At 42.4% G+C, this 121896-nt stretch overlaps 1 protein-coding gene across 3 annotated transcripts; it reads right to left on the bottom strand.

The window, feature by feature from the left end:
* Positions 1-8693: 8693 nt before the first annotated feature.
* Positions 8694-120273, bottom strand: LOC126284033 (toll-like receptor 2). 3 transcript variants are annotated; one of them, XM_049982592.1, is made up of 12 exons: positions 120006-120273; positions 101519-101682; positions 89695-89856; positions 70517-70863; positions 61976-62160; positions 55633-55800; positions 50993-51223; positions 37044-37231; positions 33173-33385; positions 27455-27562; positions 17877-18081; positions 8694-10876 (listed from the first exon to the last, which is right to left on the bottom strand). In XM_049982592.1, exons 1-12 carry the CDS (start codon positions 120216-120218, stop codon positions 10592-10594), a joined length of 2469 nt encoding a protein of 822 aa, XP_049838549.1. In that variant the 5' UTR covers positions 120219-120273; the 3' UTR covers positions 8694-10591. The 3 variants fall into 3 exon arrangements, with proteins under 3 accessions (XP_049838549.1, XP_049838558.1, XP_049838567.1); XM_049982601.1 differs by lacking the exon at positions 120006-120273 and adding an exon at positions 105510-105597; XM_049982610.1 differs by lacking the exons at positions 101519-101682; positions 120006-120273 and having other exon boundaries at positions 70517-70874; positions 89695-89770.
* Between the last annotated feature and the right edge of the window lie 1623 nt (positions 120274-121896).

The following is a 121896-nucleotide window of genomic DNA, read 5'->3' on the forward strand; positions in this document are numbered from 1 at the left end:
CTGTATTTTACCCCTGCCACCCTTAGAATTTGAAAGAGAGTATTGCAGTCAATATTGTTAAAAGCTTTCTCTACGTCTACAAATGCTAGAAACGTAGGTTTGCATGTTCTTAATCTTTCTTCTAAGATAAGTTGTAAGGTCAGTATTACCACAGGTGTTCCATTATTTCTACGGAATCCAAACTGATCTTCTCCGAGGTCGGCTTCTACTAGTTTTTCCATTCGTCTGTAAAGAATTCGTGTTAGCATTTTGCTGCTGTGGCTTATTAAACTCATTGTTCGGTAATTTTCACATCTGTCAACACCTGCTTTTTTTGGGATTGGAATTGTTATATTCTTCTTGAAGTCAGAGGGTATTTCGCCTGTTACATACATCTTGCTCACCAGATTGTAGAGTTTTGTCAGGACTGGCTCTCACAAGGCCATCAGTAGTTCCAATGGCCTTGTTTCGGCTCAGGTGTTTCAGTGCTCTGTCAAACTCTTCACGCAGTATCGTATCTCCCATTTCATCTTCATCTACATCCTCTTCCATTTCCATAATATTGTCCTCAAGTACATCGTCCTTGTATAGACCCTCTATATACTCCTTCCACTTTTCTGCTTTCCCTTCTTTCCGTAGAACTGGATTTCCATCTGAGCTCTTGATGTTCATACAAGTGGTTCTCTTGTTTCCAAAGGTCTCTTTAATTTTCCTGTAGGCAGTATCTATCTTACCCCTAGTGATGTAAGCCTCTACATACTTACATTTGTCCTCTAGCCATCCCTGCTTAGCCATTTTGCATTTCCTGTCGATCTTATTTTTGAGACGCTTGTATTCCTTTTTGCCTGCTTCATTTACTGCATTTTTATATTTCCGCTTTTCATCATTTATATTCAATATTTCTTCTGTTACCCAAGGATTTCTACTGGCCCTCGTCTTTTTACCTACTTGATCCTCTGCTGCCTTCACTACTTCATCCCTCGAAGCTACCCATTCTTCTTCTACTGTATTTCTTTGCCCCATTCCTGTCAATTGTTCCCTTGCGCTCTCCCTGAAACTCTGTACAACCTCTGGTTCTTTCAGTTTATCCAGGTCCCATCTCCTAAAATTCCCTCCTTTTTGCAGTTTCTTCAGTTTAATCTACATGTCATAACCAATAGATCGTGGTCACAATCCACATCTGCCCCTGGAAATATCTTACAATTTAAAACCTGTTTCCTAAATCTCTGCCTTACCATTATATAATCTATCTGATATCTTTTAGTATCTCCGAGGTTCTTCCATGTATACAACCTTCTTTCATGATTAGTACATATCGCCATGAAACTATGCACTCCTATATATAGCTCTAGAGGTCTGACTTCTAGTGCCACGAATTCGGTAAACATCTAATATGAAAAGGACTAAATACAGCTGATGTGGTTGATTATTACTCGAGATCATTCCAAAAAAAGTGTGCAATTTTTTTCTCTTTTACTTCACTATGACTCAGAATTATGTTCGTTGCAAGCAATACGAGTGCACAATCAAGTTATGAAAAACACACATTGATAACCATTACAGCTTTCACATATGATGGAAAAGAGCTAACGGATGATCCTGAGATGTGGGATTCTTGGAGCTAAAACGACGTCGGAAGTTAGGAGGCATAATGTGCTGTTGAATAACTGTTGCGAAACTCTGCTCTACTCCTGTGATGAGACATCAATATAAAGGCTGTATAACAGGTCTGCTACTTCTTCCTCACCGTTTGCCTGAAACATTATATGTCCATACAATGTTCATGAGGTATTTCACCTTTGTAAATGAATGTGATTTAAACACGGTGAAGCCTCAGCTCACTTCGCTCAGCTTCCTCGTGACCAACTAACTTTTCTGCTCTCTTATATGTGGAATTGAAGACGTGTTGCTTAGTGGTCAGCTCGTACCTATGGTCTGAAATAACATGTACGAGAAACCTGACGACAATCAAAGGGGTCTCCTGGAACGAATCCTCGCAGCCTGTGCCATTTTTGGTACAATTTGGGTGTTGTTTCGAAAGGTATGAGAGAACATTTTAATACCTTTTGATTCCCGCAATGAGATGGGAGCATACCACTTTCAACCACCATTTAAGTGTAGCGCCTTGTGTGAGTTGTGGATATAAACGAAGCTATTACGCCAGTCGTCCACTATTCGTTCATAGTTCCAGATGCTGTTGGCTTTGGTTAAACAGCTTGACGCTGCTTCCAATGGGGACCCTTTTGGGTCTGGATTTGGGGATCTGAATCACATCCACCACTTCCCAAATGCCCCCTCATCTGTCCATTCCTGTCACTGATCCAGATATTACCTGTACTAGGAATGATTCTCCCACATGATCGAATATGAGATCACTGTACGGTGTGTCATGAAGTGAAAGACTTTCTGGGGCGGTGGGGCTATGGGAGGGATTCTCTGGTTCATCTGACGAATGGGTTTTGGGCACTATTTGTGACTGACAAAGTCGCTGGCCAGTTGCCGTCGAACAATTTGTTCCAGAGGAAGCCTCTCGGTCTATAATGTCTGGGCATTCGCAGAGGCTGAGATTATTAGTAGATGGGAGCACCAATGTTATGCACACAACGAGACCCCTTAGGAGTATGGCTGCCAAGTAGGGGAAGGAATCCAGTGTGTGTGTATACTGGGAAGGATCATTACAGATTTGGAAACGTTCATTCCAGATGCCACTAAGAGCACAGGGTGCAGTCAACTGCTGATTGATACTAATAATGTGTGTTGCAATGGACAAGAAGAAATTTTCTCTGTTTTGAGTTGCTAGCTGAATTGGTAAAGACTGCCAATAATCTCTAGCATCTCCAACAGAAATGACTCTGGTCGTTTGGTACAGAGCCGGCTGGACAGTCTGATCAGTGCCTCAGATGATTCGGTGACCGTCAAGGCTGCAGGCTCTTTGACTTGCGCCATAGGGTGTGAGTTTCTGGGCTGCACTTGAGGAGTCAGAGATCCACTGCACACAGGAACCCTTTACCCCTGTAGTGATTGCTGTCTGGAGGGGCAGGGCTATTTTTTAGATTAGACTGTCTCGAGAAAATACAGAAACGGCGTCAGTCCAAAAGGGTGCAGTGCAATCACAGGAATGTATACCTAGTAGCAATCAGTACCGTAGCTGTAGACGGTTGTAGCTGTGTTGGGAAAGAACCAGAGCTCCAAGCTCTAACCGAAAGCAGTGAAGCTTAAATCGTTATACGTAAAGGATAGCTGGTTAACCCCGAGAATAAGTTCAGTCGAAATTTTTACAAAGAACTCAACCATGTTCAGAAAATATAGATTAAATACAGTTGGTGGTGGAGTCGCAACACAACGTGGCACAACACAAAACTGGTGCTAATAGCATAGGCACGTAGGGAACACACACGATACAGATCTGTAAGTCCATGGTACTGGTGATAAGTTGAGCAAACGGTCCCGAAACACATGTGCTACAAAACGCCACTGTTTCCTCCGCATGTACCCCGACATCAATATGGGATATGATCACCATGCACACGTACACAGGTTGCACAACGGGTTGGCATACTCTGGATCAGGTGGTCGAACAGCTGCTGGGGTATAGCCTGCCATTCATGCAACAGTGCCTGTTGGAGCTCGTGAAGTGTCGTAGGGGTTTGAAGACGTGCAGCGATACGTCGACCGAGAGGATCCCAAACGTGCTCAATGGGGTTTAGGTCTGGTGAACAGGCAGGCCACTCCATTCGCCTGATATCTTCTGTTTCAAGATACTCCTCCATGATGGTATCTCGGTGGGGCCGTGCGTTGTCATCCATCAGGAGGAAGGTGGGACCCTCTGCACCCCTGAAAGCTGCCATACTGGTGCAGAATGACATCCCAATACACCTGCCCTGTTACACTTACTCTGTCAAAGACATGCAGGGGTTTACACACACCAATCATAATTGTATCCCACATCATCAAACCACGACCTCCATACAGATCCCTTTCAAGGACATTAAAGGGTTGGTATCTGGTTCCTCGTTCACACCAGATAGAAACACAGCGAGAATCGCTGTACAGACTATACCTGGACTGGGACCACTGTTCCAATGACAATGACGTGTGTTCTTGACACCAGGCTTTACAGGCCCTCCTGTGACCAGGGGTCAGTGGAATGCATCTTGCAAGTCTCCAGTTTTACACTGTAGACGTGCTGTACTGCAGCGAGGGCCTGTGCCACGACCTGCTGTCTTTGACCAGCCTCCAGTCGCCCTAGTATTCTACCTCTCATAACGTCATCAGTTTGTGTTCTTTGAGCCATTTTCAACACACAGTCACCAGTAGAACGTCTGAAAACGTCTGCACACTTACTCGCTGCTCCGTACTCTGACATGCACCAACACACCTCTGTTTATGTGGAGTGCTGCCAACGTCACTCTGACCAAGGGTCAAATGCACCGCATGGTCATACCCCGAGGTTATTTAAACCTGCAAACTCCTTAATTTATGAGCATGAGTGTAGAATACGCTCCTTTCATCGAACTTCCGACTCAGACCATTCAGTTGTAGAACAGTTGGAAGACAACTTCAGTGTCATTTCAAACAGGTTTCCCATCGATGCCTTCATAGGTGGTAGTGACTTAAGGTACCCTCGATATGTTGACGAAAATACATGTTTGAAATAGGCATAAAACGTCTTCTGAAGTGTTACGGATGCGTTATCTGAAAATTATATTGAAATGTTGGTTCAGGAGCCCAAAAATGTATAAATCGTTGCAAAAATGTGCCTGACCTCCTTGCAACAAATAACCCTGTGGAGATAGGGATTTCTCTTACTTCATGGTTATGATCACTCTTCCCTATGTATGTCGACACCAAACAAACATTTTAACACCCTGAAGAAAAAGTTGCTAACTGAAATTCCGTTACAACATCGTGCAGCAATGATTGCCACCCCAATACACGTATCATGTCCGTCGCACTAGGTTTATGTGACTCACCCTGTAAGCGAAATTCAGAAGATTCGTTTTAGTACTTATGTGGATAACTTCACGCTTTTCAACATTCAGAGACAATTTCCACTTTTCACCTCATGCAGATGTCTTATCTAAACCTTTTTGTAATTGTTTTAATCATCTGGTGACATTAAAATGCGGCAAACGACGCCATCATTTGAAAACAATATAAGAGGGCTGCTCAGATTGTCTCCTACGTTGTTTATGTGTATCATGAACAACACATGGCCTATATCTTTTCATTGTGGAATGTCAGATATATCCGTGTTACTCAATGACTATCTGTCAGTTACTACGAACTGTGAACTTTTTGACAAGAAATCACGAATCCAGTCGTACAACTGAAATGATACTCCACTCGCATGCAGTTTTATTAGAAGTCGCTTGTGAGGAAATGTGTCAAAAGCCTTCTGGAGCTATTTGTGTTTCACGAGAACGATATTTTCTGAATCGATACTGGCTGTTTGTCAACAAACCGTTTTCTTTGAGATAGTTCGTAATGATCGAACAGGACACATGTTCCACTGTGCTACTACATCGGTGTTAGCAATTTGTGTCTGCAATTCAGCGAAGTACTCCTATTTTCTTTCTTGGCTATTGGTGTGACTTGTGCAAAAAATTGTTCAAATGGCTCTGAGCACTATGGGACTTAACATCCATCGTCATCAGTCCCCTAGAACTTAGAACTACTTATACCTAACTAACCTAAGGACATCACACGCATCCACGCCCGAGGCAGAATTCGAACCTTCGACCGTGGCGGTCAGGCGGTTCCAGACTGAAGCGCCTAGAAACGCACGGCCGCACCGGCCAGCTGACTTGTGCAGTTTCCGAATCCTTAAGGTACAGATCTTTCAATGAGTGAGCGGCTCTGTACGATTGCCAATTAGGGAGTTATGGTATCAGCATACTCTGATATGGACCGGAGGCCTTGTCTTTCTTAAATGGTTAAAGCTGTTTCTCTACTCCGAGTACATCTACCTCTAATGTACTTATGTTGACAGTTGTTCTTGTTTAGAATTCTACAACACAGACTTCGTCTTCTTTGATGAAGGAATTTCGGAAAACTGTGTTTACTAAGTCTGCTTTTGTGGCACTGTCATCAGTAACATTAAACTGTTAATGGGTAGTGATGGTACTGATGGCGTTTTGCGGCTGCTGTACTTTACATACGACCAGAATCGCCTTCAGTTTTCTTCTATATTTCGAGACAGAATTCTATTTTGGAAACCGTTAAAAGCATCTAGCGTTAAAGTTCGCGCTAGATTTCGAGCTGCTGTGAAACTTCGCGTTGGTTTGAATGATGAATGTTGTTGTCGCTGCTTACGAATTAGTGTTCTCACCTATTGTGTGTGCCGTAGTGGATCAGTACGACCTCTTATTAATTTATTTGTATCTCTCAATTACCATCGAAAGTATTCCTTTGAATTGGAACCACTCCTTGTCTTCTTTTACATATTCAAACTGAAAGAAGTTGAGACTGTCTATCAGGAAGGCGTCAAGTGATCTTTATTTTTTTTAAATAGATGTATTTTGCCTTTATTTTTGGTATGTTGGGATGTTACGGTATTGAGTGTCGTCACAACAACCTTGTGGTCATTAATACCTGCATGCGTCAGAAATCAGAGCTCACATTGAAAGAATTAAGTGCTCGTTTTTCGTTGCACTTTGTTAAAGAGTGGTACGACAGAGAAACAACGTGAAGGTGATTCGCTGAACCCTTTGCCAGGCTCTTCATTATAAATTACATAGCAATCATTTTGATGCTTATGTAGAAATTGTGTACTTGGGTACTGTCAGTTGGCCGAAAGTAAACCTAATTTTTTTCATTTCTCGTTAAATCTTTAGACACTCTCTTTTCCATTAAAAATTTCCTGTTTTCAGCTGACACAGTTTCTTTTCTCGTTCATTCCTGAAAGTTTTGTCGTTGTCATGAAAGGTCTATACACAGGGCAAATTAATTCATGTATTTTAAGAAAATATTATATTGAACCAGAGATGGTCAAATGCAGTATCGATTGTACAATATGTCATTGCACAACAGCGATTGCTGATTCAAGGTTGATGGGTAGTGTGTTAGAATAACATTAGATCGACTGATCCGTGGAGGACTCGCAAGTGTAAGGACGTGTTGTATTAGATGTGTGCAGGATATATACTTACTCGCCACGTGCAATAATGATTTTTTTTTTATTTGCAAGATACTATGATGTGCGCTAACTGTAAAAGGAATCTCAACATAAGTAGCTTATGTGTGTTCCATTTTCTTAATCATTATTAAACCGACACCTCCATTGCCCCTATTGGATTTTGTATTTATAAGCCTGTATTCTCCTGACCAAGCGTCCTGATCCTTGTGCCACTGAACTTCACAAACTCCTATTGCATCTGACATTAACCCATCAATTTCCCATTTGAAATTTTCTGATCTACCAGACTGTTTAAGAGAGTGGACATTCCACGCTCTGATCCATAGATCTAGAGTTTTTTTTTCCTACCGATAACGACACCCTACTGAGAAGCCCTTGACTGGAGGTCGGAACGAGGGACTATTATACCTCTGGACTATTTTACCCAAGAGTATTACAACATAACTGCTTCTTCTCAGGAGTTAAAAATGCTGTATTTACCTACTGCTTTCAGTTGTTTACTCTGCCAACACAGAAAACGTGTTATGGTTGATGATACAAGGCCGGATCAGTCAATCAGCCTTATAGTCTCCCCTGCAGCTACTGAAATAGCTACTGAGCTTCTTCAGGAACCACACGTTTGATGGGCCTCTCAACAGATGCCCCTGAGTTGTGATTGCATCTACAGTGCAGCTACTTGTATTACTGAGGCACGCAAGAGTCCCCACCAATGGCGTAGTCCATAGTTAATGGACAGGAGCTGATTCAATGCGTTGCTTATAATATCAGGTCTGAATTCTGTACAAATACAGTACAGTTAACAAGTGTTGTAAAAGCGATTTTTCTGTTTGATGTTGCATGGATACTATTGCCTAAGAATTATCATATGCACCTGGGTGCACTGAATATTTATAAGTTTTGTGAAGAGGTTTTTTAGTATATGTTAAACGAAATATGTTCAGGGTTGTTTGGCTTATTCTACATTTATGAGGATTCATTTGAACAAAAGTACATTTAATCTAATCTAATCTACAGCTGTAAGGAATACTGGGTCATGAATCATAGCCTCATGTTGTCTAGATGGGAAAGAATCAGAAATATCATTAACGAGAGGATTCAATGGACATTTGACAAAATCATTGCATGCATCCAGGACAAAGGGGTGCAATGTTGTATTGGTAGATGGTCTCATACTGTCAGATTCTTTGTAAATTTGACTCGGTTTTGTAATAACCATAATATCTTGAAATACTTTCTCAAAATCTAAAGTTTCAGTTCTTGTCCTCCCTCCTTTATGGATGCTTCATTTTCTAATTGGGGAGTGTGTACTATTATTCTACACCATGTGTCAGGCAGTGTGGTCTGCTATACCTTTAAATCCTGTTTGTAGATTACTTGTTTGATGTTCTGCAAATACCATTTAGCTTAGTACTATGATTGCTGAGTACAGGTTTTGATAAGCTACATTTCAGCATCCAATAAATTTAAGATCATAAAATCTAAATGTAACTGCGACATATTTACACCATGTGATAGACGAGCACACTGACATAAAAATACTAGCACATAATAATAACCTTCAACTAGACAATCAACGTAATGCTGTTGTATATTTAGAATCTGAACCTGCACTTTTCACAAATGACAAAGCTCGAAATTTAAAGTGAAAGTAAAGACAGATTAGGTTCAGCTTATATGAAACTGTTACATCCTTTTCGTTCTTACTGCATGATTGACATACTGAAGTTTCACCATCATTTGCTGCACATGATGTCGCTTGAATGTTTGCCTGGTGAGACTTTCCTAGGTGGGGAAGTAGTCTACTATCTTATAACTTTATTCACAATACGATAATTGAAAAGTATGGTAACGTAGCTGTGCCGCTAGTAATAAAAAGTGCCTCATAACAAAATATGTTTAGTTAAATTGATTTATTGATGATACATAATAGAAATAAATGAAACAAGTATGGTTCAAAACAATTCATCATTCAATTTGCAAATTACTAATGGTAATGAAGTCGTTTATGATGGAGAACACCGGCAGACATTAATATCTCCGTTGTTCACCAATGGTCTTGCCGAGATGGGTTCACTGGTTACCATCAGATCACCTAAGTGTTTGGCCAGTAAGTGGCAGGGCGACTGGCCGGGTACACCGCATGCTCTTGACGATTTTCGCCTCGGCCTTATAACAGAAGGGGCAGCAGGGTCATGGAGTCAGTTTTCCTGCCAATGTTCTGGATTCAATACAAACTTCTCAGCAGTGTCTAAGAAAAGCAACAACTTGCAAAAATGTTTCTGCCGACCCACGTGTCAGATGGGTACATTAAGCTTGGTGACCAGCTTGGTGTTCTTCGAGAGGCTACCTAGCGGCATCAGGTTTCACACTCTTCCTTCTCTCATCATTTCCAACAGGATAATGCGAATGTAATATACATACACCCATCATAGTGACCACACACAACAGACACAGTTGCAACGCACATAACTCTCAGACATCCCAAAGGAAAGTAGTCTGTGGGTGTGACGGACAGGAAAAACATATCCAATTAGAAATCTAAACCTCCTCATCGATGTCCCCAATCCATTTATGCCATAATACTTTTACTTTTACTACAATACCAGTGAGGTCTCGTGTAAAATGAAATCTACTTCTTTATGTTTCAGTATTGTGTCACTGATCTATTTCGTGTAGTAATATGTTTACTGATGCATGTGTTCATGAGATGGAGTCCTCCATTCGCGCATCGCAATAAAGCTTGGCTTCAGAGAGACAGTGCTGTAAGGTGTTACCACTTACGTACTCCTGAAGGTAGTAGGCGACTTTTATATGTAAGCTGGTGGCGAAGGTGGCATGGCCCATGTGCAAAATACGAGCGCAGATGGGCAAAGAAATCCATTACTGTTCTTTTACGCTATTGGTGGAAAATCACCGGAAACAGTAACAATCGTAAAATATCTGTGAGTAACCATCCTGAACTAGCTGAAGGAGAATGACTACATAACATACTGTTTAGGGAAGCGGATGCCACTCTGAGATTCAGGGGAACAATGGTACGGAAATTTAGCTCATCCTCAAAATATCCTACTTATTATTGGTACGTGACTCTTACCGAGGAAGATTAACGGAAGAGACAGAAAACAACAAAGAGCGTATCGTTTAGCAAACGTGAGAGTTTCACGGAGATGCACAGTAAACTACGTTGGCTCTCGCTACAAGAGGGGACTTTTATATCATGCAGACTATAATAGAAATTACTTGGCAATACGCTCTAGGAAGAGTTGAGCAACATGTTATATCCTCCCACGTACATGACTGGAAATGACGAAAGAAGTCTCAGAAATTAGAATTCGTTCTTCGACAGAAGAATCTTCCCATGCACCAATCCCGAATGCAGGAAGGAAGTGACAAAACGGTGGTGGCAACAGTGGTACCGTTCGCCAAACACGGTAATGTGGATTCCGGAGTTCGGGTGTTGATGTACTGTATAGATCACGCCTGGACTGCAGTGCGACTGCCCTCTTCATCGGCGACAGTGGTCCCCGCCTCGCCCTCTTCTGCGCCTGCTGCGGTTACAGCAGGGGTGGCAAGGGCCGCGCGCAGACGGCGCCACATTACGGCCTGCTGCTTGGGCTGCTGCGGCCACTCCAGGTAAGTGCGGGTGTCCATGAGGTAGCGCAGGTGCCGCGGCAAGCACGCCCGGTCCAGCCGCGTCAGCTCCAGCAGCACCAGGTGTGCCACCTTGACAGATGCCCACTCCAGCTCCCAGCGGCACCACTGTGACCAAGACGGTTTCATTCCGTAAGTACAGTAATGTCTGTGATAATACATCTCGGGTCAGTTATTTACTCCATTGCAAAGTGATTCATAATGCATTTGAAATGAAAACAAAAAACAATTGGGAGAACATAAACGTTAACATGCTTTGGGTGCTGCTATACTCTCGAAAGTGCACCACACCACTGCAGTATTCTGGGAAGGGAAGCAGCTCATCTAAAACCCATCTGTTTCTTTAGATATGTGGGTGATACCTTCGTTATCTGGCCACATGGAAGAGATAAACTGGCAGACGTCCTCACACATCTCAACTCCAGACATGAGAATATTAATTTCACCATGGAGATCGAAATGGATGGGATGCTCCCTTTCCTAGATGTTTTGATTAGAAGACGAGCTGACGGCACTTTTGGCCACAGCGTGTATAGGAAGAAGACGCACACTGATTTGTACCTACATGCGAATAGCTGCCACCACCCGGCACAAAAGAATGGCGTGCTCAAAACTCTTGCACACAGAGCTCACACCATCTCTGACAGGGACAGTCTCCAACAGGAATTGGACCATCTGAAGACCGTGTTTCGGAGGAACGGTTACAAGGAAGGGAAAACTGGGAAGGCTCTACATCCCACACCTGCAGCACCGGCGGAAACTGAGGATGAACATCAGGAGGAGGCGGCCTTGCCTATTGTCCCGTTTTGTAGGACCTTATCCAGAAAAAGTGGACGCATTTTACGTAAACAGCAAGTGAAAAACATCTTCCATCGTCCAAGCAAAACCAAAAGCCTTCTTGGTAGTGTCAAGGACTATCTTGGTCTACGTAAATCAGGGATTATCACATACCTTGCCAATGCGGGAGAGTATACATAGGTCAGACCATTCGTACCATTGAGGACCGATGCCGAGAACATCAACGGCACACTAGACTGCAACAGCCCAGTAAGTCAGCAATAGCTGAGCATTGCCTATCGGAACTCCACGGCATGGATTATGACCAAACCAAAGTCCTGACACAGACTGCCAAACACTGGGACTATGTCATCAAAGAAGCCACAGAGATTAGAGTAAGGGCGCCACAACTAAATCGTGACAGCGGTTACATCCTTAGCAAGGCGTGGGAACCCGCGATCACCCGGATTAAGAAGAAAAAGGATATTTCCCAGAGTGTGCCGACTTCGGAGGAGGAGGGAAGAAAACAAGAGCGGTGCCAGAAGACCCTCCTGCACGAGAAGATCTAGCCACGAGGGATTAGCCTGGCGGTCTTAGACGCTGCAGTCATGGACTGTGCGGCTGATCCTGGCAGACGTTCGAGTGCTCCCTCGGGTATGGGTGTGTGTGTTTGTCCTTAGGATAATTTAGGTTAAGTAGTGTGTAAATTTAGGGACTGATGACCTTAGCAGTTAAGTCCCTTAAGATTTCACACACATTTGATCATTTTCGAGAAGACCTAGGACGCAGCGCTCTGACGGCGGGAGAACGGTGGCTGTACCTGGACTGCGCGCGGGGCGCGGACCTCACCGATTCATAGGAAGCGCCTGAGGGAGGAGGGGGATTGCCCTATATATACCTTGCGCAGGCCTACCGCCAGTCAGTACATCAGAGCACCTGATGATGGCGAAGTGATCGATTGCCGAAATATTGTGTCCAATGCACACTCATATCAGGCTGTTAACACGAGATTTATTTCGTCATAAAATCCGCCTGGAGAAACTGAAGAATCAGCTCAGTTTAGTTTCACTGTCAATCACAAAATAGTTTTGAGATTTCTTGACAAATGGCTCTGTCACTTGCTACCTGTCAGTCTCCATTACAGGATGCTGATGGGCTCAAACTGCCACTGTGCTGATGACGTCTCTCTGTTTGGTGGGACCTGGTGCAAGTTCACACCAAAAAGACTTTTTCTTTCCTGCGGAGTGAGGGCAATCACCTGTTCTCGCTTGGCGCTCGCTGTGACGGCCCATAAATGCCCACCATGTAAGGCAGGCTGTACTTGCTTACAGAAGGAAGGGAGAATCCTCATATCGCTCATGGAAACAGTGCGAATCCCTGTTTTGGAAAGGAGACAGCCAAGTTTATTCATCATCCTTACCCACATCATGTGACGCAGTATGTAAATGTTTTTGATAAGTTGCATGGGTCACTCTTGTACCTGATACTGTCAGGTATAAGTTCATACTGAACCATAAGAGATCATTTTTAAAGGTTATGGAAATCACAGCTGAGAATAAAGTGCATTTCAACAACTGATGGCCGATTCTCTCTGCAGATAGCATATCTCTAATAGCCACTTCGTCGATGAGACTTCTTTCCTTCATTTCGAATAGAGCCACCATACTCTGGAACTAGCCAGGCAGTGTGAAACTGGAGGCAGGACAATGCTGAGCACATGTTGCCGAGGGATAGATACTAACTCCATCAACCACCTCATGGACAAGTTCGGAGCTAACGTTTCTTTTTATTTTTTCAGCGTTTGTTTCACAATGAACTGGGATCCGCCCTTCCCATCTTCACTTGGTTCGGGATTGTGCTTCGTCAGGATGGAGACTAACTATCTTGCGGTCTATATGAATGGAGTCCAGTGAATGTTGTCTCGGTCTCCCAGGCCGCCGTTCACCATCGGCTTCTAATGAGAACCTACGTTTTATTATTGTCCGTTGATCTGCTTGAAGTGTGGGCTGGTAATTACAATGACGGGAATGTTATTAATAGCTTGCACAGACATTCTAAGACACACAAATAGTCCTGTGTGGGTTTTTCAATTTGTGACAAAATTTCCGTGGGGAATACTGAATTAAAGACAATTCAAAGCAAGGATCTTAAACAGCGATCGCGACCCAATTTAGAAAACTTTTGGAGTAGTCCTTTAGAAGTATTGCAGGACAGGAGGCCTCTGTGTGTGAAACAGAACATCTTATATCCAACACAGAAATATCAAAGGGATGCGGTATGTTGATAGGAGCGACTGCAATGCTTAAAGGGTGGGAGCAGATGAGGCGGCTAGCTAACATTAGAAGCACCAAGCGGTATAGCAAGCAGGCATTGGTCAGTCTGTGCATGGAACACATGTCAATCCGACTGATGTGGGTACCTACTATTCACCAACACTTAACTGCACACACCACTGTACGCAAAATTCAATGCACTACTTTCTACATGTAAATAACAGTTATTAACATTAATAATATGCAGAGTAATTGTGTATTAGCTTAGTAACAAAATATTTTATGTTTGCTTCATATTATATGTTATTCATTTAAAGTATGTAGTGTTTTTATGTCATTTTCATAAGAGTGTGAGTACGATTTATTGTATAACAATTTTCTGTTAATGTTGGTCAATAAGAGAAGTAAAAATACATTAAAAATGCACAAGACTGGGAACGAGTGGCATGGTAGATAGGTGGTGACAGCTACAACCAACAGGAACCAAGCTGGAAGATATAGTGGGGGAAAACTGTTGTCCACTGGATTTGGGTATTGAGACCGACGTGACATATGATGAGCAGTGGACACCCATTCGTCCATCCACATTTAGGTTTTTCCTTGACTTCCTTAAATAGATCCAAGAAAACGCCGTGAAATACACTTTGAAAGGGCCTGGCCGCTCTCCTTCTCCATCCTTCTCTAATCCGAGCTCGTGCTTCACTTGTAATGAACTTTTTGTCGACGGGACTTTAAACACTAATTTTCCTTCCTTCCTTCCTTCCTTCTGATGAGGATGTGGTGGAGTATGGAACTCTATCTCAAGAAAACTAATTTGTAATCCTTGAAGGTCTTCGAATTTGAATGGCAAATGAGCGTGTATCGCAAGTGTCAGGACTATTTATTTTGCAAATGCATTGCCATAAAGGACTTCTGGTTTGGCTTCATTTTGATGGACAGTAATGCGCGCCTGATAGAGCACCGAAGGTGGTGGACTTCTTGCAATAAGAGGATATTTGATGAATGGACAGACCTACCCGTTCTCCCATCTTAAATTGCTCTAAGTACATGTGGGATGAGATGGGTAGACATATTACATCATTCCACACGTGCAAACTATTATCTAGCAGTTGTCAACCGTGCTGATGGAGGAATGAAACGCCCTACTAGAAGAAGTCCTTACCTAACTTGTGACCAGCATGGGAGCACATGCCAGAGTACGTGCTGCTGTCCGTGGTGGTTAAATTCCCTATTAAGAACCACGTCCCACCTTTTTTAATGTCCAGGGAATGAAAAAAAAAACCAGTGGTGATTGCATTTCAGTTGAAAACCAGTTCATTTTTATTACATCTTGGTGATAGGTAGCAAGCATCGTCATAACTTTTAAGTTCCGCCAGTTGAAAACATATCATTATGACTGTTCGCTTCCTACTCCGACATGGACAAGATGAGCTGCTGGAATTAGTTCTTTCTTTTCTCGATATTAAAGCCAAGTGGCAACACTGTTTTTGAGTAAATATATATATTTTTCAAAATATTCCTGAGTTCCTTTTCGACATGCAACAGGGTGTTAGTTAGAAAGTAAAGTGTATGAACTATGAGGCAATGTGGAAATGAAGTGTAGGTGCTAGGGTATAAAACGGGGCTTCTACTTTGAAGAACGATACCTAACTAAATACCAAGCAAATCCCTAAAATTCCACAGCACACAAAAAGTATGAAGGAACACATGTCTGTGCATCTTGTTTCAAGAGTAAATAAGGCATTAAACAACATAGGGCAGTAGAGTGAACAGTCCATGGCGGGATAAGACATGTTTTGTACCAGAGCCACATTAGAGGGAACACGCTGTTCCGATGAAACATTTTCGTTTGGTGGGGAACCATGATGCTGAATAACTTGGATGGCACACCAGATTACTGGTAAGGCCGTTCCAAGTCAATTTGTTGTGTTCTATGCAATGATTTGCTGTGATACAGGTCGCGACAATTTAGCGCATAATTCGTAGGTTTCATTCATTCTCTCTTCTGTTTACTTCTTCCATGTTAAGTAATATGAGGACGAGATCATTTCGGATTTCACAATATTCCTCTAACACTGTAAACTAATGAAGTTCAATACATTCTGAGGGTGTTGAAGCTATTTCTAGTTTCTATCCGTGTTCGCTCAAAATCCAAGTGCATAGAGCGCAATCACCTTGTAGGACTTAAGTCTGGCAAGTGATACCAGTGCAAAAATTTTTTTTGTGTATGTAAGTGAGATCGTCAACTTCCATCAAAAAATTATGAGTCAGGTACTTAGCGTTTGCATCCACCTTGTGTAAACGATTATATACTTGCGGAAGCAGTTTCATAGGAATGCCAGTCACAGCAAGTGTGAAACTAGAGAAAATTACCCATTCCTATTTCTTTAGAGAAGTTGATTACTATCGTATTCTCCAGTATTTTGTATATACTGGTTATTTACGGCCTGCATCACTAGGGAGAACTTAGATACTACCTACAAGAAAATTAAAGAGCGAGCTTGGGGAAGATCAGTTTGGAGTCCATAAAAAATTTTGGAACATGAGAGGCAATACTGACCCTACAATTTATCTTACAAGACTGATTAAGGAAAGTAAACCTACATTAATATCGTTTTTAGACTTAGAGAAACCTGTTGACAATGTTGTCTGGATACTGTCTTTGATATTTCTGAAGGTAGCAGGGATAAAATACATTGAGCGTAACGCTGTTAACAATTTTTACAGAAACCAGATGGCAGTTTTAAGAGTCGAGGGGCATGAAATGGAAGCATTGGTTGAGAAGGAAATGAGACAGGGTTGCAGACTATACTCGATTTTATTCAATGTGTAAATTGAGCAAGCAGCAAAGGAAACAAAAGAAAAATTTGGAGTAGGAATTAAAATCGATGGAGATGAAATAAAAACTTTGAGGTATGGCAATGACATTGTAATTCTGTGGGAGACAGAAGAGGTCCTGGAAGAGCACTTGAAAGGAATGGACAGTGTCTTGAAAGAAGGATAAATGATGAACACCAACAAAAGCAAATCTAGGGTAATGGAATTTGGTAGAATTAAATCAGGTGATCCTGAGGGAATTACATTAGGAAATGAAACACTTAAAGTAGTATACAAGTTTTCCTATTTGGAGACCAAAATAACTGATGATGTTTAAAGTAGAGAGGATATAAAATATAGGCTGGCAATGGCAAGTAAAGTGTTTCAGAAGAAGAGAAATTTGTTAACATCGAGTATAGATTTAAGTGTCAGGAAATCTTTTTTGAAAGTTTTTGTATGGAGTGTAGCCATGTATCTATGTGCAACAAGGGCGATAAATAGTTTAGAGAAGATTAGAATATAAGCTTTTGAAATGTGGAGCTACAGAAGAATGCTGAAGATTAGATAGGTAGATCACATAACTAATGCGGAGGTATTGAACAGAATTGGAGAGAAGAAAAATTTGTGGCACAACTTGACTATAAGAAGGGATCGGTTTGTAGGACATGTTCTGAGGCATCAAGGGGTCAGCAATTTAGTATTGGAGGACAGTGTGGAAGGTAGAAATCGTTGAGGGAGACCAAGAGATGAATACACCTCACAGATTAAGGAGTGGGTAGGTTGCACTAGTAACTTGGAGATACAGAACATTGCGCAGGATTGAGTAGCATGGCGAGTTGCTTCAAACCAGTCTATGGACTGAAGACCACAACAACACCTGCTGTTCTCTGTAATAGGAAAGTTGTTGTTGTTGTGGTCTTCAGCCCTGAGACTGGTTTGATGCAGCTCTCCATGCCACTCTATACTGTGCAAGGTTCTACATCTACCAGTACCTACCGCAACCTACATCCTTCTGAATCTGCTTTGTGTATTCATCTCTTGGTCTCCCTCTACGATTTTTACCCTCATCGCTGCCCTCCAATACTAAATTGGAAAGTATGTGCTGTGAATGACATCTGAGGTACTATTTCGGATAACATAACATTAAAAATCTTTGCAGCTCGTTAGAATTTTTATTCTTGCCTATCACTGTAATATCTGGGTTCGCACGTCACACCGTTCTGTGGCTTGCTCTCGCTCACCTGGCTGTCGACGAACGCCTGCGAGAGAACGATGACGGTGGAGCGGCTGTTGCGCATGGAGGACACGATGTTGTCGGCGATCAGCGAGCCCAGCGGGAAGTCCCTCTCGTGGAGACAGAGCCGCAGCGCCGGCTCATCAGGGGAATCCCCGGGGTGCTCCAGCTTCTGCAGCAGTTCTCCGACCACCCAGGCGCGGTCCGCGCTGCTGCTTACACACATCAAGGATCAGAAACTTATCACATAGCTTTACTTTCTAATATGACCAAGCAACGCTCAAAAAAAAAAAAAAAGAAATACTACGATAAGCAGCAGCACAAAATTGTATGTTAACCGGGGACCTAAAAACGCCGCAGCCGCAGTGGTCCACAACCCCACGACGACTACCACAGTCCACTTCACCCCTCCGTCGCCACACACTGAACCCAGGGTTGTTGTGCGGTTCGGCCCCCTGTGGACCCCCCAGGGAACGTCTCACACCAGACGAGTGTAACCCCTATATTTGCTTGGTAGAGTAATGGTGGTGTCCGCGTACGTGGAGAAATTGTTTGCGCAGCAATCGCCGACATAGTGTAACTGAGGCGGAATGAGGGGAACCAGCCCGCATTCGCCGAGGCAGATGGAAAACAGCCTAAAAACCATCCACATCGTGGCCGGTTCACCGGACCTCGACACAAATCCGCCGGACGGATTCGTGCCGGAAAGCCGTGCGTTAGACCTAACGGCCAACCGGGCGGTCTAGCACAAAATTACTCGTTGGCATAAAAGATATTTTATGATCTAGATCCATATGAGAAATTCTGCTGTCTGTTTCCAGCTGGAATATTATTGGCGAGATAATTAGATGTGGAGAACATATACTTGTAATTAGCAGTATTAAGCAATGGAAACTACTGAGAAGAAAATAGAAAATTTGATAAGAACCTGAATATATCACAGGAAAGACGTGGTGAGAAGCACTTTCTACATCTGAGATAGAAAAGTTTATTCACACGCTGTTTCGATCGACATGACTGTCTTCAGGTTCAAACTCGATGTTGAGTTTTTGTGTCAGAAGTTCATCAACGACACAGGCTAGCCACAGTTCGCCAGTAACCGTCCATAACACTGATATATTGACCACCGAATTACTTACATGTACGTACGATTATTGCTTCAGTCGTCATGTGGCTGTATTACTCCAATTGCCTTTCGCTAACACCACGAATCCCTACAGATTCAACTGCCATTGTGGAAGTCAATGAAATATGAAACAAGCCGAGGGTAAAACATAGTAACCTATTCCCCGTCCACTTGTGCCTGCTGTTTCACATAATAACGGGTTTTCACGACGTATCGGTTCAGGCGTGTAGATTTCTCCCATTCAAATTACTGAAATTGGTGGTTTAGAGGGAATTTAAACAACCGCCTATAATCAGAACAGAACACACTAGATACACTGCTGACACACAAAACTGGTAGTGAATAAAGCTGTTTAATTAGGAGCTATAGGTGTTAATGACGGTTTGAGCTGGTTACTATCTTCCAATCTTGTAATCAGCGTTGCTGAATCTCGATTATGGAAAACTACGTCCATCTGCTAACTGGCTTGGTGATTTCCTGTGTTCGGGGCTGAATTCATCAGATTTCCGAACTCCTCAGAATTTGACTTAACGGCAAAATATGCCATGCACATTTTATTTGACTTTCGTGCGACTTAGACAATTCTCTAAAACAGTTAACCTCGTTATACATAGAGATGAGGCTACCTGCGGGCCTCACAGAAACTATATTTTGATGTCTAAGTAATAGCATTTATCAATTCTACATTACAGCCCATCATCTAAAAGCAGAGTTGTTTTGAAGGAGCATGTAAACGAGCCTCTATTTCTTCATCCACATTTCAATTGGTCATCTTAAGGGGAACTGCCAGACTTCTGCGGACCATAATGATTTGTAACTGTTGGACGTAGCCTATTCTGCCAAGCAGTACCATGGGTGACACCATGCCTTCAAACAGTGTCATGGGGTGCGATTGGCGAGAATGGTGTTGTATTGAAAAAGGGGGAGAGGGGCTGCAGGAGGTTATCACGGATTTTGACTTTGCGCTAAGGTGGCGCCTCACTCTGATATTTTTCACAGACTCTTTTATGATTGAGAACATTGTCATTTGTTCGGATTTCCCGGTCCTTGTTGAAGACTGAAGGTTAAATCCTGTCCTAATAACATGTCAACTGTTCCTGTTCGAAGGTCAAAAAATTCTTCTCCCTTGATACTGTGGTCTGCACTGCAGAGCTTACTTCCTATCCGAGGCATCGCTCCATATTTGATTCTCGTAAAACTTCGATATACAGCTCTCTGCCTGGTCGAGATACTGACAGGAACACTCGTATGCTTACGGTGAATGACAATTGTCCATAACATTCCTTGATTTTGGAATCAGCTCAGCTAGTCCTTTGATTATTGGTTGGGATATGGATACTATTTTATGTTTCTGTGATGTCCACGCAACTTATGTGATTGGTGTTCCTGTATACAGTAGGGACACCAGAAATTTGATATCTTCTCATGATGTCTCACCACGCTGAAAACGACCGCAACTGACATTTTTTAAGTACGTAAAATAGTTGCTTGGTGGACAGCCACCTGTATAGCTCATCAACGCATAAGCGTCCACTGGTGTCACATAAGGAGGGTAGCAATTTGCATATCTGGGATTCTACCTGATTTTATAATTTACATTTTCAGTTACTCCTGCTAGGATGTGTGTATGCAGAGGATCTGGCCTCTGTTTGTGAAGTGCTAAATGCAGTTTTGGCTATGGCCGGCCACATTCAGGCTGCTGCATTGGTATGGGTGGTGGTGGAGAATGAGGTGCGTTGCTAGGGCTCTCCTTCCAAGGCATCTATTAGTGCAACCAATGTGGTGGATCCACCCACACATCACGGTGGGTGGCTGTTACTAACACATTTGCGTCGCTCCAAGAAGAGAGCCAGTGTGGATACTGGCTGCTTGGCTTCGACTATTCACCCTGTGAGTGGACACTTGGCCGCTCCTTCAGCAGGGTCCGAGCAGGCAAATAGGGGTAGGGTTTTACTAGTTATTGGGAGCTCCAGCGCTAGGTGTGTTTTGGCACCCCCTAGGAAGATAGCGTTCGAGGTTTGAAAGAAGGCCAATGAGTACTCGGTATGTCTGCTGGGGCCCGTTATTCGTGATCTGGTGGCGCACTCGCCAGATGCTGTAGAGTGTGCAGGGTGTAGTCGTCTACAAGTTGTGGCCTACGTTGGCACCAATGATGCCTGTCGCATGGCATTTGATGTCAACCTTAGTTCATACAGGTGGCTGGCGGAGGTGGTCAAGACAGCTGGCATTCTTCTCAGAGCTGACCAAGGTCCTTTGGTTTGGAGGTGAGTGGAGGGTCTCTACAAAAGTGTGTTTGCCGACTCTGTGAAGGTCTTGGACAGAGATTTCTAGATCTACGTTATTGTATGGGGATTTGGAGGACTTCCCTTGATAATTTTTATGGTTCACTGCAAAAAGGAAGTAGCTACTCGGGTAGCAGAGTGCTTGTGGGGTGTACAACAGGATTTATTAGGGTAGACGGTAGTTTTAGGCACTCCGATGAACATCGCCAGCCGACAAGAACCAGGGGGACTTAAATCGTGGTCAGGGTAAAGACACTGTTCACTGCAGTTGAGGTTCATTGCAGCTGACAAAAATATTGTCTCTATTGAGGTCGAAGTTGAGTGTGACAGATGTTGGTCAATCCAAGTTCATTTTTGGCAGTTTTTAACGGAGTTATTCTAAGAGAGTCTACAGTGAGTAGTGCGTTATTAGCCAGATCATGCAGTAATACGTGTAGTTGGACCCGACTTAAACCTACCGCGTATAGAGTGGGACGTTTACGGATTCACTGCGGGGGGTAGTGGCAGACCGTCATGCGAAATACTTTTGCACACTTTTTCTTAAAATTGTCTTGAGCAACTATCTTGGCAGCCCATACGCAATGGAAATATATTAGACTCTGTAGCTAAAAATAGACTGAGACTTATCGACGATTTCATTACAGAAATGGGGATTAGCGATCTTGATATCCATAAGAACTATGGCTACGAAAGTTAATAAATTAGTCAAAAATAATAGACAGAGCAGAGTACCAGTTGTTAGCATCTCACTTAGGCTTTGAATTAACATCACATATATCCAGTAAAACGAACGTACAGGAATTATGGGCCAAGTTTGGTCTGGAGGTTTATGTGCCTAACACGTTGATAAAGGATTTAAGAGACCCGCCATGGTTTAATAATGAAATTCGGAAGATTCTGAGGAAGCTGAGGCGGTTGCACTCACGGTTCGAAACAGAACGCACGAATGACGGCAACCAAAGAAAAAATCTATGCGCGAAGCACGCAACAACTACCATCGCAATTCTGTTGCAAAAGATCTGACAGAAAACAGGTGAAAATTGTGGAACTACGTAAAATAACTGAGCTGGTCTAAGTCTTTCATTCACTCCGTTGTTGACCAGTCTGGTGCGGCAGATCAAGATAGCAAAACGAAAGCAGAAGTTTTAAATTTCACCTTCAAGAAATCGTTCACACACAAGAATCGTACAGACATACCGACAGTTGACCATCGGACAGCATCCCATAAGAACGACATAGTAAAAAGCGTTCTTGGCGTAGAAAACGACTGAATGATTTGAAAGCAAATAAGAAATCAGTTCCGGAAGGAACCCCATTTCGGTTCTGTAAAGAGCACTCTACGGCACTGGCCCCTTGTATGTTTTGTACTGTTTGTTAAGCGGGAACCTTGAAATGACGGAGAGGCTCCGTCTGCACCGCAGCCGCAGTGGTCCGCAACCCCACGACGGCTACCGCAGTCCACTTCACGCCTCCGCCGCCCCATACCGAACCCAAGTCTATTGTGCGGTTCGGACCCGGTGGACCCCCCAGGGAACGCCTCACACCAGACGAGTGTAACCCCTATGATTGTGTGGTAGAGTAATGGTGGTGTACGCGTTCGTGGAGAACTTGTTTGCGCAGCAGTCGCCAACATAGTATACCCGAGGCGGAATAATGGGACCCAACCCGCATTCGTCGAGATGGAAAACCGCCTAAAAACTATCCACAGACTGACCGGTTCACCGGACCTCGACACAAATTCGCCGGGCGGATTCGTGCCGGGGACCATGCGCTCCTTCCCGTCCGGAAAACTGTGCGTTAGGCCGTAAGCCAACGGGGCGGGCAATGGCCCCTTACCAATGTTGTATTTATTGTGAATATCTCATCTCACCACCACGTCCCAAGCAACTGGAAAAAACCACAGTTGACTCGTGTATAGAAGAAGGTTTAAAGAACGGTTCCGCAATGTTACAGATCTAAATCGCTAAGTTCGATTTGTTGCGGAGGTCTTGAACATATTCTCAGTTGGAGTGTAATAAACTTCCTTGAAACTGAGAAGCTTATGTCCATGAATCCACTTGGAGGTAGACAGCATCGCTTGTGCGAAACTCAGCTTGCCCTTTTCTCACATGATATACTGCGAACGATGGTTGATGGGCAACAGGCAGAACCCCTGTTCCAAGGATTCCGGAAAACGTTTGACACAGAGCGCCACTTTTCGGTTTCAAATAAGGTACGAGCATATGGATTAGGCTCACATATACACTACTGGCCATTAAAATTGCTACACCACGAAGAAATGCAGATGATAAACGGGTATTCATTGGAGAAATATAGTATACCTAAACTGACAGGTGATTACATTTTCACGCAATTTGGGTGATTAGACCCTGAGATATCGGTCCCCAGAACAATCACCTCTGGTCGTAATAACGGCCTTAATACGCCTGGGCATTGAGTCACACAGAGCTTGCTTGGTTGGCGTGTACAGGTACAACTGCCCATGGAGCTTCAACACGATACCACAGTTCCTCAGGAGTAGTGACTGGCGTATTGTGACGAGCCAGTTGATCGGCCATCATTGACTAGACGTTTTCAGTTGGTGAGAAACCTGGAGATTGTGCTGGCCAGGGCAGCACTCAAACATTTCCTGTATCCAGAAAGGCCCGTACAGGACCTGCAACATACGGTCGTGCATTATTCTGCTGAAATGTAGGGTTTCGCAGGGATCGAATGAAGGGTAGAGCCACGGGTCGTAACACTTCTGAAATGTAACGTCCACTGTTCAAAGTGCCGTCAATGCGAAGAAGAGGTGACCGAGAAGTGTAACCAATGGCATCCCATACCATCACGCCGGGTGATACTCCAGTATAGCGATGACGAATATACGCTTCCAATGTGTGTTCATCGCGATGTCGCCAAACACGGATGTGTCCATCATGATGCTGTAAACAGAACGATAAACCGCAGTCGTGATAGGCTACAATCCGGCCTTTATCAAAGTCGGAAACGTGACGGTACGCATTTCTCCTCCTTACACGAGGCATCACAACAACGTTTCACCAGGCAACGCCGGTCAACTGCTGTTTCTGTATGAGAAATCGGTTGGAAACTTTCCTCATGTCAGCACGTTGTAGGTGTGGCCACCGGCGCCAACCTTGTGTGAATGCTCTGAAAAGCTAATAATTTGCATATCACAGCATCTTCTTCCTGTCGGTTAAATTTCGCGTCTGTAGCACGTCATCTTCGTGGTGTAGCAGTTTTAACAGCCAGTAGAGTATTTGGGTTGCGCGAAGACTTCTTAGGTCACAGAACCCAGTATGTTGTCCTCGATCGCGAGGTTTCATTCAGTGACACGGGTGATAGGATCACTGTTCTTCTCTGCACATATAAATGATTTTGCGGTGAGGGTGGGCGGCAATCTGCGGTTGATTTCTGATGAATCTGTGATATACCGTAAGAAGTTGAGTGAATGTAGGACGATACAAGACGACGTAGACACAATTTCTAGTTGGTGTGATGGATGACAACTAGCTCAAAACGTGGAAAAATTTAAGTTCATGCGGATGAATAGAAAGAACAAATCTGTATTTTTCGGATACAGTGAGAGTAGTGTCGTGCCTGACAGAGTTATGACGTTTAAGTATCTAAGCCTCACGTTGCAATGCGGTGTGAAATGGAACGATTGTGTGAGAACTATGATAGGGTAGGTGGATGGTCGCCTACGTTTTATTGCGAAAACGTTAGGAAAATGTGATTCACCTGTAAAGGAGACCGCATATAGGACGCTAGTGAGCCAATTCCTCAGTACTGCTAGGGTGTTTGGCATCCGTAACAGGTCGGACTAAAGGAAGACATCGAAACTATTCAGAGTTGGGCTGCTAGGTTTGTTAGCGGTAGGTAACACGTAAGTGTTACGGAGATGCTTCGAGAACTAAAATGGAAATACCTGGAGGGAATGCGACATTTTCTTCGAGGATCCCTGTAGAGAATATTTAGGGAACCGGCATTCCAAGCTGACTGCGAAACGATTCTACTGCTGCCAACATAAACTGCGCATAAAAACCACTAACATAAGACACGAGAAATTAGGGGTTATAAGGAGGCATAAAGACAATTATTTTTCCCTCGCTTCTTGTGAGTAGAACAGGAAAGGAAATGACTAGTAGCTGTACAGGGTACTTTGCGCCATGCAACATACAGTGGCTTGCGAAGCCAAAACTTTATCAGCACTTGCTGTACAGCTTGTTAATCGACCTTTGGGTCGTAATATAGATCGATTCTACGTTTCATGGACTCCTCAAGTTCTCGGTAGATTTCCGTAGGTATATCGGTCAAATGTGTAGTCACAGGCCACGAAGTTCCCGTAAATTACGGGCCGTTGGTTTTTCGGTCCACATCTGGCGACTCAATAGCGACTCAAATATGTGCTGCTCCTTTCAGAACAGGTTAATTTGATCACACAGGCATCAACGTGAGTTCACTATCGTGCTTCTCAAACATTTGTAGTAGCACGATTCTGGCACTGTGACACTGGGAGTTACCCTACTGGAAAATGTCACTGCCTCGGTGAAGATAAGTATGAGAGAATGCTGGTGGTTCGCAGTAATGTTCACCTAGCCCACATCTGCTATGACTCCTTCAATTACTACTGAAAATACCACGGAGGCCTTGGAAATATTCCCTATACTTTATAGCTTCCAACTAAAACCATCTCCCCTCTTACCCTTTGGCAAGTTTCCGTGGCCCGGTGAATGTCCCCAGCTGCCGTTCGCTTTCGTGGCGGCTCATCTGGACACGACGAAGGACCTGATTTAACAAGAAACATGATTCAACCGACCGCGCGACCCACTGTAATTGTAATTGACGGTTTCGTTCAGTGAACATTGTAAGACACACGGGTGCCTGCGGCCGCGTTGTGCTCTGTTGACAGATGTGCACAGAGGGCAGGTAGCATATCCTACCTTAAAGAGCAGGGCTAGCCTCCGACTTTCAAGGTCACTGAAGAGTCATAGACGTTCTGCACCTTGTCTCCTGCTGGTGGTTTCATTGTCTTTTAGTCACTTCCTGTAGACGCTCACGACAATTCCAAGACCAACAGCAGACTAGCTCGTTCCCAGGAGCAGGGTCATAACAATCAGGCCTTTATCAAAGTCGCTGATGTCAACAGGTTTCCGCAATTGTATCGTCCATAGGAAGAGTCCCCTTTAGTCTCTGCTCCTCATATATACTTCTATTACTGCGTCACATGCTCGCAAAGCCTCCACACACCATTTCATTTCATGATGGGCAGTAGTCACAATATTTCGACTGATTGGTGTAGATTTCCAACAGAAAATCGGTTAATCGATGTTTAAGAAACTTATGGAACTAATAAAACGTCATGAAACGGTTACTCACTAACACACACTGACAGACAGGTACTTTCTAATATGAATAATCTCTCTCATCGTTTGTCATAGGGTGGTATTCATGGACGGATTATACCAGTTTCGTTCTACTTCTCTCACATAATCTTAGTCTCAAAGTTTACCTTTTGCGAGGGATGATGCATTGACCACCGCGGCCGGCTGCATTAAAGTTTATTAAGATCCATAATTAATAGTGAAAATATTCTGTTTGAATATGTCGGTGTAGTACGTCACGTCGTGAGTCATGTATTTTACGAGGCTTTAATAAATACATTTTTTTTAATAGTGCTGGAGGTGTGGAATAATTTCTTTCCCCTCTCTACACTTCCTGATGCCAATCTTATTTCCATGTGCGTCAGTGAAATCAGCCCCAAGTAAGTATATTTACAAGCTTCGACAGACATCTCAAATGTCATAGCTATCCATACGCCAGTACGAGTTTTTGTGAACAGCTTTGATAATCAACTTCAAGTTTCTCAACAGTATCTGACGTCTTGCAGCCTTCTCAAAGGAACTCTTTCGGCATCCAGCTTAATTGATTTAGGCCTATCTTAAATCTTATTTGCCCTTAACGGATCTGAACTTCGATCCTCCCGATGAGATGATTTCTGCCTTAACCACTAGGCCTCTTCGCTCCGTCACTGGTACCTCTTTGTGTCGCAAATTAAAAGGATTCTTAAACTACGGCGTGTTCTTCTAGAACGATACTGATGTGAACATAGAAAACACAGGTAAACTGCTGCCCCAAACAGTTTAGCAGAGCACTGAGTTTAACTACCATACTCACCTGTAACAGACGAAGGCGTCGTACTTGTAGCTGGCTGGATTGCGCCTCTCGGCAGCCATTCTCTCGCGTCGCATTTTCATCAGGTGGATAACGTACGTTATTTCATATCTGTAAGAACAGAAACCTTAAAGTAGTAAAGGAGTTTTGCTATTTGGGGAGCAAAATAACTGATGATAGTCGAAGTAGAGTAGATATAAAATGTAGACTGGCAATGGCAAGAATAGCGTTTCTGAAGAAGAGAAATTTGTTAACATCGAGTATAAATTTAAGTGTCAGGAAGTCGTTTCTGAAAGTATTTGTATGGAGTGTAGCCATGTATGGAAGTGAAACATGGATGAAAAATAGTTCGGACAGGAGGTGAATAGAAGCTTTTGAAATGTGGTGCTACAGAAGAATGCTGAAGATTAGATGGGTAGATCACATAACTAATGAGGAGGTATTGAATAGAACTGGGGAGACGAGGAGTTTGTGGCACAACTTGACGAGAAGAAGGGACCGGTTCGTAGGACATTTTCTGAGACATCAAGGGATCACAAATTTAGCATTGGAGGGCAGCGTAGAGGGTAAAAATCGTAGAGGAAGACCAAGATATGAATACACTAAGCAGATTCAGAAGGATGTAGGTTGCAGTAGGTAGTGACAGATGAAGAAGCTTGCACAGGATAGGGTAGAATGGAGAGCTGCATAAAACCAGCCTCAGGACTGAAGACCACAACAACAACAAGAACAGAAACATTGGTTGTACATTACGGAGAGTGTTGTACCTCGAGACAGCGATGTACTAAAGAACAGGTACCATCGGCAGAATGAAATTACAGTGAAATTAAAATCCCTAACTGGGTACAGGCGTTGATATAAGTCAACGGGGGCAGTTGAAAGTGTGTTCCCAGACCGGGGCTTGCTTACATGGAAGACTCTATATCCAGCTGAGGCCCCTAGGGCACTGAGAATAGTGCGACTGCAGGAACTAGCTCGCGCACGCCTCCCGGTAGACCCATATTCTCACCATATATGTCCACACACTGCATTCGTAGTGACCCTGCCAACACACTCATTACTCGTGGAAGACATTCTTACCACGTCCCATAAGAGTTCGGGTAATATGTGTGCGTCCGCACGGAGGAAGAAGGTCATGGCCGGTATTGCCAGAAATATATACTTATATGGATATGTGTCTGTTCTTTCGGACATGTCCGAAAGAAAGGATACCATCTTCATATATCTAAGGCTCACTGGCCATTTGACCATCTTCTTCTGTGCGGATGCACAAACAGTGCCTGAACTCTTTTGGGAATCGACGAAAAGCCGCGAGTAATGAGTAAATGGGCAGTGGCACTATGAATATAGTGCGGGATAATAAGTTGGAAATGTGCGTCTCACAGGAGGCGTGCCAGAGATAAGTCCCGGCACTCACACTATTCTCCATGTCCTTAGTGGCTTACCAGGATGGAGCGTCTGCCATTAAATAAGGACATCTCGGGTTCCAGTCACGGTCGGGGCACACGTTTTCAAATGTCCCCGTTGACTTGTATCAACGCCTGTATGCAGCTAGTGGTATTCATTTCTTTGTAATTCATATATTCTGTTATTTCATTTTTAATTATTCCACTTTTTATGTGCTGCAGTCTTCTTCTGGAATTACAAAATGTATTCTGGAAAATTAAGGTTTTTCCAAATATGAAAACATGTTGGAAAGTGCAGCTAGGTCATGTCACGTACCTAGGAACAAATATTCTATTGAAATTTAAAAGCATTACAATCGAGAAAAGCTTGTCAATAATATATTTAGTCATGTATCCATTACATTATTACTCTACTGCACACCAATACTGAGTAAGTGAAATGGAATTAAGCGGAACTATTATCGAAATCTAGTTAGATGTTCAGTAAATTCTGAAATTTAAGAAACTCGAAAGCAACACAGATATCCTTTTTGAAGTCAGGTAAAATTCTTCAGACTTCAAGGAAACTTAATTCAAACTGTTGCACCAGCAACACTTTCGCTACTATGGGTGCCTACAGAAACGGCAGGGCACATACTTCTGCAGGGGACTGCCAACGACTTGTTGAGTCCATGCCACGTGGAGTTACTGCAGAACGCCGGCAAAAAAGAGGCTACGATATTAGGACGTATAGCGAGACTTTCATCACCTCCGTGCATTCCCAAAATCAGTACAGGATGAGGTACTTTTAACCGACGGCAGCCTCCTCTGACATAGGATCAAAAATTCGAAAAGATTTACCTGTAACTACATAAATTTAACATGTGAACACTGTGAACAGTTAGGAGAGAGAATACTGACCCATACTAAATAAGCTTTAGCAACAGAACCGGGGGGGGGGGGGGGGGAGGAGGGGGGGGGGAGGCAGGCTTCGTTGAGCCGTACCACACGGCAATTGGTGGACCTTCCAAGAACAAGTATTTTTAGTTGGCCAGTACCTCACACTCATGTGCTTATGGCTGAAAATATAGTTCTAGTGCCAGCTTTCTGTGTGGTCAAGTGGCTAGCTGTTGACTCCTGGACCACAGAACTGGCAGCTTCCTTTTTGACCCAGAGTATTCCAGACCCCATGCATCCTCCCGCAGTTGGAATGACGGACTTTTCTGTACTTTACGCGTGGCTCAAGACGAAGAGTTAGTCCGTTATAAATTAAACCAGTCTTGACGGACGGTCGCAGCTACATTTGACACATTATTGATCTTTTCTGAGTGATTGTAAGCAAGATGTGTTTCCAATTCACCATTCTTCTGAGCGTAGAGGACTGTCATTAAGAGATTCGTTTCATTGTGACAGGGTAATTCGCGGGGGAATTTTTGTGTAAGTCGTAATATTATTGGTACGACAATTACGGGTCTAGAAATGGTTTCGTCCTCTTCGCAAAGTCCAGAAACTGTCACCTGGTTACATATTCCTTAATTTCTTATCGACTCCTCCTGTTTCTAGCCTTTCGCGAGCGCCACTGCACTCGCCACGGCACGTGGTGTTATAGAGAGAGTTCGTAACGCGATGTGTTGTAACAGTACACTCCGTCTTGCCTATGTAGGTCTTGCCACATTGGTAGGATATATGACAGCCTCCGGATTTCCGCTGTCCGATGTCGTCTACGATACTAACAACCGGAGCCCTGTTTTAGGTGGTGGGCAGAGAACTGCCTTCGCTTGGTGTTTGAGGAAAATTGGTCGTCTGTCCGGATAATGATCTACAACAGGGAGATCCATCTTTTGTTTCCGCCGGTTGTACCGTGGATGTAGAACGTAGAGATCTCCGAATTTGTCACTCCCTCTTGCCGTTCTTCCAGAACACCACCTCCAGATGATCAAATTCTCGGGTAAGAGCTACATTCCCCAAGAGGATGCGAGCTGTAGGTATCAGTGATTTCATCACGCGTTTCTTCTGCGTTGTGTGGTGCCAGCTGTTCGCATGTAAAGCCATCATCATACGGGTCTTGTCTGACGTCACGAAGCACACCCGACGTGGTATCCGTCGAGGTTTCTGCACACTCTGAGACGACCAGCTACACCTCACGGAACGCAACGTGCTCCACATCGAGTTCTGCGTGTCCACCACCGGTAGCTGATTGCTGCCGGCAAGGTAGCTCAGCGTGTTCGGTCAGAGGGTTTAGCTACCTTCTGTAATGAAAAAACTGAGTGAACGAACAACCTGAATTGATGTCATCGGACGTCCGCCGCGAACAAATACAACGAACAATATAAAGAACAACAAAAAATATGGTCAGCGTGACAGAATGTAAATCCCGAGGGCCGGGGTTTCATTCCCGGGTGGGTCAGAGATTTTATCCGCTCTGGGACTGGGTGTTGTGTTGTCCTAATCATCATCATTTCATCCCCACCGACGGGCAAGTCGCAAAACTGGTGTGCAATCGAACGACTTGCAGCCGGCGAACGGTCTACCCGACGGGAGGCCCTAGTCACACGGCATTTATTTTTATCGAGTTCTGCGACCGCAGTGCTCTCCAGCAGTAGGTGATATGGGATCCTAATCACGCAGTTTGTTCACGAAAATGAACGCACAGAAAATGATGGCCTTAGCTCTGTTAGGGCCGTCGAGGAAGAGCGGAAAACTGTCGAGGATTCGTCAATGATTTGAAAAGCAAATTGCTGGTAGAGGAACACTAAACACGTTGAACAACGATGTGAAATACTTACAAGTAGAATGTATTCGTTAGTAGAATTGACTGTCCATCACGTTTTCGATTTTAAATTAAATATAGTTAAAGTATAAATTCTAATATCAATTTTTGAAAATTGCTATCTATCTACAAGGCTATCAACTACGCTACCGCTTCTACATGAGAGCAGCAGCTAAGTTATATTGCATACAGGGTGAAGAAGGCTGTAAATATAAATCTCATTATTTGATATTTAACCTAAAATTCGTACCAAAAACGACATGCTGTTGATAAATCATTGTCGCGTTGTACCGTAGCATTGGGGGTTGGTCTGGGGGAAGAGAGCAAACAGCGAGGTCATCTGTCTCAACGGATTAGGGAAGGATGAGGAAGGAAGTCGGCCGTGCCCTTTCAAAGGAACCACCCCGGCATTTGCCTCAAGCGATTTAGGGAAATCACGGAAAACCTAAATCAGGATGCCCGGACGCGGTATTGAACCGGTGTCCTCCCGAATGCGAGACCAGTGTGCTAACAACATGCTGTTTTGGGGTGGCATTATGTGGGCCCTCGTACGCCGCTGGTGGTCATGGAGGATACCGTAACGGCTTTATAATACATGAATACCATTCTCTGACCGATAGTGCAATCATATCGACAGGATACTGGCGTGGCATTCGTCTTCATGGACAACAATTCGCGCTCTCATCGTACATATCTTGTAAATGACTTCCTTCAGGATAACTACATCGCTCCAATAGAGTGGCCAGTATGTTCTCCAGACATGAACCCTATCGAGCATGTCTGGGATATATTGCAAAGGGCTGTTTATGGACGACGTGACCCAACAAATACTGTGAGGGATCTACGCCGAATCGCTGTTGATAACTACATCGCTCCAATAGAGTGGCCAGTATGTTCTCCAGACATGAACCCTATCGAGCATGTCTGGGATATATTGCAAAGTGCTGTTTATGGACGCCGTGACCCAACAAATACTGTGAGGGATCTACGCCGAATCGCTGTTGATAACTACATCGCTCCAATAGAGTGGCCAGTATGTTCTCCAGACATGAACCCTATCGAGCATGTCTGGGATATATTGCAAAGTGCTGTTTAAGGACGCCGTGACCCAACAAATACTGTGAGGGATCTACGCCGAATCGCTGTTGAGGAGTGGGACAATCTGGACCAACAGGGCCTCGATGGACTTGTGGATGGTATGCCACGACATATACGGCCATGCATCAATGCTAGAGGAGTTGCTACCTCTGAAAGTCTCGCTATATGTTGGCACAATATGCAATGTGCGGTTTTCATGAGGAATAAAAAGAGCGAAAATGATGGTTTTCATGAAGAATAAGAAAAGGGCGAAAATGATGTTTATGTTGATCTCTGTTCCACTTTTCTGTACAGGTTCCGGAATTCTGGGAACCGAGGTGATGTAAAACTTTTTTCCATGTGTGTATTATGTTCGTAGGATAGTGACGTTCAGCCGTTCATCCTTGAACTGCTGCGTCAAGAAGCACGCCGGGAGAAGCTCAAGAACCGCCCGTAATGGGCAGATCCAAAGGTCGGGCCGAGACTCACCTGCGGAAGTGGCAGAAGGCGCCGATGCCGCCGAGGAGCGCCAGCACGGTGACGGCGAGCAGCAGGTAGAGGGCGACGTTCCGTGGCGAGCCCGGGCAGCTGGAGCTGTCCTCCAGCGCCGACTCCAGCAGCAGGGCGTGGCCCGCATGTTCCTGAGGGCCGGTGCACAACGGCTGCGTCGGCCGCTCCACTCGGGGTCCATCTAGCGAGTCACTGATCGAGGGTGTCAACATCAAGACTCAACACAGCAAGCACTAGGAGCGCAATTGCTTTGCTGCAGTACACCAGTCATCCTTCCATAAGATTCGATAGCATTTCAAGTTCCGTCAACACAGCCCATTTTTACGGCAGTTTATGTACTACTTCATATAATGTCGGGATTGCAGCTGGCTGACGCAAGTATTTTACCATGATATTTCGGCTGACAGCCATTCAGCCATTTGCAGGAGAGTGTTGACACCGGTGTTTGATAGAGCATATCGCTAACTTTATGACAGAAACTGGTACGGAGAAGAAACCGCGTAGGATGCCGCTGTACGAAACCCCCCGAGTTTAGCGTCATTTCCGAACATCGCTCCATCTAGTCCTAGGGTGTGCAGTAACGAACGCAATTGTCATTCTACATGCACACTTGTCGAAATGTACGCCAGTGCTAATAATATTCAGATGTCCAATGAATGGAATTAATTCAAGCAAGCTGTATTTCGTCAGAAACTTTTTTTAATTAATTCAATCTACTAGAATATCCTCTTTACAATGGACGTGGAGACGAGCGACAGTCTGTCGTTTCTGAATGCCTGGACAGTCTGACGGGGGATGGTTCACTGGGGCATTCTGTGAACCGTAAGCTTACGCAACCATGTAGGCCCGTATTTGCAGGCATCGAGCTGCCACAAACGTGCGCGATCTATGGGCGTCTTTCTAATTTTGGTGCATTGGGCACATGTTGTTTCCGATAGAGTCAGCATTGCAAAATCAAATGGTTCAAATGGCTCTAAGCCCTACGGGACTTAACATCTTAACATCAGTCCCCTAGACTATAGAACTACTTAAACCTAACTAAGCTAAGGACATCACACACATCCATTCGAACCTGTGACCGCAGGAGCAGTGCGGTTCCGAACTAAAGCGCCTAGAACCGCATGGACACAAGGACCGGCTAGACAGCATTGGAAAGGAGCTGGAACACCTATGACCTCAGTACAAAGACAACGGATATTCTCCACATCAGATGTGACCACTTACAGGGCCAAGAGGAGAAGATCTGTTCAAGTCTAAGTGTACACCCCCCCCCCCCCCCTCCCGTTTCTCCCATTTCTCACCAATATGTTAAACTAAACTTTCATTACCTACAAAGAACGATGCGCTTCTTGATTCGGTAAGGGCTGATACGCGATGTCGGAAGGCTGGAGTCTATCGAAGGTCATGCCATTGTCGTAACACTTACATTTTTGAGCTCAGACTCAAGTGAAAGTTGCGTTGTACATGATATGTCATCCGCCTTCGCAGACCGGTGTCCATAGAGCACTCAATGGATTATTCTACAACTAATGTGTTGGTCATGACGGCATCCTTCTGGGGCTCAGTCATTAAACGATATGTGAAAATATGTTGGGTAGAATCAATGTTGACGACGGCTTTATACTCTATAAGGCGTGGAGTCCGGTGATTAGTTCAATATCTTCAGAAAGGTAACATTTTATGCCTAAAGACATGTCTATTTACAGTTAATTTAACTAATTTCACATTTTCATTTTATCTCTACGCTTACGCATTCGGACAGAGAAAGTGTATGTAGTATCAACGTAAAGCAAGTACCTACCGACATTAGACTGAACAATATTCGAACAGGGGGCTAAACTAGATAGAGGGAGTTCACCTATGCGCATGTGTCTCCGCGAAACTTTTTGGTACAGACAAAGAGATGCGTACTGGCAGTCTCCTGTGTGAACAGTTCACCTTAAGCAGGCTGGATGAATGTCAACCGAAGGACCGTGGTAAGATGTCACGTCCCCCTGCTGCAATCCCGAAACTTTATGGAGCCACCGCGCCGGAAAACCTTCAAGATCCACAATTTATAAATTTGTCTATCGTGTGGTTTGCATCGAGAGCTACTGAATCAAGAGAATATCTATACGTATACAAAGATTATTAAACCACTAATTATTAATCTACTACATATAACATTTCAACACAACTATCCAGCATAAAAGAATACAAATGACAATAGTTACAGGCGGATATCCAAGCCACTTACAGGGAATGGACAAAGTGCAACACATTACAGTGCGTAATACCATTGGTGCCTAACCTTTCAGCTCAGTTGGGCCACATTGAAGGATACGAGTGTTTTTGGACCACAAATAATATACTTAACACTTCAAACAAATTGATGAGAAAAAAAGAAAGAAAGTGTGGAGGACTAAAGAGAGAACAGCATCGTGTGGCGGGAGCTCTGACTGAAAATAGTCTATTAACCATAAATTTACAAAACCGGAATTTCATCGGATTTTCTTTTTCTTTTTGCGGCTCGTGTGATAGATGCCCACTTCTATCTACCGCTTGAGCCTTGTCCCACAGTTACGCAGAGTCAGCCATCAGTAATCGAAGTTGCATGTTAATGGTTAAGGGGTGGCCGCCTGCCCTCCTGCCGCAGCCCGTACCCCCCCCCCCCCCCCCCACCCCCAGGACGGAATTAGTGCACCCCAACTGTCTGCATCGAGTTTAATCCATGCAATATTGCGAAAGTGCGATTTTCCACATACCTAGTGGTATGTGGAAAATCGCCTAAAAACCACATACAGGCTAGCTGGCATATCGGCCCTCGTTGTTAATCCGCCGGGTGGATTAGATCCGGGGCCGGCGGGCCTACCAGAGTTCACGAAGCAGCGCGTTTGCGCTCTCGGGTACCCTGGCGGATTTATTGTGCTTGCTTCTTGGGCTGCAATGATAATTGCTTTGGGCAGCATACGGTCTGCGTGCTATGGTTTGGACACCTTACCTAATAGGATGCAGAAAAACCGTTGCCATGCTAGCCACCTTTGAGTAGTCTCGGTATCGGCGAATACTGGTCATGTACGATTTTTCTGGAGAATCTTACACCACTCTTCCGAAAAACAGTGGCAAGTGAAGGTAATGCTGACGGATGTGGACAGCAATAAGGCGCCATTTTATACACAGTAGAGCACAAAGGCTCAATAATACTGACATCTTCTGACTTTTTTGACCAGATGGAATACTACGGTCTCCCTTGTGCTCACAAAACCAGTCGTGCACGATGTGAGCTGTGCGAACAGGGGCCTTGTCGCCTTCTAACACGTCGTCACCATTGGGGAACAAACATTATGTCATGGGAAGGAATTGATGAGATAAAATGGTCACATAATCCTTGACAGTAATGGCACCTTGCAGAGTATCCATGGAGCCCGTGGAATACCACGATATGGCTGCTCAAATCATGATCGAAACGCCACCGTGTTTCACTCTTGGGAAAGTATTGCTCCAAGGTCCAGGTCATGTTGCTTTTGAATCATGTTAAAAGCACTTGCATCACTGATGTATGGGTTTGCAATTGCAGCTTGGTCTGCATTTCGGAGCTCCTGGACCCATCTTCGTGTTGGGTACTGACAGAATTCGCGAGTGCAAAATTCAGTTTTTCAGTGACTTTTGCAGATTGCTCCTCAACAATATGCAGTGCACTATGCTGTAGAACGTGTCCACATCCTTCCGCAATTAGCGTTTGCTTAAGCTCAATAGGGGACCAAAACTTAGCAACGAGAAACACCACGCCCTCCGCCTGCCCTTTCAAAGGTAACGATACATTGATTCAAGTACGTTCATTAGCACATGAGGTAAGTTTGGTGAGTCTTACTTGTTCTGCTGACGCAGGAGCCATCGTCGCAGCTGCAGAGCCACGGCACTCTCCACAGTGCAAGGGTCACAGCTGAGGCGCATACTCTTCCCCAGGTCCACGAATGCCACTCTGTTCGTGGCACTGTTCCTCTGGAGCCCCAGCGCAGCCCGTGGGTTACCCTCCAGCGACAGGCGGTCCGCGTTGACCTATGCGACACATCAGAACATTTGCTTCAGGTTTTGTTATCATCAGAGGTTGCAGTGAATGTAAGTATATAAGTGTAAGTATACTGATACCAGGAGAAATATTCACTCAAATACCGTGTAACACTGCCTCCAGCAGCGATGATTGTCTGAATACGGAGACAAAGTGACCTCAGAAATTTTTTGTGGTACTCCATACACAGCTGAATACATTGATAACTTGATCCCGTAGCGCTGTCAATCTTCAGAGATACTGATTGCTACGTCCCTCTGTTGCTTTTAAAAAATAATAACAAATAGTATTGGGAGCCTCCGGTGCGCCATCGGTGGTGCCACACAGTCCGTGGGTGTTCATAAAAACCAGGAACTTGTGCGTGCAGCCTTGTTAATAACGCTATTTTCAGACTGGTAGACAGGAATGTCCACAGCATAAAAGTATCGGAGAGTGTGCACCATTTGGTTACCGATAATGTTAGTAATCTGCTAATGTTCACGAGAATCTAGCAGGCCGAGGTGGCCGAACGGTTCTAGGCACTACAGTCTGGAACCGCGTAATCGCTACGGTCGCAGGCTCGAATCTTGCCACAGGCATGGATGTGTGTGATGTCCTTAGGTTAGTTAGGTCCCATAGTGCTCAGAGTCATTTATTTCACGACCTAAATAAATGGGTCGAGGTCATTCGTAGAACACCACAGACACAGAATAACCAAGTGGTTCTGAGCACTAGGGGACTTAACATCTGAGGTCAGCAGTCCAATATAACTTAAAACTACTTAAACCTAACTAACCTAAAGATATCACACTCATCCATTCCCGAGGCAGGATGCAAACCCGGACCGTAGCAGTCGCTCGGTTCCGGAATGAAGCCACACAGGCCGGCCCAGAATAATCACACACTGCTGGTTAAGAAGATGCATCCGACACCTTGCAGCGTTTTAAAAGAGACAAAGTTGCTCTTAGTCAGACTATAATGGTTCAAATGGCTCTGAGCACTATGGAACTTTACATCTATGGTCATCACTCCCCTAGAACTTAGAACTACGTAAACCTAACCAACCTAAGGACATCACACAACACCCAGATATCACGAGGCAGAGAAAATCCCTGAGCCCGCCGGGAATCGAAACTGGGAACCCGGCCGTGGGAAGCGAGAACGCTACCGCACGACCACGAGATGCGGGCAGTCAGACTATAATACAACTTGCAGTCAGATGCTCCAATGTGTGTTTTGGGCTTCTAAAGACGGAAGCTTTGTGTGAGGCAGTAAGCAATGCCTAATGTGAGGAACCCGACTTCAGAAGTTCTTCGCAAAGTTCGCTGGGAAACTTGTAGTTCAGATGAACGTGTATTCACTGAAAGCAACAGTTCCTGTCTGGAACGAAACCAACTGTCCTGACAGTTGTATCATTTGATGACCACTGATCTTACGCCATGTTACATAACTGTGAGTGGTACACCGTCTGGTGCATACAGATCCCTTGACCACTCTGCTCACAAACCGGACAACTTAATCACGATGTTATCCTGGAAGCGTCCAAACATTATATCATATTTAAAAGACAAAAGTTGATGGTGTTGAGACAGCAAACAGCCACAAATTTAATTTAAGTTATTCAAAGGGTACCGTTACCGGTTTCGAATCATTACGATTCATCGTCAGACGTTTTTCATGCTTTCATTACAACATGTGCTGCGTTTTCTACTTATTATTTATCCTTAAATATCAATAATACATAATTATAAGCACGTCACAATGATGGTTGAGTTACAAATTTGCACTGGGATGTGACTCACGTGAAATGTTGGTTTGGAGTATTTGTTTTCATAGTTTTCGTCTAGGAGACAACGTTTGTAGTTTTCGCCGCATTCACATAATTGAACACATAAACTTAAATAACTGACCGCTTCAGATTTATCATTGAATGCATTTCCTCCACATTTATGCTAAGCAAAATTCACAAAAATATTAAATTCACAGTTGAACATGAAACTCATAAGAGCATTGACTTTCTTGACCTGGAGATTTGTAATAGTAACAACAAACATCAATTTAGTATTTACAGAGAACCTACCACCACAGATGTCAGTATTGTCACCTCACTGTGGCACCCTCGCCAACAAAAAATGACGTATTTCAGAGCCATGGTACATCGAGTTAAAATGTACCAGTGAGTGACACAAACCAACAAAACGAAATCAATATACACTCCTGGAAATGGAAAACAGAACACATTGACACCGGTGTGTCAGACCCACCATACTTGCTCCGGACACTGCGAGAAGGCTGTCCAAGCAATGATCACACGCACGGCACAGCGGACACACCAGGAACCGCGGTGTTGGCCGTCGAATGGCGCTAGCTGCGCAGCATTTGTGCACCGCCGCCGTTAGTGTCAGCCAGTTTGCCGTGGCATACGGAGCTCCATCGCAGTCTTTAACACTGGTAGCATGCCGCGACAGAGTGGACGTGAACCGTATGTGCAGTTGACGGACATTGAGCGAGGGCGTATAGTGGGCATGCGGGAGGCCGGGTGGACATACCGCCGAATTGCTCACCACGTGGGGCGTGAGGTCTCCACAGTACATCGATGTTGTCGCCAGTGGTCGGCGGAAGGTGCATGTGCCCGTCGACCTGGGACCGGACCGCAGCGACGCACGGATGCACGCCAAAACCGTAGGATCCTACGCAGTGCCGTAGGCGACCGCACCGCCACTTCCCAGCAAATTAGGGACTCTGTTGCTCCTGGGGTATCGGCGAGCACCATTCGCAAACGTCTCCATGAAGCTGGGCTACGGTCCCGCACACCGTTAGGCCGTCTTCCGCTCACGCCCCAACATCGTGCAGCCCGCCTCCAGTGGTGTCGCAACAGGCGTGAATGGAGGGACGAATGGAGACGTGTCGTCTTCAGCGATGAGAGTCGCTTCTGCCTTGGTGCCAATGATGGTCGTATGCGTGTTTGGCGCCGTGCAGGTGAGCGCCACAATCAGGACTGCATACGACCGAGGCACACAGGGCCAACACCCGGCATCTTGGTGTGGGGAGCGATCTCCTACACTGGCCGCACACCTCTGGTGATCGTCGAGGCGACACTGAATAGTGCACGGTACATCCAAACCGTCATCGAACCCATCGTTCTACCATTCCTTGACCGGCAAGGGAACTTGCTGTTCCAACAGGACAATGCACGTCCGCATGTATCCCGTGCCACCCAAAGTGCTCTAGAAGGTGTAAGTCAACTACCCTGGCCAGCAAGATCTCCGGATCTGTCCCCCATTGAGCATGTTTGGGACTGGATGAAGCGTCGTCTCACGCGGTCTGCACGTCCAGCACGAACGCTGGTCCAGCTGAGGCGCCAGGTGGAAATGGCATGGCAAGCCGTTCCACAGGACTACATCCAGCATCTCTACGATTGTCTCCATGGGAGAGTAGCAGCCTGCATTGCTGCGAAAGGTGGATATACACTGTACTAGTGCCGACATTGTGCATGCTCTGTTGCCTGTGTCTATGTGCCTATGGTTCTGTCAGTGTGATCATGTGATGTATCTGATCCCAGGAAAGTGTCAATAAAGTTTCCCCTTCCTGGGACAATGAATTCACGGTGTTCTTATTTCAATTTCCAGGAGTGTACTTAAAACAGTTGCTCATAATAATGGATACAAACTAACAATACTAGAAAAATTCCCTAACAAAATGCAAACAAAAAGCACAGTTCCACTAAACAGCAATCCACATTATATGCACTCCAAACCAAATCAGTGTGCCACACAAGCCAAACCTAAATATGCTGCTCTCCCATACATAGGCCCACTATCATACCCAATAGTAAATATATTTAAAAAGAAAAATATCACAATCAGATTTTCCACAAATAATAAATTACAACAAAAAATAATCCATGATGTAAATGGCTCTACAGTAAATTAGGAATATACAAGCTCAAATGTGATACATGCCCAAAATTCTGCATTGGACAGACAGGCATAAGTTTTGAAGTTAGATACAAAGAATACTTTGATGCTTTAAGGCTTGGCAACTTGAACAAATCTGCATTTGCAGCCTATATTGCTGAAAAAACCATTCAGTGAGAAACATTGAGAACAACTTAAAAAATTTACATCTAGCAGAAAAGGGAGCCACTGTGAATATATTAGAAGAAATAGAAATACAAACACAGACTATATTCTTAAGAAACAAACTGAGCTGGCTAACACCCCCTTCCTGAAACATTTCGAAAAAATTAAATTTCCACTCTCCAAAGGAAATAGTATTACTTCACTTAACTGCAGATCAAGTGGAATATATATATATATGTGTGTGTGTGTGTGTGTGTGTTTGTGTGTGTGTGTGTGTGTGTGTGTGTGTGGATGTCTGTAATGTTACGATATACCATAGCATCTTTGAAACTCATGTATTTGGAAATGCTATGAATCTATCAAAACATGCAGTGCATGTTAGAAGTCTGTTCTGCGACTGAGCTGAAGTGCTCAGTGACACAAATTTACGTGTGCAACGATATAAATGAGGTGGAAATGCATTCATTGACAAATGTGAAGCCCTCAATTATGCAAGTTTATGTGTGCAGTGATGTGAATGCGGCGAAAACTAAAAACTTTGTGTGCTGGACGAAAAATATGAAAACAAGTACTCCAAACCAACATTTCACGTGCGTCACATCCCAATGCAAATCTATAACTCAACCATCTTTGTGACGTGCTTATAATTATGTATTATTGATATTTTAGGATAAATAATAAGTAGAAAACGCAGCACATGCTGTAATGAAAACATGAAAACCGTCTGACGATGAATCGTAATAATTCGAAACGGTTAACGGTACCCTTTGAATAAAGGAACTTAAAATGAACTTGTGGCTAGTTTCCGTCTCAACGCCATCAACATTTGTCTTCAAATAACAGCCACGGTCTCCAACCATGTTATCATATGACAAAATCGCATCATATTATTTTTGCCATTAATTCACGTCTCCACGTTGATCGATCTAATTGGGTTTATTAGATACAACTGACCATAGCATACCAGACACGTCACTGGCATGACGTACGTTAGCTGTCTAGAATCGTGTGACAGCCTGGCACGTTAAACGCCATCCGCAGCCCCCTAAAGCTTAGAGTGCTCTCTTTACACAGACTGACTAGCGTTTAGTTCGGTGGGCGTTAGTTGCTAAACTTAGGCAGCGATGAACTGACATGGACACTGGCGTAGAGGGTTCCACCAGACCGGTCTACCGGCTGAAGAGTATAACAACAACAGAATCCAAAATACTCACTCTGATAATAATGTGCAAGCAAGGATCGATATTTATAAATGAAGGAGAGGTTTCTAAGACGGCTGAGACGCGATGGAGCAGTCAGAAGTCAAATCGAGGTGGAAACCATAATTCCATTTTTGAACATAATTTCATTGGAAAGTAAACTTGAGAAGAGTAAATACATAAAAGACAACACACACAAAATAATTTATAATTACTGTATTCGCCTCCACCTCCTCTCTCATTTAAGTTCCCCAGCAAGTTCTGGCAAAGATGTTTCCTTCCTTCGAACTTGATTTTGTTTCCATGTGTCTACTAAATTTAAGTTTTCTCGTAGAAACGTATTTGATCTTCCCTTCGTATTTTCCTTGCTTTATATCGTGGACAACTTACATGATTTGGTGGCGGTCCGCCACCAATTCCTCTCCAGTGCCAAATTTTCATCTCTGAACAGCATAGTCACCCAAAGACCAGAATTATTTGCTGAATGTACTCAAGTCTGTCTCGACCGCTAAAATGTTTACTCCTGATAGGAACCTCTAGTATCAATGAAGTAACACTGAACAGGTCTCCTAACATCGCGTCTCTTCTTCTACTCACTGTTTTCCCTACATTCCTTTCCTCGCCGTGACTCCGGAGAACCCCTTCATGCTTACCTTATCGTACAAAGAGTTTTCAACATTCGTCTGTAGCGCCACATCTCAAATGCTTCTATTCTGTTCCGTTTCGGTATTCCCACTGCCATTGAATTTCTTCCTGAAATTAAGACCAATATTTGTTAACAATAGTCTTATCTTGGCCATGAATGCCCTTGTCACCAATGCTCCTCTGTACTTTCGTTCTCCTTGCTCAGTCAGTCATTGGTTATTTTGCTACCTAGGTAGCAGAATTCCTTAATTTCATCTAAATCGTCACCACCAAACCCGATATTACGTTTCCTGCTGTCCTCATTTCTTCTGCTTCTCATTATTTTCGTCTTTCTTCGATTTACTCTGAGTCAAAATTCTGTACTCATTACACCGTTCATTCCATTCAGCAGATCCTGTAATTTTTCTTCACTTCCACTCAGGATACCAATATCAACTGCGAATCGTATCTCAGGTATCCTTCCACACTGTATTTTAATTTACATCCGGAACATTTCTTTTATTCCCATCACTGCTTCTTCGATGCGTAAGTTGAACAGTAGGGGCGAATTACTACATCCCTGTCTAACACCCTTTTTAATCCGAGCACATCGTTCTTCGTCATCCCCTCTTATTATTCCTTCTTGGCCTTTAACCTTTTCTAAAGCCAAATTGATCGTCATCCAACAAATCCTCAGTTTTCTTTTACATTCTTCTGTATATTAGTCAAGTCAGCAACTTGGATGCTTGAGCTGTTAAGCTTATGGTTCGTAATTCTAGCATTTGTCAGCTTCTGCAGTCATCGGAATTGTGTGGACGATGTTTTCCGAAAGGCAGAAGGTATATCGCCAGTCTCGTACACTCGACAAACTGGTGTGAATAATCGTTTTATTGACACTTACCATAACGATTTTTGAAAATTTCGATGGAATGTTGTCTATCCCTTCTGCCTCATTTGATTTTAAGACTTCCAAAGCTGTTCTAAATTCAGATTCTAATACTGGATCCTCAATCTCTTCCCCATCGACTCCTGTTTCTTACTCTGTCACGTGATCATATACCTCCTCCCATCATAGCGACCTTCAATCCACACTTCCCACCTAGCCGTTCTGCATTTAACAGTGGTGCCATTGCATTCTTAACGTTATCGCTCTTGTTTTCAATTCCACCCAATGTAAGTCATACTTTTCCATATTCTGAATCAGTCTTCAACAAACATTTCTTTTTCAATTCTTGCAGCCATTTCGACTTAGCATTCCTTACTTATATTTCTCTATTCCTGAATATCCTTGGTGATTTTTGTACTTTCTCCTTCCGTAGATCAAGTGAAGAACTTCCTTTCCCTCTTTTACCCACGGTTTCATCGCAGTTAACTTTCTCGCACATATTTTTTTTCTTTCCGTCTTCTTCGACAACCCTGTTAAGACATGCACATTCCTCTTCCACTGAACTGCCTAGTGAGTTAGGCATTATCTTAATATCTGCACCCTGGGAGAACTTCATTCATTATTATTTCCGTATGCAATTATTTTGCGCCTTGATTCTTCCTGAGAAGTCTCTTAAGCTTCTGCCTGTTCTTCGTCTTTTCTAAATAGTTATCTGGTTCACGGTTCGAATATCCACATATACTGCCTGTTCATCTTCTGATTGCGACGTCAGGATATAGACCTGAACTACTGTTGTACGTGGGCTGTGGAATCTGATGAGGACGACCCTATCACTGAAATGTTCACATTAACTCATTCTCTGTCCTACCTGCCTATTCATAACGAATACTATTCGCGTTACAGCATTTTCCGCTGTGGTGAAATTATCCTATTCTTGTTTGACCAGAAATCCTTGTCTTCTTTCCATTTCACTTCACTGACACTCATGTATCTAGATTGAGCCCTAAAATTTCTGTTACCAGGTTTCGAAGTTTCCCTACCTCGTTAAAACTTCTCATTCCACGCCCCGACTCATGGAACTTTATTAGTTCATTAGTTATTCATTCTTTTTCTCATGGTCACCTCCTCCTTTGCTGTTCTCTCCCGGGGATCCGAGTGGTGCCTAATACGGAAACTTTTGACAATGAAGAGATCATCGTGACACTCTTTTAGTCACATGCCACATGTGTTGTGGATATACATTACGTGACTTTGAAGGAGTGGTTTCCATTGCCTTTCGAATCCTCATACCGTTGATCATTCCTGATTCTTCCGCCTTTCAAGTGCTGTTCCTCATCCTGAGGGCAAGAGGGTGCCTCAAAATTCTGTCCGTTCTTCCGCCCTCTTTGACGAGGCCGTTGGCAGAATGAGGGTGCCTTCTTATGCTGGCAGTCTTCGGCTGCACTTATCATTTTTCACTTATCACTTATAGTGATAATGATGCTATGGTGTAATGATAATCGTGATGCATGAAAATGATAATGGTCCTGATAGAAGAAGATAATTATGACTATGAGGCCGTCTGGAACCGCAGGTAGCGACTAAAAGACAATGGGTTGGAGGACTGGAGAAAAGGGAAAATAAGAAAACGGCAGGATGATGTGTGGTGGGGCGGTTTGACTAAGGTTGGAAGAAGGGGTATATCTCGGGACGGAATTCCCCGTTGGAGAATGGGAGTGGGTGGAATTCCAAATGTTCTCTACTACTTTGCAGAGTTTATAGGTGTTGCACTTAGCGTTGTGCATTAATGTACCACGTCGTTTAGCTTGTAAGCACTAGCGAACGTGTCGCTTGTACTGTCGGTGATGTATGATAGCATCTCGGTCACAAGTACGAAAGAATTCTGTGTAGAAGCGACGGGACTCTTCGAGCAGGGCAAGAGCACATTTTGGTAGAGTGAAATGGTACAGTATTTAGTTCAAAGTGCGGTATAATTAGAAAGTGGGGTATAATTGGATACTATATTTGAATTGTGTGTTGCAAGAAATCAACCTTATGCTGGATGTCGTCAGGATTTTGAAGCCTGAAGTCGTGGGTTTCGATTAGGGTATAGATTTGGGAACCGTAAGCATTCCCGTCTACATGGTAATAATTCAGAATTTGACAGGGTGGATAATAAGAAGTCTATCGCGTCGGGCCTGGTACACAGTATGAGATCTGGAGAAAGATAGTTGGATTGACGACTTCTACTGTGACAGCTGCCTGATCACGTCTGAGTCTTGTCTACACTGATATTTGTTAAAGATTTACGAGGTCGGTACGCATGTATATGAATTAATCCAAACGGATTCGTGTGGAAGTACGAACACACAAATGTTAGATATGTGTTTAACTGCATTTTATTTACGTTTGGGCCGTTATACTTTCATTAAAGCAGAGGGCACTTTACTTGTATGGCGGCCTGTGTTACATTAATGCTCGGTAAAATCATCTAGTAGTTTAGTAATAGTATCTATGAATCCTTTAAGTCTTTTGGTATGTCTCTTTCACGTCTGTGTGCCGCATTTAGCTCGCATCAATGAGCGAGCACACATTCTTTCAATTAATAAATTTAATAATGTGAATCTCTCCAGTTTTGTCTTTTAGACAGATCTAATGATCGCAGTCTGCCATTTGAAGACATAAAAACCAATCTAGACCATGAGATTTCGTACGCTCAGAGCAGTGTTTTTCTCGCACATGTCTGTGTATTTATTATCACGGGAAGTAACGAACGGGAATTTATAAGAAATGATTAAAATGCTAGGACCAAATAGACTAGTCACACGAACTTCGGCATATACTCAGAGGAATTTTGCAAGTCATCTGGAGACAGACAGAGATACATCACTGCCCATTAAAATTGCTACACCAAGAAGAAATGCAGATGATAAACAGGTATTTATTGGACAAATATATTATACTAGAACTGACACGTGATTACATTTTACCTCAAATTTGGAGGCACAGATCCTGAGAAATCAATACCCAGAACAACCACTTCTGACCGTAAAACGGCCTTGATACGCCTGGTCATTGAGTCAAGCAGAGCTTGAATGGCGTGTACAGGTACAGCTGCCCATGCAGCTTCAACACGATACCACAGTTCATCAAGAGTAGTGATTCGCGTATTGTAACGAGCCAGTTGCTCGGCCACCATTGTCCACACGCTTTCAATTGATGAGAGATCTGGAGAATGTGCTGGACAGGGCAGCAGTCGAACATTTTCTGTATCCAGAAACGCCCGTGCAGAACCTGCAACACGAGGTCGTGCATTAACCTGCTGAACTGTACGGTTTCGCAGGGATCGACTGAAAGGTAGAGCCACGGGTCTTAACATATCTGAAATGTAACGTCCACTCCTGAAAGTGCTGTCAGTGCGAACAAGAGGTGACCGAGACGTGTAATCAATGGCACACCATACCATCATGACGGGTGATATGCCAGTATGGTCATGACGAATACACGCTTCCAATATACGTTCACCGCGGTGTCGCCAAACACGGTTGTGATCATCTTGATGCTGTAAACAGAACCTTGATTCATCCGAAAAAATTACGTTTTGCCATTCGTGCACTCAGATTTGTCGTTGAGTACACCATCGCACGCTCTCCTGTCTGTGATGCAGCCGCAACCATGGTCTCCGAGTTGATAGTCCATGTTGCTGTAAACGTCGTCGAACTGTTCGTGCAGTCGGTTGTTGCCTTGCAAACGTCCCCATCTGTTGTCTCGGAGATCGAGACGTGGCTGCACGATTCATTACAGCCATGCGGAAAAGACGCCTGCCATCTCGGCTGCTAGTGATACGAGGCCGTTGAGATCCAGCACGGCGTTCCGTATTACCCTCCCGCACCCACCGATTCCATATTCTGCTAACAGTCATTGGATATTGGCCAACGCGAGCAGCAATATCGCGATACGATAAATCGCAATCGCGTTAGGCTACAATCCGACCTTTATCAAAGTGGGAAACGTGATGGTACGCATTTCTCCTCCTTATATGAGGCATCACAACTACGTTTCACCAGGCAACGCCGGTGAAATGCTGTTTGTGTATGAGAAATCGTTTGGAAACTTTCCTCATGCAACACTTTGTAGGTGTCGCCACCGGTGCCAACATTGCGTGAATGCTCTGATAAGCTAATCATTTGCATATAACAGCATCTTCTTCCTATCGGTTAAATTTCGCGTCTGTAGCACGTCATCTTCGTGGTGTAGTAATTTTGATGGCCACTAGTGTACATTTCTACTGGAAGACAATTTTAAACTTTCCATTATGTGATCCTGGCCGACATCGGCTAGAAGGGTGCTTATGATTTTGGCCTAGAGTGTAAGTGATGATGATCAAATTCATAACAGTTAAAAGACTCGTCCAGTAACAGCGGTTGTAGCTCAACGTCATTGTTCACAAACGACGCACTTTTATACAGGAAGGTAATACCGTCGGTAATTTGTTGCAAATTCCTCATAGACTTGTAGAAGATAAAGACCTTGAGAGAACAGAGTTCAGTCCGAACTTAAGGAAATGTAACACAATGTATGCACAGAAAAAAACTGACCTAGATTGTGCCCAAGACCGTTGCAGCAGGAGGAGACACAGCTACTGTTAGTTTTGCAGTGAATGATTTCACGACAAATGTCAGTGGGAATACTAGCTACTAGTGAGCGTTGGTTACATGTTTCGGCTTTCTTCAAACTGGTATAGCTTGTCGGTCAGATGTTACTTGAGTTCGCGTAGATCCTTTCTCTGGATGAAAAGAAAGGGGGGGGGGGAAGCTGGTCTACATCTACACCTACATGGATACTATGAAAATCACATTTAAGTGCCTGTCAGAGGGTTCATCGAACCATCTTCACAGTTCTCTATTATTCCAATCTCGCATAGCGCGCGCAAAAGAACGAACATCTATATCTTTCGGTGCGAGCTCTGATTTCCCTTATTTTATCATGGTGGTCGTTTCTCCCTATGTAGGTCGGCGTCAAGAAAATATTTTCGCACTCGGAGGAGAAAGTTGGTGATTGGAATTTCGAGAGAAGTTTCCTCCGCAACGAAAAGCGCTTTTGTTTTAATGATGTCCATCCCAAATCCTGTATAACTCCAGTGATACTCTCTCCCATATTTCGCGATAATACAAAACGTGCTGCCTTTCTTTGAACGTTTTCTACGTACTCAGTCACTCCTATCTGGTAAGGATCCCACACCGCCGAACTGTATTCTAATAGTGGACGGACAATCATAGTGTAGGCCGTCTCCTAAGTAGGTCTGTTACAATTTCTAAGTGTTCTGCCAATAAAACGCAGTCTTTGGTTAGCCTTCCCCACGATATTTTCTATGTGTTCCTTCCAATTTAAGTTGTTCTTAATTGTAATACCTGGGAATTTAGTTGGATTTGCGGCTTTTAGGTTAGACTGATTTATCGTGTAACCGAAGTTTAACGCGTTCCTTTTAGCACTCATGTCGATGACCTCACACGTTTCGTTATTTAGGGTCAACTACCACTCTTCGAACCATTCAGATATCTTTTCTAAATCGTTTTGCAGTTTCTTTTGATCTTCTGATAACTTTATTAGTCGATAAACGACAGAGTCATCTGTAAACAATCGAAGACGGTTGCTCAGATGGTCTCCCAAATCGTTTATAGAGATACGAAACAGCAAAGGGCTATACCACTACCTTGGGGAACCCCAGAAATCACTTCTGTTTTACTCGATGACTTTCCGCCAATTACAACGAACTGTGACCTCTCTGTCAGGAAATCACAGATCCAGTCACATAACTGAGATGATATTCCATAAGCACGCTATTTCACTACGAGTCGCTTGTGTTGTACAGTGTCAGAAGCCTTCCGGAAATCCAGAAATACGGAACCTATCTGAAATCCGTTGCCAATAGCACTCAACACGTTATGTGAATAAAGAGCTAGTTGTGTTTCACAGGAACGATGTTTTCTAACCCCATGTTGACTGTGTGTCAGTAGACCGTTTTCTTCGAGGTTATTCATTATGTTCGAACACAATATATGTTCTCAAATCCTACTGCATATCGACGTTTACGATATGGGCATGTAATTTAGTGGATTACTCCTGCTACCTTTCTTGAATATTGGTGTGACCTGTGCAACTTTCCAGTCATTGGGTACTGATCTTTCGTCTACTGCCAACTGCTGAGTATGCCGTTGTAAAATTATGCTCGTGACTGGCGCTGAGTCAGACCTAGTTGTAAGAAACGAGCATTGAAGTGCAACTTGCCAACTTTCTGTACTTTGGTTAGTCCCATATATTTCAGTCTGCAAGCACTCCCTCCCGTATTTCTTCCCATTGCTCCCTTCGTATTGAAACGTCCCCTTCGAAAAATTTATACACGACTTTGCTTAAACTGATACACAATAGTTTTTAGCGCAACGCAATCTGATTTTCAATAATCCCTACAAGAGAATGGCCCTAACTAAATTAACCTATACGTTTCACAAATCACTTACCTCACAAAAATATTCGTTACTCAAACTACTGCAATACAGCGAGCGCCACTACTGCCAGCTAAATAAAAGATTCAAACTACTGAAGGCACTAACTACCGATAGGCATAGTTAGCAAATAAAAGATTTTAATACAGAAAAAAACAATGTATTTACCTTAAAAGTCATTATATATATATACATATATAACTCCGCCATCTCTCTCCCCACGTCCACCGCTGCTGGCGGCTCACCAACTGCGCAACGCTACGCGCTGTTAGCATCCAGCTGCCGCTGCCCGACACTACAGTGGCAGACAACAATGCAAACTAGCCACAGACTGCGCACAGCACAGCCAGTGATTTTTCGTACAGAGCGCTATGTGGCGTTACCAATAAGAAAACCTAAACAGCCTACTTACAGTATGGTCAACTAGTAACTGCTTGTAGGTCATTTCATTGTCACGTTAGTCACAAGGTGTGCGTAAGGCGCTTCCCTATTGACTTACCTCCCACGACTCGATGTCATTCTCCGAGGCATCAATATGCGACACGTTGCCTGGTCCCAGTAAAGTGATGTGCCGAAGAATGTTATGGGAGACGTTGAGCAGTGGTAGCTGGTGATACAGCCACACGCCGTCCACCGCAATGAGCGCGTTGTGGGACACGTCCAGCAACTGCAGATGCCTTAGCGCAGCCAGCAGCTTGGGCTCAAGTGACGTCAGCTGGTTATGGGCGACCTGTACAGGAACAAGAATCGTCCGCTGAATATCAAGTGGAAGTTCTTGCACCAAATACTGACTTAACTATCGTGTCTCTACCTATCTTTTCTGGTAGTGTACCGTAATCTAAAAAGCTGTTTGAACGATCTGTCGTGGTGGTCTTCTTCATCATTTCGAGGAGGGATATAATGATGCTTCTGCTCCGGAGATACACAGCAGCTGTAGACAGACACTAACTTTGGCCATGAAAGATGACACTGCGCCGATATGAGTCCAGGCTTCTCTCATTAGGGATATCACAGTAGAGGCGAATTTTCCTAAACCGAAGGAAAAAAGTGTTTCGAAAAAGTTCCAAATCCCTGCTGATTTCTGTAGCTCAACAGGACTTGTAACTATCAACACATAATCCAAGAGCTCTGAAGAAATTGTGATTGCACATTCAACCTGTAATAACAGAGTCATGAAGGGATTGAAAACTACCTGCACGTTATCCAAGACGTCAGAAGAAACCGTGATTGCACATCATTCAGGCTGTAATGACGGAGTCATCAACAGATAGCCAGCAAAAAAGAAATATGTTATCTCGGTAAGAATTTTAACTGAAACCTAGATGGAGACATACTGCTTGACGCCATCGCCAGACTAACACGAGGTCTCGAGCATTAAGAAACCGACAAGGTAAATTTCAACAGATCGAGAGTTCCTTTCAGCAGGCGAGCCTCTGCTTTCCACCAACCTACTGTAGGAAATTACGTGAGTGAAAGAATCCATTCAGCTAAAATTGTACACGAAGAAGAACTTCCATTCTTGCCTTTATATCTCTGGACTGTGGGTACTTAGTCTATCGTGGGGTAAGTCCTAATATCGTATTAGAGTTTCATTTTCTCGGTGCAGTGCAGCAACACCATGTAGCATGGAGTCAACAAGTCATTGGAAATGCCATGTGGAGATATACTGAGTTTCGCTGCCTCCATAGGCCATCCATAATTACGAAAGTGTTTCTGGCGCAGAATGCTGTCCACACATTTAAATCTCGATTATGTCCCATAAATGTTGCATAGGATTGCTGTCGTTGGGTCTGGATGGCCAAATCATTCACTCGAATTGTCTCAAATGTTCGTAAAACCAGTCACGAACAACTGTGGGCGCGTGACATGACATAGTCGTTTGTCAAGATGAAGTCGATGCATGGTTACAATAGCCGAACGTAACCATGTTCAGTCAATGATCATTTGAACCAGAGGACCCAGTCAATTCCATGTAAACACAGCCCACAACATCATCGAGCCAGCGCCTACTTGCACAGTGCCTTGATTGACAACTTGTGTCCATGGATTCGTGGGGTCTTCGCCACCCTCCCATCACCTCTTACCAAATGAAATTTGGACTCATCTGACCAGGCCATCGTTTTCCAGCCATCTAGGGTCCAACTGATATGGTCACGAACGCAGGAAAGGAGTTGCAGACGATGTCGTGCTGTTACCAAAACCAATCGCGTTGGTTGTCTGCTGCCACAGCCCAGTACCTCCAAATTCCGTCGCACTGTCCTGAGGGATACCTTCGTTCCACTTTGATTTCTGAGGTTACTTCAAAGAATGTTGCTTGTCTGCTGGAACTGAGAACTATACGCAAGCACTGGTGCTCTCGGGCGTTAAGTGAAAGCCGTCGGCCACCTCGTTGTCTGCGGTGAGAGGTAATGCCTGAAATTTGTTATTCTCGGCACACTCTCGACACTGCGGATCTCTGAATGTTGAATTCACTAGCAGTTTCCCCATTATAATGTACCACTTGTCTACCTCCAACTACCAATCTCCATTAATGCTGTTAATTCCCTCGTGCGGCCATAATTACGTTGGAAACCTTTTCAAGTTAATACAAATGAAGCTCCTCCAGTGGATTGCCGTTTCATATCTTGTGTAAGCGATGCCACCGCCATCTGTGTATGTGCGTAACACTATTTCATGACTTTCGTCACTTCTGTACACTTTAGGCACCTCCATACAGCGAGTAAGGACGAGAAAATGCCTTGAGTGATTCGAAGGTCCTTGGAGTTGCACGGAATGTCAGGTCATGACACCCATGGAGAGGCGAAGTTCCAGATCCGCAAACATTAAACCTAGTTGGTGGATTCCACACCAGTGGTTTTTCCTAGCTGGTGCTGCTGCTTGGTGAGGTTGTGGCTCCACTGGTGTGTTGACTGTCATAGTGATGGCTGATAGGCGGAAGTTCTAAAAGAAGTGCAGGTAATTGTTGAACGACGGTCATTTATACTCGCCTTCCCTATGGGTTATGTGACACAAGCCAGCTTCTGGTAACACAGATGACTCCGGAAGCGCTGTGTTGTGCCACGCCAGGAAGACCGTTCCTCCAAGGAGCAGTCGTTGAGCTAATGTCCCATCATCCTGTCGAAATCAGTTTCTTCTTCTTTGGTTTAAATACTCAGAGTAATTAATATTTTCATTATTGAAACTATATTATATTGAAGAATCGACAGTAAACCTTTATTATTTCAGGTACTTCCTTTATCTTACTGCTAACTTCAACAGTTCAGTGTGTAGCACTATCTTCGATATTACCTATAAGGATCTTATCTTTGTTGTTTTTATTTCGCGTAACGTCTGTGTCAGCACCTTTGATATAACATCTGTGAAATTATTTTATACATTATTTATGACCACTTATGTAATTGTAACCAATCTATTGATGTGATTCAAAAGCAATATACTGTAAACGAACGAAAATGTAAAAACTTTACTTGTATTACTGGTAATGCATGGGGAAAGTAGGTTAATTGTAATGTAAAATTTGGAGGGTAATCCCTCCGCAACGGAAATGGATAGGTGGGAACAGAAGAGGTGGATATGACGGTTGAGCTGGAAGGCTCCTATATGGCATGAACCAGGTGGTGACAAGCAGGTAATGTATGCTCGTCTGGTAAACTGAAACAGGCGAGAAGTACTGCAACATTATATAACATGCCTCAGATGTGGACGTAATTAGGTTCATTATTCCTGGTATATCTGATGGGCTCTGTACTACGAATTGTAACAGGTAGTTACACAGCAAGAGCTGTGGACAATTTTTCCGACTTTTTTAAATAGCACAGGAGACTGGCATTGCCACCATCTTCTTCTGAAATTAGCAGTTGAGTACTATCTGATTGCATGGGGCAGTTATTTGGTTTCTCTTTCAGTAGTAAGTTTGTGTTCTGTAATCTTTGCATTGAGGCATCGTACTTTATCCTTAGTAGTTTAGCTGGACCGGGTCCTGTCCAAAGTGCTATTTTATTGAAATGAAACGCTGTTAACGTCCTTAAAAAATGTTAATCAGCTTTGTGGAGTTGTAAAGTACATAGTTATTCAGTGAGTATAAGTTTTTAAATGCACATAATTTTCATAAAAGGATAGTTATATTTTCATCAAATTACAGTTACTGAGAGAAGGTTTAAATTATTCAGATTAAAGATTATTCTTATTGAAATAACAGTTTTTATAATTTCATGTGTGAGGTAGTTAACAGTGTTTCTAATATTGTGCAGTAACTAAAAGGTTCAGCTTACATCCAACCCCACTGATAGCCTAGCTTCAGTGTCCCCATACTGACAGTTGAGTCAGACTTAAATTTCAGATAACAGATAAAGCACCAAAAAGTACAACCTTTATTTTTATAACTTATGTTTTCTATAGTAAGCAAGTAGCTACAGCCATTCAAACTATACTGCATTCAGATATCTAATGTCCCGTCTGAGCTTAATTGTATTACAATGTGAATATTCCTTGAGAACACAAATAATAATCAGTACAAAAGACATAATTACTTGGTTAGGTATTGAATGGCAGTACTTTCCAATAATTAAACTGACAAAATAATACCTATTCAAAATTAATGGTGATCCATCACTACTAGTCAATTATGTGTAACGATCATTAACTTCACTTTGTAATTTACAGATAGTATTATTGAGAGCCAGTTGTAGAGTAAACCTATTAATACTCTTCCTGTGTAGTTATGTCGAACCAAAGGTACATTACATGCTAAATTGCGTTACTGTCTGGTATCTGATCAGTGAAACGGAATTTCAGTATCAAGTAAAGTCTATCCCATTAGTTAACTTCCTTTATGGACCATGGCAGAACTTGTTACAACTTCGTCTCATTAGTTTGCCGACAGTTTCCTTCTACATCATCATAGCTTACTTTATTACAAATAGAGCCCAGGCTCAATTCCTATTTGTTTGGCTATTGTTTCTTCTCGATAGGAATCTTTCGAGAGACGAAAAGCAAACCCAATTAATTTAGATTACACAAAGTTATGGTCACAAAATATAAACCTTTTCACAGGAATAACACTATTGGTGTAACGATAATTTAGTAGCTTTCGAAAGTGTAATTAGCGAAACTTAAGGAAAACAACTGTTCAGTACATACCTGAAGTACCTCCAAGTTTGGCGGCATATCTGTGTGTAGCGTCAGCAGTCGATTGTGGGACACGTGGAGCTGAAGAAGGTCAGTTGGAAGTTTTTGCGGGAGCTTCTTCAGGGCATTGTGGGAAGCGTCCATTACGAGCAGAGCAGCTGGCAAAGTCTCTTGAAGCTCCTGTGCAGAGAACCGGAATTTCCGTTACATAAACCTAGAAGACCAACCCTACTTCCCAGAACCACTTAGTGTACAGTAAAATATGATAAATAAATAAAAGACATATATTTAGAAAGTTGTAAAGCAGAATATCACCTCAATAACCATAATCAACAACAGCGCCACCCACTGTTAGATAAAGGCTTCCGTAAGAGGATTCAATACGTGCTTTCTAATCTCATGTTCCATTATGTCATCTCTTCAGTTTTTCCTTGTATCTTGGAATTCAATTTAGATCTTCAGAGGACTCTGTACCATTTCCCGACCACCTGCATATCATTTTTGTGTCACTCACAGTATACCTCCCACTGTAGTCCATTCCCCGATATAAATGATGGTAGGCCTTCTTGTTGCACACTACTCGTATTTAATACAAGAATTCCTCTATTTAGTTTGGAACCATCGTTTTGACTGTTTGCTCTACTTACGCTTGTATCTAATTTCTCTGTGTACATCATAAGACCTGTAACTTCTAATTTAGTTCTCCCTAAGTTCCTGTATTGTGCGAATATGTTCATCTCAAAGTGTACAAACTTCTGAAATTTTTATCAGCAGCCGGCCGCGGTGGTCTATCGGTTCTAGGCGCTCAGTCCGGAACCGCGTGACTGCTATGGTCACAGGTTCGAATCCTGCCTCGGGCATGGATGTGTGTGATGTTCTTAGGTTAGTTAGGTTTAAGTAGTTCTAAGTTCTAGGGGAATAATGACAGCAGTTGAGTCCCATAGTGCTCAGGGCCATTTCCACCATTTTTTTATCAGCATAATTAATATTTATATTATGTGATGAAATTAATTGCAGAAGTTATATACTTGCACAACAAGTACCCCAAGGTATCATTTATAGTTCTAAATTAAACACTGAGAAATGTTATTCATCCAAAAATATTTGCCATTCAGCTTGCCATAAATATAATTGCATAGGGTATGTTAATAAAATTAGTGGGACATAGGGCACCATCAATAGCAAGAAATGTAATTACATTATAAATTATTGGAAAAATAGTAGTATTAATTTTATAAACATCAGTTGCAGTAATTCAACATTATGTACTGCCTGTGAATTCTAGATAAGTGTATTAAAAGCACATGGCGACAACTCACTCAAATCATTCACTCTACCTAGCAGATTACTGAACTTGATCATTAACAGGAGAAACTGATGAAATAGTTTAGTGAGAGTATTACCTACAAGATTTCAAGGAAGTAATATTAATCTTTTTGTTACTCGATTGACAATTCCATTAGTTACAAGTGAATGATGACAAGATGTAACATTGGAAGATACATATCAAGCAAGATAATCATGGAGCAAGCGCTATTATTGGAACAATCTTGTCAAAACGTTTGCTTCAACACTCAGTAAGCAGATCTCATGAAGTGTCCACTGTGGCTTGTAAGCTTCTGGTTGATATTAACAGTTTTCCGCTGTAATATGATTATTATGAATTTACAGATGTGGTAGGTAACTGTTTCTCTAGTATAACTAGTACATTTCATTTCCAAATAAAAAGTTTGATTAATAAAAATAAAAACAATGTTTGTTCTATACACAAGAATTTCCACTAGATTGCACTAAAATGTTAATTTGCATGCAACTACACTACCAAAAAATGTACAAGATCACCATTTTAGTGTGGACGTGGCCCAAACAGTACAGCACACAAACAATTTTTTCTTTCCTTCTTCTTAATTGCTGTATGTTTCTCAATTTTTCATGTATAAATTGCATTAATTTTATCAAGTGTACTTATTATAAAAACATCAAGCATTACAATCTGAACAGAATCAACAATACTTTACATTTCTGTTATGTTTAGAAGATTATATCATGAATGGAATAATGGATCATTTCAGTGACAAAAATAAAGGGTTATAGTTAACTTTATCATTTGGCTTCCATTAAAAAAGAATCCTGTTGCAAGAGATCGAAAGAGGCATAGTCATTCTGCCTCAGTAGGTCTGTCAGTTACAGGGCAGAAAAAGAAAGGCGGTGCGCACTGGCGGCAAGGAGACCGGTTGGGTGACTGTAGCATGCGGTGATAACGTCAAACAGGATCTCCGAGTCGAAAAAGGAAGAGACCATTGCCTTTGTTTGATTTCTTGGAGCTTTGCGATTGGCAGATGACGATTCAGATGTTTGCTGGCTGGAGGTGCGTAAAAAGTCTTCCCACGAGTACTTATTCTGTCCTTTCCAGCCTGCTGGTTGTGTAACAAGTGATTTCGTCACGCGAGGCGAAATTTTTGGTTTTTTTTTTTTCACAGCTAGAGGAGAAGGAGACGGGGATGCTACCTTGACACTTGGTGATTTTAGAACCATCGTGCTCAATTTGAGGTCGCATGTCTGTGCGACCATGTCCTGTGGATCGAGGTGTAGTAAGAACAGTGCTCCAAGTGCCAGACGGTATAAACGCAGGGTTTCCGACTAGCCGAAAACTTTCAATCTCCAGGACGGCCCGCTCATCGAGATACATGGAACTACCTAGCAATTGCAAGTGATACAGCAGGGAGAAGGAGGTGGACAATCGCCCTTGTGAACATCCCTACCACAGATTACACATTTGATGGGTGTTGAAAAGACATTTGAGTGTGGTTGTAAGGATGACACTGATGGGAGTGCATTGGGTTCCGAGTATATCGTCGGACTATGATAACTTCATAGCTTGTTTTGATATTTGATTGACGCACTGCTCTATCAAATGTGAGAAAAAGAGTGTGTGTGCACTCAGAATGCATCTAGGTTTTTCATCCGACGATCGATTTCAACGACGTCCTGATCAGGGAGATAAGTTTGGATTTATTCCGCAGTCGGCCCAACGAGCAGCCTAGAGTAAATAACATAACATGAGGAATTCAGCATTCGATGGACCTTGACACGATCAGGTTAGCCTTGGAGGAGTGAAGCTGCAAGCATTTGTTGTACCTAAGAATCAGAATAAGTCTCAAAAATTAATGTGTCATTGGGTAAACGAGAACAGAATTTCAAAGGGCAGGCGACTGCAGCAACACATTCCTCAATAATAAACGGATTAACCGTAGCAAAGAACTGACTGTCTTCAATATGTGAAACCACAAGGAAAGCAGCTGGGAGCGTCTTTGAACCGGTAGCCTTATTCCGTTTACACTTAGTTGAAGCAGAATGAGAGGAACATCATTGGTTCATTGCGAAAAAATCCCCCATGACTGCCAGCGTCTCCAATGGCGCGCTCCTTCCTAACTGGTGGACCCTTTCTGAGGGGTCTCACCCACCTTAGGTCACATCTCCCGAAGTGTTGACAGAGGGACCAGTTTGCACTTTGGAAAGGTCACAGCTCAGGGAATCACCTCTCCTCGGGCCTGTCCTGCACCACAGTGTGTGTGCGAACCCTGTCTGTCGACCTGCGACTGGGAATTACACGTTACACGTTTTACGCGTCAGATGCGTGGGCCGGCCTTCAGGAGTGCACTGGGTGGAAGGAGGAAACTAGGAAACTCAAAGGAAGGATAGGAAGGAGAAGGGAAAAGAAGAAATAAAGAAAGAGAAAACAGTATGGCTACTTTTCTGATGTCAGGCTGCTAAAGTTCAGAACAAATTCCGAAAAAATACCACAGACATGTTCTCCAAGATAGGGGAAAAAAGAAAAGCAGGAGGATAGACATGCAGCACGGATGACAACAGTGCTGCATAGGCTGCAGCCCCGTGGTAGCCTAGCAAGAACTCACCAAAGAGTGGTGAGCCACCTGAGGGGTAAACATCACAGTAAAGCAAGCATATCCGTTCGTAATGTCGCATCCGCATCTCTGTAGCACCGCTAATGTGGTGATACCCTGTTCTGAATATTCAAATTTGTTTGAGTGACAACACTGTCTACCACACTGTTGTCTATTACGTAATGAAAAGCAGTAATTTAATTACTGAGGTCGTCTGAGCTGCTTCCAGGAAAGGGAAACACTTCCACTATATTATTTCAAATTTTGCTCTCGTTCAAGCAAGAGTTTTCCTCCACTTTGTAACGTTATCTTTGCGAGTGAGATATTTCAGATTTCCATTTTCTTCCAGTTGATAGCCTAACGTTTAGTAATTGACAGAATGTCTTTTCCAGAATCATTGCCATATTTACTATCTTGAATTACTTACAGCTCCTCCTCTGATTCATCAATACCACTGTTGCACAGTTTATGATCCAACTAATCAGACAAATCCTTCAGAATTTCAGTTATTCCTTCCGGTATTATATTTCTTGAATAAGTAAAAAATCAAGAAATCTTTTCAAACTACCTACCGGATATACATAGTTACTCATATTTGCGTATACATACCAAATATGGATTTACTTACAAAGCCAGGCTTGCGAAGCACTTTGTACCCCAGTAGTGTTCTGCCAACATGTACTCGGAAATACAGACGCACTACAACAATCGGTAGCTGAGACAACAATGGAGGATTGGCTAGCGTGTGATTAATCTCTGACAAACAGCGATGTTGCCACCAGCAGAAAAGTAAACGTGAGCTACTTCATGCCCCAAATCGCCTGCTCTGAGATTAATCTCACACTGCAAACACGTGAGTAACTAGGTGGTAGAAATATTGCTTGAATTGTTGTGTGGTTTAGTATTGTGTGACTGCTTCGTCGTAACTGCACAGTTCTACGAATAACTTATCGTCTTCCTCTGTATTGCTTTTTCTCGGGTCAGGTGGGCTGCGACAAGGTTTCTGCTGTACCGAGTTTTAACAAGACAAAGTGGAACGTAAAAAATATGAGAATTCTGCAGAGTTTTTTTAATTAAAGAGACAGGGTTGCTTTATGTGACATTAATGTTTGCGAGCATGATGTAGTTGCTTTTCTTCTAGTGTTAAGGAATTAGTTGGTCCTGATTCTATATTTCTGCAGGCGGTAGTCTGTATCGGACTTTGTAAGCAGTTCTGGATAAATAGTAGGACGGAAAGAGAGTCTCGGGAAAGAAGTGGGGATAAATTATTGAGGAGGAGCTGATAAGAATATGCGAGCTGGAGAAAGTGATTGTCAAGTAAGCAATGATATGGTGGGGTATATTTCAGGAGTTACAGCTCTTCTAATGATCAGACTTCGGCGCACTAGGATTGGAAATGGTGCGCACGTCAGACCTGGGGTGAGACGGAACAACGCTTTCTAGATGGGAGAGTGTGATATGAGAGTGATTCTACGAAAATGTGATCATGGAAACAGGATAAAAGGTAAGACAGGTGAATACTAAGTTTTGCTGGAGAATATACTGTGGCTTAGTTGGATGGTTATTTTGGGGAACAGTGACTCTAAAATAGATTATGTGTTTGGATAGGGCAGTCAGCTCTAGTTTGATGGAGAGTTCTTTGCGTTACATTTGCGTGGGTACGTGGGGTGGCATTGGTAGGAGGGGGCATTGCATGATGGCTAGAGGGATGGTTTTGGCATCTTAGGTGAAATGATCGCTGGAGGAACTGCAGTTCACGCAACATTATCTGTAACAAGTCTATAGGATAACAAACGTATTTAACTCGAATTTCAGGAGTGGGGGGGGGGGGGGGGCTTGGTTTGATTGTGGCTAAGCCCATGTGGTGAATCATTAGGCAACTCTATTCACTAGTAAATGGAACTTTAACAATCTAGAAACTTAAACAGCTAAAACAGATTTCATGTAAGCTAATAAACATGAACTGTCTTTGAATGTTTAGCGACATTTACGGTAGGGATAGAATTAACTGATGCGAGAAAGGTTGTTGATAGAACACCAAAAACCATGAAACATAAAAGGAAAAAACCTATAGTAACAGCACTGTATGAATGACGACTAGCAACAGACACTCTATACTCCCTTGAGGTACGCCAGATACTTCGTTTCTAATGATACTTTCCCATTACGAACGACATGATATATTTAGTTCGCAAGCACCTCTCAGTATAGTCACATATCTATTTGGATATGTACTGTTTGTATTTTAGGGGATGAAGCAAACTGTTTCGAAGGTCTTGCGGAAGCCAAGTGACACATTATTCATCTGAGTTCCTTCATCTACAAACTTGTGAGTCTCGTGAATGAATACAGAAAACTAGGTGCTACACGAGTGGTGCTTGCAGGAATGCTTCGTAGTGAGCAAAGAATTTTACACTGCACGGTGTTTCTAGCTAACAGTACTAACTCACCTCAATGGCGTTGTAGGAAATGTTGAGGTTGGTGAGCGTCTGAGGCAGCTCCCTGGGCAAGCGCCCGAGACGGTTCCGTGAAACGTTGAGGGCCAACAGTCTATCAGGAAGCCTCTGTGGTAGTTCCTGCAGTTGATTGCCCGTGACGTCCAACTGCAGGATGTTGGGCACCGCCAGCAGAGTGGCTGCACACATGAACAATGCTGGTAATGGTAAGGCCATACAGGAGTTTCACGACTATTTAATAATACGTTATGACCACTATAGTATCGAAAGTTTATATGAAGGTTATACCTCTTATTATGATACTAATTGATACCCGGTATTGCCGGATATGTATTTATTACAGTTCTATTAGCCCACTCCCCCTCTTCCTCACTCCGTCAACTGCCTCCTCCCCTGTGTCTCTGTCCATCTTCTCTTCCTTCTCTGATTACTTCCTCCTCCCCATCTCTCCATCCACTTCCTCCTCCACCTTCTCTTAGTCCATCTCCACCTCCCCCCTCTATTGGTTCATCTCCCTCTCTTCCATTTATCTATCCATCTCCGCCCCCACATCTTCCTGTTCATGTTTTGCTCTTCATTTCCCTCTCCTCCTCACTTTGTCCATCTCCTCCTCCATCATATCTGTGTCCATTACCTCCTTCTCCACCCCTGCTGTCTGTTAATTTCCTCCTCTCGTTCTCTGTCTGTCCATCTCTTTCTCCTCTCTTCTCTCTTGTCATCCCCACAGTATTTCTTTCAAGACTGTGATATGTATACCACTTTTCATTCATATCGATCCAGGGATATGGGAAGAGATTTTTACTTGCAGCTTTGCCAGAATAAGCACATTTCACACACATTTATACGCAAATTTCACATGTATCTGCAGCGAACGTTAGCTTGCAGTTTAGATTGCACGCAGCTTAATCTCTATGACGTCAAGTCTTCTGAGCACTGTGTCGCATCATGATATAATATTGCAGGTAAATTGACTGTTATATGTGAAAATTGTCTGCAATATAAATTAAAACGCTACACCTACGACATATTTTCTACATAGGCAACGAAAACATAATTAGCAATAAACTATATTGCTTTCATTATTTTGTAGGGGTTGTAAGCGAGAAACAATCTGCCAAAGATGTAGGATTATGTGCAATTTACTAAGTGCTCTTATATATAAGGCCATTCATTCACGTATTTAGCTATTTGTGTATTACTGGCTCTGTTAAGTAGTGTTCGTTATGCGGTTCGTTTATGTGTTATATGGTTGCAAGGTGAATTTTCTTTATCTACGTTCAGGTCTATAAATTTCATGCTACCATTCATTTCACATTCAGCAGTGTATTTTGCATTTCTTTCCTGTATGTTGAGTGTATTGAGTATCTTTTTAATGCCAATTCTTTCAGAATCTCACAAGAGCAATGAGTCATCACAATAATGACTAGAAGAAACAATTTTACCCACCAAAATTAAATTTATTGCAACTACTTTTACTTTTTTAGTGGTTCTTATATATGTTGGCTGTTATACCTGCTGTACTTGAACCTATCGCCAGACCTTTATACTAGATGTATATTTTATTATTAAGTACGAAGTAGTTGTAGTTTAGTGGTAGTTCAAGTAGATGCATATAATCATCGATTTAAAACATCGGTGGTTTTTTTGTTTTTTGAGGCCTGACCTGATGATTTTGATTCTGAGACGGTTATGTCTATATAGAGCTTTGTAGCTGCACATCATACTAACTGGAGCGAATGGGTAAATTTGATGCTTTTAATCTCTTTTATTAGTTGCCGACAGTTTCGTTCAGCAGTTTTCAGTTATGTGTATGCTTTGACTAGTGTCTGGTTCTGTTTGTCATTCTACACCCTGGGCTTTTTCATCAGCTGACAGTGGGTCTAATTCAGCTGCTTTTATTTATAACCTTGAGCATTTTCCTCTAAATATGGTGGGCACTGTAACAGTGTTTCCTTAGATCAGTCGCTATGGCTTTCATTGACTTCTGGGCTTGAACTGTCTTTGTTATTATTTAACTCTGCTACATCTACAGCACTTTTTGTTGCAACATTACTATCTACTAAACATTTGGGGCTGTATACTGTATTTGTGCCATTTGTTTAGCAGGTTGGTTTTCTGGTCTCACTGATAATTCGGTTGTAAAATTTATGTGTACGACTATGTATGAGGATATCACTTTTTCTCTGCTTATGTTGCTGTCCAGTTTTAAATTTGTAAATTTTATGGCACTGTTTTTGAGTGATCTTCATATATTGATCAACCACAATATTAGTGATATTAACTAAAACTTTTAGCAATTGTAACTGTTCAAGTTATCAGTAGTCCTCGGCGTTTTTCAGCTCTTTGGCCTATTGTAGAGTTGTTGTTACTGATTTTGATCTTATTGTATTTGGGAATGATGCCTAGATATTTGTATTCCTTGTTGAACTCTAAGTTACCAGTAGTTAGAAGAGCTTCACTCCCAAGTAGCATGTTGGAAAAGTAACTATAAAATTTATCAGTGGTGTATGACGTAGCAGCAATTGTGATATTAATTAATTAAATAACTTTTACTGTTGCACTTACTTCTTACTATGTTGTTTAGCTCAAAACGTTTTAGCAACATGGTGCCCTCAGTAGGTGCGTTACAGTTACTTATAAGTTTAAAATGAAGTGTGGTGAGGATTGGCTAGTGTAAGTGACAGCAAAGGCAGGTACGGAAATTTAGCCATATGCAGAAAGATCATTTAAATTAGTGTACTCCTTAAGTGAGAGAATACGCAAAAATCCAGACTGATCAACACAATCGGTGATTTACAAAATAGTACTTAAAAAGACCCTCTTTGAAGCGGAAACTGGAAGAGACCACCAGATAGGATAAAACGAACACATGCTTGTAAATGTATGCGAGACAGAAATTTTTTCTGAATCGGCTATAGCCACCCAGATTTACACCGCTAGCCTCCCACTCCAGGGTACCATGAATTATCTTTATATTTTACATAAAATGAACAATGGACGCCAAATGGACTAGTACATGTTCATTCACGGCACAGTATTTGGCATATTAGCAGTCTACCTTTTCTTTTTGAGTCATAAGTTTATTAATTGGTTTGATGCAGCCCACCACCAATTCCTCTCTTGCGGTTAGTTTTTTGTGTCAGTACACCTAACGTCTTCAATTATTTTCTGGGTGTAATCCAATCTAGTCTTAATGTACAGTTTTTGCCCTCTACAGCTCCCTCTAGTACCATAGAAGTTTTTCTCTTCCATGAAAGATGTTCTATCATCCTGTCTCTTCATCTTGTCAGTGTTTTCCATACGTTCCTTTCCTCGCTGATACTGGAACAAACCATCTCATTCCTTAACCTGTTTTTTTTTTGTCATCAGTCTACTGACTGGTTTGATGCGGCCCGCCACGAATTCCTTTCCTGTGCTAACCTCTGCATCTCAGAGTAGCACTTGCAACCTACGTCCTCAATTATTTGCTTGACGTATTCCAATCTCTGTCTTCCTCTACAGTTTTTGCCCTCTACAGCTCTCTCTAGTACCATGGAAGTCATTCCCTCATGTCCTATAATCCTGTCTCTTCTCCTTATCAGTGTTTTCCACATATTCATTTCCTCTCCGATTCTGTTTAGAACCTCCTCAATCCTTACCTTATTAGTCCGAATAATTTTCAACATTCGTCTATAGCGCCTCATCTAAAATCCTTCGATTCCCTTCTGTTCCGGTTTTCCCACAGTCCATGTTTCACTTCCATACAATGCTGTACTCCAGACGTACATCCTCAGAAATTTCTTCCTCAAATTAAGACCTGTAGTTGATATTAGTAGACTTTCTCTTGGCCGGAAATGCCTTTTTTGCCATAGCGAGTCTGCTTTTGAAGTCTTCCTTGCTCCGTCCGTCATTGGTTATTTTACTGCTTAGGTAGCAGAATTCCTTAACTTCATTGACTTCGTGACCAACAATCCTGATGTTGAGTTTCTCGCTGATCTCATTTCTACTACTTCTCATTACCTTCGTCTTTCTCCGATTTACTCTCAAACCATGCTGTGTACTCATTAGATTGTTCATTCCGTTCAGCAGATCATTTAATTCTTCTTCACTTTCACTCAGGATAGCAATGTCATCACCGAATCGTATCATTGATATCCTTTCACACCGTGAATTCATTGTCCCAGGAAGGGGAAACTTTATTGACACATTCCTGGGGTCAGATACATTACATGATCACACTGAGAAAACCACAGGCACACAGACACAGGCAAAAGAGCATGCACAATGTCGGCACTAGTACTACTGGAGGCGGGCTGCACGATGTTGGGGCGTGAGCGGAAGACGGCCTAACGGTGTGCGGGACCGTAGCCCAGCTTCATGGAGACGGTTGCGAATGGTCATCGCCGATACCCCAGGAGCAACAGTGTCCCTAATTTGCTGGGAAGTGGCGGTGGGGTCCCCTACGGCACTGCGTAGGATCCTACGGTCTTGGCGTGCATCCGTGCGTCACTGCGGTTCGGTCCCAGGTCGACGGGCACGTGCACCTTCCGCCGACCACTGGCGACAACATCGATGTACTGTGTAGACCTCACGCCCCACGTGTTGAGCAATTCCGCGGTACGTCCACCCGGCCTCCCGCATGCCCACTATACGCCCTCGCTCAAAGTCCGTCAACTGCACATACGGTTCACGTCCACGCTGTCGCGGCATGCTACCAGTGTTAAAGACTGCGATAGAGCTCCGTATGCCACGGCAAACTGGCTGACACTGACGGCGGCGGTGCACAAATGCTTCGCAGCTAGCACCATTCGACGGCCAACACCGCGGTTCCTGGTTTGTCCGCTGTGCCGTGCGTGTGATCATTGCTTGTACAGCCGTCTCGCAGTGTCCGGAGCAAGTATGGTGGGTCTGACACACCGGTGTCAATGTGTTCTTTTTTCCATTTCCAGGAGTGTATTTTAATTCCACTCCTGAACCTTTCTTTTATTTCCAGCATTGCTTCCTCGATGTACAGATTGAAGAGTAGGGGCGAAAGGCTACAGCCTTGTCTTACACCCTTCTTAATACGAGCACTTCGTTCTTGATCGTCCACCCTTATTATTCCTCTTGGTTGTTGTACGTATTGTATGTGACCCGTCTCTCCCTATAGCTTACCCCTACTTTTTTCAGAATCTCGAACAGCTTGCACCATTTTATATTGTCGAACGCTTTTTCCAGGTCGACAAATCCTATGAACGTGTCTTGATTTTTCTTTAGCCTTGCTTTCATTAGCCGTAACGTCAGAATTGCCTCTATCGTGCCTTTACTTTTCCTAAAGCCAAACTGCTCGTCACCTACCGCATTATCAATTTTCTTTTCCATTCTTCTGTATATAATTCATGTAAGCAGCTTCGATGCATGAGCTGTTAAGCTGATTGTGCGATAATTCTCGCACTTGTCAGCTCTTGCCGCCTTCGGAATTGTGTGGATGATGCTTTTTCGAAAGTCAGATGGTATGTCGCCAGACTCATTTATTCTACACACCAACGTGAATAGTCGTTTTCTTGCCACTTCCCCTAATGATTTTAGAAATTCTGATGGAATGTTATTCATCCCTTCTGCCTTATTTGACCGTAAGTCCTCCAAAGCTCTTTTAAATTCCGATTCTAATACTGGATCCCCAATCTCTTCTAAATCGACTCCTGTTTCTTCTTCTATCACAGCAGACAAATCTTCACCCTCATAGAAGCTTTCAATGTATTCTTTCTACCTATCTGCTCTCACCTCTGCATTTAACAGTGAAATTCCCGTTGCACTCTTAATGTTACCACCGTTGCTTTTAATGTCACCAAAGGTTGTTTTGACATTCCTGTATGCTGAGACTGTCCTTCCGACAATCATACCTTTTTCGATGTCTTCACATTTTTCCTGCAGCCATTTCGTCTTAGCTTCCCTGCACTTCCTATTTATTTCATTCCTCAGCGACTTGTATTTCTGTATTCCTGATTTTCCCGGAACATGTTTGTACTTCCTCCTTTCATCCATCAACTGAAGTATTTCTTCTGTTACCCATGGTTTCTTCACAGCTACCTTCTTTGTACCTACGTTTTCCTTCCAAACTTCTGTGATGGCCCTTTTTAGAGATGTCCATTCCTCTTCAACTGTGCTGCCTACTGCGCTATTACTTATTGCTGTATCTATAGCGTTAGAGAACTTCAAACGTATCTCGTCATTCTTTAGAACTTCCGTATCCCACTTCTTTGCGAATTGGTTCTTCCTGAATGATGTCTTGAACTTCAGCCTACTCTTCATCACTACTATATTGTGATCTGAGTCTATATCTGCTCCTGGGTAGGCCTTACAATCCAGTATATGATTTCGGAATCTCTGTCTGACCATGATGTAATCTAATTGAAATCTTCCCGTATCTCCCGTCCTTTTCCAAGTATACCTCCACCTCTTGTGATTCTTGAACAGGGTATTCGCTATTACTAGCTGAAACTTGTTACAGAACTCAATTAGTCTTTCTCCTCTTTCATTCCTTGTCCCAAGCCCATATTCTCCTGTAACGTTTTCTTCTACTCCTTCCCCTACAACTGCAACATGTTAGACCATCTAATTGGCAACTTTTCCTGACGCACGACACTTCAAAGGTTTTGATTATCTTCCACTAACCTGCAGTGCTATGCTCCAAACATACAGCCTCAGAAATTGTTAGATGATTAGGCCAATGTTTCACTCGCGGGCCTCTCGGCCATAAACTTACTTTTTTCCAGAACTAGTCTGCATTTCATGTCCTCCTCGCTCTGTCCATCATGGCTTACTTTGCTGCCTAGGTCTTGAATGCCTTAACTCCGTCTCCCTCGTGATCCACATTTCTGTTAATAAAAGTTTCTCGCTGTTCACCTTTCCGCTACTTCTCATTACTCTCTTCTTTCTTCGATTTACTCCCAGTCCATATGTGGTACTCATTAGGATCTTTATTCCATTTAACACATCCTGTAATTCTTCACTTTCACTGAGAATAGCAGTGACATCAGCTACTCTTATCATTGATATCCTTTCATGCTGACCACTTAAGGTAGTTTTGTTCATTACCGTCATTGCTTTTTAAATGTGTTCATGAAGCAGTAGGGACGAAAGATTACATTTCTGTCACAGACCCTTTTTAAACCGAACGTTTCGTTCTTGTCTTCAAATCATAATATTCCTTAAGGGCTCTTTTACATATTGTACATTACCCATTAGTCCCTACAGTTTACCCTATGATTCTCAATAATTTCGATCATCTTGGATCACTGTAGACTGTCGAGTGCTTTAACCAAGTCGACACACGCAATGAAAGTCTCGTGATTTTTCTCGACTCTTGCTTCCATTATCAGTCACAACGTTAGAAGTGCCTCTCTGCGGTCTTTTCCTTTCCTAAAGCCAAACTAATCACCATCTAACAGATCCCGAGTTTTCTTTGCCATTCTTTTGTGTATTATTCTTGTCAGAAACTTGGATGCATGAGCTGTTAAGCTGATTGTGCCATAATTCTCGCAATTGTGTGTTCTCTATCTTCGGAAGTGTGCGTTATATTTTCCTGAAAAGCGGATGGTATATCGCCAGGCTCGTACATTCTACTTGCCAGCGTGAATAGTCGTTTTGTTGCCACTTAATTTAGAAATTAAAACGGAATGATATCTATTTTCCTTCTGCCTTATCTGAATTTAAGTCTCCCATATCTCTTTTGAATTCTGAGTCAAATATTGGTCCCCCAGTATCCTCCCTATCGGCTCCTGTTTCTTGTTCTATCACGTCATCAGGCAATTCCTTTCCGTTACAGAGACGTTGAACATACTCTTTCCACCTATCCGCTCTCTTATACGCATGTACTACTGGAATTCCCACCTCACTCTTAATGTTATAGTCTTTGCTTTTAATTTCGCCCAAGATTGGTTGGATTTTTCCATATGCTGAGTCAGTCCCCTCGTTAATCATTTATTTTCCAGTTTCTTCGATGTTTTCATGCAGTTACGTATAGGCCCAAAATTTTAATGTGCACACCTGTTTCCTCCTCAATTTCTCCATTGACACTCGGGTCGTATTGATTGCATATACGATCCTGCAGGTCGTAATCATTCCAATTTCATTAGCTTTACCTTGCCAGATTCCAGAGCCTACTGTCCAGCAACGGCAGGTATGTAGAATGGGGAAGTGGAAGAATGTAGGAAGCTGAGCAGTCATACCCATGTGCGAGAATGTTTCTTCTAGGTGATGATCCGCTTGAAAAGTGAGGCAGGGAATTCTTAAGCAGGCATCTTCAGCTTCTTATACATTTCCGCAGGTTCGTCATCTGGGTCAGTTGCTGCATTTTTGAGTAAACAAGATTATGTGTTGGAAATGACTGAGTGATTGTAAAAAATGAAACCGCTACAGAAGAGTTTTATTGACAGAATGACGACCAAAAGTGTGAGACTTGATATGTATCAGGCGATTAGCACTAAATACATGCTGAAACTGGGACTGTGAAATGGAAGACTGGTGGACACTGCTTAAGAAAGCTACTTCCGAAACATTAGTCGCATAGCTTACCTTCACTCATTGTGATGATCTCGTCATCTGGAAGTCGCAGTATCTCAAGTGTGGGCATAGTGACCACTGGTCCATCCAGATTGCCAACTTTCATGCTGCCCAATGTCAGTTCCTTCATGTGGACGTCACTGGATAGGAGTTCCGTTAAGAACTCCAATGAAATGGCAGAGAGTTTTCCTGACGAAGTCAGCTTCATGCGCGTCATCTCTCCTCCGAGCTCAGAGATGAAGCGCCGTTTGAAAAAGATCCAGAATTCGTCGCTGGGAAATTTTAGGTGGAAAGTCCCTCGCTTGATCTCCTTCATGAACCTGACGCTCTTCACGCAGTGTGTTCCTCCTCTCTTCTTACTGGAAATGAGCTGTAATTGGTTGGCAGTCACACATAGGGTGCGCAAAATGACTCTGGTCTGAAAAATATGTATAGCAACACTGACGCGGATTGACCTTTGTCAGTGAAAATCGCAGAAAATACAGGAAATGGAAACCGGTGGCGTTGATGCAGTGCTGTGGTCGATTTACCAAACTGTGAGACATGAGAAGCAGCTCGACCTAAAGTATGGCTGAGAGAGTGGTTTCAGTGTTCTACTGTAGAACTACTGATAGCCTTGGGAGAGCCAGCCCTGCCAAAACTCAACCGTCTGGTGAGCGAGATTTATGAGACAGGCGAAATGCTCTCAAGACTTCAAAAAAATATATAATAGTTCCAATCCCAAACAAAACATGGGTTGACAGATTTGAAAATTACCGAACTATCAGTCTAATAAGCCATGGCTGCAAAATACTAATGGACGAATGGAAAAACTGGTAGAAGCATACCTCAGAGAAGATCAGTTTGGATACCGTAGAAATGTTGGAACACGTGAGGCAATACTGAACCTCCGCCTTATACTAGAATATAGATTAAGGAAAGGCAGACCTACGTTTCTAGCATCTGTAGACTTAGAGAAAGATTTTGATGATTTCCTCTTTCCAATTCTGAATGCCGCACGGGTCAAATAGAGGGAGGAAAAGGCTATTTACAATTTTTACAGAACCAAAATGGTAGTTGTAAGAGTCGAGTGGCACGGAAGCTAAACAGGGGAGTGAGACAGGATTGTAGCCTTTCTCCGATGTTATTCAATCTGTATATTGAGCAAGCAGTAGAGCAAACAAAAGAAAAATTCGGAGTAGGTATTAAAATCCGTGGAGAAGAAATAAAAACTTTGAGGTTCGCCGATGACATTGTAATTCTGTCAGAGACAGCAAAGGATCTGGAAGGGCAGCTGAACGGAATGGACAGTGTCTTGAAGGAGGATATAAGCTGAACATCAAGAAAAGAAAAACGAGGATAATGAAATGTAGTCGAATTAAGTCGGATGATGCTGAGGGAATTAGATTAGGAAATGAGACACTTAAAGTAGTAAAGGAGTTTTGCTTTTTGGGGAGCAAAATAACTCATCATGGTGGAAGTAGAGAGGATATAAAATGTAGACTGGCAATGGCAAGGAAAGCGTTTCTGAAGAAGAGAAATTTGCTAACATCGAGTATAGATTTTACTGTTAGGAAGCCGTTTCTGGAAGTATATGTGTGGAGTGTAGCCATGTATGGAAATGAAACGTGGACGATAAATAGTTTAGACAAAAAGAGAATAGAAGATTTTGAAATGTGGTGCTACAGAAGAATGCTGAATGTTAGATGGGTAGATCACTTAACTAATGAGGGGGTATTCAATAGAATTGTAGAGATGAGAAATTTGTAGCACAACTTGACTAGAAGGAGGGGTCGGTTGGAAGGACATATTCTGAGGCATCAAACGATCACCAATTTAGTATTGGCGGGCATCGCGGAGGGTAAAAATCGTAGAGGGAGACCAAGAGATGAATACACTAAACAGATTCAGAAGGATGTAGACTGCAGTAGGTACTGGGAGCTGAAGAAGCTTGCACAGGATAGAGTAGCATGGAGAGCTTTATCAAACCAGTCTCTGGACTGAAGACCACAACAACCACAAAAACTGTGAGGAATATTTGAGTACACCTGACGCTTAAATCCCCCCCCCCCCCCCCCCGCCCCCCGTAAAACTCACAGAGAAATAAATGAGGCTATGATATTACACTACCTCCGCTGTTTGTCACAGAACACCTCATGCAATTGTAACAAAGTTGATAAGGTGATGTGTGTTGTTCTTCTGCCTTACTGAGAATATCCCGATGCTGGTTCAGCCTCTGTCAGTTGGACCGCTCGTGTAGTAAACAGTTTTGTGGAGGAATCGTGTTTCGGTGTGGACAGCAGAGACTGCGCAATCAAATCAAATCTTGAGATGACGCAATGGTTCTTCATAGAACTATGAGTTTATACACCCTGACAAGCTTTGCCGCAGGGCATCACAAGGAGTTAAAAACTGAGTAACCAAAATTCCTGATTCCAATTCACACAGAAGGCACTGGTAGAATTCAGCATACAGAAGTTGATCTGGAAGCTTTAACTCATGCACAATAGTAAATAAAACGGATAAAGACGCAAGTCCCTTCTGATGATCTTCAGATACCAAATTCTATTGATTACCAATAGCAAATATGGCGTTGACATTTCGACTTAGACTGTTTCACGCTTTCCCTCCCTTGAACAAAGTTTTAGGTGTTCTAATTCTTTTCGAATGGTTACGGATTTGTCCCGTATAGAGACTGGTTTTCACAGTTTTATCACTAAGATTTGCACTGCAGACTTTGCTGGACGTTTTGCCACCACACTTCGTCTTAAACTCCTATGAAAATATTTTCGCACACGTTTTCCAAGAAAGACACTCAGCAGTGAAGACTCTCCGATTTTTCACGAGCACCATATGGTTTTGTATTGAGCAGGCCACTAAGCACGTCTGTTCCTTTCACTCCCTAATGATATAACGAAGCTTGAGCGAGACACCTTATGTAGACACGTGACAGCTACCGGCTGGTGCTTAGACATCAAGAGTTCCACGAAATATTTTCCAGACCAGCTCTATTTTCCGAAAATGCACAATGAAACCTAGTGACATCAAGGTCTTACCTTACAAAGAAATCAGCGACGTAGCATATGATAAACTCCTCGTTACCGCTCCATGCGGAACAGCAGTTATATGTTTGTACATCTACTTTAAGGAATATTAGGCTACACCGATTTTCCTTTGCTGTGCTGTATGAACGATATTCAGTCATTGTACCAAGACGAATATTTCTCCAGAACTGTCTGCACTTCCCCACGATCAACCAACTACAATACTTTTCTGCAAACAAAATTATTGTCACAGAACATTTGTGAACGCTCTTACAGATCGTTTATGTACACTCCTGGAAATGGAAAAAAGAACACATTGACACCGGTGTGTCAGACCCACCATACTTGCTCCGGACACTGCGAGACGGCTGTACAAGCAATGATCACACGCACGGCACAGCGGACACACCAGGAACCACGGTGTTGGCCGTCGAATGGCGCTAGCTGCGCAGCATTTGTGCACCGCCGCCGTCAGTGTCAGCCAGTTTGCCGTGGCATACGGAGCTCCATCGCAGTCTTTAACACTGGTAGCATGCTGCGACAGCGTGGACGTGAACCGTATGTGCAGTTGACGGACTTTGAGCGAGGGCGTATAGTGGGCATGCGGGAGGCCGGGTGGACGTACCGCCGAATTGCTCAACACGTGGGGCGTGAGGTCTCCACAGTACATCGATGTTGTCGCCAGTGGTCGGCGGAAGGTGCACGTGCCAGTCGACCTGGGACCGGACCGCAGCGACGCACGGATGCACGCCACGACTGTAGGCTCCTACGCAGTTCCGTGGGGGACCGCACCGCCACTTCCCAGCAAAATAGGGACACTGTTGCTCCTGGGGTATCGGCGAGGACCATTCGCAACCGTCTCCATGAAGCTGGTCTACGGTCCCGCACACCGTTAGGCCGTCTTCCGCTCACGCCCCAACATCGTGCAGCCCGCCTCCAGTGTTGTCGCTACAGGCGTGAATGGAGGGACGAATGGAGACGTGTCGTCTTCAGCGATGAGAGTCGCTTCTGCCTTGGTGTCAATGATGGTCGTATGCGTGTTTGGCGCCGTGCAGGTGAGCGCCACAATCAGGACTGCATATGACCGAGGCACACAGGGCCAACACCCGGCATCATGGTGTGGGGAGCGATCTCCTACACTGGCCGTACACCTCTGGTGATCGTCGAGGGGACACTGAATAGGGCACGGTACATCCAAACCGTCATCGAACCCATCGTTCTACCATTCCTAGACCGGCAAGGGAACTTGCTGTTCCAACAGGACAATGCACGTCCGCATGTATCCCGTGCCACCCAACGTGCTCTAGAAGGTGTAAGTCAACTACCCTGGCCTACAAAATCTCCGGATCTGTCCCCCATTGAGGATGTTTGGGACTGGATGAAGCGTCGTCTCACGCGGTCTGCACGTCCAGCACGAACGCTGGTCCAACTGAGGCGCCAGGTGGAAATGGCATGGCACGCCGTTCCACAGGACTACATCCAGCATCTCTACGATCGTCTCCATGGGAGAATAGCAGCCTGCATTGCTGCGAAAGGTGGATATACACTGTACTAGTGCCGACATCGTGCGTGCTCTGTTGCTTGGGTCTATGTGCCTGTGTTTCTGTCAGTGTGATCATGTGATGTATCTGACCCCAGGAATGTGTCAATAAAGTTTCCCCTTCCTGGGACAATGAATTCACGATGTTCTTATTTCAATTTCCAGGAGTGTATAATGAAAACGTTTGGAGAGCTTTTATGCTTTCTTGGTGCGTACTGATGTTTCTTTCTTTTCATGTGAACCAATATAGCCTAGTCTGTTCAATTAGTCAAAAGATCAACTAGTGAGTCGAGTATCTGTGACGATCTTCTTTACGATCATATTTTGGTTATTAGTCTATAACACTGTAATGTAACTCCTTTCGCCGGCTGAGTTGGCCGAGTGCATCTAGGCGCTACAGTCTGGAACCGCACGACCGCTACGGTCGTAGTTTCGAATCCTGCCTCGGGCATGGATGTGTGTGATGTCCTTAGGTTAGTTAGGTTTAAGTAGTTCTAAGTTCTAGGGAACTGATGACCTCAGAAGTTAAGTCCCATAGTGCTCAGAGCCATTTCAACCATTTGTAACACCTTTCCGATAATTTAGACGATAGTTTCCAAAGCGCAGTGAATGTAAATAAGGGAAGCTGTGGTCCACACTTTTGGTTGCGTTATCTGAAGACACGCTGAATCTTTACAGAAGTTTCCATTCTTTCAAGAGCTTCTTAATGTTCGAATGTCACATATTCTGAACGATTCTGCTCAAGATTTGCTACACGATATTGGTATGTAATGCAACGCATATCCTCCTTTACGCATTCGTGTGAACTGGATGATTCCAGTGTCATGTGATCACACGCAGCGCCATGAACATTCTCACAAGGGGAGGCACAACGGTGGGTATACAGATTTACTTCAGACTTTGTACACCTTTAGTAGACCATTAACCTTCATATTGCGAATGTGTCTAGCTGATCCAGTTTGCTTATTAAAATTAACATCAAACTGCGAATAATATTTATTTCATGACAGGAACTTTTGTAATCCTGAGGTATGTAATAATTACCCTTAATATTTGCTTCAAAATATGTAATACGTTTTGAAGTAAATACCATTCAAACACTTTTGAGAATGGGTCTTTTAGATCCTTGTGGATATTCATTTGAATTCTTCCAACAAATTGTTTGTAATACATGCGTTTCTTGTCGTATGGTCTACAATGGCTCAGAGGTATTTCATATTGTTGTAAGAATTTGTGTAACAACTGCATCGTCAATCTGATTTAGTGTGCCTACATGACTCGTCGTTTTCCCAGTGATGAACAATTTGAAAGGTTTCTGAATGAATCATATGACGAAACGGTAGATGCTCCTGTAAATGATTCAGATTTTCAAGATTCTGTTGATAGTCAAAGTGATGTTAATACTGTATCAGCCGGAAGTGAGGAGAATGATGTTATTGAAGCGGATAAAGGTGCAGCTACGTTGTCTAACGAAACTAATGTAGTTGGAAATGTTTATAAGTCGAATAATGGTACAGAGTGGTCTACACATCTTCCAGCTGCGTCAAAGGCAATGTGAGCATTACAAATATATTTTATGCAACTCAATTTTACGAGTATATCATTATTATTATTATAGGTCTATATCTTAAGGACCACTGTGGTCTTGGATTCGAAACTGTTCGTTGTTGTAGGGAAGGCAATGTGCTCATTGTCTAGGCTGATGATGTCCTTAATCTTCCATAATCTCATGGGCCATGTATGCAATATATGTTTACTTTTTACCTAATGCCAGATTTACATTTCTTGTGCTTATTTGCAGATTATCTTTTTGGTTTGTGGTTAATTCTCAGCTAATATCCTTTTTTTATTTTCCATTTCTTTAGGGGTGGAAACATTCTTTGTCCTGCTCCAGGACCTCCCCAGTTTGCTCTTCAGTGAATTAGCTAAACGAAAGTATCATCATTTTTATTGTTTATAATGGAAGAAATGTTGGCATTGATTCTGAATGAAACCAACAGACAAATGACCCAAGTATCACAAGCCAAAGATTCGACGTTCATATCCATTACAAATAAGGAACTGGAGGAATATTTGAGACTTCTTATATTGGGTGGTGTTACAGATCTGCTGGAGAATCTCTTGAAGAGCTATGGGAGATCAGCAATGGTCGACCAATTTTTCGTGCGGCGATTCCATACAATCAGCAGATTTCTCAGATTTCACAACATAGAACATCGACCAGCCTATGCGACTCTATGATAAACTGGTTGCTATCAGGATTGTCTTGGACTTATTTGTGGAACAGTTTCCTAAACTGTTCGTTCCTTACCAAAATGTCACAGTGGACGAGCAATTGGTTCCATTAAGAGCAAGGTGACCCTTCCGTCAGTACATGCCTTCAAAACCGAGAGGAAAACGTGGAATAAAACTATGGTTGTTATCTGAAGTGGAAACAGCATATGTCTGTGCAGCAGAGGTGTATACAGGAAAACCGGAAAATGGTCCACAAGAAGCAAATCAATGCAGAAATTTTGGATTGAGACTTGTAGAAAGTACTGAGAGAACTGTGCAAAACACTACCATCGATAACTCCTTTATGGGTTACGCTCTGCCCATAGAACTTCTAAAGAAAGATCTAACATTAGTTGGGACTCTCACATAGAACAAAGCTGAGATTCCGAAGGAAATTCTGGCGAACACTAGCAGACCTGTGTTTCTAACCATCTATGGATTTCAGAGTAACGTAACGCTGGTTTCGTATGTGCCAATAGAGAATATAGGAGTAGTATTACTATCTACAATGCGCCTGACTGTAGTTTGTCTTCAGAGCAGCATAAGAAGCCTGAAGTATACTACATTACAACAAAGTCAAATGAGGAGTTGACACAACAGATAAACTTGCCAGTACTTATTCCTGTGAAAGGTGTACTAAGAGATGGCCTGTTTCTTTGTTCTATAGCATGCTAGACATTGCTGCAATAAATGTTTATGTGTCGTATGTACACACTAATCCTGGCTATAATCACAACAAATTGTACAAACGGCGTCTATTTCTAAGAGAACTTGGATTTGAGTTGACAAAACCAATTCGAGACGAAAGAATGACTAAAAATATTCATGACAAAATCAAAGTAAGTTTGAAAAATATTGCTACAATGAGTTCAGGTGCAAAAGAACAGTAGAGGGACTGATGTAAAGAGTGTGGACTGAAAAAAATTCGAAAGACTAACAAAAAATGTGACAGTCAATCATTCCTCTGTCTAGATCATGAAAATCTTTAGTGCAATAATTGGGTACACTATACCATATCCATTGAAATTGAGTTAAACATTGAGCCTCAAAATTAAATATCGTGATTAAATTTTAAGATAATTATTGTGTATAGTAAATTTAAAATTTAAGCTATAACATGCGTTTGTATGCCAAAACCCTGATACAAATACTATTTTGAAGTACTATGTATGCACGTTTGTTTCTCAAACTAAAATTTTATAACATTTTTGTATTAAATATGTTCAATAAATGTTGAAAAGTTCAAACTTCTTTTTTATACATAATAAAACTAAATACAAAATAAATTTTGGAGAATCATCTAAGAATATATCTTTTTTTAAGTTGCAGGTCTAAGAGACCCATTCACAATACCTGTGTTTCTGTTTGAAACACAATAGGAAGGTTAAAAAAACATAATTGTACCAGAACTAAGGTGCAATACTCTGACAGTTCCGAGAAAATCCCACGTGAACTTGTAAGGTGGTCATATCATTTGGTTTTTGTGTGACAAAGGCGTGCACATCAGAGAGAGAGAGAGAGAGAGAGAGAGAGAGAGAGAGAGAGAGAGAGAGAGACAGAGCAAGTTACGTAACTGTGAAACAATCTCTGCCTCTGCGCAGTCTGATACATGCTTTTTCGAAGTGTGATTGGTGATGGACGTATTCAGTAGTGCTGTGTTGAATTGTGATGGTGGGCAGCAAGGTTGAGTAACATGAATAACTAACAAAATCGGAAAGAGTATTATGAATAATATTTTTTTGAAGAGAAGAATTTTAAAGTGAGACCAAAGCAGTGCACAGCTAGTAACGATTACTGTCAGCTAGTTAACTTGCTCAGAGCTGAGAGGAAGACTAATCCATTTCCCTGAGTCATGCAATAACATATTAACTGATTAAGCTCTTTGGTTTTTATAGAAATATTCTGTTAACATTGTACCTTTTAAAATCAATGTTCACTTTGTTAAGCGTAGTATAATTCATCCAAAAGTTATGTGTGAAGATCAACCAAAGTTTTACTCTGTCACATTCTTTGTAATCTAAATGTTGTAGCGGTTACTTTATCACCTTCTCCTATTGGTTTTGTCAAGAACAAATCTGAAAATGATTTGGAGAAAACCTTAAGTATGTTGTAGATACGAAAGGTAGCATTTGAAAGCTTTATCTCCGCTTCTTTACAAGCCATAGCGTATGAACATGATAAGGACCCTATCTGGATAGAGGTAGAATGTATATTGTACGAGGAAACAACTACTGCAATAAGTCAACTTTATTTTGTACATAACAACATTCTTTTCTAAAGATGTGCAGTCAGTGACTCTCTTTAGGTTGCGCTCATACCCAATGATTTTGCAAATAAACTTGTTTGGTAGACCCATCGCGGCTATGCTCACTTTGATCTGAGAAAATGCTTTCACGGATTTCGTACTACTTGTTACTTTAATAAAATACAGAAAAAAATACAGAATGTTTTAACAAAATACAGACTGTGTCAGAAAGCCAAACCATCAACCATTACACATCAAGCACTATTATTTCCTAAAATTCCTTCTAAACTATCGAAGCAGGCTGCAGTAGACCAGTTAGGACCTCTTGTGAGGTCACTCTGGATACTGACACATTTTTGTTGCTGTTGAACTAACTTGAAAATTCGTTTCATTCACTCATTTACGAGAAGCTACTGCCAAAAGAAAATCCAAGGCCTTTGTCAATAATTTTCTACGAGAAGTTGGTCAGATTGATATAGTTATTTCCGACAATATTTGGTTAAGAACTTCACGACGTCACAAATTATACCTTTTTTTATTTCACTCTATTGACCTCAGTCGAATCCAGCCCTGTGGGATATATTTTCATCGTCAACAACAGACTTGGGATAAGCACACTCACACATTCCATGAGATCCTCAATGAGGTACCACCCGATTCTATACCTTTATCTCCGTTACTTGTACTCAAAAATCAACAGATACCACTTCACATCAGGAAGTTAATACTATTTCCAGCTTCATGAATATTACGACATAAGAAAGCAGTAGATATATCGTTCACTAAATTAAAAAAGGCTGCAGAAAGAAGAAAGACATCCTAGCAAGGGCAAAAATCTAGTTTGGCTGGTTAAGTCTCACTATTTATCTTGTAAAAGTAAGCATCTTAGTCACAAATTCATTCTCGTACACAAGGGACCGTACAGGATATGTAAAACTGTACACTAGAATGTTGTGGAAATTGAATCTATTCGGATACAAAAGAGAAATGGACTTCACGTTTCACATAACAAACCATATATAGAATAATTCTGTTTACTAAAGTGGTACCCAGAGAACAGAACTATATGTCATCTGTTTCTAAAATACTTCTTGTGTTAGAGCGCACATCAGCAGTTAGCGATAAACAATGTTATTGCACCTCATATCAGAGAGACTCCCATCGCTTGGAAGGCACAAGAATAGGGCGACTATCGTCGACCAACAAACTTCACTTATTGCACAACGACTCAACCGATTTCCTGCCCCAACGCGTATACTAAACACACTGCTACATACTTCGAACTTTTATCTAGAATTTGAGTGAAAATAAATAATTTCTGATAAAATTAACATTCACTGTATATTTTAAACCAGTTCTGAAAGGATACACAGGTTATCAGCAATGTGTAGTTTAAATGAGACATGTTTTTGGCAGTAAACAGTGATGATAATACAGAGACATATAACATGAGATATACAAGTGTTAGGATGGTAATTGTATTGTCTGGTAAGAAGAGAGATAAGTATTTTGATGTCAGAAGTTTTTCAGACTCTATTGTGGGGTGATAATGTGTTTACTCAACTGCATATTTACAATTATTTCTACGAAGTGCTGTTTACGTAGGAATATGTGGACGAAGACAGAGTATGGATTTATGATTTTAAGTGTGTACTGAGATGAAAACAGAGGGTATGATAATGTTGTAACAGAATAATGAGATTTTTGTTGGTAAGATACATGAGATGACAATTATGAGGTTTTTTGATGGATACTGAAATATAATGAGGCAATCATCATGACGATTCATGAAGAGAAAGAGTGAGTGAGTAATGGTTAGAGCATAGGGACCCTCTGTCTTGTTACAATCAATTTTTATGCTATGTGGATGTATTTCGTGTTTATAAGACTAAAAGGTGAAATTTTTAAAAGGCTCAGCTGGATCAACAATGAATGAAGGTAATGTGAATTAAGACAACACGGTTCTTTCTTTGGTGTATAGTTTATAATCATTTGACGCGAATTATTCAACCTTTTTACTAAACATATACGCCATTTTTTCATCGAAACAACACAGCGTGTAACAATTATACTTTACAATAATTTGAGAAGTATATGTTTTTTCTTCATTTATGCAAAGAAAATAATTTGCAAACATGTGGCTCAGCATTGATCGCTACTCTATACTGTGATACACTCTTTTAGTATATAGTACCTCACAGAACTTTCTGTGATTTGCCTTTGTATCAGTGCCTATTTTCCTATTTATACTAATGAATAATGTTCTTTTGTGATTTTTGTATAGCTACACGAATCCGAAAATCTAACTTCTACTGTACTCTGTACAACAAAACTGTCGTTTTTTTTTCTAACAGATAAACTTTGTACATGTCTGAAAGGATATCGTAATAGTCTAGGTATTCGTGGAAATTTTAAATTCTTGGGAAGAGAAGATGAAATTCATCACTTGCAAGGTGTGACATGGGCAGACAATATGATATGCAGGAATTAAAAGGAAAATTAATCAGTTTTTTTTACCTTTCATCTTTAGTCTTTTTTGCCATGGTTTAGGGTAAGTTACTTTTATATCTATTGTTCTACTAATATGTGTGAAATTGTAGATTAAATGTCTTCTTCTATTTACATATGATATAATAAGATGCTTTGCTTTAACTTAAGGAATTTTCAGGTTGTATTTGCTTTTTACACTTATGTCATGCATTGAGTTTTTTTAGAACTCTTATTCTCTGCATAAACTTTTACTATAGTGTGCAGCGCCATTAGTACAATTATATTAAGTACAGCACTGTAGGGAGCTCTCATAAGTCATCAATCATTTAAAAACTCATGAGAGATGTGTGGGAAGGAAACAAAGACACAAAAGGCAAGAAAAAGCGATGATTACAAAAAGGAATGTGAGGTGAAATGTTTAGGTAGGGCAAATATGAAAAATGATGAGGTAGGGCAAAGATTAGAAATGGCTAGGTAGGGCAAGTATGGGGAATGGTTTGTCCGAGTGATGGAGCGAAATATTATGAACTTATGAGAATGTATGAAACACATGACAGAAATATGCAAACAGAATAGTAAACTGTGGTATTTGTTGAAAGTTTGATGCAATTACAGACAGAACTATTAAAATGTGCATGAAGTAAGGGATGAACTATAATTAGATAGCATTATAATTACTTGCCATATTTGGTATAATCGTAGTCTGACATTTGACTGATTGCATAAGGTACTCCTTGCTGTGAACCTTGGTTACTCCCTGATCAATCTATTTCCTAATTATACACCACACTGCAGATTACCAATACTACTTCATTACAAAATATGACGCCAACTTTCAAAATTTCCCTGTGCAGAAGTCTCAAAGACATTACACAAAATTTATACCCTAGTAGTGTTGAATTCTATTAATTAATCATTAACGTTCTTGAATGTTGTGTGAATTCTTTGATTATATTTATTTAAGTTATATTCTTCTAAAACTATTTTTCTCTTTGTATTTATATTTCCCTGTGCAGAAGTCTCAAAGACATTATACAAAATTTATACCCTTGTAGTGTTGAATTCTTTTAATTAAGCATTAACACATTCTTGAATTTTGTATGAATTCTTTGATTATGGTTATTTAACTTATATTCTTCCAAAACTAATTTTCTCTTTGTATTTGTAACATGTTTTGTGCATACCTCTCCGTAATGATTACAATTTTGTCCTCCTCCCATTCGTATCTGAAAAGACCCTGATACAAAGTTCTACTGGAAGAAGGTGCAGTATATGTAAAGTGGTCATGTCATTTGGTTTTTGTATGTCATCGATGTGCACATCAGAAAGAGACCAAGTTACGTTACTGTTAAATAATCGTTGGTCTTGTCATCGCACAGTCTTTGGCTCTGCACAGTCTGATACCTCTTAGTCGAAGTGTCGTAGGTGATGGACATATTAAGTAGTGCTGTTTTTATCTCTGATGGTATCTGTTACATGAAGAACGATTGACTGTAACATACAGCAAGGATGAGTAACATGAATACATTAGAAAACGAACAGAATGTGTACTTTGAATAATGTTATTATTTTTGAAGAGAAGAAATTTGAGGTGAGACGGCAGCTTTGTACAAATGACTTTTCTCAGCTAGTTAACTTGCTCAGAGTGATAAAGCTGTTTTCTTATAGAAATTTTCTGTTAATTTTCATCCTTTTTAAATTATTGTTCACTTTATTAAGTATAGTATTGTTAAGACCAATGTTATGCGTGAAGGTAAAGCGACGTTTTACTCGGTCTTTTTGAAGACGTACTTCATTCTAAAATAATTCCTAATGCGGCCAGCAAGGTTGCTCAGCGTGTTCGTCAGAGAACTGGCTAGTCTGCGTAATAAAAAAACTGGGTGAAGGTATCAACAACGAACTTCAACGGATGTCATGTGATGTCAGCTACGACCAAATACAACGAACAATAACGAACAAAATGCAAAAGAAAATCAATGGTTAGCATTCGAACTTCTTAATGCGAACGCGTACGAGGCGGAGGTTCGACTCTCGTCCAGACTTAATTTTTAATCTATATTTTTTTATCACTGGTTATATTACTTTGAGACATAATATAATTATAAAAACCACATGTATTTGCATGAAGTTCTAGTGAATTGCATGTTAATTGACTACTTGCTATTTTTCATTCAATTTCATTATTAAAAGAAAAATATTTATAACTATCAACAAGTAAATGATGAAATGCATAGAGTTTTCCTGAAAATGTATGCCTGACGTGATTTGCGAAATCCCTTATACGTGCAATCTGGTTAGGTTCCTGGAACTATTTTGCACCTCGACGCTTCGAGCTACAGACACAGAGGCAGGCCCCATTTGGCGGTTTACCTGTGTGGCGGTGAAACGTTGCTAATATAGCAACAATGAATATTGTTGGTGCAACTTTTTTTAATGTCACAGAATTTACGCTTGTAATACAAAAATGATGATTTGTGCGGGAGTCGAAAAGTCACCTCACTGAACACAGTCCATCTCGCCACTTTGCTGAATGATGATTCAAAGATGAGGACAGGACAAAACAAACACCCAATCCCCCGCACCTCACTCCTGTACGTCTTACAAATCTCGAACGCTAACCACCTGACCACCACGAATTCTAACGTCTGTTACCTACGCACAGATACATCAGTTACATTGTGGACCCGTAAACTTTCTCTTGCAATTTTCTCGAAATTACTAGAGAACTGCGCCTTACTACTTGCACATTACGTTGTTTATTGGCCAACTAAAGGTGTACAAAGTCTGAAGTAAAACCGTGTTGCCATCGTCATGCCCTTCCCTTCATAATAAATGTGAATCAGGAAAGCAGTTGATTACAATGCGTAGCCCGCACCCCTGGTCTAGCGACGCCGGCACGGTAATCCGACGGCTGTCTTTTCCCTGTAATGCAGAAATTTAAGTGTTAGACGGTGAACGCGTAAGGGTGTTACGTGAGTTCCTCCCAGACCAAGTGAGGAGTACAATGTCAAACAAAATAAGAAAAAAAAAAAGGATGGGTAGCGTCTTTGACTTGAAATCGAAACGTTCTTCGTCTCGGGTTCGAACCTTGCCACTGCTTAGATTTTCAATAAAAATCATCAACAAAAGTGCCTGAAGACTTCCGGTATAAGAAGTCACCCTTCTTCTGCCTACGGTCTTGTCAAAGAGGACGGAGGAGCGGACAGAAGTTAACTGCGCTCTCATCTCCTTGTGGTAGAAAACTGCCACTAAAAGGTGGGGCAGTCAGCAATGATCAACGGCACGAGGATGCAGAGGACAGTGGAAGCCGCTGACTTATAGAGACGTATATGCATCCGTAGGACAATAATTGAAAAAGTGTCATGATGATCCCTGCACTGGCAAAAGGTTCTCCCCGATTTGGATCTCTGGGACGGGCCTACCAAGTGGAAGGTGACATAAGAAAAAGATTCAACAACCAACGAAAGGGTAATGTTCTAGTGGTCGGGGCAGTTTATGTCAGAAGTCTGAAAGTTGTGGGGAAACTAGATATTCTGAAAAGGAAAATGCAGAGTCTCAATTTAGATATAGCGAGGATTACAGAAGTTAAATGGAAAGAACCCGCGGATTTCATGTTAGAAGAGTGAAGGGAAATATTAATAAAAGCAAAAAATCGTACAGCGGGAGTAGAATTAGTTGTGAGTAGGAAGGTAGGACAGAGCCTGAGTTACTACGAACAGTTCAGTGATAGGGTTGCTCTCTTCAGAAGCGGCAGCAAATCAACACGAACAACCATAGTTGTCGACCAGTCATGGGGAATTTGAATTTGGCAGCAGGGGAGGGAGTGGAGGAATGGGCTACAGTAGACCGTGGCCTAGGCACAAGGTAAAATAGAGCAGATAAGCTAACTGAGCTAACTATCAGTTAGTAATAGCGAATGCTATGTTCAAGAATCACAAGAGGAAAAGTTATATATGGGAAAGTTCGAGCTAGAATACGTTATGATGAGACAGAGATCGCAAAATCAGATTCTGGATTGTAAAACGTACCAAGATATAAACACTGATCGCAATTTACTAATGATGAACAGTCGGCTGAATCTTAATAGAAGAGTCAGGAAGAATGAGTGCCCAAACATGAGGGCTACGGAGATACAAAGAAATGAAGATATATGCTTGAAGTTCTCTTAAATTCAAGATACTGTCATAATGAATAGTTATGCAGATATTTCATATTAAGAAGAATGGACATTTCTAGACAGGATAATTACAGTTGGAACAAAAACCTAGGGAAAGGGAAGGTAACTGCGAAGGAACATACATAACGGAAGAAATACGTCAAGTTATCGACTAGAGAAGGAAGTACAAAAACGATGAGAGAAATTCAGTAATACAAAATCATAAGGAAACGCAGGGAAGCTAAAATGAAGTGGCTACATGAAAAATGTGAACAAAGTGAGAAAAATGATTGTTGGAAGGACTGGCTCAACAAATAGGAAAGCCAAAACAACGTACTACGAAATTATATGCAGGAGAGTGAATGGATAGCTGGAAAGAGTACATTCAAGGCCTCTATGCGGAAAGGACGTGTCTAAGGACGTGACGGATGAAGAGATAGGGGAGAGATAGGGAATCCAGTTATAGAATCACAAAACAGCTTTGGACTACTTAAGAAAAAATATAGTAGAAGGAACTGATAACATTCCATCGGAATTTATAAACTCATTGAAGTGAAGTGGCAACGAAACGACTTTTCACGTTGGTATGTAAAATCTATCAGACTTGCGATAAACCATTAGACTTTCGCGAAAACATCGTCCATACTTTTCCAAAAACAGCAGTAGCCGACGAGTGTAAGAATTATAGCATAATCGACTTAACATTTCATGTACCCAAGTTCCTGACAAGGCTACTATAGAGAGGAATGTAAAATAAAGTAGATAGTTTTTTGGCTTTAAGAGAGATCGAGGCACCAGCGAGGCAGTTATGATATTGCAGCTGATAATGCGAGCAAGACTGAAGAAAAATCCAGACACGTTCTTTGGATTTGTCGACCAGGAAAAAGCATTTGACAATGTAAAAAGATGTAAGGCGATCAAAATTCTGAGAAAGGTAGGGTAAGCTATAGGGAACGATAGGTAACATACAAAGAACCATGAATGAAGAGTAAGAGTGGAAGACCAAGAAGGAAGAGCTCTTATTGAAAAGGGTGTAAGGCAGGGATATAGTCCTTCGTCGGTACTGCACAGGCTACACATCTAGGGAGCAATGACGAAAATAAAAGAAAGGTTCAAGAGGGAAATTCAAACTCAGAATGAAAGGATATCAATGATATGATTCGGTGATGACACTACAAGTTCCGTTGAATGGAATGAACAGTCTAACGTGTACAGAATATTGATTGAGAATCTTGTGAATTTTTTCGACTGTGCTCCCATAACTGTCGCCAGATAACGTAGAGTCTTTTTTTTGTTATGGTTTTATGATTACGTATCGATTATGAATTTCGTAGGTACTTCCTGACTTTTTAATGAATACTTCTACATGAAACGGTAATGAATAACCATCGATATTCAGGAAAAAGTTACTTTAAGACAAATGATGTGTAGTGTCGTAGTACAATGTGTCACACTATGATACAGAATTACAGTTTTCCATTTCAATTATGTGCCTTCTCACGCATGAAATTTCGTTTTTCCAGTTCCTTTGCTCTATGTGGTTAATTTCAGTATCGTGAAATGAATTAATTACTGAATATAAAAACAAATTTTCAAATTTTTGTAAGTCTTACATTCTAGTAATCCCAGGAATGTATCTTTACATAATATCTAGGATGTATTATGAATGGTAAAAGAGGGTTTCGGGAATATAGCGAGTCTGTGACGAACACAGTAAGACAAGCGAAGTCATTTAGCTGCGTTTAAAGAAGACTTAAGTGTGTGTGTGTGGGGAGGGGGGGGGGGGGGCTGTAGATGTAGTAATGCGGCCTTGCCTTAAGTCTGAGAGGAAATGCAGATTGCATGGGCCATAGTTCAGTGGTGATATAAGAGGAGACTCCAAGAGAATTAGAAAGATGAGCATTATTTGGCTGATGTAAGCATTAAAAAGTATGCAGCTGCAAGACCTTTATTGCAATTGTTGCCGCCATCTAAGACGTCACCCTAACACCGAGTTCTGTAAAACAGTAGGCAAAGTCCTACACAAGTTTCTTTGGACAATCCAGTAATTGTGTGAAGTGAAATTATAATTTTACTAACAAACATCGTTGTCCATGCTCTGTTACCTTTAATTCCGAGAATCACAGCCTGAATGAAAAATGTTACCAGATGCCAATTTTGTCAAAATTTTCTCTTAAATTGAAGGCTCATTTCCTGCTGATTAATCGAATTCATTCTGAAACTTTTATACTACAACAAACCTTAACTAAACCTTGATACCGGTATTTAATACCTGCTGGAATTATTGAATCTAGCAAAGGGTTGCGAATTTCATCCTTTATTCACCTGTGGTGATCACTTTTATGTATTTTGAAAAATTTGTGTAGCGGCACTGATGTCTTGGCTATAATACTTCAGCGTTGTCTTGGTATTTTTCTTTCATTTTGTAGTCATTTTTATTTATTTGAATTATACTAATACGGAAGGTTTGCTTAATCAAAATTAGATTATCGTAAGGTTATAAGTTCAAATGGTTGAAATGGCTCTGAGCACTATGGGACTTAACATCTTAGGTCATCAGTGCCCTAGAACTTAGAACTACTTAAACCTAACTAACCTAAGGACATCACACACATCCATGTCCGAGGCAGGATTCGTACCTGCGACCGTAGCAGTCCCGCGGTTCCGGACTGCAGCGTCTAGAACCGCACGACTACCGCGGCCGGCAAGGTTATAAGTAATTCTTAGCGTGCCGTGAAATGGAATAATTCACTGAGTTTTGATTTTTTCTGTATGTTCTTTAGACAATCCTTAAGTATGGAATATACTGAGAACCGATCAATGTCGTCTACATCCGTATTCCTACTACTGACGCTTGAACACTCACAAATATAAATGGTATAAGGAAGAAGGCTGTGCACTCTGGCCCTAAGTACCATATTGTTTTATTATATCACTAAACTTTTATTAATTTTCATTTGCGGAAGTTGTGGCCGAGCTGTTCTTGGCGCTTCCGTCCGGAACCGCGCTGCTGCTACGGTCGCAGGTTCGAATCCTGCCTCGGGCATGGATGTGTGGGTTAGTTACGTTTAAGTAGTTCTAAGACTACGGGAGTGATGACCTCAGATGTTAAGTTCCATAGTGCTTAGAGCCATTTGAACGATTTTTAATTTTAATTTTCTGATCCATAATAAATTCAACTCATCATTAAAAATTAATCTACGTATTTTCTTAAGTACAATTGTACTCATCGTTAGTAGGGCAGTGTATTCACCTATATTAATGATAGGCTGTACACTTTTCCGCAATACTTCGTGTTATTTTGTCTGATATCGATGTCTCACCGATAACTTCTGTAAACCTAATCATAGTCGATTGCGAAGTGTGAAACAGGTTATGTGAGGTGCATAATCGTTGTAGCAAGTGGTGTTAAATTATATTTCAAAATTGAAAACTAAAATGAAGTTATGCAAAGTAACGTACCTGTCAGCATCGTTGCACTCGGGATGAACGGTGACAATAGCTGCTGGAATTTTCTTTGTGAATTCGAGTCTGATGTAGCTACCATCCTTGACAAAGTACAGGAAGTTAATGAAGTTCTGGGAAAGATCGCCTACTGTGTGAATCTCGTCAATGATGTCGCTCCTGAAGCAAGAAAAATGAACACTACATATTTAACAGTTCCAGCACTTTCATTAGCAGATTCACAGAGACTGGAACAGAAAAAGTAAGGTAGACATTTACTAAAGATAGAAACTGAAACGAATACCTTTGCGAAACTCTGGTGACACCAGTTTTCAGTTGAAGAGAACAAACACACTGCGCCATTTACATCTAACGCTTGCACAGGCCTTCTGAATATTTGCTGCTGCTGCTGCAGGAATCTTTCATGGTAAATACTCTGTCCTTCCCTCCCTACTCCCGACCCCCCCCACCCTCTCTCTCTCTGTGTCCCTCCCTCTCTCCCTCCTCTCTCCCCCCCTCTCATTCTTTTCTGCTCTCCCCCCCCCCCCCCAATCACTCTCTCCCTCCCCAGTCTCGATCTAAAATAATTTCACGTTCTTTATACGTAAAAATGACGTTTACCATAAACCATGGTGTCAGCAAAAAGAAAATTACATATTAATGAAATAGTTTTGCTTTGCTGTGCAGACTGTTTAGGATACTACAAAATTTGCACCAAGTTTCGCCACATATTCAAGACAGCTATTCTTTGCATCCTCATTACATAGCGCAAGCGATGTCTAGCTTTGGTATTTCACCAGCTAAACGTGGAACAGACACACTGTCGTTGCAGGAACTCATAAAAAGGCCAACAGGTTCTTACCAGTTGAGATTCTACGAAACGCATTTGCGCCTTTGAGTGAATATAACTAGCTATATCTCACACTACATACTCCAGCAATGGATTCTCTTATTGATTTTCTAGATACCATTTACTTTAGATTCGAATTTTTTTCTGTATATTTTTAACTGAAGTAACGTCCTGTAGAACGTCACGCAGGCAGAGGGATAGAAAGAGAGGAAAACTGTATTTCAACAAGAGCAACTTCACAAAAAAGTTGTTATTTATGTGTTCTACATTGGACACAGCAGAGTACAAATGCGTCGTGAGGAGAAATGAGTAAAACCATTGTCTAAAAATACACTAATCAGATAGGACATTAAGGCCAACTCCCTGATATCGATATGAACCCGTCCAGGTGATAGCGGTGTCACCTGGAGAGGAGTGACTGTTAGTCATAAACATGCAGGGTGCATGACTATTAGTGAGCGTGCTGTCCGTGTGTAGAATCGGGAAGGCGAGCCGTTTATCTGAGTTTGAACGAGGGGGGATTGTGATGGCCCAGAGGCTCGGACCAAGGATCTTGGAGACTGCACCATGTATCGGATTTTCGTGGAGTGCCGTGGTGAGTGTCTTCAACATGTGGCGAAACCACATCCAAACGTCGTGGCGTTTAGCAGCCACCCGTCATTACAGACGTCGGACGAAAGTAGGGCGGGCAGACTGGTGAAAGAGATGAGGCGGCGAATGGAAAAGGGCACAGGTCATCCCCGTTTTCAAGAAGGGACGTCAAACAGATGTGCAGAACTATAGACCTATATCTCTAACGTCGATCAGTTGTAGAATTTTGGAACACGTTTTATGTTCGAGTATAATGTCTTTTCTGGGGACTAGAAATCTACTCTGCAGGAATCAGCATGGGTTTCGAAAAAGACGGTCGTGTGAAACCCAGCTCGCGCTATTTGACCACGAGACTCAGAGGGCCTTAGACACGGGTTCACAGGTAGATGCCGTGTTTCTTGACTTCCGCAAGGCGTTTGACACAGTTCCCCACAGTCGTTTAATGAACAAAGTAAGAGCATACGGACTAACAGATCAATTGTGTGATTGGATTGAGGAGTTCCTAGATAACAGAACGCAGCATGTTATTCTCAATGGAGAGAAGTCTTCCGAAGCAAGAGTGATTTCAGGTGTGCCGCAGGGGAGTGTCATAGGACCGTTGCTATTCACAATATACATAAATGACCTGGTGGATGACATCGGAAGTTTACTGAGGCTTTTTGCAGATGATGCTGTGGTGTATCGAGAGATCGTAACAATGGAAAATTGTACTAAAATGCAGGAGGATCTGCAGCAAATTGACGCATGGTGCACGGAATGGCAATTGAATCTCAATGTAGACAAGTGTAATGTGATGCGAATACATAGAAGGATAGGTCCCTTATCATTTAGCTACAAAATAGCAGGTCAGCAACTGGAAGCAGTTAATTCCATAAATTATCTGGGAGTACGCATTAGGAGTGATTTAAAATGGAATGATCATCTAAAGTTGATCATCGGTAAAGCAGATGCCAGACTGAGATTCATTGGAAGAATCCTAAGGAAATGCAATCCGTCAACAAAGGAAGTAGGTTACAGTACGCTTGTCCGCCCACTGCTTGAATACTGCTCAGCAGTGTGGGATCCGCACCAGATAGGGTTGATAGAAGAGATAGAGAAGATCCAACGGAGAGCAGCGCGCTTCGTTACAGGATCATTTAGTAATCGCGAAAGCGTTACGGAGAGACAGATAAACTCCAGTGGAAGACTCTGCAGGAGAGACGCTCAGTAGCTCGGTACGGGCTTTTGTTAAAGCTCCGAGAACATACCTTCACCAAAGAGTCAAGCAGTATATTGCTCCCTCCTACGCATATCTCGCGAATAGACCATGAGGATAAAATTAGAGATATTAGAGCCCATACAGAAGCATACCGACAATCCTTCTTTCCACGTACAATACGAGACTGGAATAGAAGGGAGAACCGATAGAGATACTCAGGGTACCCTCCGCCACACACCGTCAGGTGGCTTGAGGAGTATGGATGTAGATGGTGGCGGTACTAACATCAGACTTTATTGCTGGGCCATGTACAAGTGTGTCTCAAACCACAGTGCACCGAACACCTCTAATGATTGCCTCCACAGCCGACTACCTACGGATGTACTAATGTTAACACCACGACATCAGCAAGTACTGCTAAAATGGGCACTTGACCGTCGGCACTGGCCGGTGGCGCACTGACGGAGTGTTACATGGTCTGATGATCGCTGGTACGCTCTCATCTTGCCGACGAGAAGGCGCGAATCCGTCGTCTTCCAGGGGAACAGCTCCTTGTCACCTCTACTGGGGGCTAGAGACTAGCTGGCGGAAGCTCCGTTATGAACTGGAAACTTTCGCGTGGGCATCCATGTGTCCAGTAGATCTAGTTTAAGGCGCCCTGATGGCCAAGCAGTATCGTAAACCGGTTGCAGTTCACGTACAGCTCTTGATGTCGATCATGTTTCCCGACGGCAGTGGCATTTTCCATCGAGATAATGTGCCATGTCACAAGGCCAGGATTGCGATTCAGAAGTACCGGTGTTACGACTTTCATACAGAGTATTCAAAATGGTGACGTTGAGCATTTATTCATGGGCCTGTGCATTTCCCAATAGAGAGTACAGTACGTCGGATACCATCTGATTTTTTCTACATTTGCATGGCTACTCTGCAGTTCCAATTTCAATGCCTGGTAGAGGGTTCATGGAACCACCTTCAGACTACTTCTCTAGCATTCCACTCCCAAAAAACGTGCCAGAAAAACGAACACTTGCTTCTTTCGTGGGTGCTCGAATTTTCTTTTTTAATTATTTGATCTATTCTCCAACGTAGGGGGCTGTCAACAAAATAATTTAGCACTCAGAGGATAAACTTTTGTTACTGAAATACTGTGAGAAGGTCACGCCGTAACGAGAAACCCATTTGTTTGAATAATGGCCACCCCAATTCGCGTATTATATCCGTAACACTGTCTCCACTCTTTCGCGGTAATAAAGCGAGCTGCCCTTCTTTAAGCTTTTTCGATGTCCTTCAACAACCATGTCTGGTACGGTTTCAATACGGGCAGCAGTACTCTGGAAGAGGGGTAGCAAGCGTAGTTAAAGCGGTCTGTTTAGTAGAACTGTTGCATCTTCTAAGGTATTAGCCAGTGAAAGGCAGTCTGCAGATCGCCTTCTCCTTAGCATTATCTATATGTCATCTCCAGTTTAAGTTGTTCGTAACTGTAATCCCTTGGTATATATTTGAATTCACAACGATTAGATTTGTGTGACTTACCGTGCAACCGAATTTAACGGACTCCTTTTGGTACTCATGTAGATAACCATACACTTTTTTTAAAAAAAAAGAGTTAAATGTCACTTTTCGCATCATGCAGATATAACGTCTAAATTATTTTGCAATTGGTTTTGATCTCCCTATGACTTCACTAAATGGAAAATGACAGCACCACAAGTAAACAGACTACTAGTGATACTCAGAATCTCTGCTAAATCGTTTATATAGGTTAAAAGTAACAGAGCGTCTATAATGATTCTGTTGGGAGAGTCACGTATCACTTTTATTTTGATGATTTTCCTTCAGTTACTAAGAAATGTTTTAGGTAGCACTGATTACTTCGTCTGAATACACAGTCGGTTGAGTTTCAGAAGAATAACATTTTCTGAACTCGTGCTAGCTATGTGTGGGCAGATCGTTTTCTACCAGGTAATTCATAATGTTCTAACATAGTGTATATTTCAAAATCGTACTGCAGATCGAATAATGTGATACAACTCTGTATTTACTTTCTTGATTATTGGTGCACCCTTTGCAGCTTTCTAATTTTTAGGTGAGAATCTATCGCTGAATACTCCGTTGTACCTGTATATGTTGCTCACTTTGGAGCTATTATATCAGTACACTCTCGTAAACAGTCCGGCCAGGAGACTTCAGTATGTTAACTGATTTAGACTGCAGCGCTATATCGAAAATATCTACTAACATCCAAACCGCCTGATATCAGATTCTCAGGATGGTAACAAACGTTGTAAGTATCTGGAGTGTGAGCCAAAGGTACTATTTACTTTTAACGGGCGTAAACGTTAATTAAAACTAACACCAGAACTACACAGCATATGAAAGGCACAACTGGTACTACAAAACAAATGTTGCTTCCGTGTAAAAGTTAGTAAAGCGTTAGATCTTCATCCCATGGACGAAAAAATTTTTTTTACTGTATTATGCGTCAAAATGTTATATGGGACAACGTGATTATGTCTCGTGAAAGAGCTGTTCGGAGTTTACAGCAATGTTCTCTTGGCAGTCTGCTTTCGCTTCGTTTCTTTCAAAATAGCAAACCTATGTAGTACATCTGTAGTTCCACGGAATATAGAATAAGAACACAGCAATAAAGAAACAAATGCATGACACATGCGGAAGTAATAGTGTAATAATAATAATAATTAGTAATAAACAAAATAATTAGATCACTACTAAGTGCATACGTTCAACTACCGAAGCTGAAGCAGAGCGACAAAAGAACATTGCTACAAATTCCGGAAGTCTGTTTACGTGTCAGAAAAATGTTATCCCAACTAACTGTTTCACGTAGGAAAGCTCAAGCGAATTTTAATCTGCTTTATTAAATACACTGTCCAGTCACATTAATGTCACCACCTTGCAAAAGCCCGAATAACCTGCTTTTGCAGCGTGCATCACTGCGATTCGTGCAGGAAGAGGGTCAGTGAAGTACAGGAACGTACCGACAGGGATGTGTAACCATGCCGAATCATGTGAGATGGCCAGCTGCGCTACTTTTCTCGCTTAAGAGTCTACATCTACACGGATATTCTGCAAATCACATTTAAGTGTGTGGCCGAGGGTTCATCGAAGCACCTTCACTATAATTCTTTGTTATTTCAATCTCACACAGCGGGCGGAAATAATGGACACATACATCTTTCGTTTCCCAGCTCTGATTTCCCGTGTTTTATTAGGGGGATCGTTTCTCCTTATGTAGGTCGGCATCAAAAAAATATTTCCGCATTCCGAGAAGGAAGTTGGTGACGGAAATTTCGTGAGAAGATTCCGCCGCAACTAAAAACACCTTTTTTTTTTTTTTTAATGATGGCTATCACAAACCCTGTATCACGTCCGTGACACTTTCTCCCGAACTTAGCGATAATATAAAACCTGCTGCCCTTCTTTGAACTTTTTCGATGTACTCCGTCAATCATGTCTGGTAAGGATTCCACAAAGCGCAGCAGTATTCTGATAGAGGTCGGACAAGCGTTGTGTGGCCCGTCTCTTTAATAGACCATTTACATTTTATAACCGTCCTGCCAATAAAACGCAGTCTTTTGTTATCCTTTCCCATAATATTTACTATGTGTTCCTTCCAATTTAAATTGTTCGTATTTTTATTTCCTAGGTATTTGCTTGAATTTACAGCCTTTAGATTTGACTGATTTTGTCGTGTAACCGAAGTTTAACGGATTCATTTTAGCACTCATGTAGATGACTTCCCACTTTCCGATATTTGGGGTCAATTGCCAATTTTTTCACCATAGAGATATCTTTTTTAAATCGTTTTCCAATTTGTTTTGATCTTCTGATGACTTTATTACTCGATAAACGTCAGCGTCATCTGAAAACAACCTAAGACGCCTGCTCAGATTGCCTCCTAAAACATTTATATAGATAAGGTTCCGCAGAAGGCTTATAACACTACCTTGGAGAACACCAGACAACATTTATATTTTACTCGATGACTTCCCGTCAATTACTACGAATTGTGACCTTTCTGACAAGAAAATCAAGAATTCACTCACATAACTGAGACGAAATTCCAAGAGCATGCAATTTCACTACAAGTCCCTTTTGTGGCATAGTGTCAGAAGCCTTCTGGAAATCTGGAAATATGGAATAGCACTCAACACTTCGTGTGAGTAAAGAGCTAGTTGTGTTTCCCTAGAACTATGTTTTCTAAATCCGGGTTGACTGTGTGGCAATATACAGTCTTTTTCGAGGTAATTCATAATGTTCGATCACAATATGTTTCACAATCCTTCTGAATATTGTTGTTGTGGTGTTCAGTCCAGAGACTGGTTAAATGCAGGTCTCCATGCTACTCTACATTGTGCAAGCTTCTTCATCTCCCTACTGCAGCCTACATCCTTCTGAATCTGCTTAGTATATTCATCTCTTAGTCTCCCTCTACGATTTTTACCCTCCACGCTGTCCTCCAATACTAAACTGGTGATCCCTCGATGTCTCAGAACATGTCCTACCAACCGGTCCCTACTTCTAGTCAAGTTGTGCCACAAGCTTCTCTTCTCCCCAATTCTATTCAATACCTCCTCATTAGTTATTCCCTCTACCCATTTAAACTTCAGCATTCTTCTGTAGCAACACATTTCGAAAGCTTTCATTTTCTCCTTGTCTAAACTATTTATCGTCCACGTTTCACTTCCATTCATGGCTAAACTTCATACAAATACTTTCAGAAACGGCTTCCTGACATTTAAATCTATACTCAATATTAATAAATTTTTCTTCTTCAGAAACGCTTTCCTTGCCATTGCAAGTCTACATTTTATATCCTCTCTACTTCGACCATCATCAGTTATTTTGTTCCCCAAATAGCAAAGCTCCTTTACTACTTTATGTGTCTCGTTTCCTAATCTAATTCCTTCAGCATCACGCGACTAAATTCGACTACATTCTGTTATCCTCGTTTTGCTTTTGTTGATGTTCATCTTATACCCTCCTTTCCAGACACTGTCCATTCCATTCAACCGCTCTTCCAAGTACTTTGATGGCTCTGACAGAATTGCAATGTCATCGGCGAAACTCAAAGTTTCTATTTCTTCTCCGCTGCATATCGACGTTAGTAATATAGACCGGGTAATTTAGTGGAAGACCTTTCTTGAAAATTGGTGTGAGCTGTGCAATTTTCTAGTGTTTGGGTACGGCTCTTTCGTCGAGCGAACGGTTATATATGATTAAGTACCAGCATACTCTGAAAGAAATCTAACTGGTGTGCAGTCTGGACCGGACGACTTCCTTTTCTTAAGTGATTTAAGTTGCATCACTACACCGAGGATATCTGCTTCTACGTTACTTATGTTGGCAACTGTTCTTGATTCGAATTCTGGAAAATTACTTAGTCTTCCCTGATGGTGGAATTCAGGAAGCCTGTGTTTAGTAACTCGGCTTTGGTAGTACTGTCGTCGATAGTATTTCCATTGCTATCCCGCAGAGAAGGCATCGATTGTGTCTTGACGCTAGCATACGTCACATACGACCTGAACCATTATAAGCATCTCGCTTTTAAGTCCGCGCTAAATTTCGAGCTGTAAAAAAACGCCAATATGGGGATTTGGCGTCTGTTTAAATTTGGCATGTTTGTTTCGTTATTTCAGCGACAGTTTTTCGACCCTTTCGTGTACCAAGGAGGATGTGCTCTGTCGTTTGTTAATTTATTTGGTATAAATCTCTCAATAGATGCCGATACCATTTCTTTAAATTCAGACCATAGTTGGTCAACAGTTAGATTGTTAATTTGGAGGGACTGTAGATTGTTTCTCAGGAAGATGTCAGGTGAATTTTTTTCCATTTTTTTTGAATAGGTCTATTTACGTTTCTTTTTGGAGTATTTGAGAGTTACAATATGCAATCTCGATACAACAACCCTGTGCTCACTAATACCAGCCCACGCTTTGAGGATCTTTATCAGCTCAGGATTATTTGTTACTAAGAGATCAACTGCGTTTTTACAACTGTTGGCTATGTGCTTGGACTAATGAACTAACTGTTCGAAATAATTTCCAGAGAAAGCGTTATCACAATGTCGTATGCTCTTTCATGCGTATCTCCGGAATTAAACATGTATTTTCGCCAACATATCGAGTGTAAAGTCACCACCATCTATAAATCCATTCCAAAAGTTAAAATAGAACTCTTGTTAATAAATTAATCTTTTGTATTTTATTTTATATTTCTTTGTAAATTATTAATTCACAATTCTTGACAGTACATAGAGTATTTGACTGCAGGATTACACCTACAGGTTGTTATTTGCAGCGTATTATTTGCGGGACGTGAAAACAGACGTGCCCAGGTCGAACATTCTACTACATCGAGCTGTTCGTTTTAAACAGAGACGCGCATAGGTCAACTATCTAAAGTACGAGTAACTGCAGGTAAAGTTAGAACCACAGTAACATGTGGATTGTGAGTTACTACCGATAACACGCTAGTAGCAATACTGTTATCAGTAGCTGTTTTTCTTTATCTTTGTAAATACACTCCTGGAAATGGAAAAAAGAACACAGTGACACCGGTGTGTCAGACCCACCATACGTGCTTCGGACACTGCGAGAGGGCTGTACAAGCAATGATCACACGCACGGCACAGCGGACACGCCAGGAACCGCGGTGTTGGCCGTCGAATGGCGCTAGATGCGCTGCATTTGTGCACCGCCGACGTCAGTGTCAGCCAGTTTGCCGTGGCATACGGAGCTCCATCGCAGTCTTTAACACTGGTAGCATGCCGCGACAGCGTGGACGTGAACCGTATGTGCAGTTGACGGACTTTGAGCGAGGGCGTATAGTGGGCATGCGGGAGGCCGGGTGGACGTACCGCCGAATTGCTCAACACGTGGGGCGTGAGATCTCCACAGTACATCGATGTTGTCGCCAGTGGTCGGTGGAAGGTGCACGTGCCCGTCGACCTGGGACCGAACCGCAGCGACGCACGGATGCACGCCAAGACCGTAGGATCCTACGCAGTGCCGTAGGGGACCGCACCGCCACTTCCCAGCAAATTAGGGACACTGTTGCTCCTGGGGTATCGGCGAGGACCATTCGCAACCGTCTCCATGAAGCTGGGCTACGGTCCCGCACACCGTTAGGCCGTCTTCCGCTCACGCCCCAACATCGTGCAGCCCGCCTCCAGTGGTGTCGCGACAGGCGTGAATGGAGGGACGAATGGAGACGTGTCGTCTTCAGCGATGAGAGTCGCTTCTGCCTTGGTGCCAATGATGGTCATATGCGTGTTTGGCGCCGTGCAGGTGAGCGCCACAATCAGGACTGCATACGACCGAGGCACACAGGACCAACACCCGGCATCATGGTGTGGGGAGCGATCTCCTACACTGGCCGTACACCTCTGGTGATCGTCGAGGGGACACTGAATAGTGCACGGTACATCCAAACTGTCATCGGACCCATCGTTCTACCATTCCTAGACAGGCAAGGGAACTTGCTGTTCCAACAGGACAATGCACGTCCGCATGTATCCCGTGCCACCCAACGTGCTCTAGAAGGTGTAAGTCAACTAGCCTGGATAGCAAGATCTCCGGATCTGTCCCCCATTGAGCATGTTTGGGACTGAATGAAGCGTCGTCTCACGCGGTCTGCACGTCCAGCACGAACGCTGGTCCAACTGAGGCGCCATTTGGAAATGGCATGGCAAGCCGTTCCACAAGACAACATCCAGCATCTCTACGATCGTCTCCATGGGAGAATAGCAGCCTGCATTGCTGCGAAAGGTGGGTATACACTGTACTAGTACCGACATTGTGCATGCTCTGTTGCCTGTGTCTATGTGCCTGTGGTTCTGTCAGTGTGATCATGTGATGTATCTGACCCCAGGAATGTGTCAATAAAGTTTCCCTTCCTGGGACAATGAATTCACGGTGTTCTTATTTCAATTTCCAGGAGTGTATTTCTTCACACTTTCATCATTTCAAATCGCGAAGACTTGTTACGAACGGGATACGGTTGAGAATACAGCCCCACCGCTGCTCTAATAATTTTGGCGACATTCACTGTAAACGAAAACCACAAACACTTTTCCGACATTCATAGACAATACATTGTGAAAGTCCCAGTTCCTTCACGAAGAAGCTGTCTGATCGCTATATACAGTGGATCACACAGACTAATGATATTCAGGTTCACAGGTGAGCACAGAAGTTGTACCTGAGTTAAGGACTGTCAACGTTTGTTACTGTATGACACATATATGTGAGATCCCTTCTCCTGAGGGACACACACTGCTTGTCGACGCTGTTGTACTGGTACAATTTCGCGAGGTATTTAACGTGTTCTTCGAAGGCTCTTTCCAGTGCCATACGAATACGTACGCAAAAACAACAACGAGTATGTAGATGGTGTAATTCGGCAGCTATAACCGCCAAACATTACTTGTATAAGTCTTAAAATAGTCCATTAAAACTTAGCAAAAACAGTACCACGAAATGTTTACTAGCGCTTGTTTGAAACTGCCTCTCTGACCTGTCACACCATGCAGTTACGAGTGATGATGTTGATTTGGAGGCAACATTGACAGATATTATGGAAAACGTACGAGAAAAATCCGGAATGGAGTGTCTTATTTCAACACTAGGAACACGGTGCTGTTCCTTTACGGAAGATCATATAACAGTTATCACTGGTTTCTTTCTTCACATTTGACCAAATCACTGATAGTCTTAGCTATATGCAACCGTCATATATAATGGTGCTTATTTCGTGGTGTACATCCTGTTAGCAGCAAGAAGTTACTCCTCCGCCAACAACTGACCATATTATGTTTGTCGATCAGGAGAATGTGGCGTCAAACTTTTCCTAGCTTCCACGACCTAGGCATTTCCATATTATTAAACTACAGTCAGTGGTTCTGGAACAATGAGCTATTAATCAACTATACCTGGAGGATCTCGTGACGAATGTGACACAGACTGCAAATGATCAACATCCAGGTTTTAGGTGGGATTATTCTGGGTGCTTAACCGTATTGACAGAGTGTTTACGTTCCCATGTTTCTATTTGTAGAAACTGCTACAAATGAAACTGATTTCAGTTACATGTGTACTGTTAGTGATTCTGGCAGAAATCAAAATTATAAAAAGGTTCAAGCATTAATGGCTATATATTATAATTAAATACGAGTATACCTTATTTCCATGTTCATTGACTCAAGTGAAGCACAGTAGACATTGTCTTGCTTATCAGGCATATTTCCCAAAAGGCGGAATTTATCTGTGTTAAGCATTACTTTGCGATACGTTGTCACAATGGCATCGTTCTCTCTTTCTTTGTCAACAATCTTGCAGGTGACCTGAAAAAGCAAAAGTAGGTTGTTATATTTCTAACTGAAAAGCTGATTGAGACAAGTTGACTGTAGTAAAAATTGTTTTTGTTTACACACACATAAAAAAAAGTTTTTCATCACCTCGGTTCCTAGAGTACCAGAACTTGTACAGAAAATTGGAACAGAGATCAACATAAACATCATTTCCGCCCTTTTTATTGCTCATGAAAACGACACATTAAATCTTGTACCACCATACAGCGAGGCTTTCAGAGGTGGTGGTCCAGATTGCTGTACATATCGCTACATCTAATACCCAGTAACACGTCCTCTTGATTGATGCATACCTGTATCCGTCGTGGCAGACTATAGACAACATCATCAAGGCATTGTTGGTCCAGATTGTCCCACTCCTCAACAGCGATTCGGCGTAGATCCCTCAGAGTGGTTGGTGGGTCACTTCGTCCATAAACAGCACTTTTCAGCCCATCCCAGGCATATTTCATAGTGTTTATGTCTGGAGATAATGTTGGCCACTCTAATAGAGCGATGTCGTTACCATGAAGGAAGTCATTCACAAGGTGTACACAATGAGGGCGCGAATTGTCGTCCATGAAGACGAATGCCTCGCCAATACGCTGCCGATGTGGTTGCACTATCTGTTGGAGGCTGGCAATTGCGTATCCTACAGCCGTTACGGCGCCTTCCATAACTACCAGCGGCGTACGTCGGCCCCACATAATGCCACCCAAAACAGCAGGGAACATCCACCTTGCTGCACTCGCTGGACAGTCTGTCAAGGCGTTCAGCGTGACCGGGTTGCCTTCAACAAGTCTCTGGCGATTGTATGTTGAAGGCATATGCGACACTCAGCGGTGAATAGAACGTGATGCCAATCCTGAGCGGTCCATTCGGCATGCCCTTCTGTACGGCACTGCATGGTGTCGTCGTTGCAAATGTGGTCCTCGCCATGGACGCCGCAAGTGAAACTGCGCTTCATGCAGACTATTGCGAATAGATTGAGTCATAACACGACGTCCTGTGACTGCGCGAAAAGCATCAATCAACACGGTGGCGTTGCTGTCAGGGTTCCTCCAAGCCATAATCAGAAGGTAGCGGTCATCCACTGCAGTAATAGCCCTTTGGCGGCATGAGGGATGCATGTCATCGACAGTTCCTGTCTCTCTATATCTCCTCCATGTTCGAACAACATCGCTGTGGTTCACTCCGAGACGCCTGGACACATCTCTTGTTTAGAGCCCTTCTTGGTACAAAGTAACAATGCGGACGCGGTGGAACCGCGGTGTTGTACGTCTAGGCATGGTTGAACTACAGACAACACTAGCCGTATACTTCCTTCCTGGTGGAACTGATGGGCTGTCGGACCCCCTCCGTATAATAGGCGCTTCTCATGCAAGGTTGTTTACATCTTTGAGTGGGTTTAGCGACATCTCTAAACAGCAAAGGGATTGTGTCTGTGATACAACATCCACAAAGTCTACCTTTAGAAGATCTGGGAACTGGGGTGCGCTACCTTTTTTTTATGAAATCTCTGCTCGGCCCTCTGTAAAGGTCACTACCCAAGAAACACACTGTAATCCTTCTCTAGAGATCGAAATGCATTTTGGAAGCAATCTCGATGTTGATAAATCATCAGTTCATATTACAAGTAAGAAATTATTACCTGTATTTTCAACGTAATTTGCTACAAATCGGGGTTAAAAATTTTTGATGTAAGTTAATTTTCACGACAAGATTAGACAAACGAAAGTAACGGATATTGGATTTTCTCGCAGGTAAATTGTGGAAAGTTAAGTTTAGATAAGTAGAATGAATTAACATACAGCACTCGTTCTCTAATGGAAATCCTGTGTAGATCTCATACTACAAGAAATAAACCAAACGATGTTTCAACGTAACAGACCTACAAATGTACAAATTTATGCATCCAGTCTGCAGAACGCCCACGGAAGATGGTTTTTAAATACAAGCGAAACGCGTCTGATTCTTTTAATTAAATTGCAGTCAGCTCAAGATAGATAGCCAATAGCGACAGAATTTATATCTCACTGGTGATATCGAGTGTAGCACCGCTAACGCTAACATACTGTACGATATGAAGATGGAAATTTCCTCGGAAATGCTTTGCAATAAATGCAAACCTACTCAGCAGTAGCTGTTTAAAATCCTCTTTCTTGTGCATGAGTGTTGGTTGTGTGATGTTTCGTGGCCCGATGCTCTGGACAAAAGCGTTACAATTAAAACTTGCCTCAGTGACCAAAATTCTTCGGTGGGTTATACCACGTCTTTATAAAAAGCTCTTCAATTATAAACTACAAAACCGAAGTTTCGATCGTATTCCGACGACCTTTCTCAGGGCAAGACTGATTTTGCACAAGTAAAAATGCTTCTATTTTTTCCAGATAATCGGTTTCAGTACGACATATATGTGAAACTCGTAGGATAGTAATAACGAAATGCCGGCCGCGGTGGTCTAGCGGTTAAGGCGCTCAGTCCGGAACCTCGCGACTGCTGCGGTCGCAGGTTCGAATCCTGCCTCGGGCATGGATGTGTGTGTAAGTAGTTCTAAGTTCTAGGGGACTGATGACCACAGCAGTTAAGTCCCATAGTGCTCAGAGCCATTTGAACCATTTGAATAACGAAATGGAGAGGTAAGGAAGGAAGCTATCTATACGTGTACTACCTGGCTAGAAAATGATTGACGATAGTCTGAAAATCAGCGCTTGGCTTATGATGCACACGTTCCCTTCCTCATGTACGCGTAGGTGTACTGACAGCCGCTCTACAGCTCTTTGCTTAGGCCAGAGCCTCTTAGGGTGTTTGCACCAGCGCATCGCCCAGTGCAGAGAGTACACTACACAGATTCGCCACATTGACGATGGTGCAATCGCCCATTCCTCGACCTTACGCATTAACCCTTTCTTTCCTTAAACTTGTTTTCTCGACTTTCTGCAAAACTTCACCTCTGGAAAAAAAATTGTAGTAAGTTCCGCTGAGGTCATGGGTCCCTAAGCTTACACTCAATCTAACTCAAACTAACTTACGCTAAGAACAACACACACACCCATGCCGGATGGAGGACTAGAATCTCCGACGGGGGGGAGCTGCGCGAACCGTGGAAAACCGCCTCAGACGCGCGGCAATTCATATCTGTTTTCTTCGTCATTAAAATATGTTTGTGCAGTGGGTGGAGAGCTTTGTTAGGTGCAACAAGAGTATCGATGCAATTATACTACTAAGATCTAGAACAAGGGTTCAGCTGACAGCAATTCTAAGGATATTTATTACATTACAATCAGAAATACTTGCACGAAATATAGTTGCCCTGCAAGTCAAACAGAAAACCTTTCACGTACACATGTGGATAAAAAACACAGAAATAATCTTAGTTGGTTCTCTGCGCAGCTTAGGAAATTCTTCCTTCAACAAGTAACAGTAGAACAAGAGAAAACCTTTGGTATTGTAAAATCTTAGGTGATCGTCGGTTTGCAAGCCGATTAGTTCAAAACGTTAATAGGGAGGCGTGATGAAGAAGCTTCCACAGGATAGAGTAGCGTGGAGAGCTGCATCAAACCAGTCTCTGGACTGAAGACCACAACAACAGGGAGGCGTATTTTCAATTGCTATCTAAAAGGCCTTTAAAAACACATTAGATATTGGCTGCAACTTAGTAATTTATTATAAAAAAACAACAAATGTCGGTAAACGAAACACTAAAACACGATATGTTTTAATAAACCGGTGTTCTCGATTATCGTTTTTAATGTAATGTTTCACTTTATATTTAACAAAAACGACTTCATTTTACTTTCAATGATATACCAGCACATTACCTGGGATCTCTAGGTAACTCATCTTCAAGCAACTGTAGCTCTACGTCGTAGCCGGCCGCTATAGCCGAGCGGTTCTTGGCGCTTCAGCCTGGATCCTTACGACCGCTACGGTCGCAGGTTCGAATCCTGCCTCGGGCATGGATGCGTGTGATGTCCTTAGGTTAGTTAGGTTTAAGTAGTTCTATGGGACTGATGACCTCAGATGTTAAGTCCCATAGTGCTCAGAGCCATTTGAACCATTTCTTCTTCTTCCACGTCGTATTTTTCAAAGCGCGCTCACTCCCACAAAGATGCTGTGAAACAGAGCCTAGTATAGTTTCGAATTAAGCGCTTTTCAAAATTCGGATGCCTTACAAAAGGTATACCTTTTGTCTCACTTACCTAGAAAGTGTGGCACTCTTCCCTCCGAAATGTTTTTGAGGAGATAAAGTTTACGTTGGAAAGTTTTTACTTTGCCAACCATACCACTGATGAGATTATTTTCTTCTTGGAATATCAGACATAAATAATTTAGGACAGCCATTAATATCTGCTTAAAATTCCATACTAGCAACCCATTCAACCAAAAAAAAAACCGTGCGACGGAGATGAGTAGTCGAATAATTCGGAAATCACTTTTCCTTTGCTCAATCAGCCTAGCTCGGGATGTTAGGGGATATCTGGATACTCCTCTTCTGATGAAATCAAAACTTCTTTGAACTGAATATGAATGAGCCCGTGAGGGTGAACGAAGTTGAAGACTCGCACCACTACGTTCATCACGCCTTGAAAACCGGTAATTTATACGAAAGAGCCCCTTGGTGTGCAACACAATGAACGAAGGTCAATTCGGCATGTTAAGTTTCTTCCACAGCAGGCCAATAAAAATTCTTACTTTAAAATTTTATTTATGGCTGTTGATCAGCAACTGTGAAGCACGCTTTAAGGATAGAAATAATCATTCGTCAGCTGCACTAATTTTTATTGAATTAACTTCTTAATAATGTGCGGCTGGTTATGACAAAATTAGAGTTGTATCATTAGAAAGACAGAGACGAGCGAGTGTGCCGGGACATGTCCCAGTTCACTGCTTCTAGCGCCACGTCATCATAACTTGCCTGTGCGTAGTATACAACGTATTGCGCCAGAGATGAGTAGTCGAATAATTCGGAAATCACTTTTCCTTTGCTCAATCAGCCTAGCTCGGGATGTTAGGGGATATCTGGATACTCCTCTTCTGATGAAATCAAAACTTCTTTGAACTGAATATGAATGAGCCCGTGAGGGTGAACGAAGTTGAAGACTCGCACCACTACGTTCATCACGCCTTGAAAACCGGTAATTTATACGAAAGAGCCCCTTGGTGTGCAACACAATGAACGAAGGTCAATTCGGCATGTTAAGTTTCTTCCACAGCAGGCCAATAAAAATTCTTACTTTAAAATTTTATTTATGGCTGTTGATCAGCAACTGTGAAGCACGCTTTAAGGATAGAAATAATCATTCGTCAGCTGCACTAATTTTTATTGAATTAACTTCTTAATAATGTGCGGCTGGTTATGACAAAATTAGAGTTGTATCATTAGAAAGACAGAGACGAGCGAGTGTGCCGGGACATGTCCCAGTTCACTGCTTCTAGCGCCACGTCATCATAACTTGCCTGTGCGTAGTATACAACGTATTGCGCCACAATCTAAGGATGAAATTAAAAATTAAAGTTGATTTTCCAAACTATGTCAACATATGCTTCAGTATATTACTGTTTAGATTGTTAAACCTCGTAGTGATCAGATAAATATGTTTCCCTAATTCCATCTTTTCAGATAAAAAACAAGTCGCGCAAAATAATAAATCTAGAAATCCAAAAACTGTCAGCATGAGTAAATGTAAATCAGAATCAACTGTAACAAGTTTCAAATTGATCTAAACAATATTTTGGTCAGAATCAACGTTTTTACGAAAAATTGAAGGTGCTAAATATTAGACTTACAAAGATGAAAATACGTGTGAAGCTTCAGTTGGATATAAAAACATTAGCCATGGAACCCCATTAGGCTACCTCTAATAGTTTTCAAATGATTTACTGAGAACTGAATTTGGAACTAAAATGTTCTTACTTTTAGTATATTAAGTATCATTTATATTGTTGTTGTTGTCTTTAGTCCTCAGACTGGATTGATGCAACTCTCCATGCTACTCTATCCTGTGCTAGCTTCCTCATCTCCCAGTACTTACTGCAACCTACATCCTTCTGAATCATTTATATTACTGATCGAAAGTTTTCATTACAGCACGTGATAAAACCTCTTAAGTAATAGAGCTATAGCAAGTTGCAAGACTTTGATGCGAATACCTATCGATACAAGGTCTCTTAAAGATGTAGTTCAGAGTTCATGTTCTACTGTCAGTTCCGGTCTAAAAGTTCTAAACGGCAAAGTCTAAATGCAGGCGAGACAAAACTTTTTCTATGATTAAAGTCAATTTAACTACATTCATATTAAACTTTCGAAGACTGTAATTTGATTCATGACAGCATTATAGATTAATATTTACAGTGATAAAATAATATTTAGAGTATTATAAAAATATTTACACCTTACTACGTCCGCTGCGCCCATATACGTATAAATACGACCTGAGAAGCACTGAGGGCTTACTCCGCACCCAACTATCAATCGGCAATCGGTCCTTGTCAGTCAAACGGTGGTATACGCGCTGCCTCGGGTGACGTCACAGCCAGACTGGTACTAAACGCGTTTTCGGTAAGAATAGAAAGCGAACTCACGAGGACTGCGTACCACCCTGTATCGTTTAAATTTTTGGAAAGAGCTATCGCTCTGTCCGCGTTAATGAAACGCCGGCACACGCGCTGCCTCGGATGACGTCACAGCCATGTGGCATTAAACGCATGTTTTCAGTACAAACAGGAAGTGAACTCGCGAGGACTGCACACTGTCCAGGATCGCTTTGATTTCGCGGGAGTAACTGTTTCTGTGGCGCCGGTAATGTTAACAAAACCGCGGGCAAGTGGCGAGCAATTAACTTTCATTATTAACAGTCAGGGCGAAAGACCATTTCATGGGAACTTAACGAAGCCTCTCACCTGCTCACAGTGCTGTTTATGATAGACACATCCCTATCATTATTATTATCAGGAACATTGCTATGTTTTGTGTGATTTTTTAAAAATATCACTGGATCAATTAGAACTCAAAACTTTTATTTATAATCATGTTTCCTGGTCTCGCTGAGTAAAAAGAGAATAGAAACATTTATGTCAGTGAACGAAAGAAGAACCTGGTCTTACAGACTGGAAACTATGGTAAGTATATTCTCCATCGCTTTCTGGCTGAGCACACAATTATTTTTCTGGCTCTCGTGAGATACGGAGACGCCGCCTCAAATGGTGACTTATTATTTCTATTCTGAAAACCTTTTACTTTAACAGAAAACAGCTTTTTCCAAATAGGTCCTGTTCTTTCGCCTGCCATTTCGATCCACTTCTCAAATAATGCCCCTGCAGCAGCGTTCTTTACAGGAATCATATCCAAGATCTACACCGTCTCATGAAGGTTGTCGTTCATGCCAACAGAAAAAAGGGCAGAGTTGTGTCCCTAATATCACTGATCTCATCAAGCGCAATTGAGTACGCTGCCGATGACATTGTAATTCTGTCAGAGACGGCAAAGGACTTGGAAGAGCAGTTGAACGGAATGGACAGTGTCTTGAAAGGAGGATATAAGATGAACACCAACAAAAGAAAAACGAGGATAATGGAATGTAGTCAAATTAAATCGGATGATGCTGAGGGAATTAGATTAGGAAATGAGACACTTAAAGTAGTAAAGGAGTTTTGATATTTAGGAAGTAAAATAACTGATGATGGTCGAAGTAGAGAGGATATAAAATGTAGACTGGCAATGGCAAGGAAAGCGTTTCTGAAGAAGAGAAATTTGTTAACATCGAATATAGATTTATGTATCAGGAAGTCGTTTCTGAAAGTATTTGTTTGGAGTGTAGCCATGTATGGAAGTGAAACATGGACGATAACTAGTTTGGACAAGAAGAGAATAGAAGCTTTCGAAATGTGGTGCTACAGAAGAATACTGAAGATAAGGTGGATAGATCACGTAACTAATGAGGAGGTATTGAATAGGATTGGGGTGAAGAGAAGTTTGTGGCACAACTTGACTAGAAGAAGGGATCGGTTGGTAGGACATGTTCTGAGGCATCAAGGGATCACAAATTTAGCATTGGAGGGCAGCGTGGAGGGTAAAAATCGTAGAGGGAGACCGAGAGATGAGTACACTAAGCAGATTCAGAAGGATGTAGGTTGCAGTAGATACTGGGAGATGAAGCAGCTTGCACAGGATAGAGTAGCATGGAGAGCTGCATCAAACCAGTCTCAGTACTGAAGACAACAACAACAAGGAGTAGGTATTAAAATCCATGGAGAAGAAATAAAAACTTTGAGGTTCGCCGATGACATCGTAATTCTGTCAGAGACAGCAAAGGACTTGGAAGAGCAGTTGAACGGTTGGATAGTCTCTTGAAAGGAGGATATAAGATGAACATCAACAAAAGCAAAACGAGGATAATGGAATGTAGTCGAATTACGTCAGGTGATACTGAGGGAATTAGATTAGGAAATGAGACACTTAAAGTAGTAAAGGAGTTTTGCTATTTCGGGAGCAAAATAACTGATGATGGTCGACGTAGAGAGGATATAAAATGTAGATTGGCGATGGCAAAGAAAGCGTTTCTGAAGAAGAGAAATTTGTTAACATCGAGTATAGATTTAAGTCTCAGGAAGTCATTTCTGAAAGTATTTGTATGGAGTTTAGCCATGTATGGAAGTGAAACATTGACGATAAATAGTTTAGACTAGAAGAGAATAGAAGCTTTCGAAATGTGGTGCTACAGAAGAATGCTAAATATTTGATGGGTAGATCACATAACTAATGAGGAAGTATTGAATAGGATTGGGGAAAAAGAGACGTTTGTGGCACAACTTGACCAGAAGAAGGGATCGGTTGGTAGGACATGTTCTGAGGCATAAAGGGATCACCAATTTAGTATTGGAGGGCAGCGTAGAGGGTAAAAATCGTAGAGGGAGACCAAGAGATGAATACAGTAAGCAGATTCAGAAGGATGTGCGTTGTAGTGGGTTCTGGGAGATGAAGAAGCTTTCACAGGATAGAGTAGCATGGAGAGCTGCATCATACCAGTCTCAGGACTGAAGACCACAACAACAACAGGAGGGTTTCAGTTCTGGCTGCCAATTGTTCGTGCAGGTTCCTTACACCGTCGCTGATTCGTCGAGATATTGTCATACTAGAAAGTGGTATTCTGCTACATGAGGGAGCTAATGTAAGATTCCTTGTCTCTACTATGACCAACAAAATATTCTTTATGAATGGCCTTTCCAGCTCTTGCTAAACGCAGACCAACTTTATACACTACTGGCCATTAAAATCCTACACCATGAAGAAATGCAGATGATAAAAGGGTATTCATTGGACAAATATATTATACTAGAATTGACATGTGATAACATTTTCACGCAATTTCGGTGCATATATCCTGAGTACACAAAACAACCATCTCTGGCCGTAATAATGGCCTTGATACGCCTGGGCATTGTGTCAAACAGAGTTTGGATGGCGTGTACAGGTACAGCTGCCCATGCAGCTTCAATACGATACCATAGGTCATAAAGAGTTGTGAGTGGCGTATTGTGACGAGCCAGTTGCCGGTCACCATTGACTAGACGTTTTCTGTTGGGGAGAGGTCTGGAGAATGTGCTGGGCAGGGCAGCAGTAGAACATTTTTTGTATCCACAAAGGCCCGTACAGGACCTGCAGCATGCGGTCGTGCATTATCCTGCTGAAATGTGGGGTATTGCAGAGACAGAATGAAGGGTAGAGCCACGGGTCGTAACACATCTGAAATGTAGGGTCCACAGTTCAAAGTGCTGTCAATGTGAACAAGAGGTGACCGAGTCGTGTAACCAATGGCGCCCCATACCATCACGCCGGGTGATACGCCAGTATGGCGATGACGATACACGCTTGTAATGTGCGTTCAGCGCGATGTCGCCAAACACGGATGCGATCATCATGATACTGTAAATAGAACCTCGATTCATACGAAAAAATGAGGTTTTGCCATTCGTGCACCCAGCGTCAAGGGTAACCGCAGCCACGGTCTCCGAGCTGATAGTCCATGCTGTTGCAAACGCCGTCGAACTGTTGGTGCAGATGGTTGTTGTCTTCCAAACGTCCCCATCTGTTGACTCAGGGATCGAGACGTTGCTGCACAACCCATTACATACTTGCGGGTAAGATGCCTGTCATCTCGACTGCTAGTGATACGAGGCCGTTGAGATCCAGCACGGCGTTGCGTATTACCCTCCTGAACCCACCCATTCCATATTCTGCTAACAGTCACTGGATCTCGACCAACGCGAGCAGCAATGTCGCGATACGATAAATCGCAATCGCGATAGGCTACAATCCGACTTTTATCAAAGTCGGAAACGTTATGGTATGCATTTCTCCTCCTTACACGAGGCATCACAACAACGTTCCTCCGGGCAACGCTGGTCACCTGCTGTTTGTGTATGAGGAATCGGTTGGAAACTTTCCTTATGTCAGCACGTTGTAGGTGTCGCCACCGGCGCCAACCTTGTGTGAATGCTCTGAAAATCTAATCATTTGCATATCTCAGCATCTTCTTTCTGTCGGTTAAATTTCGCGTCAGTAGCACGTCATCTTCGTGGTGTAGCAATTTTAGTGGCAGTAGTGTAACTACCTCAACGAGTCCATTCCCAGCACTTTTCACCATCTTCGGGATAAATTAACGGAAGAAGAGGAAATGGAAACGAGTACACATTTGTGAGAAATACATACAGACTTGGGTTCGTTTCGCAGTACCCTTAACCAAAATAAACATGATGAAGTTCTGGGTAACACCTCATTTGCGGACACAGAATTCTCTTCTGCAAGACTTTCCAACTTCTTCAGTTCTTCCTCTCTGCTAACCCCAATGGTTTCACTTTACTTTCCCGATTGCAATTTGCTGTAGTGTGTTTCAAATGTCGATTTTCTTACACACGCAACTACTGTACCTCTCACAATACATTCGACTTTATCGTCACACCGTGCAAAAATAAGAAAGTCCCCACTTGGCTTTAAATGGACTTTCAGAAATCTTAGTTTTTTCAGATCAGATTGTTCCTTTATTCTAGGAACTGTCTTGCCCTTATAAATGTCAGTAGTAAGTAAGCCGCCAATCAAGATACCCGGCAGTGCACGACGGTGGCTTCACCACGGAAGCCCAGTTGAGACGAATTGTGCTTTTGGACCCACACATGGTGCACACACTCCCTGCACCTCGCTTCGCACGGGCATTTTTTCCGTGTGGAGAGGCCCCCTAGCTTAGGCTGTGGCGTCCGTGCTCGGTATGGGATCTTCCCCGTATTTTGCGTTGGCGTATTAACGACTCTTGCGCCAGCACACTGGCTTCCTGGGGCATGACAGGTTTTCCGCTGTCACGATGGTATTTCCCGACCGCCGGCTTACTGTGCTGCGGTAACCGCAGAAAGCGTCATAGCTGATTGGGCTCCTTGTCTCACCTACGTAGGCAACTCTCCAAGCACGACGTAATTCATATACTCGGGGAGTATTACATTTCTTCACTGCGTACTTGGTGGAACGTATGGTGTAGTAGATCCTGTGGATGGTGGGGAAAATAGGTATAAAACCTCGTTGGCGTAGAACGTTAACAAGCCGTTCACTGACGCTCTTCATGTATGTTAAGTGCATTACCTCGAGCTTCCCTTCTTGCCTTGTTCTCTTATTTTACACTACAGGCCATTAAAATTGATACACCATGAGGATGACTTGCTACTGACGCGAAATGTAACCGACAAGAAGAAGATGCTGAGATATTCAGATGATTAGCTTTTCAGAGCATTCACACAAGGTTGGCGCCGGTAGCGATACCCACAACGTGCTGACATGAGGGAAGTTTCCAACCGATTTCTCATACACAAACAGCAGATGACCGGCGTTGCCTAGTGAAACGTTGTTGTGATGCCTCCTGTAAGGAGTAGAAATGCATACCATCTCGCTCGTTTGACACTTCGATCATAGTCTGATTGTAGCCTATTAATATTGCGGTTTATCGTATCGCTACATTGCTGCTCGCGTTGATCGAGATCCAATGACTGTTAGCAGAATATGGAATCGGAGAGTTGAGGAGGGTAATACGGAACGCCGTGCTGGATCCCACTGGCCTCGTATCACTAGCAGTCGCTACGATCTCAGGTTCGAATCCTGCCTCAGGCATGGATGTTTGTGTTGTCCTTAGGTTGGTTAGGTTTAAGTAGTTCTACCTTCTAGGGGACTGATGACCTTAGAAGTTGAGACCCATAGTGCTGAGAGCCAACCATGGCTGCGGTTACCCTTGACGTTGCATCACAGACAGGAGGGCATGCGACGGTGTACTCATCGACGAACCTGGGTGCACGATTAGCAAAACGTCATTTTTTTATGAATCCAGGTTCTCTTTACAGCATCATGATGGTCGCATCCGTGTTTGGCGACATTGCGGTGAACGCACATTGGAAGGGTATATTCGTCTTCCCCATACTGGTGTATCACCCATCGTGATGGTATGGGGTGCCATTGGGTACACGTCTCGGTCACTTCCTGTTCGCATTCACGGCACTTTGAACAGTGGAGGTTACATTTCAGATGTGTTACGACCCGTGGCTCTACCCTTCATTCGATCCCTGCAAAACCTTACATTTCAGCAGGATAACGCACAACCGCATGTTGCAGGTCCTGTACGAGCCTTTCTGGATACAGAAAATGTTCGACTGCTGGCCTGGCCAACACATTCTCCAGATCACTCACCAACTGAAAACGTCTAGTCAACGGTGGCCGAGCAAATGGCTCGTCAGAATATGCCAGTCACAACTCTTAATGAACTGTGGTATCGTGTTGAAGCTGCATGGGCACCTCTACCTGTACACGCCATCCAAGCTGTGTTTCACTCAATGCCCAGGCGTATCAAGGCCGTTATTACGGCCAGAGGTGGTTGTTCTGGGTACTAATTTCTCAGGATCTGTGCACCCAAATTGCGTGATAATATAATCACATGCCAGTTCTAGTAGAATATATTTGTCCAATGAATACCAGCATGTCATCTGTATTTCTTCTTGGTGTAGCAATGTTAATGACCAGTAGTGTATTCTGGTTGGCCTTGGCTCCATTTCTTATATTGTGGTTCTCAGAATGTGTGGCGTAGCTCCCTCAGTCCTTCTTTCATATTATTACTATCACTCATCCAGTAGGCTACGAGCAGCCAGCGTTTGCAGAACAGAATACTTACGAACTTGGCGACAGTGGCTCTCCGCGAGCGGATGCCGACTTTGTGGCTTGACTTCCGCTATACTTTCACTTGATTCACTTTTCACACATATAGCAAACCCACAGCGACACGTACACACACTAAATTTTAATTTTTGCCTAGGATATTTCATACCAACGTCCAGGAAGAAAATTTCGGGAGCTTTCGATTGGTAGTCAGGCGAATGTCAGAACTGCAAGTCTCATCCCAAATATACCTTTTTGACATTCCCCCTGCCCCTCTCCCAACCTGCCGACACATTCGGCAGAAAAAGATTGCGACTCCGTAATGGGCCGCAACCAAACAGCCCGCTCCACCGCTTTCTGTGGAGAATTAAAGACATATGAAAGTATGACGCAAGAAATATAGCGTGCACGATGATAGCGAGGACAGCGTACTTTGGGATGGAAATTAAGACAATACTGACAGTGTTGAAATAGATAGTGACAGAAAAGTTAACAGCGACATCAGCCGCAGTTTTGATTAGAAGCCTTCCTCTCCTGTGTCCTTTACCTGTAGTATAATCTTTTATCGATATTAAAACGAAACAAACAAAAAAATCGGATAACAACGAGTAGGAGTCGTGCATCGAGGGTTCCATACACACTTAATTATGTACGCAGGCAGTTCATCCATCCTGGGATGAGATGAGTTCGACGATTTTTCCCTCCCATCATATCGACATTGGAGGGATATGAAGATTTGTGACACAAATGGCAGTATATTTTGATTGCATTGATATAGAAGCTTAAATCTTTTACACAGGAAAGGAACAGTAGACTTTAAAATGTAGTATGAATTTCAGATCCATATGTCATATGGAAAAGGAAGAGAAGCAAATAGTAGGTGAACATGGATTTAGGCTAAGAAATAAAAGAGGAAGCCGCCTGGTAGAATTTTGCACAGTGCATAACTTAATCATAGCTAACACTTGGTTTAAGAATCATGAAAGAAGGTTGTATACGTGGATGAACCCTGGAGATATAAAAAGGTTTCAGACAGATTTTATAATGCTAAGACAGAGATTTAGGTACCAGGTTTTAAGTTGTAAGACATTTCCAGGGGCAGATGTGGACTCTGACCACAATCTATTAGTTATGAACTGTAGATTAAAACTGAAGAAACTGCAAAAAGGTGGGAATTAAAGGAGATGGGACCTGGATAAACTGACTAAACCAGAGGTTGTACAGTGTTGTAGGGAGAGCATAAGAGAACAATTGGAAGGAATGGGGGAAAGGCATACAGCAGAAGAAGAATGGGTAGCTCTGAGGGATGAAGTAGTGAAGGCAGCAAAGGATCAAGTAGCTAAAAAGACGAGAACTAGTTGAAATCCTTGGGTAACAGAAGAAACATTGAATATAATTGATGAAAGGAGAAAATATAATAATGCGGTAAATGAGGTATGCAAAACGTAATATAAAATGATATCGACAGGAAGTGCAAAATGGCTAAGCAGGAATGGCTAGAGGACAAATGTAGGGATGTAGAGCCTTATATCACTAGGAGTAAGCTAGATACTGCCTACAGGAAAATTAAAGAGACCTTTGGAGAAAAGAGAACCACATGCATGAATATCAAGAGCTTAGATGGAAACCCAGTTCTAAGCAAAGAAGAGAAAGCAGAAAGGTGGAAGGAGTATATAGAGGGTCTATACAAGGGTGATGTACTTGAGGACAATATTATGGAAACGGAAGAGTATGTAGATGAAGATGAAATGGGAGATATGATACTGCGTGAAGAGTTTGACGGAGCACTGAAAGACCTGAGTCAAAACAAGGCCCCAGGAGTAGACAACATTAGAACTACTGACAGCCTCGGGAAAGCCAGTCCTGACAAAACTCTACCATCTGGTGAGCAAGATGTATAAGACAGGCGAAATACCCTCGGAGTTCTAAAAGAATATAATAATTCTAATACCAAAGAAAGCAGGTGTTGACACATGTGAAAATTACCGAACTATCCGTTTAATAAGTCACACCTGCAAAATACTAACGAGAATTCTATACTGACGAATGGAAAAACTGGTAGAAGCTGACCTAGCGGAATATCAGTTTGGATTCCGTAGAGATGTTGGAAAACGTGAGGCAATACTGATCCTACGACTTATCTTCGAAGAAAGATGAAGGAAGGCAGAACTACGTTTCTAGCATTTGTAGACTCAGAGAAGGATTTTGACAATTCAAATCAGATTTTGAGAATGTTGACTGGAATACCCTCTTTCAAATTCTGAAGGTGGCAGGGATAAAATACAGGGGCGAAAGGCTGTTTACAATTTCTACATTAAGCAGATGACAGTTATAAGAGTCGAGGGACAAGAAAGGGAAGCAGTGGTTGGGAAGGGAGTGAGACACGGTTGTAGCCTCTCCCCAATGTTATTCAATCTGTGTATTGAGCAAGCAGTAAAACAAACAAAAGAAAAGTTCGGAGTAGGTATTAAAATCCATGGAGAAGAAATAAAAACTTTGAGGTTCGCTGATGACACTGTGATTCTGTCAGAGACAGCAAAGGACTTGGAAGAGCAGCTGAACGGAATGGACAGTGTCTTGAAAGTAGGATATAAGATGAACATCAACAAAAGCAAACCGAGGATAATGGAATGTAGTCGAATTAATTCGGGTGATGCTGAGGGAATTAGACTAGGAAATGAGACACTTAAAGTAGGAGGAGTTTTGCTATTTGGGGAAAAAAATAATTGATGATGGTCGAAGTAGAGAGGATATAAAATGTAGACTGGCAATGGCCAGGAAAGCGTTTCTGAATAAGAGATATTTGTTAACATCGAGTATAGATTTAAGTGTCAAGAAGTCGTATCTGTATGGAGTGCAGCCATGTATGGAAGTGAGAAATGGACGATAAATAGTTTGGATAAGAAGAGAATAGAAGCTTTTGAAATGTGGTGCTACAGAAGAATGCTGAAGATTAGATGAGTAGACCACTTAACTAATGATGAAGTATTGAATATAATTGGGAGAAGAGGAGCTTGTGGGACAACTTGACTAGAAGTAGGAATCAGTTGGTAGGACATGTTCAGAGGCATCAAGGGATCACCAATTTAGTATTGGAGGGCAGCGTGGAGGGTAAAACTCGAAGAGGGAGACGAAGAGATGAATACACTTAGCAGATTCAGAAGGATGTAGGCTGCAGTAGGTACTGGGAGTTGAAGAAGCTTGTACAGGATGTGGCATGGAAAGCTGCATCAATCCAGCCTCAGGACTGAAGACCCCTACAACAACATTTCTACTCCTTCCTGAGAAAAACAGATCTTAAAAGACAGGCAGACAGTCGGATAACAAATGACAAACTATTGCGTTTTCGTGTGATATAATTAGAAACTGACAACTTTCAGATTTTTTCCCCTTGCGTGTACTGTATAGCCTTGCTTCTTGTCTAATTGCACGATTCTAGGTAAACGGGATGCAGCTTATTGGTTTCAACTAGTGATGAGTTTATTTGCATAGCCATCCCCCGTAGCAATCACAGAAATATTTTTTTCGTAAATAAAGAACGCCTTCTTTTGCTGCATTGTAGTTTATTCTCCCAAATGCGTTTCGTCTGTTTCTCCTTTGAGGTAGCATCAGTGGGATATATAATAATACAGATGAGACACATTTTTGTATTGATATGCATTACTCATAGCAAATGTTTCGTTTATAGAGCGGTAGTGTTACCTCCAACTGACCAGATGAGAGGAAGCGCCGATTCCACCTAAAAAGGTGAAGAACCTACGTCAGAAATTATTGACATAAAAAGAGTGAAGTGAACCTCTTCGTCATCCACGAATAATACGAATCAAAACATAACTGTAACATATAGATCTCACTGTTGATGCCTTAAAACTGAAAAAAAGGCGAAATGCGTCTGGGAGAATGAGATACAATGCAGCAAGAGAAGACGTTTTTTATTTACAAAACAAAAATTTCAACGAGTGAGTTTGTATCACAAAGTATCTCACATAAATGGCCGTATCTTTTGTGTTAACTAAGTTAGAAGCTTAAATGCTTTACACCGCCAATGGATTTAGCATATATGTACATATATGAGAGAGAGGCCAAGGGGCAAGACTCACGGTGATATAATTACAAATCAACAATCTTCGGATTTTTTCCTACGTTAGTGGCTTATATGCTATAGGCTTTGATCAGTGGGTTTGCGTGTATAAAAATATGTGCCATAAAGGGCCGTATCTTTTGACTGCATTGACGTAGAAGCTTAAATTTTCTACATCAGGCCGCCCGGAGTGGCCGAGTGGTTCTAGGCGCTACAGTCTGGAACCGCGCGACCGCTACCGTCGCAAGTCCGAATCCAGCCACGGGCATGGATGTGTGTAATGTCCTTGAGTTAGTTAGGTTTAAGTAGTTCTAAGTTCTAGGGGACTGATGACTTCAGAAGTTAAGTCCCATAGTGCTCACAGCCATTTTTTCTACTTCGCGGGGGGGAGTATAGGTTTAGTAAGTAACGTAAGTCTACCCGTTCCTGAGAGAAAGGTTTCTGAACATTCAGATATGCAGAAAGACAGATAAAAGAGTTGTACCGTAATGGTTCCGTTTCTACCGTATTATTAACCGCTATAGGATCACTCTACAACTTGATTAAGTGTGAGAGTTCTATCAACAGCTTTGAACAACTTTTCTAGAACGCTTGGAGGACTTCACTCTTTCCCTATTTATTGCCTCCCTCAAAATTAAGCTTGCATCTTATGTTCCGGTGTGTCACTATAGCCGTTACGTAGATCAGCATATTGGCAATTCATTGCAGGTCGGTGTGGCCGTGCGGTTCTAGGCGCTTCACTCTGGAACCGTGTGACCGCTACGGTCGCAGGTTCGAATCCTGCCTCGAGCATGGATGTGTGTGATGTCCTTAGGTTAGTTAGGTTTAAGTAGTTCTAAGTTCTAGGGGACTGATGACCACAGATGTTAAGTCCCACAGTGCTCAGAGCCGTTTGACAATTTATTGTAAATACAGTGTACAGATGTTGAACCTGTACGTTATTTGTCATATATAACGTAAACCCTTACTCGCTCGACAATCCTGAAGGTTTTACTGTCTCATCGGTCCCATGTAGCACCATGAATGAATGAATAAATGAATGGTGCACTGTACCTCTTCTTGCCCGGGGCTGACATCGGTGAAACGGCACCCGTCAAGCTGTTCCGTGTTCTCCTCATTCAGCTGGCTACAGGTGAAGCTGCTCCAGTCGATGTATGTCGGGGCAAACGAGATAGCTTCGTAGCGTCCAGGTAGCAGCAGCAGCAGCAGCAGCAGCAGAAGCAAGAGCGACGACAACGCCAGGCACACGGTGCTCACTGGAGCCATGCTGCAGGCTCTCTGCAGCTGCGACCGAAGGCGTTCCCGCCAGCTGCCGAGAGCGGTTCTTCCCCGCCAAGACTACCCAGCAGACGAAGGTCATTTCCTCGATGAGCCTGGCGCATGCTCTCCGTGCGCTGGGCAGTAAACAGCGGCGCCGTGATGTTTCCGCACCTGTACTCGCCTCAGAGAGCTTCTACATATACATCTACATGAATACTCTGCAATTCACATTTAAGTGCTTGGCAGAGGGTTCATCGAACCACAATCATACTATCTCTCTACTATTCCACTCCCGAACAGCGAGCGGGAAAAACGAACACCTAAACCTTTCTGTTCGAGCTCTGATTTCTCTTATTTTATTTTGATGATCATTCCTACCTATGTAGGTTGGGCTCAAAAAATATTTTCGCATTCGGAAGAGAAAGTTGGTGACTGAAATTTCGTAAAAAGGTCTCACCGCGACGAAAAACGTCTATGCTGTAATGACTTCCATCCCAACTCGTGTATCATATCTGCCACACTCTCTCCCCTATAACGTGATAATACAAAACGAGCTGCCCTTTTTTGCACCCTTTCGATGTCCTCCGTCAATCCCACCTGGTAAGGATCCCACACCGCTCAGCAATATTCTAACAGAGGACGAACGAGTGTAGTGTAAGCTGTCTCTTTAGTGGACTTGTTGCATCTTCTAAGTGTCCTGCCAATGAAACGCAACTTTTGGCTCGCGTTGCCGACAATATTATCTATGTGGTCCTTCCAACTGAAGTTGTTCGTAATTTTAACACCCAGGTACTTAGTTGAATTGACAGCCTTGAGAATTGTAGTATTTATCGAGTAATCGAATTCCAACTGATTTCTTTTGGAACTCATGTGGATCATCTCACACTTTTCGTTATTTAGCGTCAACTGCCACCTGACACACCATACAGCAATCTTTTCTAAATCGCTTTGCAACTGATACTGGTCTTCGGATGACCTTACTACGCTCTCACAAGCAGTGCGTGGGATAGAGCGCAGGGCACTAACATGACAGACAAAAGGACGGAAGCACTGAATTACATACGGATTTATACCTCTCATCTGCCTTGGAATTTTGGAGGACATTCTTAAAAGATGTGATTACCTCGCCGCGCGGGATAAGCCAAGTGGTCTCGGGCGCTGCAGTCATGTACTGTGCTGCTGGTCGCGCTGGAGGTTCGAGTCCTCTCTCGGGAATGAGGTGTGTGTTTGTCCTTCGGATAGTTTAGGGTAAGAAGTTTATAAGCTTAGGGACTGATGACCCTAGCGTTTAAGTGCCATAAGATTTCAGGCACATTAGAACATTAGATTATCTCGCAGGAAAGGAAGCATCTTTCAATGAATAAACACCGATTTCAACAAAGCTAAATTAGTGAAAGACAACACTCTTCCGTCATAAATGTTGCTATTAAACGGTATACAGTAGATGAACGAAAACGTTCTGTGTTTTTAATAACTTTTATTACGTCTTGATCACGATTTTATTTTTCCAGCAACCTTAAGCGTTTCTACTTCCCATCATTTTCAAAGACAGTGCTATTTCAGTCTAGCGGGATTGTTCATTAGATACACCATATCGCATCAACATTCTAAATCATTTTTTCGGATGAATCCAGGTTCTGTTTACAGCATCCGTGTTTGGCGATATCGCGGTAAACGCACATTG

The sequence above is a fragment of the Schistocerca gregaria genome, chromosome 1, assembly GCF_023897955.1.
Source record: "Schistocerca gregaria isolate iqSchGreg1 chromosome 1, iqSchGreg1.2, whole genome shotgun sequence".
Classification (NCBI taxonomy): Eukaryota; Metazoa; Arthropoda; class Insecta; order Orthoptera; family Acrididae; genus Schistocerca; species Schistocerca gregaria.

Coding starts and splice junctions, on each gene's coding strand:
- LOC126284033 (XM_049982592.1), bottom strand. CDS start 120,218: ATGGCTCCAGTGAGCACCGTGTGCCTGGCGTTGTCGTCGCTCTTGCTT. Junction 70,864..89,694: donor GAGTGCAACGATGCTGACAG/GTACGTTACTTT, acceptor GCTCATTTCCAG/TAAGAAGAGAGGAGGAACAC. Junction 33,386..37,043: donor CTCCTGCGTCAGCAGAACAA/GTAAGACTCACC, acceptor ACCCTCGATCAG/TGACTCGCTAGATGGACCCC.